Source organism: Leucoraja erinacea, chromosome 30 (genome assembly GCF_028641065.1).
Source record: "Leucoraja erinacea ecotype New England chromosome 30, Leri_hhj_1, whole genome shotgun sequence".
In the NCBI taxonomy this organism is placed as follows: Eukaryota; Metazoa; Chordata; class Chondrichthyes; order Rajiformes; family Rajidae; genus Leucoraja; species Leucoraja erinaceus.
The window spans coordinates 20,943,047-21,087,225 of NC_073406.1; the positions used below are offsets into that span (position 1 = coordinate 20,943,047).

Below are 144,179 nucleotides of genomic sequence, written 5' to 3' on the forward strand. Positions count from 1 at the left end.
GTTACCCCTAAACTTCTGTCCCTTAATTCTCAAGTAATGTCCTCTTGTTTGAATCTTCCCTACTCTCAATGGGAAAAGCTTATCCACGTCAACTCCGTCTATCCCTCTCATCATTTTAAAGACCTCTATCAAGTCCCCCCTTAACCTTCTGCGCCAAGACAGTTGTTGCACCAACAGTGGATATAAAAAGGTCCAGAGAGGGTAGAAGGCTGGATAGGGCAGATGGGGTGAGAGGCGGGGGAGGGGGGGGAAGGAAGGGGAATGTTGAAGACTGGAGGCAGGATTGTCACTGGATGGATAGGATTCTCTCCCATAAAGAAAAGCTCAGAGGTGGCAGTAGAGCCCTACGTCCCTATGTTCCCAATGTAGGGGGAGTCCAGAACCAGGGGGTCGCAGTTTAAGAATAAGACCCGCTGAGTCACTCCACCTTTTATCTTGGTCTATTAACAGATTCAAATCTACCTTAGATCTCCTTTTATCATCCTGCTTGGCACTCTCCACCGGCATTTTTGATACAGGTTCCTTGGTTTCTAAATACGTAGAATGAATGTTAAAGCTTTGATCTGTTCAATATCTCGCAAACTATGAACCCACTTCAAGCTGATGGATGGAATGGAACCCGTCCGACTCTCATGGTTACGGATGCAGTTCACTGTGAGGTCACCGGCCAGGCACATTATGAGGTCACTTCTGATTATGTTGGTTTACAAACTTGCGATCTTATGAATGGAAGGCTGGCCCAGAAGGGAATAAACCACTTCACCATATGACCACAGGTCACAGTGGTTATAACCAACTGGACTCAAGTGTTAGATACAAGGAATTCAGTTCAATTGAGTTTATTGTCACGTGTACAGAGAAATGCTTTTTGTCGCGTGTTCAAAACAGTTAGCAGAAAGACAATGCATGATTACAATCGAGCCATTTACAATGTATAGCAATGTTACAAAATTTTGAAATTTAAAAAATCAAGTCTGTAATTTATCCCATCAGATAAAGTATAAAAAGAAGTTTAATTTGACACCTAATTCACTTTCATATCTCAAGTATTTAAAAAGTTATGGCCATTTTCATACTCGGAAATTAGCATCTTGTTCCCTATTGATTTTCTATGGACATAACAAAAAAGCTGTGATCGTGTGCTGTCAAAAGGCCATAACCTTCTTAAAAATTAAGAGAACTGAATGAAATTTTCAGTTATCGTAGATTGAACCATTCTGAAACAAATATAAAATAATCTTACTTGGATGATCTGAAATTAAAACATATAATTAGTTAGTTACCCAAGTGTAGCTAATATCAAACTTCAATTACTAGATCTACACATCTATCCATTTCTTAATAAATGATTAACATTTTTAAATAGCCCAAGTGTCCAAATAATATTCATAAATAATTCACAATAAAACATGATTTTGAAATCTCATTTACATTAATTTATAGGCCAAATGGAAGGAATTTCGTGTTCAATTGCTGTAAATTAAAGTCCATTTTAAATCAGCTTTCCAGTGGGTTCCTGTGGAACGCGCTGGTTTAGAACGTTCACATTGCGGTAGATTTGTGCCCTCAAATGCCCAGGGATACTGCGGGATATAAAGAGCCCAAAATTAGCTACTCGCAACATTAAACTTTGTATAAAGGGTTCTTAAGAAGCCCTTTTTAATGTAAAAATAAGCTACATACCTTCTGTATACAGCTCCATGCGGCCCTGTGGTTGCGTGTGGTTGCGTGAGGTCGCGGGTTTAGAGAGTGATTTTTAAACTACTATAACTATTATACAAGGCCATAAAAACTAATAATACCTTTTGCGACGGGATCTTTCAGCGATTTTTCGTTAATGATTTACTAGGCTGAACATCTTCGATTGGAACAGCCTAGTGAAAATCGCGTTTTAAACCCGCCCCCCTCTAAACGGCGCCAAAATCGCGCAAAGCCGCAGCGCCAGATTTTCAGCGACGCTTCAGGTGGGCTTAGCAACATACCTACAATGTATAGATACATGGTAAGGGAATAACGTTTAGTGCAAGGTAAAGCCAGCAAGGATAGTCCAAGGGTCACCAATGAGGTAGATAGTAGTTCAGAACTGCTCTCTGGTTGTAGTAGGATGATTTAGACGCCTGATAACAGCTGGGAAGAAACTGTCCCTGAATCTGGAGGTGGGCGTTTTCACACTCCTGTACCTTTCCTAATTTGAGGAAGGACATTCTTACTATTGAGGGAGTGCAGCGTAAGTTCACCAGGTCAATATCCGGGGTGGCGGGACTTACGTATGATGAAAGCATGGGTAGACTGGGCTTGAATTCGCTGGAAATGAGAAGGATGAGAGGGTTTCTTATGAAAACATATAACATTCTTAAAGGAGTTAAGGCTAGATGCAGGAATAATGTTCCCGATGTTGGGGGAGTCCAGAACCAGGGGTCACAGTTTAAGAATAACGGGTAAGGCCATTTAGGACTCATGAGAGGGAAAACATTTTCACGTAGAAAATCTGTAGAATTCTCTGCCACAGAAGGCAGTGGAGGCCAATTCACTGGATGTTTTCAAGTGAGTGTTGGATGTGGCTCTTTGGGCTAACAGAATCAAGGGATATGGGGAGATAGCAGGAATTGGGTATTGATTTTGGATGATCAGCCAAAATCATATTGAAAGGCGGTGCAGGCTCAAAGGGCCGAATGGCCTACTCCTGCACCTATTTTCTTTGTTTCTACGTCATGGTGAGTCCAGCACTCGTTGACGTCTGGTCCTGAAGACGGGTCCTGAACCAAAACGTCACCCACTCATGTTCTCCAGAGATGCTGCTCAACCCGCTGAGTTACTCCAGCACAAACAATAATATTAAATCTCAAGTGTTTTTGTTTTGAGATACAGTGTGGCAACGGGCCCTTTGGCCCACCGAGTCCACGCCGACCAGCATTCACCTGTATACACGCACTATCCTACACACTGGGGACTTTTTACCAAAGCCAATTAACCTACAAACCTGCACGTCTTTGGGGTGTGGGAGGAAACCGGAGCACCCGTAGAAAACCCACGCGGGTCACGGGGAGAACGCACAAACTCTGCACAGACAGCACCTGGGTCTCCGGCGCTGTGAGGCAGCAACTCTACCGCTGCACCACCTCGTACCTTGTTGGGGAAAAATACTTAAAAAGCAGCAGAATATTTTTGACATTTACCAAATGAGAGTTGTCTATAGTCAAAGTGTGTGTAGTTTGTTCCTGGCACGAAAATACTTCTGCTTTATCAGTTTCACACTTAACTCTATAAACCTAAAGACTCCACTGTTGGAATGCAATTCAATCTTTGACAAATCTGAACACCTTAACAGACAGATATAAAGCACACAGAGGGATTACTGGAGTACATTTTCCCTTTGTTGTCCATGAGGAATCAGTGGCAGTGGCAGAGGGTTGTTCTGATGTTCTAAGCCATGCCAATCCAGATATGATTGAATGACGGAGAGGACTTGATGTGCCAAATGGAGAAGGAACATCTCATTGGGTTTTAAAGTTTGCAGAGGGCTAACATACAACTTCCTTAGCATCAAGTGAATTGATCAGCATGGTGGCGCAGCGATAGACTAAGAGTTGCTGCCTTACAGTGCCAGAGACCCGGGTTCGATCCTGACTACGCGTGCTTGTAGTTTGTACGTTCTCCCTGTGACCCGCGTGGGTTTCCTTCGGGTGCTCTGGTTTCCTCCCACATTCTAGAGATGTGCCGGTTTGTAGGTTAATTGACGTCTGTAAATTGCCCCTAGTGTGAAGGATATAGGACTAGTGTACCGGTGATCGTTGGTTGGCGTGGACTCGGTGGGCGGAAGGGCCTGTTTTCACGCCATCTCTCTAAAACAAACTATTGCCGTTACCTCGTTGGTCTCAGTTTAACATTGCTTGTGAAAGTCAGCAAAGTGCAAGATTCTTTCTACAGCCCTCAGACCAGTGAGCCCATGTGTTCATATCTTTAACCAGACAGTCAGAACCTTTTTTAGTTTAGTTTAGAGATACAGCACAGAATCAGGCCCTTCAGCCCACCGCGTCCACGTCAACCAGCGATACCCGTGCATTAAACTACCCCGCACACACTAGGGACAATTTACATTTATACCAAATTAACCTACTGTCTGGACTGACATCTTCAACCTGTCACTTGCCCAAGCAGTTGTCCCCACGTGCCTTAAAACCACCTCCATCGTGCCGGTGCCAAAACACTCCACTGCGGCGAGCCTCAACGACTTCCGCCCAGTTGCACTTACTCCCATCATCACTAAGTGCTTCGAGAGGCTGGTCCTGGCACATCTCAAAGGCTGCCTACCTCCCACACTGGATCCCTATCAGCGCCTACCGCAAGAACAGGAGTACGGAGGATGCCATCTCAACGGCACTTCACTCCGCCCTCTCCCACCTCGACAACAGAGAAACCTACGTGAGAATGCTGTTCATCTCAGCATTTAACATCATTATCCCCTCAAAACTGATCACCAAACTCAGCGACCTGGGCATCGACCCCTCCTCTGCAACTGGATACTGGACTTTCTAACCAACAGACCCCAGTCTGTTAGGTCAGACAACCATACCTCTTCAATCCTCACCCTGAACACCGGTGTTCCACAGGGCTGTGTGCTGAGCCCCCTCTACTCCCTCTTCACCTATGACTGCACACCTGTACATGGTACTAACACCAGCATCAAGTATGCAGATGATACAACAGTGATTGGCCTCATCAGCGACAACAATGAGTCGGCCTATAGGGAGGAGGGAGGAGGTGCGCCCAGCTGGCCTAGCAAGAAGACCAGGAGTCTCATTGTGCTGACAACACTTCACTAGGGGTGGGCACGCACGACCCAAGAAGACCAACGGAGCTCAGGTGGAACGTTTTTCTACAGCTTCAGGTCTGGGGGTGGCACGCACACTCTCTTGATCACAATATATCAACACTGGACGGAGGTGGACGTCCTTCTTCTCCAGATAAAGGTTTCTAACTGTCAACATCAGATTCTGATGACCTCTACCGTGGACCCACAATACCTCAATTCTGGTCAAGAAGGCTCACCAGCGTCTCTGTCTCCGACCGGAAAGCACTGCAAAGGGTGGTGAAAAATGCCCAACGCATCACCGGTTACTCCCTCCCCTCCATTGAGTCTGTCCAAAGCAAGCGATGTCTGCGAAGGGCGCTCAGCATTGCCAAGGACTGCTCTCACCCCAGACACAGTCTGTTTATCCTCCTACCATCCGGGAGGCACTACAGGTCTCTCCGTTGCCGGACCAGCAGGTTCAGGAACAGCTTCTTCCCTGCGGCTGTTACATTACTCAACTCTGTACCCCGGTGATTGGCAGTCACCCCCCCCCGGATACTCCTTCCACCAGAAAAAATTGCACTACTATGACTGTATGTACATATATATATTTATTGCTCATATTCTATGTCGCTCTTCTAGGGAGATGCTAACTAACTGCATTTCGTTGTCTCTGTACTGTACACTGCACAATGACAATAAAGTTTGAATCTGAATCAGAATCTGAGGTGAACTTACAAACTCCCGACAGACAAGTACCCGTAGTCAGGATGGAACCCGGCTCTCTGGTGCTGTGAGGCAGCAACTCTACCGTTGGACCACTGTGTGCCCTCCTTAAAACTCCTTATTGCTAATACTCTGTAATCCAGGCAGCATTCTGCACCCTCAACACATCCTTCCTGCAATGTGGTGACCAGAACTGCACACAATGCTTCAAATCATTTTATCTAATCTTCCTCATCTTAGAAGAGGAGAGAGGAAATAAAGGAAAGGTGTTGTCAAGCAGGAAAGGGTACAGAGAAGATTTATGAGGATGTGGCCAGGACTCGAGGCCCTGAGCTATAGGGAGAGGTTGGGGCAGGGCTGGGACTCTATTCTGCATAGAGCGCAGGAGGATGAGGAGTGATCTTATAGAGTTGTATAATATCATGAGAGGAAAAGATCGGGTAGACGCACAGAGTCTCTTGCCCAGAGTAGGGGAATCGAGGACCAGAGGACATAGGCTTAAGGTGAAGGGGAAAAGATTTAATAGGAATCTAGGTGGTGACGTTTTCATACAGCGGGATAGTTGGTATATGGAACGAGCTGCCAGAGGAGGTAGTTGAGGCAGGGACTATCCCAGTGTTTAAGAAACAGACAGGTACATGGATAGGACAGGTTTGGAGGGATATGGGCCAAACGTGGGCAGGTGGGACTAATATAGCTGAGACATGTAGGCTGTTGATAGTAAGTTAAGCCGAAGGGCCTGTTTCCACACTGGATCACTCTCTGTGACTATGACTTTAAGGCTCTATAACTGTATGAGAAGGCAGGAGAATGAGGTTAGGAGGGAGAGATAGATCAGCCATGATTGAATGGTGGAGTAGACTTGGCCATTCGGTCATCTAATTCTGCTCCTATCACTTATGACCTTATGATGTTTCGAGGGATATGTCAGTGTGTATCTACTCACATTCTACAGTGAGGGTCACATCCCTCTCTACTGTCCCGTGTTCATTCTCCGCCACACACTGATAGACCCCAGCGTCCTGCCGTGTCAGCTGAGGGAACTCCATCCACAGCTCGTTGCTGGAACGTGTTGTGTTCAGCGTGACACCGAGATGTCTCCACGTCAGGTTAGATGTTGGGAAACTCTGGACGTTGCAGAGGATCGCTGCAGAGTTTCCTTCCTTTACACTGACCCAGGAATTGTTCACGTTGTCGGGGGAAGTGATTGAGAGATTCTGTGGAGCATCTAAAGACAAACGGAGATTTAAACATGTTCACACGACAGAGTTCCACGTGTCAAACAGGACAATACGGAGAGAAACGATAAAGTACGGATGTGACCAGTCTGCAGAAGGGTCTCGACCTGAAACGTCACCCATTCCTTCTCTCTATAGATGCTGCCTGACCCGCTGAGTATCTCCAGCTCTTTGTGTTTAACCTTGGTTTAAACCAGCACCTGCAGTTCCCTCCTACACATTTCGTCAAGATATCTCCTCAAGATACAGCTATGTCTACTTTGAAGAGGTTCTCCTCCTCTTTCCAACGAGAGTTGGAGTCATAGAGTGATAGTGTGGAAACAGGCCTTTCGGCCTAATTTGCCCACACCGGCCAACATGTCCCAGATACACTAGTCCCACCTGCCCGCATATGGCCCATAGCCCTCCAAACCTGTCCTATCCATGTACCTGTCGAACTGTTTCTTAAACACTGGGATAATCCCTGCCTCAAATACCTCCTCTGGCAGTTTGTTCCATACACCAACTATCCTTTGTATGAAAAAGTCACCCCTCAGATTCCTAATAAATCTTTTCCCCTTCACCTTGAACCTATGTCCTCTGGTCCACGATTCCCCTACTCTGGGCAAGAGACTCTGTACATCTACCCGATCTATTCCCCTCATGATCTATACACCTCTATAAGATCACTCCTCATCCTCCTGCGCTCCAAGGAATAGAGACCCAGCCTGCTCAACCTCTCCCTCTAGTCCCGGCAACATCCTCATAAATCTTCTCTGAACCATTTCCAGCTTGACAATATCTTTCCTATAACACGGTGCCCCGACTTTACACAATATTCTAAATGTGGTCTTACCAACGTCTTATACAACTGCAACATGACCTCCCAACTTCTATAATCAATACTCTACTGATGAAGGCCAAAGTGAAAAAGCCTTTTTGACCACCTTATCTACCTGCGACTCCACCTTCAAGGAACCATGCACCTGCATTCCTAGATCCCTCTGCTCTACAACACTACCCAGAAGACGATCATTAACTGTGTTGGTCCTGCTCTTGTTAGATGTCCCAAAATTCAACATCTCACACGTCTCGGTATTAAACTCCACCAACCATTCCTCAACTCATCTGACCAATCGATCAAGATCCTGCTGTAATCTTTCACAACAATGCAGTTCTGCCACATTCTCTCTCACTGCTCCCTCTCTGTGATGCCTCCTGCTCTCCGACCTTACATTCATTGTTCTTTATCTCTCTACATCATCGTCTATATATCTCGTTTCCCTTATCCCTAACCAGTCTGAAGAAGGGCCTCGACCCGAAACCTCGCCCGTTCCTTCTCCCCAAAGATGCTGCCTGTCCTGCTGAATTAGTTCAGCTTTTTTGTGTCTATCTTCAGTACGGATGTAAGCTGGCCAATAATGTAAAAATGGATACAAAGAGTTTCTACGGATATATAAAAAGTAAAAAAGGAGACAAGATTGGATGTTGGACCGCGGGAGAATGATGCAGCAGGAATCAAGAAATTGAAGAGGAATTGAATAACTTTTCTGCATCAGTCCTCGCCGTGGAGGACACCAGCAGTGTACCTGCGATCCTAGAGAGTCAGGGGTGGAAGTTAGTGGAGTGGCGATTACTAAGGAGAAGGTTCAAGAAGGAACTGCAGATGCTGGAAAATTGAAGGTAGACAAAAATGCCGGAGAAACTCAGCGGGTGCAGCAGCATCTATGGATCGAAGGAAATAGGCAACGTTTCAGGCCAAAACCATTCTTCAGGTCTCAAGAAGGGTTTCGGCATTGAAACTTTGACTATTTCATTCGCTACCGCACCCACTGAGTTTCTCCAGCATTTTTGTCTACTAAGGAGAAGGTGCTGGAAAACTGAAAGGTTTGAGAGTGGATAAGCTACCTGGACGGGATGGACTGCACCCCAGGGTTCTGAAGGAAGTGGCCTCTGAGATTGCGGAGGCATTAGTTGTGATATTTCAAGAATCACTAGAGTTAGGAGTGGGTTCATGAAGATTGGAAATTTGTGAATATCGTCCCGCTGAACAAGAAGGGAGTGAAACGGAAGGGTGGAAACTATAGGCCGGTTAGCCTGACTTCGGTGGTTGGTAAGATTTTAGAGTCAATTGTAAAGGAAGAGGTTACGCAGTACTTAGATGTTCAGGATAAAATGGGCTGAAGTCAGCATGGTTTTGTGAAGGGAAGATCTTGCCTGACAAATCTGCTGGAGTTCTTTTAGGAAGTTAATACCAGGACATCAGACAGAGGGGTGGCTGCGGATGAAAGAAAGCAGTGAAGAAAGCAAATGGCATGTTGGCCTTCATAGAAACATAGAAAATAGATGCGGGAGTAGGCCATTCGGCCCTTCGAGCCTGCACCGCCATTCAATATGATCATGGCTGATCATCCAACTCATTATCCTGTACCTGCCTTCTCTCCATACCCCCTGATCCCTTTAGCCACAAGGTCCACATCTAACTCCCTCTTAAATATAGCCAATGAACTGGCCTCAACTACCTTCTGTGGCAGAGAATTCCAGAGATTCGCCACTCTCTGTGTGAAAAATGTTTTCCTCATCTCGGTCCTAAAAGATTTCCCCATTAAACTGTGACCTCTTGTTCTGGACTTCCCCAACATCGGGAACAATCTTCCTGCATCTAGCCCGTCCAACCCTTTAAGCATTTTGTAAGTTTCTATAAGATCCCCCCTCAATCTTCTAAATTCTAGCGAGTACAAAACTGAGTGTGTCCAATCTTTCTTCATATGAAAGTCCTGACATCCCAGGAATCAGTCTGGTGAACCTTCTCTGTACTCCCTCTATGGCAAGAATGTCCTTCCTCAGATTAGGAGACCAAAACTGTACGCAATACTCCAGGTGTGGCCTCACCAAGACCCTGTACAACTGCAGTAGAACCTCCCTGCTCCTATACTCAAATCCTTTTGCAATGAATGCTAACATACCATTCGCTTTCTTCACTGCCTGCTGCACCTGCATTCCTACTTTCAATGACTGGTGTACCATGACACCTAGGTCTCGTTTCATCTCCCCTTTTCCTAATCGACCACGATTTAGATAATAGTCTACTTTCCTGTTTTTGCCACGAAAGTGGATAACCTCACATTTATCCACATTATACTGCATCTGCCATGCGTTTGCCCACTCACCCAGCTTTGTGTCATCCGCAAATTTGGAGATGTTGCATTCAATTCCCTCATCCAAATCACTAATATATATCGTAAATAGCTGGGGTCCCAGCACTGAGCCTTGCGGTACCCCACTAGTCACTGCCTGCCATTGTGAAAAGGACCCGTTTACTCCTACTATTTGCTTCCTGTCCGCCAGCCAGTTCTGTATCCACATCAATACTGAACCCCCAATACCGTGTGCTTTAAGTTTGTATACTAATCTCTTATGTGGGACCTTGTCAAATTGCAATGGTCCCAGTCTCAACTCCCTCCTCCAGCAGCTCGTTCCATACACCCACCACCCTCTGTGTGGAAAAATGTTAACCCTCAGGTTTCATTAAATTGTTCATAGCGAGTGGATTTGAGAGAGCAAGGTGATCTTATTGCGGTTATACAGGGCCCTGGTGAGACCGCACCTGGAGTATTGTGTGAAGTTTTGGTCAACCAATTTGAGGAAGGACATTCATGCTATTGAGGGAGTGCAGCGTAGGTTCACGAGGTTAATTCCCGGGATGGAGGGACTGTCATATGATGAAAGAATGGATTGACTGGGCTTGCATTCACTGGAATTTAGAACGATGTGAGGGGATCTTAGAGAAACATATAAAATTCTTAAGGGATTCGATAGGATTGATTTGAGAATTAAGGGACAAAAGTTTAGGGGCAACATGAGGGGGAACTTCTTTACTCAGAGAGTGGTAGCTGTGTGGAATGAGCTTCGAGTGGAAGTGGTGGAGGCAGGTTCGATTTTATCATTTAAAAATAAATTGTATAGGTATATGGACGGGAAAAGAATGGAGGGTTTCGGCCCGAAACGTTGCCTATTTCCTTCGCTCCATAGATGCTGCTGCACCCGCTGAGTTTCTCCAGGTTTTTTGTGTACCTTCGATTTTCCAGCATCTGCAGTTCCTTCTTAAACACAAGGAATGGAGGGTTATGGTCTGAGTGCAGGTAGATGGGACTAGGGGAGAATAAGTGTTCGGCATGGACTAGAAGGGCCGAGATGGCCTGTTTCCATGCTGTAATTGTTACATAGTTATTTGGTTATATGATAGGCTAGATGCAGGAAAAATGTTCCTGATGTTGGTGGAGTCCAGAGCCAGGGATCACAGTTCAAGAATACGGGGGTTGTGAGGACATAGATTTAAGAGGGAAGAAGATTTAATGAAACCTGAGGGTTAACATTTTTCCACACAGAAGATGGTGGGTGTATGGAACGAGCTGCTGGAGGAGGGAGTTGAGACTGGGACCATTGCAACGTTTAAAAAACAGTTGGACAGGTAACATGGATTGGACTTGTTTGGAGGGATATGGGTCGAAGTAGGGCAGGTGGGATTAGTGTAGATGGGGGTCATTGGCCGGTGTGGGCAAGTTGGGCTGAAGGCCCTGTTTCCACGCTGTAAGACTATGACTCCAAAGATGTTGCCTGACCCACTGAGTTGCTCCAGCATTTTGTGTTTTAAGGAACGTGAGGAGTGACGATACATAGAGGGAGGCTTTGAGGGTAGAAAGACCAATATGATGCAATATGACGCGGATAACTTCTACCGCGGGCCCGGCATGGACTTACCATCACCCCTGGAGGGGAGCTTCGACCGCCGGCCCTGCAGTCTACGGTGCTTCTGGCTGCGGCGGGGACTTTAAATCTCAACCGACGGCCTGCGGCCTACACAATCTTGAAGCCGCGGTCTCCGGTGATGAAAGACCGATCCTGGACTGGACTCTGGACTCTGGACTCTGGTCTTGTCACGGGGGGGGGGGGGGGGGGGGGAATGGAGGAGGACGGCCAAAACTTTTTTGTGCCTTCCACCAGAGTGATGAATGCTGTGGTGGATGTTTATGTTACATGTTGTGTCCTGTTTATGCATTTTATTATTTTGTTAACCCATCTTTATGCTTTGTATGGAACTGATTTTTAAATTATGTAAAGCACTTTGGGGTCAATGAAAATTGACTATAAATGTGCTATATAAATAAACTTATTATTATTATTATTATTATTAACAATGTCAGGCAGAGGTCAGACAGGCTACATACAGGTGGGGAACACAAAATACTGTAGATGTGGGCGGCACGGTGGCGCAGTGGGTAGAGCTGCTGCCTCACAGCGCCAGAGACACTGGTTCGATCCTGACCACCGGTGCCTGTCTGTATGGAGTTTGCACGTTCTCCCCGTGGCTTGCGTGGGTTTTCTCTGAGATCTTGAGGATGTGTGTGTATGTGTGTTTGAGTGAGCGAGTGTTAGAGAGAGGGTGTGTGGGCTTGTGAGAGAGAATGTGTGTGTGTGTGAGATTGTGTTTGTGTGTGGGACAGAGAGAATGTGTGTGTGTGAGAGAGAGACTGAGTGTGTATGTGTTTGAGAGTGTGTGTGAGTGATGGTGTTCATGTGAGGGACAGAGATGTGTGTGTGTGTGTTTGTGAGAGAATGTGTGTGTGTTTGAGTGAGTGTGTATGTATGAACGACAGTATGTGCTTGAGAGTGTGTGTGTGAGTGATGGTGTTCATGTGTGGGACAGAGAGAATGTGTGTGTGGGTGAGAGAGAGAGGAAGACTATGAGTAGGTGTGCAGCGTCAGCAGCGGCCTCTGCAGCCCGTCCGCGTTTTTATTATTTTTTGTCTATGTTTCTATGTAGTTTTTGTTATTTTTTGTTGGGGTGTGTGTGTGGGGGGGGGGGGGGGGGGGTGGGGTGGGAGGGAGGGGGCAACTTTTAAATCTCTCCCTGCACAGGAGACCCGACCTTTTCTTGTCGGGTCTCCGTTGTCGTTGGGGCTGCAATGAGGAGCGGCCTCCAACAGGAGAAGACTGGGGACTCTGGTGCCGACGACTCACCGTCACCGTCGCGGAGCTGGCCGAGTCCGGAGCGGGTGGAGCGGTGGTGGAGCGCTGCTGCTGCTGCGGCCCGACCTCCGGAGATTCGGAGGCTGCAACTGCGGGTCTGCGGACGGCGGCACCGGGAGCCCGCGGGTCCCTGGAGGGAGACCGCTTTTCAGGGCTCCTGCAACGGCGACTTCTCCCGCCCGAGTTGCGGGGTCGAAGAGCTCCTGGAGCGGGGCCTGACATCACCGCCCCGCGCGGCTTGGAATGGCCGCGGGACTCTGCGAGCGCACGCCGGGGGCTCCAACATCAAGAACCCGGTTTGCGATCTTGCACCACCCGGCGTGGCTTTAATGGCCGCGGGACAATCGCCATCGCCAGACGGGGGCTTTGACTTTGACTCTGACATCGGGGGGGGGAGAGTGCAGTGGAGAGATAAGTTTTTTTTGGCCTTCCATCACAGCAATGTGATGGATGTTTATGTAAAATGTAAATTATGTTGTGTCTGGGGTCTATTTGTTTGTAATGTATGGCTGCAGAAACGGCATTTCGTTTGGACCTCAAGGGGTCCAAATGACAATTAAATTGACTCTCTTGACTCTTGAGTGAGTGTGCGTGTGCGCGGTGAATTCCAGCATTTGTCATGGGCCAATAATCCATCTGTGTTTATAGACATGTCAGTGTGTATCTACTCACATTCTACAGTGAGGGTCACATCCCTCTATCCTCTTTTGGACCCAAGGCATAGCAGAGCTGCCAACTCTCACGAAGAGGTAAGGGAGGGAGATCGAGAGGAGAGGGAGAGAGAGATCGAGAGAAGAGAGGAGAGAGAGAAATCGAGAGAAGAGAGGGAGAAGGGGGAGAGGGAGAAGGGAGAGAGGGAGAAGGGGAAAAGGGGGGAGAGGGAGGAGGGGGTCAGGGAGAAGGGGGACAGGGAGTGGAACGATAGCACATTATAACGCGCAGCCGTCCCATTCCGACCAAAGATTATAGAGCAGAGCTCCTCTCGAATCTTTGATTGCGGCCGCCGCCGAACCCCCCGGCCACCATTGCACCCAAAGATGATAGAGCAGAAGGTACACAAAAATGCTGGAGAAACTCAGCGGGTGCAGCAGCATCTATGGATGATAGAGCAGAGTTGTATAATCTTTGATTGCACCCTTCTTCACGGCGGGCTTGTGATCTTTGCTTGTGATGGATGTCTCGACAATTCGAGGGACATAACGGGTAACAGCCGCCCATTCTCGGACTCGAATCTGAGCTCGAAAAATCCCGTGGTCACTGGGCCTAATGTGTCCCGCGGGACATATTGTGGAGACCAATCCCTTACAAGAACAAAACCAAAAACGTACAGAAGTGTTAAAATTGTCTTTATTATTATGGTAAGTAAAGATCTATTAAAAATAAGTCTAATAACTTTCTAATGTACCGACAAACCCAGTTTCCCAATGGCCGTTGATGGGAGAACAGAAAATAACATTTTCACGACAGAATAGCGACTGAAAATAATAATAATATTTTCTCACCTTTCTTTTTTATTGGGGAACCTAAAGAATGACAGGTCGGGTCGTCTAGATCTACAATTAGAACAATTGATAGCAGAGCAGTGAGATGAAGATTTAGATAAGGACGCCATGACAGTGTGGGGGAAGCCCAATAAACTGCCTCAACAAATGGCGTCGACGATCACACACGTCATATTACGCGTTTGTCGAGGAGTGGTCTATCTTGCTCCTCTATAATCTTTGGTCTCAGCTGCTGCCCCCGTCGGCGGAGCGCCCGGCGCGGCCCGCCTTACTCACTCACTCAGTCCGCCCGCCCGACGCCCGGCCGTGCTCCCCGCACACAGAGAGAGAGAGACCCTGGCAGGCCAGGGACGCGGCCTGCAGCGGTAAGGAAGCATCTCTCCCCGTCAGCTCTCTCCCCGGGCCGACCGGGCTCCCCCTGGCAACCGCCGCCCGCCCGCCCGCACGTCGCCGCTTTGTTGTCCCGCCGGGACCGGGCCCCTCAGCGGCGGCTCCTCATCACACGAGTTCAGTTGCCGAGGGGATGGTCGGCGGGTGGGGTGGGGTGGGGGTGTGTGTACCTGTGGCCGGTGCACGTCCAGGCATTGGCCGGCGGTGGAGCGGAACAAAGAGGCGCTTGTTTGGCAGCATGTTCCTTCAATCGGTTCATTGTTCCAGCCCTGGATCATGGAGGGGAGGCTGTGTGCCCAGTGAGGTAGCCCTGTGCAGGGAAGGTAGCCCTTATCCAAGGGAAAGGTAGCCCTGTGGCCGGAGAGGTAGCCATGTCTAGGGAGTGTAAGTCCCATACCCAGAGAGGTAGCCAGGTGCCAAGGAGAGGTAGCCCGGTGTCGGAGAGAGATAGTCCTTTCTAGGATAGGTAGCCCTGCGGCAGAGGGAGGTAGCCCTATGCCTGGGAAGGGTAGCCCTATAGTAGCCGAGTGTCCGGATGGGTAGCTCATACATGGAGGAATATCCCTGAGGCTATTCCTGGACCATCAGTGCTACCCCTCTGCATGGAGGGGCGCGGGGCTCTGTCCAGGTGGGGTGGCCCTATACCCCGAGGGGCAGTTGTGTGCTGGGTCGGGGTTAGCTTTGTGAATGAAGGAATGACATTTTAAGGACACTGTTTTAAAATCTATATATTAATTTTGGTGCTTTCTTCGGAGTGAGTAAAATGTTGAAAGCAACATAGAATCGTGCAGCAACAGTTGCTATGTTGCACACTATCGGAAGTGCTGCCGTTCAGCTGAGAACAAAACTATCACATCACATTTCTCTGAAGGACAGCAGGAGGGGGTGATGTCCATATCTGGCCAATCCTTTTTCCTCATTCAACTTTGCTGAATAAGCATGTTGTAGTGCCAGCATTGAAGTGCTTCTTGTGTACATTTCTAACAATTACAACAGCGATTATACTTCAAGAGTACTTTTTTCATGATTAGTATCACAATAGCTAAGTCGATTGTGTGTCTGAAGCAGCGTCCTGATCCGAAATGTCGCTTAAGCATTTCCTCCCCAATTACTTCCTGATCCACTGTGTTCCTCCAGCTTTCTGTGTACCGCTCCTTTTTGAGCATCTATTGTCACTTGTGAATTGATCGAGGTTTATGTCAGCAAATATGTCAGCCCTTTAATGACAATATGAGTCTGAAACCTTACTGATACAGCAGGAAGGAACTGCAGATGCTGGTTTACACCGAAGATGGACACAAAAAGTTGGAGTAACTCAGCGGGTCAGGCAGCAAGTCTGGAGAAAAGGAATAGGCGACATTTTGGGTTGAGTGAAGGAGGGTTTCGACCCAAAACATCACCTATTCCTTTTCCCCAGAGATGCTGCCTCAGCTGCTAAGTTACTCCAGCTTTTAGAGCCTCTTACTGGTAGAGTACTTTGTCAGTAAAATGCGTTTTTAATGTTGAAGAGGCTGTTGAGGTAGAATTATGTCCTGAAACGTTTCTGATGTTTATGTGAAACAATGGAACAGGCAGTTCCTCAATTTTTACATTTCATCGTGAAGCCTTCACTTCAGATAAAGGCATTGCAGGCATGCATTGAACTGCAAATCGGTTTAAAGCTCAATGTGGATGTTGAAGTGAAAGCTTCCAGACCCAGTTGAATGTGTTCTCAATTGAACTGAGTGAACATCTATGTTCAAGCTAGATGCAGCAGGAAAAATGTTCCCAATGTTGGGCGAGTCCAGAACCAGGGGCCACAGTCTTAGAATAAAGGGGAGGTCATTTAAGACTGAGGTGAGAAAAAACGTTTTCACCCAGAGAGTTGTGAATTTATGGAATTCCCTGCCACAGAGGGCAGTGGAGGCCAAGACACTGGATGGATTTAAGAGAGAGTTAGATATAGCTCATGGGGCTAGTGGAGTCAAGGGATATGGGGAGAAGGTAGGCACGGGTCATTGATAGGAGACGATCATCCATGATCACAATGAATGGCGGTGCTGGCTCGAAAAGCCGAATGGCCTCCTCCTGCACCTATTTTCTGTTTTTTATATGTTTCTATCTTTTTAAAAGGTAGGGGTCCACCTCACTGAGATATTGAATTTCCAGTCGGATTCATAGGCCTTGGTTCTTATAGACCATAGAACAGTGCAGCACATGAACAGGCCCTTTGCGAGTCAGGAAAAAGTTTTCAGACTAGTACTTTCTTCCAGATGGCAGGGGTGATATGAGAGCGTGGCCAGGGTAGTGTGGGTTACATCATTTTTGAGCCAGCACCTCCTCTAGATCCCTTCGATGGTGGAGGGGCCAGTACCCGTGATGGACTGGGCGGTGTCCACCACTTTTTATAATTACCAGTCATTCCAGGAACCAGGAACCTGCCGAACCAGGCCATGTTGCAATCAGCCTGTATGCTCCTCAGTCAGGTCTTCAAGAGATATGCACACTCAGGAACTTGGACAAGTTGACTTACTCCATTACCAACCTTCTTCTTCTTTCGTGTGGCACGCACAGCCTAAAGTTATTGGACAACTTGTTCTATTTGATCTTCCATTTGTGCATGTCGAGTTGATTACATTAGTCGAAACAGGGCGGACCATGTGAAGGTTGCAATCTTCCACCCCATCGCCAACCTGTCAATGAAGATATGTTTAAGAAAGAACTGTAGATGCTGGAAAAATCAAAGGTAGACAAAAATGCTGGAGAAACTCGAAACGTCACCTATTCTTTCGCTCCATAGATGCTGCCTCACCCGCTGAGTTTCTCCAGAATTTTTGTCTACTGTCAATGAAGATAGGTTTGTAGAACCTTGGCCTTCTTCTTTTAAAGTCAAGGGAATGACCCAGGATGTTAGTGCTCAAGCCTCTGGAGTGAGAGTTGTGGCTGCAATCCTCTGACCAGAAGCCAGAGGTCTCACGGAGGGACAGCTGAAATGCTAGTGCAGATCAGCTTTCCTGCCTTGGAGCAATTGATGCTGGTGCTGCAGAGAACTCAAAGATGGAATTACTTACTAGTTGAGGTGGATGCAAATGTGAATATTCCAGACAGCATTAAAAGTAGAGTGTGCCTCCTTTAACCTTGACCAAGAAGCCTTGCGATGAGGTGCAGCAATGACAGCCATTTCTCAATTGGTTAGATTGATGTCCCCTCTTGACAGAGGAAGTCGGGTGTTACCAGCAGATACTTAGCGATGGCGTCACAGTGGCGTTGTGAGTAGACTTTTAAAAATATATATATTTATTTTATTAGAAGCAATTGTACAAGGAGAAAGTAATCGACATAACAATTATACAATTTTCGTACAGCTTCAATTTTAACATTTAATAAACTAATAACTAAAATGGACAAAAGGAAAAAGGAATGAAGGGAAAGGAAGAAGAAAGGAAAAAGAAAAGAAACCATTTAGAAAAAGACGCAAAAGAGAAAAAAGAAAACCTCTCTGAACTAACGAAGAAGTGAAAGAAGCGGAGATATATCCCACTACCCTTTCCTACGCCCGCTCACCCAACCCTAGTGCCGGTTTTGAATTTGTGTTCAACCATTATGTTGTTGAAGAAATTCAATGAAAGGAGACCATATTTTGGAAAATTGATCTGGTTTGTCAGACAGTGCAGTGGTAGACTTGCTTCCATACAGCGCCAAAGTCCCGGATTCGATCCTGACTATGAGTACTGTCTCTACAGAGGTTGTACGTACTCTCTGTGGGTTTTCCCCGGGTGCTCCGATTCCCTCTCACACTCCAAAAAATTACAAATTTGTAGGTTAATTGGCTTTGAAAAAATTGTAAATTGTCTCCATTGTGTAGGATAGTGCTAGCGTGTGGGGATTGGTGGTCGGCGAGGACTCAGTGGGCCGAAGGGCCTGATTCCGTGCTGTATTTCTACACTAAACTAAACTAAATTACACTGAAAGCCTCAGCTAAGGTGGAGTGTTAATAGGAATTCTGCACCTTAGTTTGCCACACTTGAGCGGATGTCCATGAACCACCTCTTTGTGAAAAATCTGTAATGCGCCAGATGCAATCAGTGTGAACAAGCGATCAGATCTTGTGGAATTTGGGAAGTAATATGCAGACTAAACATGTTCAGATCATAATGCTCTTGCCCTGGCAAACATACAGCCTTCACTCGCCAACTCTCAGACACCTCCTCCTACTTACCCTCCGACCATGATCCCACAGATGAACCTCAGACCATTTCTGATTTTATCACGTCTGCTGACTGCCCTCCAAAGTCTCCAACATTGTTCCCCAACCCCACACAGCCCGGGGTTCCCCCCAAAATTCATAAATAGAACTGCCCTAGCAGACCCTTTGTTTGCTATTGTACCATTGAATTAATTTCCAAATACCTCAACTTCATCCTATCTCCCCCTCCCCCCCCCAGTTCAATCCCTCCCTACCTATGTCCAAGACACCTCGCACACCGTTCGTCTCTTCAATGATTTCTGTTTTCCAGGTCCCCACTCCCTCATCTTTACTAGGTCTGAAGAAGGATCTCGACCCAAAATGTCACCCATTCCTTCTATCCCGAGATGCTGCCTGTCCTGCTGAGTTACTCCAGCATTTTGTGTCTACCTGTCTATCCTTCAATGAATGCCAGTTAAAACACTTGGTCATTTTCCTGGGCAATTTGTTTTTTTTCTTTCATTTTTCATATAGCATAACACAGGCCCTTCAGCCCACAATGTCTGTGCCAAACGTGATGCCTGTTAAACTAATCTCATCTGTCTGCACATGATCCATAATCCTCCATTGCTTATTTAAAACCTGCTTTAAACGTGAGTGTTGCTGACAAGGCCACAATGTAATATCCATTCAAAATTAATTTAATTTTTGTGCATCTCCACCCTACCTGTACTCATTTGAACAATGGCCTGACTCATTGGGCACGATTCCATTTGCAAAACCCATTAGCTGGATCCTCCCTTAAGTGACTAACAAGTCAACAGTGAATGCCAAGATTCTTCTTGAAGCCCATTCACTGCACATGCACACTTAAGGTAAGATCTGAAGCTGCAGCAATCTTCCCTAAACTTTCCCCTCACTAACTTTAAAGGCATAGAATCACACAACACAAAGTCAGGCTCTTCAGCCTAACATGTCCATAGCAACCAAGATGCCCCATCTAATATAGTTCCATTTGTCCATGTTTGTTCCATGCCCATCTCAACGTTTCCTACCCCTGTGCCTGTCCAAATGTCTTTTCAATGGAGTTGTGTCCCTGGCTCAACTACTTCCCCAGGCAGCTAATCCAATATACCTACCACCCATTTATGTGAAAACAAAATTTGCCCCACGGGTTCCTATTAAATCTTTTGTCTCTCATCTTAAACATATGCCCTCTAGTTCTTGATTTCCCTACTCTGGAGAAAAATACTGCATTCGCTCTATTTAATCTCCTAATGATTATATACATCTCTAGAATCTCTAGGTAGACACAAAATGCTGGAGTAACTCAGCGGGACAGGCAGCATCTCTGGAGAGAAGGAATGGGTGATGTTTTGGGTCGAGACCCTTCTTCAGACTGATCTATAATCTCTATATCTGAAGATGGGTCTCGAGCCGAAACGACACCCATTCTTTCTCTCCAGAGATGCTGCCTGTCCCGCTGAGTTACTCCAGCATTTTTTGTCTACCTTCTCTATAAGAACACCACTCAGCCTCTTATTCTCCAAGGAATAAAGTCGTAGCCTGCACAACCTCCACTAATAGCTCAGATACAGGGGTCCTGGCATGGTATCCAATTCTAACACATCCATTCTAACCCATCCTTGTTAATGTAAAGAGAAACTGATGTGAAACATGCCAGAGATTGAATCCAAAATCCCACTGACTCCCACAGCTATCTTGACTACACAGCTTCCCATCCTGCTGCCTCTTGCAAGAATGCCATCCCTTGCTCTCAATTTCTGTCTCCACTGCATCTGCTCTCACGATGAGCCAAGATGTCCTTGATCTTCAGTAAACGTGGTTACTCCCCCTGCCCTCACCTGCGTCTCTGTATCCCATAGTGCTGCTCTCGTTCAACCCCCCACCATCCTCTACACTGGAACAAGGATAGAGATCCTCTGGTTCTCACCTTTCACCCCACTCGCCTTGGCATCAAGCACATTATTCTCTGACATTTCCACCGCCTTCAACGTGATTGCACCACTGGTCACATCTTCCCATCCCGTTCCAGTTTACACAGTGACCATTCTCTCTGCAAGTCCTTGGTTCACCTATCCCTTCTCACCCAAACCACCCCCTCCCCAGGTATTTTCCCCTGCAGCCACAGAAGATGTAGCACCTACACACTGTCCTTACACCTCCTACCTCATCCATCCAGGGACCTCAACAGTCCTACCAAGTGAGACACTGGTACACATGCTGCACAAGTCATCCACTGCATTTGGTGTTCATATTGTCGCCTTATTTACATCGGCGAGACCAAGCCTATCCAGACCACTCCTTTTATTCTCTCTCTCTCTTCGAGACATAAACCTTAAACCTTAGAGACACAGAGACTGCAGATACTGGAAAATTGTGCAAGAAACAAAACGTTGGCGGAACTCAGCAGGCCAGGCAGCATCTGTGGAGGGAAATGGACAAATGACATTTTGGGTCGAGATCCTTCTGCAGACTGATTCGACAGTTGGTTTGGGTCGGGGCCCTTCTTCAAAGTGAAGAAAGGCCTTGACCTGAAATGACATCAATCCATTTCCCTCTACAGAGGCCGCCTGACCCACTGCATTCCTCCAGCACTTTGTTTTTCACTGGTTGAAGTGCCAAATCAATGCAGCTAATGCCGTTGAGGTTGAAAACTCAGTGAAAGCACAGCATTGCTATGTGATCTTGCCACGTGATACATCAACATGTTGTCATCTCGCCAAGTGAGTGAAAAATCCCAAGCACCTGTCCTATGCAGTTGAGTCCAATTTCTGACAGGAATTGTTAGGTTAGGAAGAGACCTAATGACTTCCTTAAACTGCTGAAGAACGATTTGACCAAATTTTGGGTCTAACTTGCTTCAAACATTCTTGTGACCCAGCACTTAATGGCCCAGAATTGTTCTGTTTTTTGCTGCTTTCATGTAATACAGGCCTAACAAGCACATATTTCATGATGGCGTCCTCAAATGTTTGTTGATAATCTGTCACCTGAGATGGAGATAAAGAGATTAAGAAAGTGGAGAGAGATGTCAGATATTGTCCAAGTGGATTTCAGGGCAGAGTGGAAATTGGTGGTGAAGTTGTTCAAATTGATGAGTGCAGTCATCGAAGCAGTCCCAGTGCAGCAGAGAAGGAGTTGGGGAGTGGTGCCAGTGCATTTAGAACGAAGAGTATTCGACGTAGTGTGAATGTATCAGTAGTTGCAAGAGAGACCTGGGAACATGTCAGTAGTCAAAAAGTGCCTCTCACACAGAAAAGTTTGCAATAGCCATTTTTAATAACACCTCAAAATATTCAAATATGAATTTTGGTCTTATCCACGGTACCAGCGTAATTTTAATGAATTATGCAAGTTTCTGAGTCGGGATGAAAAGCAACTATTTTGTTTTAAAAAATTACATGTAGGTCTTTGCTCTAATTAATGCTGCTCCTGCTTTTCAAAACAAAATCTGCAAATGATACAAGCTGCAACGCATTAAACCATTCTTAAGTAGCGGTTGATGTGAGGACTTAAAAGTGATGACTTGACGTTATTGAAGCATCACCGCTTTCTGTCCCCACTGACATATTAAAATGATGGCAACAGGATGAGCCAAACCACTTTACAGTCAGTGAAGGGCTTTTGACGTACGATCATTGTTCTAATGTAGGAAAAGCGGAGACTAATTTGTGCACAACAATATTTCACAAGGACCCATGAAACGGAGATCAGATAAACGGCCGAGGGTTAATTATTCGTCTGTTCATTCCATGTGCTTGATTTTGTTCCGATGCAAATTGTTAATGTTTAAAAGTATGATGAAGACTGTGCTGACCAGATCCAAGTTATGCAGAGCCAAACCAACTGGGTTTCTTGTGTAGGAGGGAACTGCAGATGCTGGACCATGAATATAGACACAAATTGCTGGAGTAATTCAGTGGGACAAACAGCATCTCCGAAGAAGGGTTCCGATCCGAAATGTCACCCATTCCTTCTCTCCAGATATGCTGCCTGTCCCGCTGAATCACTCCAGAATTTTGTGTCTATCAATAGGGTGTCTTGATTCTTTCCACGTGATTTTATGTTATTTAGGTGGAAAGGCGATAGGTTCAGAGGCAATATAAAACATTTTGAGGCTTTAATGTAAGAGCGTTCGTAACAATTATCACCAGCCTCCTGAATCAAAGGAGTATTCAAGAATGAAACTCAAAAAGTAACTGTAGACACATGGACCTGTAGATGCTGGTTTACAAACAAACCCCAGCACTTGGTGTCAAAAATGAACTGGTTGTATTACCATAGCCATTTGGTATTTAAACATTGAAATTTTCACGACTATTTAGATTACAATATTGTGGTCTTCATTACATTTAAGTATCAATTTAAATGGACATTACAGCCACAACAGATTTCCTTAGCTCGTCTATCCATATAAAATACCATCTGGCGGTGCTACATCCTGAGCAGATTTTATTTGTCGTCTCCTTTTACGCTCCCACTGGAAGCAGTGGTGAGCACGCTTCAAAGATTTAAGGAACAGCAGGGTTTAATCGATTAGCTAGTTTAGTGAAAATGAACACTCGTGGATCGAGAGACAATATTAGCAACTGTATCACGTGGATTATCAAGCCATCCTTCCATTGGATAGTATTTGCTGATAGCCGAGATGAAAGAAAAATAACTTAATTCCCATCAGAGTGCTAAATGCGGGGGCCAGATTTTACTGAGGACAATAAACATGTGAACTGGAAGTGAGTTCGTTGAGGGGAACTGATTGGGCCTCCGTTCAAGGAATAATTTTTTTGAGGACCATTTGAATGCATTATTGATGTGGGGGCTGCTCTTACATGGATGGTGTGCGTCAGTTGTGATCTCCAAATTTGGAAAATCATTCATGAATGTTGCAAATCCTGACCAAATACTCTGCCTAACAATGTTCTCCAGAGATGCTGACTGCTGGGTCACTCCAGAACTTTTTGTCATGTGTATCTTTTCCTCAGCGATTTGGCTTGTAAAGTGGTTACTGGTTGTTGATAGACAATAGGTGCAGGAGTAGGCCATTCGGCCCTTCGAGCCAGCACCGCTTTGATCAAAGAATATTAATTGAAAGAAGGGATAGCTGTTGATTTATGCAAGAAGGTTTTATACATGGTCCGTTGCTAACTCTAAACCTAGACTTCTTGACATTGGAACTGAAACTTCAAATGAATTCCCCAACAATGATACCTTTCACTGCGATCAACTGAAGTAAGACATTGCAAAAGGCAACATGCAGTTTTGGGAGTGGACTAATTCACTAACTGAAGCTTTAAAGAAGAATGCAAATAGTGCTTGGATTATAGTTTTCAAGGATTTAATTTTATTTAAAAAATAAATTTCCAATTAACTTTATCAATAATCTATGCTGGCGGTTCTGTATTTTACCACTGAATGTGTAAATTCTCTTTTGGTGACATTTCGCCTTTAAATACATAGAAACATAGTAAATGGGTGCAGGAGTAGGCCATTCAGCCCTTCGAGCCAGCACCACCATTCAATATGATCATGGTTGATCATCTAAAATCAGTACCACGTTCCTGCTTTTTCTCCATATCTCTTGATTCTTGTAGCCCTAAGAGCTAAATCTCACTCTCTCTTGAAAAAATCAAGTGCATTGGCCTCCACAGCCTTCTGTGGCAAATAATTCCACAGAATTCACAACTCTCTGGGTGAAAAAGCTTTTCCTCATCTCAGTCTTAAATGGCCTACCCCTTATTCTTAATGTACATATAAAGTGTAATATTGATTTCCATGACTATGATATGGAAAGTTTAGGTATGTTTGCTCAAATTCAACTATTATTCATTAGGTGTAGGAAAGAACTGCAGATGCTTGTTTAAATCGAAGGTAGACACAAAATGCTGGAGTAACTCTGCGGGACAGGCTGCATATGCTGCCTATTATTCATTAGGCCTGGATAGAGTGGATGATGTTTCCACTCATAGAAGAATCTAGGACCAGAGGTTGTAGCCTCAAAATTAAAGGACGTTCCTGTAAGAGGGAGATGAGGAGGATTTTTTTTTTGTCAGTGGATGGTGAATCTGTAGAATTCATTGCCATAGAAGGCTGTGGAGGCCAAGTCAATGGATAGTTTTAATGAAGAGATAGATAGATTCTTGATAAGTACGGGTGTCAGTTGTTATGGGGAGAAGGCAGGAGAATGGGGTTAGGAGGGAAAGATAGATCAGCCATGATTGAATGGTGGAATAGGCTTGAAGGGTCGAATGACCTAATTCTGCTCCTATCATATGAATTTATGAATATTTGGGTTTAGAAAATTTGAGGGTGGGGGTGGGATTAGTAGGCAGGAAGGATGCTCCATTTGGCCAGGATGTCCAGATCTAGCGGTCACAGGCTGTGGAATAAGGGATAAACCGTTTAAGGCAGAGATTAGGGTTTTTTTTTTCTCAAAGAGTGATGAACCTGAGGAATTCAATTGAAGTCAAACCATTAAGAAGGTCTTCGATATTTTTCCTGGGGCTGGTGGGATTAACAGCCTTGGAGAAAAAAACTGGACACGGTATTCAATTTGAATGATCAGCCATAATGCGATTGAATGGTGGAGCAAATTGAGAGGGTTCAATGATCACCTGCTCCTATTTTCTGTATTTCTCTGTTAATGTCCTTAATCATTTGACCACTAACCTTCAAGTTGTGAATATAGTTTTGAGCATGTGATGTTGCCGGATTTGACATCCGGTGAATTACTGAAGTGAATTTGCCTATGTTAGTTATAATCAATGCAATCTGCTGCTTTGTTTCTCTGATGCATCAGTAGGCTCATCTGATGATGTCGAACTATGCAGAGGAGGAAGGAACTGGGTTTGATCCCAGAGCTGCATACCTAACTTTACTCAGCCACGGTTGTGATTAGGAGCTCTCATTTGGGGCGAGGGAGGAGACTGTTGGCCAGATATTTTGTTCCTGGTGGAATATTACAGTTTATAGGTGATCCGGTAGTGATCAATTATATGCAGATCCACATATCCACTGTGATCTGTCAAGCGAGCCACTCGGCAGTGCCTGGCACCCGCACCCAAACAATATAACTGTATTCAAGCAATGCATCAACACCTTTGTGTGAGAGAAACGTAGTGAGGAAAGAATGAAACCTCAGGACACCAGCTTACTCGCCATTTGGTTGAGTTTGGGAAAAGCAGGAATACCAATGATCTCAGAATTATTTTTAGCTGATATGAATTTACCTCGGCCATTTTAAGTTGACAACTGCAACCAATACTTGAAGAACAGGTGCGGCACGGTGGCGCAGATGTAGGGTTACTGCCTTACATCGCCAGGGATTTGGGTTTGATTCTGACCACGGTTGCTGTCTGTACGGAGTTTGTACGTTCTCCCTGTGACCTGCGTGGGGTTTCTCCGAGTGCTTCGGTTTCATCCCACCCACATTCCAAAGACTTACCGGTTTGTAGGTTAATTGGCTTTGTTAAAAATTGTAAATTGTCCCCAGTGTGCGTGTGTGTAGGATAGTGCGAGTGAGCAGGGATCGCTGATTGGTGCAGACTCAGTGGGGCGAATGGCTTGTTTCCGTGCTGCATCTCTAAACTAAAATAAATACTAAAACACCAAGAAATAAATTACAAATCTAATTTTTTAATTTTCTATTTCAAAATTATGTAAATTTGGTCTGGTTCTGTAATAGTGTCATGAGAATTACCAGATGGGAATATCCTTCCAACAGGCAGCATCTGTTTGGTAATGTCATTGCAGATCTAGAAATATAACATTTTTCCACTGAACCTGGCAAAGGAAAGGGTCCTGACCTGATACATCACCTATCCATGTTCTCCAGTGATGCTGCTTGACCCTCTGAGTTACTCCAGCTCTTTGTGTCCTTTTCTGTAAACCAGCATCTGCAGCTCCTTGTTTCCACTAGAGGAAATTCTCTACTTTGCACCATGCTTTTCGTGAATAGGATTTCCCTCTGTTAGCACCTTATCAAATGGTTCTTTGGTTTGGTGGCAAGCGAGGAAAGATCTCTCTCCAATCATTTTTAACGACTGTCTTCAGGAGGAGCAGAAGAAATGAGAGGGTTCGCATTGGGCGGCACGGTGGCGCAGAGGTAGAGTTGCTGCCTTGCAGCGCCAGAGACCCCAGTTCGATCCTGGTTATGTGTGCTGTCTGTATGGAGTTTGTACACTCTCCCTGTGACTGCATGGGTTTTCTCCGGGTGCTCTGGCTTCCTCCCAACACTTCAAAGACGTACAGGTTTGTAGGTTAATCGATTTAAGTAAAATTTATAAATTGTTCTTAGTGTGTAGAATCGTGCTAGTGTAAGGGGGTGACCACTGGTTGATGTGGGCCGAAGGGCATTTTTCCATGCTATATCTCTAAAGTTCAAAGTATAGCATTTACAGAACAACTATATTACAGCCAATGAGTTACTCTTTGATGAGTTGTATTGTTTTAATGTAGTGAAATGCAGAGACCCCAGCGCTATAGTCCATGGTTGGGGTGAGAGCAGTCCTTGGCGATGCTAGCGCCCTCCCCTACAAATACTATATTACAGCCAATGAGTTGCTCTTTGATGAGTTGTATTGTTTTAATGTAGTGAAATGCAGCAGCCAAGCCATACAAAATATCCCACAAATAGCAGTGAGATAAAAGACCAGGTCATTGTAGATTAGATGCCGGTTAGAATAATGGAAGAATTTTAGTTCCTTTTCAGATAGTACAATAGATCTTTGAGTTTTCTCTGTATTGGTTAAGGCTCCCATTGAAAAGTACACAAGCCTACCCAAAATGTTGTATTCATATTCTGGGCATAGGCTCACACGTCTCTCCTCCTGACTTTGTAGCGTGCTAGTAGTTGGCAGCCCTAAAACCTGGATTATAGGAAAACATTTTGCCGGGTAAGTTATCTCACCATGGAAGAAGGAAGATTAATGAGATGATTCCTTCGTGCGACCTACCTAAAGCAGAAATGTTCCATCACCTTTCGGCTACAGAAAGTTTATGATCTAAAGAAATGAAAGGAAAAATAATTTACGAAGGAGGGTTACAATTTCAGTGCAACAATGTCAACGGTGTTTCACCGAGGCTTGAAACCGCTTGAACTATTTTCAAGTGAAGACCTTGATTAATTACCACCACATTAAGCCGTTATTCCACTGTAGCACACCAGTTCATCATCAAGAAAATGCCACCAGACCGGCATGTTGGCCACAAGCCTGCAGCGCTTGCGAGACACAAGATCAAAACTGTTTATAAGGTCAGGATTTAATGGCCCAAATTTAGATGTTCAATTTATACAACTTTGCCATTGAGAGGACTTTTGAGAGTCCAGTTAATTTGGCAGTAAGCATACATTTCCTCTGAGTGGAAAAACATAATGCTCTCAAGAGTGTTTCTAATTTCTAAAGCACAAATACCCATAACCCCTACTTTTCCCAATTCCACATGTCAATGCATCACCTGCTCTTGAAGTAGGTGACCATTTATAGATCTTTGTGAAGATCGATATACCAAACATATGAACATTGACTTCTCCAATTTCAGGTAGTCTTTGCTTTCTCCTTCCTTCACCTCCACTTCCCAGCTCTCCCACAGCCTACTGTCTCTGCCTCTTCCTTTCTTTTTCCGGACCCCTCCCCCCTGACATCAGTCTGCAGAAGGGTCTCGACCCGAAATGTCACCAATTCGTTCGCTCTATGGATGCTGCCTCACCCGCTGAGTTTCTCCAGCTTCTTTGTCTACCTTCGATTTTTCCAGCATCTGCAGTTCTTTCTTAAACATTTATAGATCTTTGCTCCCTCTAGTGGTGACAATTAAAACTCCACCAAAAAAGAGATCCTACCATTTTCTAATCTACCTGTTCAGGCCCCTCATTTCACCTCAGGAAATGGTGGATCTACAATGTACTTTTAAAGTTTTGTCAATTTTTCCATTGACGTTACAATCAGTATGCTCCAGTAGCTTTGAGCTTTGATTCACTTACTTTAGTTTTAGTTTTTTTTAGATATAGGGTTGTAGACTTTAGGAGAGCCCCACTCCCCTACGCCCATTCACCATCAACAACACCACAGTCATATCTGTGGAGTAATTTAAGTTCCTTGGAACCATCATTTCCAGGGGCCTTAAATGGGAGGCCACCATCGACTCCACAGTCAAAAAGGCCCAACAGAGGATGTACTTCCTGCGGCAGCTGAGAAAACACAATCTGCCACAGGCAATGATGGTCCAGTTTTATACTGCCAACGTAGAGTCTGTCCTCACCTTCCCCATCATGGTCTGGTTTGGGTCAGCCAACAAGCATGACATCCGGAGGCTGCGGTGCATCGTTCGATCAGCCGAGAAGGTTGTTGGCTGCAACCTTCCCCCCATCGACGAACTGTGCACTGCAAGGGCCAGGAAGTGAGCGGGTAAGATCATCTCTGACCCCTCTCACCCATGCCACAAACTCTTTGAAGCACTTCCCTCTGGAAGGTGACTCTGGACTGTCAAAGCCGCCACAGCCAGACATAAAAACAGCTTTTTTCCACGAGCAGTAGTTCTACTCAATATCCAAAAGTCTGTAGCCTCCTTTTGCTCTGATATTTTATTTCATTTTTCACGTTTAAATTATAATGTATTTTTAATTGCTGTTGTACCTTGTGAGCAAAGCACCAAGGCAAATTCCTTGTATGTATACATACTTGGCTAATAACATTTATTCAATTCAATTCAATTCAATTCAAACAGACCTTTCAACCCACCAAGTCCAAGCCGACCATTGATCACTCATTCCACATTATCCCACTTTCGCATCCTATACACTGGGGGCAATTTACAGAAGCCAATCAACCTACAAACCTGCATGGCTTTGGAATGTGTGAGAAAATCGGAGAACATGGAGGAAAACAACACAGTCACAGGGAGAACGTGCAAATTCTGCACAGACAGCACCTGAGGCCAGGGTGGAACTCGAGTCTCTGGCGCTGTGAGGCAGCAGCTCGACCGCTGCACCACTGCGCCGCCCTATTTTGAGCTGTGGCCCATTCTGAGGTCTGTTCAAAGATCCATTCAAATAACTGAAGTGGGTGCCTCTGACATTTGTTGTTTCTTAGCCACTTGAATGATTCACAAATTTAGAAAGTTTGCACAAAACATTTTGTTTTTCAAATTCCTTGAGCAATATCAGCAACTTGAACTTATTAAAGCATTTTTTCCGCACATAGTCACTTCACAAGATTATTATGAGAAGAAAAATCCTAACAGACATAAAAATACCCAAATGCTTGGTCAAAGATTTAGGTTTTGCAGACTACCTGAAAGAAGAAATGTGACGAGAGGCAGAGATATATACAGAAGGAATTCCAGAACTTGGGATTGGGCAGCTGAAGGCATGGTCATCAGGAATGAGGCAGTTGCATTCATGGATGTTTGAGGCCAGAAATAGAGGAGCATGAGAATCTCAGTGGATTATGGAGGCAGAGGGGGAAAGGCCAAGTTTATGAAAGGAATTGAAACCAAGGACGGAAACTTGTTGAAGCTAAATTACATTCTAGACCATCAGTTTTTATAAGGGTTTAACAGCCAAGACTATGTTGGATAATTAATACAACTTTATTGAAGCTTTTGGGAGAACGTTTACAAGTGTAGGTAATTTGGCCGTAGGCACGTAACACCTTTCCTCTGATTGGAAAAAACCGAGTGCACTGTGGAATGTGTTTAATTACTGGAGCACAAATACCCAATACTGCGATCCGCATGAATTTCTCAACTCGACATGTCATTGCATCACTCGCCCTTGAAGTAGGGAACCATTATAGATCTTTAATCCCCTCGAGTGGTGTCAATTGAACTTGCAGCTGTAGTTCTTTTTAAGTTAGCAGGCATTTTTAAATGTAACATGAACCATTCCCTTAAGCCTTATTTTTCAGTCCAAGACTGTATTGTTATGTGAAGCAGCTCAGTTTTTAATTGGATTGTAATTTTTCATATCTTTCATTGCGAGTGGGAATCCTTATAATCCCTTATAATTTTAGTTGAATGGATTCATAACTTAGTCATAGAGTTGCTCAGCATGCAATACACCCTGGGGCCCACCATATATACGCTGATCATCATGCCTCTCTTACCTGCATTAATTCCATAACTCTTTATGCCTATCTTATTCAAGTACTTGATCAGTTGCTTCTTAAATGTTGGTACTGTTCTTGCTTCTACCACTTCCTCTGGCAGCTTATTCCAGACACCAACTATATTTGGAAAAAACTCTCGTCCCTTTTCAACCTCTCATCTTAAACATGCCCTCTAGATTTATCCACCATAACATGGAGAAACAAACTCTTGCTATCTCTTACGTCTATAGCACTCATAATAACCTCTGTTATGTCACCTCTCAGCCTACCTTGCTCCAGGGAAAACAGACTCACCTTATCCAATCTTTCCTTATAACTCAAGCTTTCTGATCCAGGCAACATCCTTGTGAAGGTAGACACAAAATGCTGAAGTTATGCCCCTGTCCCACTTAGGAAACCTGAACAGAAACCTCTGGAGACTTTGTGCCCCACCCAAGGTTTCCGTGCTGTTCCAGGAGGTGGTTGACGGAGGTTGCAGGTAGTGGAAGCAAGTAGGAAGACTGATAAAAACCTCCGGGAACCGCACGGAAACCTTGGGTGGGGCGCAAAGTCTCCAGAGGTTTCCGTTCAGGTTTCCCAAGTGGGACGGGCATAACTCAGCGGGACAGGCAGCAACTCTGGAGAGAAGGAATGGATGACGTTTCGGCTCGAGACCTTTGTGAATCTTTCTGCATCCTGTCTTGCTTAATTACATATTTCACACAGCATGGCAACTAGAACTCCAAGGATGGCTGAACCATCATTTTATACAATTGTAATGACGTTGCAACTATTGTACAATGTTGTGGCCATTGGCGGCAAGCTTGTTATATTCTGTTCAGCTATGTTGTCACTTTCAGGTATTATTTACCTCCCCGGGTCCTTCTGTTCAACAAAAGTTCCTAAGACCGTGCCTTTCACTATTTGTGTCCTGACCTAGTCTAACACCCAAATTGCATCACTTTGCACTTGTACAGGTTAAATTCCATCTGTCATTCCTTCACCCACTTTCCCAGTTGTTCAATATCCTGTTAGACAACTTTCTTCACGTCCATTATACCAGTGATTTTGATGCAATCTGCAAACTTACTAATCATGCCTCCTCGTGACACACAACAGAGGGCCCAGCACCAACCCCTGCAACACGTTTCTGGTCATGGGCCTCCAAACTTAAAACCAACTTTTACTGGATCTTGGGTTGCTGATTTTATGTATCATCATCCACCTGCCACACCAACGGGGATCGCTGGTCGGCACCGACTTGGTTGGCCGAAGGGTCAGTTTCTGCTCCGTTTCCCTTAACTAAACTAAACCAAACCTATGATTTCCAGTCAGTGCCAAGTTAGTTAAGTCTTGGCAATGAATCTTGGTTGTGAGGTTCATAGATAAAACTTGGTTACCATTCACCTAACGTGACACAAGATGGGAACCAAATCTGGTACATCCTACTAAGCAGAACTGCATAACTTTATAATGGTACCTGATAATACATCCAGCCTCTAAAATGTAGCCTCTAACATCAAGCCTCTAAAATGCCAAATCAAACCATGCATCCCATGTATGGATTATAAAGAATTGGATAATAGTTTAGGCACGCTGGCACTGCCAGAAAATATGTAATGGCCGCCCTCTGTGTTTTAAGATAAATTGCATTTTAGATCAAGTGGCCAAAATAATAAATTGTTTACACCATAACCTAAAGTTAAGGGCCTGTCCCACGAGCATGCGACCTGCATGCGGCAAGCGCGACCAAACCGGAAGCGGGGGCCGCGCGGAGGTAGAGTGAGTGACGTGAAGTTCGAGCGAAGTCCGCGGGAAGTTCGCGCGTGACGTACAGCGTCAAGACGCTGCACACACCCGTCGAGGCGATGCGTACGACGTTGAGGCGGCTGCGGCCAGCAGGCCGTTGGCGCGCAGACTTTTTGAACGCGGTCAGTTTTTTGGACCCCACGCGATGTCGGGACCAGCTCCGCACAACTCCATACGGCTCCAGCGATCGAAGTGGGACCGGCCCCGTGAGGCCGTACGGCTCAAGCGACCCTGTTAGGTCGCGCTTGCCTCATGGAGTCGCATGCTCGTGGGACAGGCCCTTTAGTGTGTGCCTATTAAATCTAAACCTATGTAAATTAAATTCTTCTCAAGGGTGTGGGTTGTGTTGGTGTACTTCATTGATCTATTGTATAACCAGGCTGTAAAAAGGATAGGTTTTGAGATTCCACCGATCCCACATACACTCTCAAACTATCCTCTGGGCATCCCATGCATTTAAAATTAGAATCCATGAACACAAAGAACCATGAGTAGATCCAAAATTAAAAGAAAAACAATGTATGAATGCATTTCCACAGTCCCCTTAACCTCAGGATATCCCGACCAGACTGAAGTGCTTTTAAAGTGTCATCACTTGTACGAAACACGGAGGCCAATTTGACGGCGGCAAGCACCTACATGCAATCAGCAGTGCAATAATTAACACATTGGTGTTGTGGACGAGGCGTAAATGCAACCACATTTCATGTAAAACTCTATAATGCAGAGGGGAGCCGTGAAATAGGACTCCCTCAATGCTTGTTAATTGGCCAGATTGCACCGTCACCTGGAGTGCCGATGATTAGAGGGCCTGTCCCACTTAGGCGATTTTTTTTGGCAACTGCCGGCGACTGTCACAGTTGTAGCAGGCCGCTGAAAAAACAGCGCCTGGACCCCCCCCCCACGACAATGTCTACGACAAGCTACCACCTAGTCGCGGCAAGCTACGGCAAGCTACCGACGACCCATTAGGACGTCCACCTACGACAACCTACGACCACACAGGCGACAACTGAAGTCAACTTGCGTCCACCCGAGACAAGCTACGACAAGCAATGACCCTGTCGGCGACAACTGAAGACAATTCAGTCGCCGGTACCTGTCGCCGGTTGACGTAGGTTGGCATAGGTAGTCGCCAATGGATTTCACCGGTCAGCACCCAGCAACAACCTGTGTCATCCTGGCGACAACCTACGACAGGAGAAGACAAGCTGCGTCAAGCCCACAGTCGCCAAAACGTTTTGAACATTTCAAAATCCAGCGGCTACTAGAAAAACGTTACGACTCTTTAGGCGACTTGAGGAAACTACTCACGACCATACGGGCATCACCCCGCGACCATGTGGCGGTGGCCTAGTCACCTTTAGTCGCCGAAAAAATCGCCTAAGTGGGACAGGGGCTGAACCCTCTGCACTCCACATATCCTTCCTGCCTGATCATATTCCCCATTAGCCTGGATTTACCCACACCAGCACAATCCCCTGTTTGACTTGCTGAACTAACCTCATCGCAACATGCCTGTCTCCATAACCCTCCCCTCATTTCTCACCATTCTACGTGGTGGCAGGAGATGACAAGGGAAAAGGGTTGCAAGGTGAATATAATACATTGATCACCGCATTGTGTATAATCTTTATTATTTAATAGTCTTTGATAATTTCCAAAAGTAATCAATAGCTACTTGTCTTATTATGAAGTATTGGCACTGTAACGATCCAACTAAAGATGTACTTCTGATGTAGTAGTTTGCTAATTGATAAACTACTGTGTGTGGGGCGCCTATTTTTTCTGACGAAAAGCCACTTTGTCATTTATTTCAGAATCAATGACTTCATTCCACACTAGTCCTTCCCGGGAGATTATTCCTTTTCAAATTAACTCAGCTTGTACACTTCATTGCTTGTGAGATAAAATCTCAAAACCTCTTCCATTGATGTTGCTTTTATGCAGGTTACTTAATCTCTTCTTTCATTATTGTTTTTTTAATATGATTCATACTTTGAGATGTCTTTAGACTAAAAGCAAACAATCTTTTTTGAGAAAGATTTAAAATTCCCTTAAAATATATTTTCTGCAATACAATGCACTTTGCATTCTGACTCACAGAAAAGTCGGAGTAAAGAGCCTGTCCCACTTGGCGATTATTTTCGGCGACTGCCGGCATCATTAACTGACGTATCAGGTCACCGAAAAATATGCGGCGTGATGACGTCTGACACGCGGTGTTTTTTCAAATGTCGTAATTTTTTTGGTTGCCGCTGGATTTTGGAATGTTCAAAATCTTTTGGCGACACTGATATCGCCAAGTGTGACAGGCCCTTTAGTGAATGAGCCGAAGCCATTGTAGTCATCAGACAGTGCTTGTTCTGCATTTTTCTCCATTTTGTGTGTGTGTGTACAGCTGGAAATAAAACTGATATATTTAAATGTCACAGTTATATTTAAAGACACGATTCGAAAATACAAGATTGAGCATGAATGTTAGAAATGCTGTAAGACTTGCCCGTGCTGCTCAGCCTGCAAGGTGGGCTGACTGAACAAATTGTGAGCTCAAGTACGTGTGTGAAATGTGTCGCAGACATTCGCAAGCTGACTTCATACCTTACTCAGCGCTTGTTGGCGACTGTATTCTCACATCGAATATTTGGAGCTTTTAAAATTGGTTCTGGCTCTCCATTGTCTGACAACACTGATCCCCAGACTTGCATACTTCCCTTGTACCAGTAATGGATACCACCCCAGCTGTCTTATACTTTAATATTAAAAAATTCATGCACTTTGGCCAGGTCTTTTTACTCTTGCCGTTTTGCAGATCATATCACAATAAGACTCTCTGCCACTCTCTGGCTGAAGAAGTTTCCCTTCAAGTTCCTATTAAAGGGCCTGTCCCACTTACGTGATTTTGTTTTCGGTGACTTGCCGGCGCCCGTCCTAGTCGAAGCAGGTCGCCGAAAATTTAAAAAATGTTGAAAATCCAGCGGCAACCAGAAAAGGGTACGACTGTTGGGGCGACTACTCACGACCAAACAGGCGTCACCCCGCGAATCGTGTATGGTCGTGAGTAGTCGGCCAAAGAGTTGCACCTTTTTCTGGTCGCCGCTGGATTTTCAACATTTTGAAATTTTTCGGCGACCTGCTGAGACTATGACGGGTGCCGGCCGGCCAAAAAAAATCGCCGAAAAAAATTGTGTATGTGGGACAGGCTCTTTAACCTTCTTCAGACTGCTTGACCCTGAGGAACAATCTAAGAAGAAAATTGCATTTTCTTTTACTATTGACGTCAGACTAACTGGTCTGCAGTTCTCAGTCTTTTGAATGGTGGATTATATTTGCTACCTTCAAGTTTGTCGGAGACATTCTTGGATCTAGAATTTTGGAAAATGGCAAACAATGCACAACTATCTCCACAGCCACCTCTTTCAAACTCTTGGGATGCAAGCCATCAGATGTTGGGAATTTATCCACTTTCAGGCCATTTCATCAGTCTAATGGTAGACAAAAATGCTGGATAAACTCAGCGGGTGAGGCAGCATCTATGGAGCGAGGGAAATAGGCAACGTTTCTGGTCGAAACCTTTCTTCAGATTCATCAGTCTCTCCAACTCATCAGTCTAATACTATTTTGCAACTTAATTTTTTTTGTTAAATTGCTCATACACTTTAGAACTATTCTTAACTGTTTCCAAGGTTTCTGTGTCTCCTGTGAAGAGGGACACGAAATATTTGTTTAATTTCTCTGCTGTTGTTTCTTATTTCCAAAGAATGCTCAAGTCTCTAAGGTACCAATGCCGACCTTTGCTAATCTTTTCATTTTGCATATCTACAGAAGCTTCAATTGACAAAAGGCCAATATTTCTAACAACAATCATTCATCTTTACTACTTCCTTTTTCCACATCAATGCCTTGGTCCTTGGCCGAATTCAGGCATTTTTGCAATTCGCAAGCTCGCTACTCTTCGGCAACATGGTCAGCCTTTTTATTCATTTAATACCACTTGTAACTTCTCATGTTAGCTGTGACTGGATCTTTTTAGACTTTAGACTATAGTTTCAGGTTGAGCCACTTCATTCTCAATCCTAATTTAAAATTCTATCTTGTTATGATCACTCTCTCCAAAAAGCCACTTCATTGCTAAATTATTAATTAACCCTTTCTCCTTGTCTAATGCTAGCTTTAAAATAGCATGTTCCCTCATTGGATCCTCAACATACTGATCTATAAAATTATCTCCTATGCATCATTTTCACAAAATCACTGATGATAAGATTTACTCAGATAAAGTCCTCAATAATTGTTGGATTACCCTTGTGATATGCACCTCTAATTTCATGGTTTATACTATGTTCTATATTATTATTTCAGTTTGGGGGCCTTTAGACAACTCTCACCAATATTTATTGCCATTTGCAGATTATTGGCTCCACATAAATAGATAATGCTTGATTTTCTAAGCTAAGATCCTTTCTCAGTTGAGATAAATATAAATGGCCCCTGATTTAAACTGTAAACTGGTAATTTAAAATGCCTTCATCCTGACCTCCATGTCCATTAAGATGGCATGCTGATGTTCCATTAAGATGTTACGTTTTTAGACAGCATTTTAGCGACATACATTGTGACTTGGAGCGTGAACACCACTGCGCTGCTGAAAAAGGTCCAGCAGAGACTGCACTTCCTGAGGGTGCTCAGGAAGAATAACATCACTCGGAGACTGCTGCTGTCCTTTTATCGGTGCTCCATTGAGAGCATACTAACATACTGTGTATGCGTGTGGTACACCAGCTGCACAGCGGCTCAGAGGAAAGTGCTCCAGAGGGCCATTGACAACGCCCAGAGGATTGTCGGCTGCCCTCTCCTTACCTTGGAGGACTTACACAGTTCCCGCTGCATCAAAAAATCCCAGAGTATCATAGGACATTTCCCACCCCGGTCACTCCCTGTTTGAACTGTTGCCGTCAGGCAGACGGTACAGATCTACAAGGACAAGGACGAACAGACTAAAAAACAGTTTTTTACCCCACTGCTATAAAAGCACTAAATGTAGCCGCCAAGGAACGCAGGGGCGATACATACTAAGGGACTGTGGTACACTGTGACATCGACAGAAGGATGTAGGGTTGGGTGTTTATGCGTGCTATTTTCGTGATATTTATTTTAGTTGTTTATCTTTTAATATTTTATCTTGTATGTATCGTTAGCTTTTAGAAATGTTTGAATGGTGCACTGACTGGCTGACATTTTAAAATTTCGTTGTACATGGTTCATGTTACAATGACAATAAAGAAACTATTCTATTCTATTCTTGTAAGTGATCGTAATTTTGCCTATTAATTCCGTCCTTCAGCTTGTGACTGGATGGTGGAAGAGCTATGAGAGATCGTGCTGTTTCTAACATTGTGTTACGGCATCAAGAAAAAACGATAATCTTATTTTAGTCATAATGCAGTTGTTTGAGCTGAGTGAGATTGATGTTAGCATCATTAGACAATGAAACCTGAGCTGAGGATGAGAGATAACCAGCAAATGTCTTGGATCATTTCAAACTCAGACGTGATAGTGGCTTGGCCACTGCTTCCGCCAGCTGAAGTCTCATTTATGTTGACAGTTGGCCAATTAATTCTTCGCCTTAAAGCAGATTAAAGCCAAAGGATGTTCTGTTCTTAAATTCGGAAGTCGAATGTTGGAAACTCACCAGATTCTGTGCTTCTCTCTTTGAATTTATTCTAAATTTTATTTGATATCTTGCTTTCCACTAAGCTGACATCTAGAGTCCAGAATAGGAGATGGATGCATATAGGTTTAGTTTTTACATCTTGCATAAAACATGTAGAACATAGAATAATGCAGCAGAAGAGCAGGCCCTTCAGCCAACAATATCTGTGCCGAGCATGATGCCAAGACCAACTCTTATCTGCCTGCATATAATCCATTTCCCTCCATTCCCTGTATATCCATATGCCTATCCAAAAATCTCTTAAATGCCACTATCATATCTGCCTCAAACACCATCCAGGTAGTGCATTCCAGGCATTCCATCCTCCGTATTTAAAATAAACATTCCTTGCACATCTCCTTTAAACGCTGGCCCTTTCAGCTACAAGCTATGCCATCTAGTATTTGATTGTCTCCATCCTGGCAAAACATTCTGAATGCCTACCCAATCTATGTCTCTCATAATTTAACATACTTCTATCAGCTCTTCGCGCAACCACCGGCGTTCCGGAGAAAACCATCCCAATCTGTGCAACCTTTCCCAGCAATTAATATCCCCTAATCCAGGCAACAGTCTGGTAAGCCTCTGCACCCTTTCCAAAGCCTCTAATTGTAATAGGCCCAATGCCATCGAAAGCTCACCACACTTTAACCCAATCATCCCCGGGATCATTCTCGTAAACCTCCTCAGGACCCTCTCCAACGCCAGCACATCCCTCCTCGGATACGGGGCCCAAAACCGCTCACAATACTCCAAATACTCTGACCAGTGCCTAACAAAGCCTCAGCATTACATTCCTTATTTTTAATTCTAGTCCTCTTGAAATTTGGCTTTCTTACTACCGATGCAACTTGCAAATTAACATTTTGGGAATCCTGAACCAACACTCCCAAGTCACTTTGCTGCTCTGTTTTCTGAATGCTCTCCTAATTTAGAAAATAGTCCATGCCTTTAATCCTACTACCAAAGTGCATGACTGCTCACCTTGCTAAGCTATATTCCATCCACTTCTTTGCCCACCGCCCAACCTGTCCAAGTCGATCTACAGAGTTCCTGCTTCCTCCACCCTACCTGCTGCTCCACAGATTCCCTGCTACCTTTACACTACCTGCCCCTCTACCTATCTTCATATCATCCACAAACCTGGCCACAAAGCCTTCAATTCCATCATCCAGATCATTAATATAAAATGTGAAAAGTGGCGGACCAAACACCGACCGACCCCTGAGGAACACCACTAGTCACCAGTAATCATCAATAAAAAGCCTCCTTCATTCCCACTCTTTGCCTTCTGACATTCAGCTAACCTCTATCCATGGTAGACAAAAAGCTGGCGAAACTCAGCGGGTGAGGAGTGAAACCCTATGGAGCGAAGAAAATAGGCAACGCTTCGGGTCGAAACCCGAAACATTGCCTATTTCCTTTGCTCTCACCTGCTGAGTTTCTGCAGCTTTTTGTCTACCTTCAATTTTCCAGCATCTGCAGTTCCTTCTTAAACAACCTTCTATCCATGGTACTATCTTCCCTCTAATACCATGCACACTCATCTTGTTTAGCAACCTCACGTGCGACACTTTATCAAAGGCCTTCTGAAAATCCAAGTAAACAACTCCCACTTATTCTCCTTTGTCTATCCTACTATTTACTTCCTCAAAGAATTATAACAGATTTGTCTGGCAAGATCTCCTCTTCACAAAACTGTGCTGACTTTGGCCTATTTTATCATATGCTTCTAAGTACTTGGAAACATCATACTTAATAAAGAACTCTTAAATATGGTCTGAAGAAGGGTTTCGGCCCGAAACGTTGCCTTTTTCCTTCGCTCCATAGATGCTGCTGCACCCGCTGAGTTTCTCCAGCTTTTTTGTGTACCTTCGATTTTCCAGCATCTGCAGTTCCTTCTTAAACTCTTAAATATGGTTCCTGGTTCTGGTTGTTCACTAACAAGACATTCATTTTTGGCTGTCTGTCTAGGAAAGAACTATTCAACTAAGTGAAGAGCCTGAGTTTTAGTTTAGTTTAGAGATACAGCATGGAAACAGGCCTTTCAGCCCACTGAGTCCACACTGACCAGCAATGATTGAACCCAGATCTCTGGTGCTGTAAGGCAGCAACTCTATCACTGCGCCACCATGCCGCCCATTATTTGAGTTATGAGAAAGAATTGGAATTTGTGGACTTTTTGTCTGAGAGGTGACCTTATGACAAAGGCAGAAACAAAGGAGATGGAAAAAATGTTCCTGAAATTCTACTTATAATTATTTTGTAACAGTTGGAAAAGTTACATTAGGTTTATAAAGTCATTGAGAATGATAGCAAGAAGTTTGACACAAAAAGGTGAATGCCATTAATTTTCAGATATAGTGAAAACAATGGCACAATTTAAAAGATAGCGTGAGGTTACAGTAATACAGGAGGTTTTATTGTGGCTAGATGAGTTAGGGTGAGTCACCAAGATGTATCAGAGAATTGTGACATTTCACAGTGCAGTGAGTCATTGTCTACACAGGAAGAAGGGTATAATGGAGGGAAGGGAAGAAGAGGGAGGAGGTAACATCCAATAGATATTTGGCATATGTAGACCAGGAGTCAATGACAATTGTTATTTTAAAAAAGGACGAATAGGCTTTTATAGTAATGTATTATTTTCCATGAAGGATAAATATATTTCCAGAATATAGAGTTCATAAATTTATATTGGAAGAGGACTGATATGGTGCTCTATGTTCAGTTAGTTTTTAAATGGTGGCATCTGGGTTACTGTACTCATTCTAAAGATTCCTAGATACGATATACCTCGATTTCCAAAACATTTTTCTCAAAGTGAGACTTGCAGATAATATTAAAACACAAAATACCTGAACATTATCTTGACAGATACACAAAAAGGGTCAGTTGTGATAATATGATACTGTAGGTAATTGTGAACGAATTGATTATTGTATGCAAGACAGATCACTAGATATGCACATTGTTGTGCAAGTGGATTTTAATGGAAATTATTAAGGGAGGAAATATGTTTGGGGTGTAATAATAAATATTTAGGAGGCATTTGCTGGCAGAGGATGGGAATAATTTTAGAATGTAATCATTGTACTGATCTTATACTTTAAGCATGCAGCGTGGAAACTGGCCCTTTAACCCTCCTAGTTCTCGTCGACCAGCAATCACTGACCCTATCCTAGACAGTAGGGACACTTTTACAATTTTGCCAAAGCCAATTAACCTACAAAGCTGCACGTCTTTGGAGTGTGGGAGGAGACTGAGCACCCGTAGAAAACCTGCACGGTCACAGGGAGAACATGCAAACTCCATACAGACAGTACCCCGTAGTCAGGATCGAACTCGGGTCTCTGGCCACGTAAGGCAGCAACTCTACCGCTGCTCCACTGGGCTGCCCTTATCCGTGAAATAATCTGGTGAACTGAAACAATTACCAATAAAGCAATGTTTTGGACTTTAATGGAAAATTAATCTTTGTAAATTGACTTTGTATAGATTAATGGTGATGCTGGTTCTACGAGATTTTGTCCAATTGAGAGACAACCACAAAGACTCTTAACAATATATGAGGTGAGGTACCTTGCAGATCTTTAAAATAATGAGGTGTAGATAACATTTTATTTATTATGGACGGTGAACATAAAATTAGAGGCCATGAGTCCAGATTTAAAAGACTCTTGCAAAGAAAGTAATGGCAAAAACAAAATGTTTCCCATAAGATAGTTATTTTTCTGTTCAGTAGAAATTAATGTTCTATGAGATGGGGTTGAACTGGTTAATCTTTGCATAAAAGTGCATGACATTCTTTTTCCTACATTCCAAGAATAACCATACATAGAAGCTGTCCAATGAACTGTCTCCTCCCCTTTCCACCTTCCGCAGAGACCGTTCCCTCCGCAACTCCCTGGTTAACCCAAGCCACCCACTTCCCAGGTGCCTTCTCCTGCAACCGCAGGAGATGCAACACATGTCCCTATATTTCCTCCCTCGACTCTGTCCAGACAGTCCTTTCAAGTTAGGCAGACGTTCACTTGCACCTCCTCCAACCTCATCTACTGTATCCGTTGTTCAAGATGGGGACTCTTATACATCCACGAGACCAAACATAGACTGATGATCGTTTCGCTGAACACCTTTGCTCAGTCCGCCTGGACCTACCTGATCTTCCGGATGCTAAACACTTTATTCCCATTCCCACACTGCTCTTTCTGTCCTCGGCCTCCTCCATTGTCAGAGTGAGGATAGATGCAAATTGGACGAACAGCATCTCATATTTCACTTTGGCAGCTTACAATCCAGGGGTATGAACATTGATTTCTCTCACTTCAAGTAACCTCTGCATTCAAACTGTCTCAAGACCATGAAGGTCACTGTATAAACATACTTCCATCTTTCTTCCTTATTATTAGCAGTCTTATTAGCCATGTTCTTATCCAGAAATATTCTTGTGGAGCTGCAGCTTTAAAATATTGTAGGAAAGATTCACGGATATATAAATTAATTATAAGAAATGAAGCTCACTATGCAGCTTACAATGAAGCTGTCTTTATTTACGCACTGACTATTCCTACTTTCCACTGCAGTATTTGCCCTGACTCTGTCTGTTCAGACTACGTCATGTGGTAGCTGGAGAGTAGATGCCTTGTTGCTGAAAACAAAGCTCCCTCTTTTTTAACATTGCCCTAAATAGGTCATGATGCAATGAGAGTACTGTATACTGTTTACTCTGTGAACTTCATGTGAACAGGGAATTTCATTGCACCCTATGTATCTGACGGTAAACTAATCTGAATCTTCATAATTTACAGCCAAGACGTCTGTCTACCTTGTAATTATGAGCAGCTGTAAACAAAAGTTAGAGACTGTTATAGTTTAATAGAAATAAGCTTCTATAGTATTCTTTCTTCAGAAGTACTCAAGACCGATTTGTTATCCAGTTTATACTGATGCAAGGCTTTGTATCAGTGTCCACCATCTACAACAGTTTGCGTTACCCAAAGGAAGGCACCTGTACTGTCTGTACTGGTTTTGATGTGCGGGTTTGTAGGTTAATTGGCTTCTGTAAATTGTCACTAGTGTGTAGGATAGAACAGAGCGGCATGGTGAGAGAGACAGTAGAGTTGCTGCCTTACAGCGCCAGAGACCCAGGTTCAATCCTGACTACGGATGCTTGTCTGTACGTTCTCCCCATGACCAGCGTGGGTTTTCTCGTGATCTCCGGTTTCCTCCCGCGCTCCCAAGACATACAGGTTTGTAGGTTAATTGGCTTGGTATAATTGTACAATTGTCCCTGGTGTGTGTGGGATAGTGCTAGTGTGCGGGGATCGCTGGTTGGCGCGGACATGGTGGGCTGAAGAGCCTGTTCCCACGCTGCATCTCTAAAACTAAAACTAAACTCAGAAGGTCAAGAATATCTCCAGCTGGTGGGGATAGCTTAGCCAAGTGCAGAGCTAAATTTAAACTCTGAACTTGTAATGTTCGGAGCAGACGGCCTGTCTTTAAAAAGCAACTGCATTGCACAGAGGTCCATTGTTCTGAATAGGGAATGACACAGGAGCCAGGCTGGTAACTCGATCATGCCAACTCTATATTGAGCTGTATAATTACATGTTACTTATTTTTTTACTGTTTGGCATTGGTTCAACCATTGGGTATGTTAGGGGGATTTATTCGGTTTAGTTTAGAGCTACAGTGCGGAATCAGGCCCTTCGGCCCACTGAGTCCACGCCAACCAGCGATCCCAGTAAACTAATTCTATCTTACACACTAGGGACAATTTACAATTTTACCAAAGTGAATTAACCTGCAAACCTATATGTCTTTGGAGTGTGGGAGGAAAGCAGAGCATCTGGGGAAGACTCACGCAGTCACGGGTAGCACGGACAAACTCCGCACAAACCACCTGTAGTCAGGATCGAACCCAGGTCTATGCTGCAGTAAGGCAGTAACTACCGCTGCTCCACCAGGCCACCCTCTCCCTTGCTTTCCCCTGAAGATGCCTCTCTTCTCTCAGACTGTGGAATTGAGTGTCGGGTCTTTCCCTCTTCCCAGACAATTTCACACGTGCTGATATATTTTATTTTTTATTAGTTTCCATAAGTTAATGGCTTTGGTTTTCAAGCATATCAGATTAGGATGTATGAATGCATGAAAAATTGCCAGAGTGGAATAGTCAAGCAGCATGTATATGCCATATTGTGTTTTACTGTGTTCAACACTTCATTCAGATTGAATGGAATGAATTTGCTCACAAGCAGGAGCTTTTCATAACTGCACATTTTGTAGCCTGAAGATTCAATTTGTGCAGTAGCTATTTTTAATATTTCAATGCCATCTTGCATGATATATTTGAGAGTTGACAGCAGCTTCACTGCACCAGACATGATAACTCGCTTCCATGAAATCAAAAGCGATAATTTACTCAACAGGATTACCACTCAGTTAATTTGCCGTGTCAATTTGTTTGGGTTGTTTGCTGGGCTTCATGGTAGAGCATTCACACGCCAGACGTAAATAGGAGTTTTGTGTCGACATGTGGCTTTCTGCGCTCATAAGAATGGACCTTCCTGCTGTCATTTACTTTGTGTCACAGTAGCGTAGACAGTCTTCAGGCCGAAAATGTGTTGAGACTTCCCTTGGATCGGAGCTGAGCTGATCCCTCGGGAGGAAGGGGGAGGGGTGACAGATTCCACACAGTGTGGCACACAGCAGCTCCAGCGAAGGGAAATCATGGATCCTTGTGGGTAAGCAGGATTTGTGCTGTGCAATGGGAGAATAGGAAATGAAATAAGTTTGGGAAATAAATTCAATGTCGTTCAACTTAGCTGTTGCCTGCTTGCTCGTTTTGGAGCATGATTTATATTGACCAGTCATGCCTATTAGCTGTTTAAAAATAGCACCGGGACAAAATTATGGTGGCTGCCACAGTGTTCTTTTGTACCCAGTAAATTTGTTCTTGAGAAGCAGTAACTGGTCTGCTTTTAAGATTGTCTGAGCTTTGGAATGGGAGCATTGTCATTAAGAATTGCCTTGCCACTCGGAAAACGTTTGAAATTTTTGACATACAAAAATAAAGATATCATTTGGCTCAAAGATTTATAATTTCCATCCATTTTAAGGATAAATTGAAATATTGCCTCATAGATTAACTGCAAAATAATAAGTGTCTTGTGTAAGATACTAAACTGCAATGAAACAAACGGCACACAGGTTTCTAAATGATGTTGGGCTCCTGCTTATTATTATACTGCAGAGCTGCTACATAACACCAAAAGCTGTAATGGGGCCGAGAGAACATGTGCCATGGTGTTGTTGTCCTTTAGCTGTAGACTCCAGTCACATACAGTAAACTTAGGTCTTTTGTCTCATCAACAAATATAGAGGTCAGTCAGCAAACACAGCGGTGTGAAGGTAGCCGAGAGGTAACAAATAAACTGCACCAGCGATACATTGGATACCTCTACTGGAGTACAATATATGACATTAAAGTTGCAAACAGCCTGACTCCAACGCTTCCCTATTTTTACCCTTTCCCTGCCCTCATCCCTGCCCTCATGCACACACTTCTCGCACTACTCTGTCCCGCTGAGTCAGCCTTTCGTGTCTATCTTCGGTAGTAAACCAGCATCTGCAGTTCTTTCCTACACTCTAGCTACTCTCTGCCCCTTCCCCCTCCTTCGAATGCTCATCTCCCATTTCCCTTTATCTCCCCTTTTTCCTCCCCCCCCCCCCCCCCCACTGTCCTATTCCACCCATATCCCTCCCTCCCTCTGGATTTATATTTCACTCCTCCTCTTTCCTTGTCTGACATCATTTTGACATATTTTCATGGGCACAGTGTCTCAGCAGTAGAGTTGCTGCCTCTTAGTGCAGAGACCTGGATCCAATCCTGACTATGACTGCTGACTATGCAGTGTGTACGTTCTCCCTGGGACTATTTGTGTTTTCTCCCGTATTCCACAGACATGCAGGTTTGTAGGTTAATTGGGTTTCTGTAAATTGTCCCGAGTATGTAGGATAGAACTAATTTACTGGTGACCGTTGGCTGGTGGTGGACTCTGTGGGTGGAAGGGCCTGTTTCCATGCTATATCTCTAAACTAAACTAAACCTCAAGCCTTTGTCACTTACTCCACCCATCTGCAAATTAAACCCATCTCACCTGTATCGACCGATCTCATGGCAGGAAAAGGCACTTAAAAGAAGGGACCCGTCTTCAGAGTGAAGAAGGATTCGGACCCAAAATGTCACCAATCTATATTCTCCAGGGATGCTACCTGTCCCGTTGAGTTTCTCCAGCACTATGTGTCTTGTTTTGTCAACTAGCATCTGCAGTTCCTTGTTTCTATGTCAGGCTTTGCCCCACCTCTTTCTTGCTTTTTCTCCCCTACTTCATCTGACTGAAAAAACATGTCCAAAAACACTGCCTGTCCAGTCCCACGCGGTTGCTTTCTGACTCGCTGACTTCCTCCAGCAGTTTTTTTTTTGTTCTAACTCCATCCCCAAGGGAGAGCTTGGTAGATAACTTGCATGTGCTCTACATCTCAAAGTTTTGTCCAAATTCAACACGGCTTTTGTGAACTTAAATGCATGTGCAGAATGTACTAATTTTACTGAGGTGCCAGTCCTCTGCCCAGTTCATTGTAAACATGAATAACACGAGCAATAGACAGCCTGCGGTTCAAAGTTGATGGCTTTGTGCTGGTTGCAAGTGCCCCATGGTGGCTGCAGGTGGTTCGCTCAATGTGGTCTGGCAGCATCTGTAGAAGCAATGGACAGGCAGCATTTTGGATCGGGACCCTTCTTCAGCCTGTCCATTCCCTTCACAGATGCTGCCTGACCCGCTGAGTTCCTCTTGCACTTGGTGTTTTGCTCAATATTCCAGCACCTGCCGTTCCTGTGTCTATTCTTTATTGCAGATGGATTATGACTATTACACACCTCTTTCAATGGTTAAACGGAGCTGCTGACCTCCTGTTACGTTTTATAGCAAGCACTAAAACTAGCCACACATCTCTTTCCCGAGAGACCGATTCCATGGGGGGTCAGCTGTGCATCATCAGCAATGCAAACGCGTAAGGTATTCAGGCTGCCTGGTGGGCTGGTTTAAAATGTTCGGTCTCAAGGGTGGATGACGTCAGACGTCCAGCAAATAAATCTGCCAAGGAGGGCAATTTGGCAGAGCTCTTCCACAAGAGGAGTTCCGTTTTAGCCAAAAACAGAAAGGTGTCCTTGTGTGACCTTTTTCACACTGTAAGCCATCGTGCAAAACTTCAAAATATAGGGGGAGAGTTTCTGTGGTGTTGCTCATTACTTCTGCTGCTGCAACTTCACTTTACTTTCAGACCAGAACCACGGATTGAAGTTAGGTTTAGTTTAGAGATACAGCGCGAAAACAGGCCCTTCGGCCCACTGAATCCACGCTGACCAGCAATCCCCGCCCGTTAACACTATCCTACACACACTAGGGACAATTTTACATTTACCGAGCCAATTAAACTACAAAACGGTACGTCTTTGGAGTGTGGGAGGAAACCAAAGATCTCGGAGAAAACCCACGCAGGTCACGGGCGGTACGTACGAACTCTGTACAGCACCTGTAACCCCAGTCTATGGCACTGCAAACACTGTAAGGCAGCAACTCTACCGCTGCACCACCTGTTCTGGATTATAATAATAATAATAGATGATTAGACTACTAAGAGATTATTAGAATAATAGACTAACTAGTGTCTCATTTATTTATTTATTGATTGCCTTGTTCTTGTTTGTAGGGCAATACGAACAACCCTGCAGACCAGCTCAGTTACTCCAGCACTTTGTCAGTGTCTGCCACCCCTGTGCCTATAGAATAGCTCTGCTGTTCTTACCCCATTCCGGCAAACAGAAATTATTCGTATTAATTCTGGAGGATAGGTATTAGCAGAATATTTAACCATATGGCCAAGTCCAATCAGTTTGTTCCTCTATGAATGTCCACATACCCTGGTTTCTAGCAGAGGTCACCGCGAGATGCAGTGGCAACATAGGTTCATTTCATTTTGGCCTGGTTATGGTGTCTAGGTTTTGTGTGCTGTTTTCTAGAGCAAGATCTGATGTCTTCTGATTCTGGGAGCAGTAGGTAGGATCAAAGATCTTATAACAAGCAAGATGATCTACTCGACGAAAAAGACGTAGTATGGTCATGGGCAGATTCATGGGTAATTTTCGGCCACATTCCTGTAACCGGCTTCCGTCTCCACACCAAAGATCCCATAGGAAACTAGTGCGGAGACGGAAGCCGGTTACAGAAACATCCTCGTAAAAATAAAAGTTATTTGGTAAAAATCTTCTCATTTTCAGAATTGTAATTTATTAACACAAGCTGTTCCCCTGCAACGTTGATTACACTGCGAGTCAGGTCGGGTCCGGTTACGGAAATGGATGAAAAAAAGGCCCACGTTCCGCTCCGTTGCATACTACACGTCAGCCCATTGCATTTAGCAGGAGTGGTCTATCTTGCTCCGCTATAGGATCTTTGGGTAGGATAGTGATGCAGCAGATAATGCTGCTAGCACAAACTACAGTGAGCTGGGTCCCATTCTGACCTCAGCTGCTGTCTACCTCCAGGTGATTTGGTTTCTTCCCACATTCCCAAAGATGTGTTGGTTGCTAGATTAATTGGTTATTGTAAATTTCCCCTTGTTGCAGGAGGGAGGTCAGAAATGTTGGGGTGGGAGTTAGTTTAGAATTGCAGCATGGAGACAGGCCCTTTGTCCACCATCTACTCGCATTAGGTCCATGTTATTCCACTTTGTCATCCACTGGACATTTGGAGCAATTTTTCAGAGCCAATGAACCTACAAACTCACACGTTTTTGTGACGTGGGAAGGAACTGAAGCACCTGGAGAAGACCCATGTGAGTCACAAGAAAAACGTGCAAACTCCACACAGACAGCACTCGAGTTCAAAATCAAACCTAGGTCTCAGCCGCTGTGAGGCAGCACCTGTGCCATTGTGCACTCCCCCCATGGGAAGATAAAAATAATGAGCTACATGGAAATAAGAGGGAGAATGTGAATGAAGTGGTTGATCTAAGAGTGGGCATAATGGGCCAAATGGCTTCCAACTATGTGTATGAAATATAATATATGAACATAATGAAAAATGGTATCAGTGAGACAGGAAGGTAAACTGAAGTTTGATCCAGAGCTTGAAGATCCATTGAACCAATGACATCTTGTATCTGACAATTTAGTCTTTTCTGAACATACTTTGAATGCTTATAAAGTTGTTAGTGATAGATTTCGCACCAATTTTCTGTAGCAATTATTAGTATTGGTTTATTACTGGCACATGTCCCACAGTACAGTGAAAAACCTTATTTTCGTGCTATCCAAATCATATTATACATGAGTACAGTCAAGCCATTCACAAGTGCACAAGATAGTGCAAAGAGGAAAATACCAGAATGCAGTATGTAGTGTTAGAATGCAAACCATATTGCAGCACAGTGGTAGAGCTGCTGCCTTACAAAGCCAGCAACCCGGGTTTGATCCTGACTGGGGGTGCCGTCTGTGGAGAATTTGTACATTCTCCCTGTGACCACGTGGGTTTTCTCCTGGTGCTCTGGTTTCCTCCCCCATTCCAAAGACGTGCAGGTTTGTGGGTTAATTGGTTCTGTAAATTGTTCCTAGTGTGCATGATAGAACTAGTGTATGGGGATTGTTGGATGGTGCGGACTTGGTGGGCCAAAAGCCCTGTTTCCATGCTGCAACTCTAAACCAAAAAAAATCTAATTTAAGCATTGTTGCAGTATAGATTATAAAAAGTGCATGTTCTGCAAAGAGGTAGATTGGAAGATGGATTTCTGCACCCAAGCAATTATTACTGTTGAAAGAAAATATGACCTTTATGGTGTCAAGGCATAAAAATATGGTATTTAAAAATATTTCTCTTCCTATTATTAAGTGATAACAGAGTGACTGGAGCTGAGCAGATGAACCGTGAAGGTGCCCACGGGAAGACTCCCGATGAGATGTACATCCAACAGAAGGTGCGAGTGCTGCTTATGCTGAGGAAGATGGGATCAAATGTGAGTGAAGAGCTTAATGTGCAGCCATAAGTAACTGTTCCTCAGTATGTGGGAGTTGGATGCAAATTATTAATAGGATAAAATGATATCTTGCATAAGGAGGCCATTTTTTTCATTGTGATTGTGTTGGGTCTTTGAAAGAGCTGCCCAATTAATTATATCTTCTTGCTTTTTCCTTCATTGCTGTTTAGATGAAAGTTGCTAAAATGACATTATAATCTGCACAGCCCCAACTTGAGCTGCAGCAGTGTAATTTAATGATTTTTAATCTTTCTTCACATTAATTCCCTGAACATTTATTTTAATATTTATTCATTCTTCAGCGTCAGGGAATGGATTATGAGCAAGGCCAGCAATATCTGTCATCTCTAATTTTTCTAGAGAAGATAGTGGTGAGCTACTGAACTACTGAAGTCTAGTTTAGAGGCACAGCATGGAAACAGGCCCTTCATCCCACCAAGTCCACGCCAACCATCGATCATTTGTTCACACACTCGTTCTACACAATCCTTACACACTGGGGGCAATTTACAGAGGCCAGTTAACCAACAAAGCCTCGCGTCTCTGGGATATGGGAGGAAACTGGAGCACCTGGTAGAAACCCACGCGGTAACAGGGAGAACGTGCAGACTCCACACAGACAGCCCTCGAGGTCAGGATTGAACCCGGTTCTCCGGTACTAGGAGGCAGGAGCTTTATATTTCCTGATCGTAATGGTGTATCAAAGGGGCCCCTGTCGATAGTGGTGTTCCCACACACTGGCTATCCTGAGCTACAATGGCAGAAGTCACTGATTTGGGAATTGCTCACAGAAGTGCTCCGGCATGTCACTAGAATACATTTTGTAGATGATCCACACAGCAGCCACTGTGCACCGATGTGGAGAGAATAAATATTTAAATTGCTGGGTAGTGTACCAGTAAAGTAAGCTGCTTTCTCCTAGATCGTTTTGAGTAACTTGGGAGATGTTGGAGCAGTATTCATCCAGGAACATGGAGAGAGTATTCCGTCATGTTCCTGACTTGGGCCTTGTAGATGGATGAAAGGTTTGCTGTGTCAGAAATGAGTCATCGGGCCAAACAGCTAGGAAACAGGCCCTTTGGCGAAACACATCCATGCCGTGCCCCATCTAAAATAGTCCCACGTTTGGCCCATATCCCTCTAAATGTTTCCTATCCATGTACCTGTCCAATAAAGTAGCTCGGGAAGGACAGCCTCTGACCCACTGTTGTGGCCACGTCTTCATGTGCCTGGTTCAGTTAACTCCTGTTCATGGTGGATAATTCAGTGATGTTAATGCTACAGAATGTCCAGGGTGGGTAGTGGTTAGAATCTGGTGATTATTTGGCAATTCTGTGGCATGGGCGTTACTTCCATCTCTTTAGTCCCTGCCTGAATACTACTGTATGAAGTTATAGACTACTTAATTTACTGAGGCATTTCAAATGAAGATGAACATTGTGCAGTCACTGGTGAACATTTCCACTTCTGACATTATGATGCAATAAAGATCTATTGCATGAAAACTGGTAATTGTGAAGAGAATAAGGGTTTCGACCCAAAACGTGTCCATGTTCTCCAGAGATGCTGCCTGACCAGCAGAGTTACTCCAGCAGTTTGTGGCGTATTCTGTTAACTTATGAGATAAGGCTCTTTTTCAGCAATGGTAAGAGATTTTCATCTTAATTTGGAGTGGCAAAATTCAGAAAGCTAGGAACTTACACCAACACTGTGAAAAGATGGGGAATATATTTAATATAATGAATTGAATTTTCAATGTGAGCCAATATCGAATTTATTACAATGTAGAGGTCTGCACAACTTGCTCCCAGAGACAGATAGAATAAATCGTGGGTGGCACAGTGGCGCATTGGTAGAGTTGTTGCCTTACAGCGCCTGAGACCCAGGTTTGATCCTGACCATGGCTGCAGTCTGTACTGAGTTTGTACGTTCCCCCTGTGACCGTGTGGGTTTTCTCTGTCTATTCTGGTTTACTCCCTCGCTCCCAAAACGTACATGTTTGTAAGTTAATTCCTTCAGTTAAAAAAAAATGTAAATTGGTTCTTGTGTGTAGGATGATGCTAGTGTACGGGGTGAATGCTTTTGGCGCAGACTCGGTGGGCCGAAGGGCCTATTTCTGCCTTTTATCACTAAAGTCTAGACTACATTTTGTATTCTTGAGATGAGGTAGTGCTGGTCTTGCAGTCTTTTGGGCATTTGTGGGTTTTGGGGGCTGGAATTAATGTTTGGGGGCATTGGGGGAAGAAAGGAATTTGATAAATATGTTACTTCTAGGGATCATGGTCTGGCACTTCACTGCTAAACCATGTTGCCAATATCCGCAGGGAAACTTGGTCCCAGTCGCTTTGCAGTCCTCCGAAAGGAATGTGGCAAAGAGAAGGCTGCATAAGTAGACACGAAAAGCTGGAGTAACTCAGCAGGTCAGCAGCATCTCTGGAGAAAAGTAATAGGTGACATTTTGGGTAGAGACCCTTCACCAGATGTCGGGTCTGATGAAGGGTCTTGATCTGAAACGTCACCTATTCCTTTTCTCTAGAGATGCTGCATGACCTGCTGAGTTACTCCAGCATTTCGTGTCTATCTTCGGTGTAAACCAGCATCTGTATTTCCTTCTTACACAGCTTGCATAGGCAATCTTTGATAATAATAATAATAATAATATATATTATTGTCATTGCACAAAAGTGCAACGAGATTTGGTATGCAGCTTCCATCCGATGTCATAACTTAAACAACTAATAACATTTAGCTTTAGATATCCAGAGAACATGGTTTATAAAAAGAAGGCACCGTCAAGCATTCCCAATGACGCAGAAACACTTTTTAAAAAATGTTTTTTTTATTGGTGGTTCACGTGGAAAATTTGATTTCCGTTTGAATAATGTTGAAAACAATTGCATTTTGCAATTGAATTTTGAGGCATTTGTTTACTGAGAGAAGTGCAAGTGATATGAGATGGGATTTTGAGACCTGGAAGGTGTAGACAGTAAAGTATGGAGGTGTGAATTAAGGATGATTGTCCTTTACACGGATCGGCTGGAAAATCAGGGAGAGGAAACAAGAGGCATTGAAAATTGAAAGTCTGAGATCTGCAGATAAATGTGACGAGGTTTGCTGCAGACCTTCCAAAAATTAATGGCTTTGAAATGACTAGCAGCTTATTGGAACATCTAATTTAGATCATTATTTTCTGCTGCACCTGGTGCTGCAGCTGTCAGAATTCTTCCTTCCTCTCAGATGTGAAAACCCGTGAGCTCCAACTGCTTTTGAATTAAAATTGCCATCCTGAACTTTCTTCCCCTCCATCCTTTTTGATCCCAAATGATCAATCCTCAACAGAGCCCATCCTAATGAACTCCCAGCCTGCGGTGGCATTGGGACTCTTCTTCTACCTCCATGCCCATTTCTTTTGCCCAGAATCTTCACCCTAGATTGTGGACCCTTCCATCTCCAGAATTTCAATCCGCTTGGATCTTCTGCTTTGGCCCCTCTTCCTCTCTAGACGTATTCTTTGCTAACTACTGACGTTGCAGTCCATCTTGATTTTTCACTCCCCTTACTCTTGGTCCTTTAAGAGGCACAGATTCCATGATGGTTCAGCCACTGTTTCAAAGAGTTACTGAATTATACAGGAAAATCCCAAACTCTATTTGGCAGTCAGGAATGTTTTAAGTTGGAACAGCAGATTACTATGGCTACCTGGAAAATCTCCAGCTCAGTAAAGTACTGATCTCAAGTTCAAATCCTAAAATGTGTGAGTTTTGTTTGTTTTTAACTATTGGGCATCTCTCCAAACGACATTAGTTTATTTATTTATGTCTTCCCTGGACATGGACATATCTGGCAAAGCCTGCATTTCCCATTCCCTACTGCCCGCTGGCTTTGTAGCAATTCAGAATGCATTTAAACACCCACTTTGGTGGGTCTGGATTCGCACACAGCCACAAGGAACTGCAGATGCTGGAATCTTGCCTAGAACACCAAGTGCTGAAGTAGCACAGTAGGCCTGACAGCATCTGTGGAGGGCAGGGGTAGGTGACGTTTCTGATCGAGACCCTTCTTCAATATGAGAAAGTGTCCCAAGTCGAAACATCATCTATCCTTTTCCTCCAGAGATGCTGCCTGACCTGCTGAGTTACTCCAGCACTTAGTGTTCACATGTAGACAAACTGGGTAAAGATAGAACATGTCCTTTGTTGAGAACATGAGCAAACCAGGAGTTTATGACAATGACATTTTCATGGCCATCAGTACTAGTTACTTGATACCAGTTTCTTTTATTCCATATATATTTATTTGATTTTTAATTCCTCAGCTGCCAATGTGGAATTCAAACCCTTGTCCTTGGATGCATAGTCTAGGCTTCTGGAAATGTGACCAGTAACTTAACCATTATGCTCCTGTGGAAGGTGAACTTTAGGGAAAGGGAAAAAAATGAGTGTGAATGCTGCATGTAGTTAGTGCTCTGAGTGAAGTTTCAAGTGTTTCCAAACAGTGGAGTGATCAATAGATTTGTCGAAGGTAGACAAAAATGCTGGGGAAACTCAGCGGCATCTATGGAGCGAAGGAAATAGGCAACGTTATGGGTTGAGACCGGGCCAACATCTGCAGTTCCTTCTTAAATAGATTTGTCGACATCAATTAATCTGTTAATAGCTCAATAGATAAGTTAGTTCAATGAAAACAGTGTAAGATTAGGAAATTGGGACTGCAAATGCTGCCAGTAACTTAAATGCTGTACACTGGCCAAATGTTAATTCCTGCACAGAATTCCACTATTTGCTGAGGTAGCATTAAAGATCTTGCTGCTCCATTTAATGAGATTAGGTATATTCTATTTGGAAAATAATAGCAAAGGTTATTGAAGAAATTTGCAATGGCTCGTGCAAGCTGAGGGATGGAAAGCCAACTCCGTACTCAGCTCAGTGCTAACAAAGGTTTAATGATGTTGTTACAAACCAATTTCCAGAAATGCATCTGATACTTATAACTTGGCTGCATTAATGCACTTAAAAGCTTAGGATTGTAGGATTAGAACACTCAATGCCCTGAATATAGCATGGGGCCTTTCACAGCTCTTAGCCTTGCACTTATATTCCTTCGTTCCTGGCACACAATGGCTGCAGTGTAAAGCAACTACATAGTGCACTGCAGTTGCTTGCCTGGCCTATTCCATAACACTTCTCACACCGGCAATCTCACTTACCAAGGAGGGCAATGTCTACAGACACATGGAACACCTCCGTTTGCATTTTCCCCTCCAAGTTGTACAATATCCTGATTTGGAAATACTGCATCATCCCTTCATTAATACGTGGCTTAAATTCTGGAGCCTCTCTCCAAGTGCTCCATTCACGTATCCTCACCAGAATATTGCAGCAATGCAAGAATGCAACTCACCATCTCCTTCTTCTTGGCAATAAATGCTGACCTTGCCAACGATGTCAAAATCCCCCAAAATAAATAGCAAAAAAATCTTTACTTGTGTTCACTCCAATACAAGACTCAGGTGGCGAGTAAATGCTATCTTCATGCTACTACCATCATTATTAAAGTCTACCCACTGGCAGTTGGCTTATAAATAGCCAAATGTGTACGAAAGAACTAAATGGCCAACACAGCTTATTTTGTTAAAGGAGCCAGTGCAGTAGTACAGAGACATGAGATCCTCTCCCAGTCTGTGACTTCCTCCCATTACAAAAACAAGCAGTTTTTGAAAGAGGCACCAATTTCTAATTTCAGAGATGGAGAGGCTTTTGCTACAAAACTCTTCTTGTTCTCCAGCAGCCAAACTGGTTTGTTGGTTCTCCATTCCTTCCACTGAAATTACTCCCCTGTAAAACAAATAAAAGGCTTGTTACAAAATGTGAAAATAATCTGAGGGTATGTGCCCTAAAATACGCCAAAGGGAAGTTATTGGAGCAAGATCGCAAATTGTATAAGCCGTTGAAGCAGCATCCTTATTGACTAGCTCCTGGGGATATGGGGGATTGTGGAATGGAGTGGGGTCTTTAGTTGGATAAGGCCAAGGGCAGATGGTGGACAGATAAAGGGCTCCTCTAAAGGAGCGCCCTTTAATTCTGAGGCTATGACCTCTGGTCTTCGACCCACCCACTAGTGGAAACATCCTTTCCACATCCTCTCTAGCTATGCCTTTCATTATTCTGTAAGTCTCAATGAGGTCCCCCCTCAACCTTCTAAACTGCAGAGTGTAGAGGCCCAGTGCTGTCAAACGCTCAAATGTTAACCCACTCATTCCTGGAATCATTCGTTTTTTACAAAACATCCTCTGGACTCTCTCCAGAGCCAGCACATCCTTCCTCAGATATGAGGCCCAGATTTGCTCACAGTACTCCAAATGCAGCCTAACCATTGCCTTACAGAGCCTCAGTAATACATCTCTGTTTTTGTATTTCCGTCTTAGCATTGAATTAACCTTCCTTACTACCGATGATTTGTTAATGACAAAAACATGATTTCTTCCCACCCCGTGTCCTCCGTTATTGTATTGTGTACTAGGATATTGTTTTAAGAAGGAACTGCAGATGCTGGTTTAAACCAAAGATCGACATAAACAGCTGTGGTAACTAAGCGGGACAGGCAGCATCTCCGGAGAGAAGGAACGGGTGACGTTTCGAGTCGAGACAGATATTGTTCTCCTGCTGACCAAAGGGCCTCTGCTATCTGTCATGGCGAGGGGGTGGGAGCCATTTCATGTGTCAGAGCCAAACCTACTTGCATCCCGTATGCGCCTGTGAACTGTTCAGCTTGAATTGTACTGACCATTGACCTTGGTTTGTTCTGCCCCCACCTCATCCAGGAAGTGAAAACAAGTGGCCCCTAAGTAGGGACGCCTGTGTACTGGTGTCACATACACTTATTGTTAGAATGTGAAACTAAATACAGTTTGGCTAGGATGCAATGACACACATGCAGCAGTGCGGTAGAAAGTATTGCTGCAGCTGTGCTAACCATCATCATAAGTCTCTTCTGAATTCTTCATTGTGCTGTTTTCCTGCAAAGATTTACAGTTCAGGGTGGAACTTCCTGTGCAGGTTTGTAAAGCACAATAACATATCACTAAAACACAACTAGACAACTCAAAAATATTAACCCCTTATGACACAAGTTTTTTTATAAACCACATTCAGAGGAGCCTGACTGAATAAATGTTTGTGCGTGTTTGGATCCCAAATACTGAACGATAGTGATACTCTTTCAAAAAACACATTTATTTTTTAATACATTAATAATGTATTATTATAATAAATAGGATAACATAGTACTAGTGTGAACAGGTGATTGGTGGTCAGCATGGACTCGGTGGGTAGAAGGGCCTGCTTCCATGCAGTATCTATAAACTCTGAACTTAACATCAATTTCATCTTTGTATGGATAAAATATTGTGCTGATCTTATTATCTCGCTTTTTAAATGATGTCCATGTTAATGCGATGCAGTCTGATAATTTGCAACTATGCCCCTCCTAAATGTAATGTGGCGCAAGCCATGTGTAGGAAAGAACTGCAAATGCTGGTTTAAATCGAAGGCAGACACAAAATGCTGGAGTAACTCAGCGGGTCAGGCAGCATCTCTGGAGAGAAGGAATGGTGACGTTTCGGGTCGATACCCTTCTTCAGACTGATGTCAGGGGAGTGGGTGGTACAGAGATAAAGCCACAGAGTTAGGTACGATGAAAAGTGACCAAAAGTTAGGTCGGAGGAATTCGTCAGAATAACCAAATTACATTGATATTTACCAATATTTAATCTCAAGAGTCTTGAATAATATTGCCCATAACTCTTCTCCGTTGAACCTTTCCAAAGATTTAAGGTGAAATTATTAGGATTGTGACGGCAGAGTAGTGGTAGAGCCTCACAGTGACAGAAACCCAGGTTCAATCCTGATCACGGGTGCTGTATGTGTGGAGTTTTCACATGCTCCACATGTAACCACATGGGTTTCCTCTGGGTGCTCCGGTTTCCTGCCACATTCTAAAGACGTGCAGCTTTGTAGAAGAATTGGACCTCTATAAAAAAGTGTCCTTGGTGTGTGAGGGGAGGGGGGCTGAAACATGGTTTTCTGTCTCTCCCTTCGAGGGAATGCGACTCTTCTTGTCGTATCCCCCCTTCTCTGCCTCCGTCTGCGCTGAGGCCTAATGGCGGAGCTGGCGGCCTCCAACTGCGACCGACCTCGAGGCTCCAGAAAAAGAGCCAGCCAGGACTCACCAGCACGAGCTGCAGCGGCGGAGTTCCGGCATTCCAGTGGCAGCAGCACGACTCGGGGCTGAGACGGCGCTCCGGTGAGGGCGGCCCGGCGCGGGGCTGAGACGGCGTTCCGGTGGCTGAGACGGCGTTCCCTCTGAGACAGTAACACTAAGATTTTGCCTCCATCACAGTGAGGAGGTGCCTGGTGAACTCACTGTGGTGGATGTTAATTTGTGTTTATTGTGTGTTTTGTTGTTTATTATCATATGCATGGCTGCAGGCAACGACATTTCGTTCAGACCGAAAGGTCTGAATGACAAATAAAGGATCTAATCTAATCAATGGTGAACGTGGGCTCATTGGGCCGAAGGGCCCGGTTCCATGCTGTAAATCTAAAGTAAACTCAATTTTATAAGCATGAAATACCAGTAAACAGGATTATTATTTTTCAATTTATTTTCATATGCATTCGAATATGCCAACATATTCAAAATACAGTTAAATCACGTACAACTGAGGAGTGTGGAACCTAATAGTTTCATCCTTAACAAGTAATGGTTCCATTTTATTGTCACATGTGCAAATGCCCAATGAAATTTTTACAGAGTACAGTATTGTGACATCTAAGCACATCCTCGCATTTGGAAAGTATACAGAAATATTCTACTGAGTCTGCATGCAAGAGGTGCCGTGTTACAGATTTTTTTAATGTGAAGTGGCATCAATTGCATGTCAAGCACCTCACCTGGTACTGTACTGGTTAGACATCCTGAGTGCTGATGTACTGAGCCACACATGAATAGAAAGTACCTAGTTCAGATAAGTGAGTCTATCTTAAAGTTGAATTCACTGCAACTGGATTCAGTCTTCTCATTCAGGAAGCATAGTGTAAAATGCCCCAATATTTCATTGAGATTTTAATACCTCTTTTCCTCCATTGTACTTATTCATGCTGTTCAGCTGTCAGTGTTCAGTGCTAGAATCATGCCTGGTTGAAGAGATTGGTTTTGACTTCAATAAATCGCTCTTGGTTGCAATGATGTCGGGAAGATTACTGCAGAGGAATTGCTGCCTGATTTTATAACACCGTTCCATTTTCCCAGCACTAGAATTTCTTGATGTTTGAGCAGTATTAAACCACTACCTTAATGCTTCTTTCAATGTGAGAAAAATAAATCAAAGTGACCTCGCAAAATATACTGGAGTAATTCAGCGGGACGGGCAGCGAGACAGGCAGCATCTCTGAAGAGAATGATTGGGTGACGTTTCAGGACGAGACCGTTCTCCAGACTCTTCAGTCTGAAGAAGGGTCTCGATCTGAAACGTCACCTATTCCTTCTCTCAAGAGATGCTGCCTGTCCCGCTGAGTCACTCCAGCTTTTTGTGTCTATCTTCGGTTTAAACCAGCATCTGCAGTTCCTTCCTACATGCAAAATATACCGTACTATACTGCAAATGTGAACAGATGAAAGAGGGAGTACGTTTTTCACAAGGAGGAATGGCCCTCCACCTCATCTGAGTTTTTGTTCTTTCTGCCCTGTAAATAAATAAATATAAATGCTGGATAATTCACTGGGTCAGGCAGCATCTCAGATGAGAACTGACAGGCGATGTTTTGGGTCAGGATTACAGTGAATGCAACATAACCCCTATTAGTGTCTTATCCATGCCTTCTGTATCATATTATTCAATTTATTGCAATAAAATGATCCAATGCATACCAATGAAAATTGCTTGTCACCCAAGTTTAGACCATTGATCTGTAATTCTTATAGAACGAGATTAGGAATTCTTGGACATGGGTGCTGGTTTACAAAAAAAGACACAAAGTGCTGGAGTAATTTAGCGGCTCGGGAAACAAGAATAGGTGACATTTCGATTTGGGACCCTTCTTCAGATCCTTCTCCAGTTCGTCCTGAAATGTCACCGAACCATATTCTCCAGAGATGCTGCCTGACCCGCTGAGTTTCTCCAGCACTGTGTGACCTTTTTAAGAGTTTTTATGTCTGTACAAAATCTCGCTATATGACTGAAATTCAATGCTTAAGAAAAATATATGTTAATTGTACTTTAATGCCGCAGTGCTACTGATCAATTCTGGAAAATAAAACAGGTTCTTTATTTTAACAGCTAACTTCAAGCGAAGAAGCTTTTCTACGAACTTATGCCGGAGTAGTGAACAGTCAACTTAGCCAACTTCCACAGCATCCAATTGATCAGGGTAAGGACTGTTCTCATTTAAGCAATTGCAACTTGAGTTGAAAAAGTTGAAATCCAGATTTTTGTCAGGACCAATCCACCATCATGCAAACAAGAATTCATAATTTGAGACAATTTGGTAAATTGAATTGCTGAGATTTAAGCCAGTGGATATTCTACATTATGCTTAGCCCACTGACGCCTTCTAGTGGCTATATTCGGGAATTACAAGTTATATGTGCACTCTTGCACAAATAAGGGTCCATGATATTACAATGGTTTATGGATTTCAAACAGTTGAAGCAACTTTCCATTCCATCTTCCATCTTGGTCCTGACACACAGTTGTATATGTGTATGAAGGAACTGCAGATGCTGGTTTACACCGAAGATATACACAAAATGCTGGAGCAACTCAGCGGACCAGGCAGCATCTCTGGATAGAAGGAATGGGTGACATTTTGGGTCGAGACCCTTCTTCAGATCCGGGTCTTGACCCAAAACGTCACTCATTCCTTCTATCCAAAGATGCTGCTTGTTCCGCTGAGTTCCGCTAATCCAGGACAGTTGGATATAATGCACTGGTTATTTCTGTTATTGATATTGATTTGATTTCGGAGTCACTTGAGTGACTACGTGAAGAAGGGTCGTCGGTCTGCGTGCGCGTCATTACGTCTAATCGCAAACGTGCGATGGACTGGCAGGCATTGTGTCCTCCCAGTCCGTCAGGATGGGCAGGTAAGGAAAGTTGAATCACTTACCTGCGTTCTTTCGGGCTTGAAGCTTTTTGTAGTTTCAGGGCCCAGATGTCGAGGAGACAGTCCGCGGGGAAGTCGGCTTCCAAAGACCGCAGCATTCCCAGTAGCGGGCAACGGTGTTTCCCGACATTTAGCGCCGGCAGCAGAACCGGCAGGAGACTTCGGGCAGGAGGAGGAGCTCCGTTGGTGGTCCCGGGGGACGTAAACCACCCGCAAGTCAAACAACCCGTTCACTCTCAGATGATTCCGGGGGGGGGGAAAGGGCCAACCTCCCTCAACGGAGAGAGTCTGAGGACGACTCTCCCACATAGGAGCAACTTTTTGGAGAAGTTGCTCCAACAATGACCTGCTATAAAGGAGAGAGCTGTGTCAGGACCAATGCAGGACCGGAAGCAGACTTGGAACTCAGACCGGAATTGTCTTCAAGGCAAGGAGGCCCAGTATTTTGGGCAGGATTGCCTTCCAGGACAGGTGACAGATGGAGGATGTCACTTCATCCAGGTTTAACTCATTTGTGCAGTACAGACTTTCAGAAACAACAATTTTTTGTTACGGTCTAACTACTGTTTTATAGGAGCTTCCTATAAAATGGTCACATGGCATGCATCGACCTCAAAGATGCATACTATTCGGTGTCTATTCACTAAGAACAGGAGATATTTGAAGTTTAACTGGATGGCATGGCTCTGCCAAATGGGCTGACATCAGCTCCTAGACTATTGACTGAACTACGAAAACCAATTCTGGCACTACGAAGGTCTCAAAACCACATAGTAATGGCATATTTGGAGGACATTTTCATTTTTGGAGTCACCAAGAATTGGCAGAAGCATCAGTCAAAGCAAACCAAAACCCTGTTTGAAAGAATTGGTTACCTCATCCATCCAGTTAAATCAAAATTGATACCTACAAGGGTAATTGATTACCTAGAATTTACTATCAAAAACAGTAAATATGTTGGTGGCTTTGCCTAGGGGCAAATGACAATATTAATTAAGCCTGCTATGACCTGATACTAAATACTCAAATACTAGCCATCTATCAGGCAAACAGCAAGTGTAATTGGCAAATAGTAGCTGCATTCCCTGCAGTACAGGCCTTTGCATTACCAGAATTTACAGCAAGCAAAGGAACGAACACTCAGATTACATGCAGGCCGAATTGGCAAACTATGGATTGCCAGCAGAGGCCATTGTTGAATAACTATGGTGGATAACGAATGGGAGACAGCTCAAGGGAAATTTTGCTCGAAAGCCGTCGAGGGTTCTTCAGACCTATGCAAGCGGCTAAGGATGGGGAGCCACCAACACAGTCTAAAGCTGTGTGGGCAGATGGAATGAGCAGGAGTCTGTAATTCACCAACACATGGAATCAATTACCCAGAATTGTTGGGGGCACAATATGGACTCAAGGTTCTCTGTAGCGATATGCAACCGGTGCTTGTTCAAATTCAGATTGATAACACCACTGCGGTGGCATATATCCATTAACAAGGGTGGTGTCAAATCTGTATCTTACGACAGATTGTCGAACCTCATTTGGCACTGGTGTATCGAGAGGAATATTTGCACAATATGGACTCAAGGTTCTCTGTAGCGATATGCAACCGGTGCTTGTTCAAATTCAGATTGATAACACCACTGCGGTGTCATATCCATTAACGAGGGTGGTGTAAAATCTGTATCTTACGACAGATTGTCGAACCTCATTTGGCACTGGTGTATCGAGAGGAATATTTGGGAAATCTACGAGGTAGATATAACATGGTGACAGATGCTGGATCACGAATGTTTAATAACAACACAGAATGGATGTTGAATCAGACAGTATTTAACAAAATAACTACACGATTTGGCATACCAGATGTTGATCCGTTTGCATCTAGACTAAACCATTAGTTACCCAGATATGTGTCCTGTGAGCTGGATCCAGGAGCAAGGCAGTGGATGCTTTCTCCCTCAACTGGGGAGGAATGTTTATGTATGCTTCTGCCAATTTGTCTCCCAAACCGATGCTTGACAAAAATCAAGCAAGACTAAGCCACAGGCATATTGGTAGTGCCAGATTGGCATACTCAAGCCTGGTCCCCAAACATTTTGGGAATTATAGTCCAGCCAGTTATGGCTGTACCCAAGAGCAGGGACCTCCTAGTGAACCCAGTTACAGGGAGCAATCATCCACTACATGAACGTATAACTTGTTGGTCTGCAGATTCTGAGGAGGCCATTTCAAGGCATAGGACTGTCCGAACAAATACAACACAGTTCGGATAACATGTCTTGGAGTTCCTATCAACTCTGTACTATAACTATAAACAAAGTTATAGTGCAATCTATAGTGCCAGAGGCGCACTCTCCTCCTATCTGATGCCGGACGCAGGGCACGGTTCGATAGGAACGCACCCCTTTACAACAAAATTCATGAAGGGAATTTACAATTTAAGACAACCAAGGCCAAGGTACACGGACACATGGGATGTGAGCGTGGTACTAACCCTACTTTGACAGTGGGGACCGCCTATAACTAACCCTGAAGGTGGTATGCTGACAAAGAGTCCAGACACTGCAAAAGCTACGGTTGGACTACATGACCACCAATATGAACAACATAACATTCCTAATCAGGAACCTGATAAAACAGAGCAGGCCAGGAATGCCAGGGATGGAGATCCAGTTCTTGGCATATCCAGAGGACCAATGGTTGTGTGGGTGGTAACATACTAACACCACTATCTGAGAGTTACGGAGAACCTCAGAGGCTCAGAACAATCGGTCCTCATCAGCCATAAAAAAACCACACCAAAAGGTGTCAACTCAAACCATCTCCAGATGGTCAAAAGAGGTAATGGCGGTAGCAGGAGTAAACATTTATATGGTTAAATCTCACTCCACCAGGGCTGCATCTACGTCGGCAGCAAGAGCTATGGACGTGCCCCTTGACGACATCCTAGTGGCTGCAGGATGGACGAATGAAATAACGGTCCACCGGTTTTATAACAAACCCATAACCGGACTGGGGGTGTTTGCACGTACCATTTTAATTTCTGTCCCTTAGTTTCCCCCCAAGGTTGGGAGGGGTAACTTTTTTTTTAAACTTTTCTTTCATTTAAAACATCAGTTTCTTTATTTAACTACGTAATGTCTGAATGCTTTAATGATTACACGCATCCATGGTCAATCCATTCAGTGTGTGACGCCTGGATTCGTAACCAGCGTAAAATCACAGAGCTTTGAAATCTTCACGTAGTCACTCACGTGACTCCGAAGTAAAATAGTAAGATTAAACGAGAACTTACCAGTTTGATCTTGATTTTATGAGGAGTTACGATGAGCGATTACGTGCCCACCACTCCCACCCTCATACTATCAAGGTCATATGGAAGTTCTAGTTTCTTCACAATCTTACTATTCTCAGATCTTCTTTTTATCTGTGATTTAACACCGCTGCTTTGAAGATTGACGCGCACGCAGACGGACGGCCCTTCCTTCTTCACGTAATCGCTCATCGTAACGCCTCATAAAATCAAGATCAAACTTCAAACTGGTATGTTCTCGTTTAATCTTACTATTACAAGTAACTCTGGCACAAGCACTGATCCTTACAGAACACAACCAGTTAACTGAACTCCAGGTTAACCCTGCCATCTTGAAAACGATCCAACCATTCTTTGGTCCAACAACCAATTTTAAAATCAGAGAAGTAAGATTTAATTGCCTTGCAGTACCAAAGAGTTGCCCTAAACACAACGGCCCATACGACCTCCTCCTATCCTTGTATGATTTCACTGCCTCGCCTATTCCTAACAGAAAACAAATGGTTAATGTGGGGCGAGGAACTGGGTTTTTCATAAGGAGGAACCGTCCTCCACCTCATCAGGGTTTCTGTTCTTTCCGTTACGTCAATAAAAAAATAAAAGCAACATTTTGGCAAATATCTCATTTCAATATGTAATTCCTTGCTGTGAGAAAGTTTGCAATTCCTATGAAAGGGTGCCGGAATACAGACAAGCTGACTTCTGTACAACTAGTGTCGGCTATCAGGTTTACTACTCTCTCGAGGAGCTTCCTGCAGTTTTCCAGCAGTTGGCCAGGAAGTTTGTGCACCAGATCAGATCAGGTGTGAGGCAGTGAATCAACGCATTTCATTCATGTAACAAGAAACGGTATGAATTTATGGGTACTACATGCAGTTTGAATAAACGTGCTGATCAAAATACAAAAGAAACTCGATTATTGACAACAAAATCCCTGGGCAGTTAAGTATATTAGAGAAAATTTGAATCCCAATATGTTGACAACTTTTTATTAGTCACCAAAGTAAAGAGAGAATGTGCAGACAGGTTTAAATAGAATAACAAGATTACAGATATGGTCATATCAAAGTTTTGTTACTGGAATTGAAAGATTGAAATTTGAAGTAATGATGTGGAGGCATAAATTCAAACACATGGTCTGCCAGAAAATATAATTTAGCTAATTAAATCCAGATTAAAGCAGCTGGTGGTGGTGGTGGTGACTGTTGTTAAAAAAAAAACACCTGGTTCACTGAAGTCATGTAAAGCAGGAATCTGCCATCTTTAACCAGTTGGGCTCCAAACATGACTGCTGACATATGGAACTGCAGTTAATTTTTAACTGCTGTCTTAAATACTCTTGTCAAACCATTCCATTTAAACACAGTTAGAAATGGGTAATACATTGTGGTCTTGACATCATCCCCCCACATGCCATGAATGATTTATAAAAATATTAACCCAATCACCTTTTTACAGCAAATATCTTGTGTGTGTTGTTATCATTGCTCCTGATCTGTACATTTCCTCTCTTCATCAGTCTTGAGACTTTTCTGTGCAATATGACAGGAATTTATTGCTGATGAAAGCCGATCAATTCTACTTGACCTTATCCACTGCCTCGTGGATATAATGTGTTGGATGGCCCAGAACTTCCTCCAACTAAACGAGAGCAAGTCTGAGATCATCCTTCTTGGCCCCTCTGACTCAATCAAAATGATAGCAGGCGGCCTTGGAAGCTTTACCCCATTACTCAAACCTCACGTCAAAAACCTCGGCGTGATATTTGACGCCGCATTGAAATTAGACAAACAAGTCAATGCCGGGGTAAACGCTAGCTTCCAGCTTCAGACGATAGCTAAAATAAACCAATTCCTCCAGTTTGATGACCTCGAAAAGATCATCCACACATTTATCTCCTCCCGCCTCGATTACTGCAACTCCCTTTACACTGGCATCAGCCAATCTTCCCTGTTCCGCCTGCAATTGCACCAAAACGCCGCAGCGAGACTCCTGACGGGCACCCGAGAAAGGGACCACATCACCCCAATTCTGGCCTCTCTCCACTGGCTCCCTGTGCGGTTCCGAATAAATTTCAAGATCCTTCTTTATGTCTACAAAGCCCTTAACGGGCTTGCCGCCACCTACATCAAAAGTCTGCTTACCCACCACACCACCTCCAGGTCCCTTAGATCGGCCGACTTGGGGTTACTGAACATCCCGCGGTCTAGGCATAAGCTCAGGGGCGACCGTGCCTTTGCGGTTGCAGCTCCTAGACTGTGGAACAGCATCCCTCTTCCCATCAGAACTGCCCCCTCCATCGACTCCTTTAAGTCGAGACTTAAAACTCATCTTTACTCTCAAGCCTTTCTTGACGTCCTCTGAGGGAGGGCTATATGTATGTATTTAATGTATGTATGTACTTAATCTATGAATCAATGTTGTATAATGTTAGTACCTCCACCAATGTATAACACTTTGACCAACGAGAGTTGTTTTTTTAAATGTGCTATAGAAATAAAAGTGACTTGACTTGATTATTTATGTACTTGAAGCATAGAAAACTGGAGGACTTCAGACTTTAGTGGTATAGCACGGAAACAGGCCCTTAGTCTGCACCGAATAGCGATCACCCCACATGCAAGCACTATCCTACACACTAGGGACAGTTTATAATTTTACCAAAGCTAATTAACCTACAAACCTGTACGTCGTTGGAGTGTGGGAGGAAACTGGAGCACCCAAAGAAAACCCATGCGGTCACAGGGAGAACGTACAAACTCCGTACAGACAGCAACCATAGTCAGGATCAAACCCGGGTCTCTGGAGCTGTAAGGCAGCAGCTCTACCGCTGCGCCACCTGTGGAACAGGAGCCTATTCTTTATGATCATGCCTAATCCCCTCTCACAAACCATACTAATTTACACCACATACCATTGGTGTCTTGTATCGGAACTGTATCTTTCTCCTTACATGTTCACTGCACAACAGTGCCTTACACCTTCATTGATCTGGGTTCAATCCTGACCTGCTGTGGCATGTGTGAAATTTTCCTTTCCTGTGACTGCATGGGTTTCCTCCACATGCTAAAGATGTGTGGGTTAGTAAGTAAACTGGCCGCTGCAAATTGCTCACTGTAAATCTCCACATATTTCCATTAACTCCTCTCCAGAATCTTTGGTTACTGGAAATGTGTAGAGAATAAAAATGGGATGAGTGTAAATGAGTGATTGATGGTGGCATGGGCAGTGTGTAGAAAAGCCTGCTTTCTTGCTTCTTGGTCTATACATCTAAATGTATTCAGTGACTTGAGCACGGCCTTCTGCAATAGAGAATTCACCAGGTTTACCCGATTCCAAGTAAAGACGCTTTTTTCTCATTTCAGTTCAATGTGCCTTACTTCCTATTGTAACCTCTTGTTCTGCACGTCCCAGTCAGGGGAAGTATCCTCCTGACACCCAGTCCTGACATCTAGCTCTTTCAGATTGTTCTCTCAGGTTTACTCCAGATGGATGTTTGATGGGGATCTCCACCTCACACTCTCCACTCTTCACCCGTCATTGAATAATTAGAAAGCAAATGGAATTCATTATTAGGGATAATGTGAGGTGTGAGCTGATGAGATGTCTTATCTAAACAGCCTAAATAAGATTTCTAACAGGATAGATTGCTTTTCAGATTCAGATTCAGATTCAATTTTAATTGTCATTGTCAGTGTACGGTACAGAGACAACGAAATGCATTAATTTGGTTTATTTATTTTGCTTTAGTAGTAAGATGGAAGTTAAAGGATCAATGGATGTCTTGCGTAGGTTATGGGTGTAGATATATACGTTCTACTTATGGTGCCAGAGGTATTTAGCAGTGATGTCAGAAGGGATGTCTTTGTGTCTCAATGAAGATATAATGAAGGGAGTGTAGCATGGCTAATTCTCTCACAACAGCAAGACCACACCCTAGCTGTTTTTTAAAGAATGAAGTATAAAAGTGATACTGTGGCCAGTGTGTGTCCTCTCGTTTTAAAACCCGATCCCAAAAAGGAAACTTGAGATTCAATTCACTTTTGCCTCATTTGTGATCTCTGGTTTCAAAGAATATTGTGTTTCCTTTTGTTGACTTTCATTTAAATATAATAATTAGTTTCACCTGGTATTCTAAGGCTATAATCTCAAGTCAACCTGATTGCATTGCCAGATGAGAAAGGTTTGATCTTTTTGGCAAGTTATTTTGGTCAGGCGCAACAGCCTTGCAACATTCAGAAATTCCTCTCTGCACCATTCTGACAGCATCACATTGATATACATGAGGATGATGCAGAGCGCATCTCAGAAAGCAAATTGAAACCAAAAGCAGATTACAGTAATGCCGCATCAATTTCAGAATCGACCAGGCAGAAAGGAATAATGGCCAACACATTTGCAGAGTTATTGCACATTCTGAACTGCAGGAAGGAACTGCAGATGCTGTTTTACTCCAAAGATAGACACAAAATGCTGGTGTAACTCAGCAGGACATGCAGCATCTCTGGAGAAAAGGAATTGGTAACGTTTCGGGTCAAGACCATTCTTCAGACTGAGTCAGGGAAGAGGGGACATAAAGATATGAAAACGATCATACCTCTCATCTCTCACCTTTCATACCTCTAGTTTCCCGTTTCCCCTGACTCGGTCTGAAGAAGGATCTCGACATAAAATATCACCTGTTCCTTTTCTCCTGAAATGCTGCTTGAACCACTGAATTACTCCAGCATTTTGTGTCTCTTCTGGAATCTACCTGGTTTCCGATGTGCAATTTAATAGATCAGATGCACCATAGCTGCATTAGACATGAAACATAGAAAAGTACATAGGAACAGGCCCTTCAGCCCACAATGTCTGTGCAAAACTTGATGCAAAGCTAAGCTAATCTTACCTCACACTGCCTGCTCATGATCTGATTCCTTCCATTCCCTGCATGTCCATCCATCTGAAAGCCTTCTCAACACCGCTACTGTATCTGCCTCCAACCCTCTCAGCACGTTCCAGGCACCTATCACCCACATGCCTTCCTTACCACTCTATCTACTTGTGTTGCCACTGTCAGGGAGTTATAGACTCGCTCCCCAAGATCCCTCTGTACATTAATGTTCTTAAGGGCCTTGCCATTAACTGTGGACTTTCCCCCTACATTGTGCTCCCAGAGAGGCCCCAAATCAGTGGTCCTAAAATGTGTAGGAAGGAACTACAGATGCTGGTTTAAACTGAAGATAGACACAAAAAGCTGGAGTAACTCAGCAGGACAGGTAGCATCTCTGGAGACAAGGAATGGGTGACTTTTCGGGTTACCCAAAATGTCACCCAAACCTTCTCTCCAGATATAGAAAGATAGAAACATAGAAAATAGGTGCAGGAGTAGGCCATTTGGCCCTTCGAGCCTGCACCGCCATTCAATATGATCATGATCAATAGTATCCTGTACCCGCCTTCTCTCCATACCCCCTGATCCCTTTAGCCACAAGGGCCACATCTAACTCCCTCTTAAATATAGCCAATGAACTGGCCTCTACTACCTTCTGTGGCAGAGAATTCCACAGATTCACCACTCTGTGTGAAAAAAAAAAATTCTCATCTCGGTCCTAAAAGACTTTCTCCTTATCCTTAAACTGTGACCCCTTGTTCTGGACTTCCCCAACATCGGGAACAATCTTCCTGCATCTAGCCTGTCCAACCCCTTAAAAATTTTGTAAGTTTCTATAAGATCCCCCATCAATCTTCTAAATTCTAGCGAGTACAAGCCGAGTCTATCCAGTCTTTCTTCATATGAAAGTCCTGCCATCCCAGGAATCAGTCTGGTGAACCTTCTCTATACTCCCTCTAGGATATGCTGCTTGTCCCGCCGAGTTACTCCAGCTTTTTGTGTCCTCCTACAATGTTACAGGGTGTGAGGCACAAACCATTTCAGAGCTACTGAAACTCTCAAATTATTCAATTTTTCGATTGTGAATCTGCTGTAATGTTAAACCGTTGAAATGGGAAGCTTCTGGGAATGGAGTTTCACTAGAATGCGTAATCCTCTGGGTGGCATTGTGGCACAACACATTGGTGTGTTGGTGGACTGCCGGAGAACAGTAGTACTATAGAAACAATGAACTGATGATGCTGCTTGACAGAAAAGGACATAAAGTGCTGGGTAACACTGGGTCAGGCAGCGTCTCTGGAGAACATGATCAGGTGACGTTTTGGTTTAGGACCCTTCTTCAGACTCGAATGGTATTCATGTTTATACTGTATAGCCATAGAATATTCTTCTAGTTTCAAAGGCCGGAGAAAAGAGAATGCAGCTCATACAATCCCTGTAATGGAGAGGAAATTGGTAGGATGAACCACCAAAGGCATTGTTTTCCACGTTCTAGCGCCTCGCGGGTACTGTGAATTGAGATATAGGCAGTGCCTGCTGTAATGTTATTGAAATTAGAAGGTAGACAAAAATGCTGGAGAAACTCAGCGGGTGAGGCAGCATCTATGGAGCGAAGGAAATAGGTGACGTTTCGGGTCGAGGACTCGACCCGAAACGTCACCTATTCCTTCGCTCCATAGATGCTGCCTCACCCGCTGAGTTTCCCCAGCATTTTTGTCTATCTTCGATTTGTCCAGCATCTGCAGTTCTTTCTTAAACATTGAAATTAGAAGATTATTTATTTATTGGATCTTTTCACCATTGCTGATCTCAGGTTTGTCTTTAGTATTCACTCAATTGAGGAAGATCAAAAGAAAGAGAGGATATTAATTTTCCTTCAATTTTGCTGAAACTTTGCACTTCAGTTAAGGCCAACATGGAGTTTGATCCTTGTGTGAATAACCAGACGTCAAATCAAATCTATCTTTTAACCAATATTGTTGTTACTACTTTGCAGTTAAAACCAAGGAGTTCTCAGGACAATGAAGTTGTGCTTTTTTAACATCGCATGGTAGAACACCTCAGTACTAACAAGAAAACAATAACTAGCTCGAGTGAAGGCCTTCTCTGCACCAGGGCCTAACTCTCCTGATCCCATCCCACACTCTAACCCCACCTTCCTTTTTTAGTTTAGTTTAGTTTAGAGATACAGCGCGGAAACAGGCCCTTCGGCTCACCGGGTCAGCGCCGACCAGCGATCCCTGCACAATAACTACTAACGTACACACACTAGGGACAATGTACACGTATACCAAGACAATTAACCTACAAACCTGTGCGTCTTTGGAGTGTGGGAGGAAACCAAAGATCTCGGGGAAACCCACACGGTCATGGGGAGAATGTACAAACTCCGTACAGACAGCACCCGTAGTCGGGATCGAACCTAGGTCTCCGGCGCTGTAAGGCAGCAACTCTACCGCTGCGCCACCGTGCCGTTCTTCTCTGATTATGAGTAGTGTTTAACTTATTGGGCTTGGCACGAAAGATTTGGAGAGTTTACTCTGGGCTTGTATACTCTGGAGTTTAGGATGAGAGGGAATCTCATTGAAACATATAAGATTGTTAAGGGCTTGGACACGCTAGAGGCAGGAAACATGTTCCCAATGTTGGGTGAGTCCAGAACAAGGGGCCACAGTTTGAGAATAAGGAGTAGGCCATTTAGAATGGAGACGATGAAACACTTTTTCTCACAGAGAGTGGTGAGTGTGGAATTCTCTGCCTCGGAGGGCGGTGGAGGCAGGTTCTCTGGATGCTTTCAAGAGAGAGCTAGATAGGGCTCTTAAAGATAGCGAAGTCAGGGGATATGGGGAGAAGGCAGTAACGGGGTACTGAATGGGGATGATCAGCCATGATCACATCGAAGTGCCAAATGGCCTACTCCTGCACCTATTGTCTATTGATCTAAAGGTACAATTATGAATCCCACCTCAGCACTTAGAGCATTTAAATTCATGTAATTAAATAAATCTCATTGTTGTAAAAATCTGTTTGTTTTCCTCGCGTCCTTCAGGGCACTAAATCTGCCATGATCCCCTTGCCTTTAATTGTCTGTATACCTGCCTTATGTTCCAATCTGTTGCAAGAGTCTTACCATTGGAGAGCGTGTAATTTTTATGCATCATAGGTTTGATAACAAGAAATACAGATTTAATATAACCAACTTCACTACTCACTAATGCTAAATTATACAGCCGGCACCTCCATGTAATGTAGATAAAATATAAATTCCAATTTAGTTGGCAACATTTTCGTCCTAATCTTAACAGCAAGAAACTAAAATACATCATCGTTTTTACTATTCAAACTGCAAAGTGGTGCCTTGAATGAGGGATGCCTCGTGTATATTAATGATTTGGACGAGGGGATTGAAAACTTTGGGACCAAGTTTGCGGATGATATGAAAATAGGTGGAATGGTAGGTAGTGTAGAGAAAGCAGGGACTCTGCAGAAGGACTTGGACAGGTTGGGAGAGTGGGCAGATAAGTGGCAGATGGAATATAGTGCAGCCAAGTGTGGAGTCATGCAATTTAGTAGTAGGAATAAAGGCGTAGACTATTTTCTAAATGGGAAGATAATCCAGAAATCGATGCAAAGGAACTTGGGAGTGCTGGTGCAAGATTCCCAAAAAGTTCACCTGCAAGTCGAATTGGTAGTAAAGAAAGCTAACACAAATGCTAGCATCTATTTCAAGATGGCTTGTATACAAAAACAGGGGTGTAATGCTGAGTCTCTCTAAGGCGCTGGTCAGGCCGCATTTGGAATATTGTGGGCACCATATCTGAGGAAGGATGTGCTGACTCTGGAGTGGGTCCAGAGGAAGTTCACAAGAAAGATCCCAGGAATGAATAGGTTAACCTATGATGGGTGTTTGTCGCACTGGGCCTGTACTCGCTGGAGTTTAGAAGAATGAGGGGGACCTCATTAAAACATACAGAATAGTGAAAGGCTTGGATACAGTGGATGTGGAGAGGATGTTTTCACTAGTGCGTGAGGATAGGACTAGAGGTCATAGCTTCAGAATTAAAGGACGTTCTTTAGGAAGGAGATTAGGAGAAATGTATTTAGTCAGAGGGTGGCGAATCTGTGGAATTGTTTGCCACATAAGGCTCTGGAGGCCAAGTCAGTGGATATTTTTAAGGCAGAGATAGATAGATTCTCGATTAATACAGGTGTCAGAGGTTATGGGGAGAAGGCAAGAGAATGGGGTTAGGAGGGAGAGATAGATCAGACATGATTGAATGGAGGTGTAGGCCTAATGGGCCGAATAGCCTAATTCTACTCCTATCATTTATGACCTTATGACATGCTGGAGATATGAGATATTGCTATAGAGAGCAAACTGACATCAAGAGATCCAAAGTGTTGGAGTAACTCAGCAGGTCAGGCAGCATCTCTGAAAATTAGATATTTTGCAGGTATAATGCAGGTATAAGAGAGCTCCCAGCACCTAATCTTTCCCCCAGTCTTTCCGTCACCTTTGTAAACTTTTATTGCTGTTTATCAACATGATTAAGAACAAAAAGAGCACTGGTGAGCTTACTAATCGCAAAGGGACTGGCAGGCCAAGGAAGACCTCCACAGCTGATGACAGAAGAATTCTCTCTATAATAAAGAAAATCCTCAAACACCTGTCCGACAGATCAGAAACATTCTTCAGGAGTGTTTTTGTCAATGACCACTGTCCACAGAAGACTTCATGAACAGAAATACAGAGGCTACACTGCAAGATGCAAACCACTGGTTAGCCGCAAAAATAGGATGGCCAGGTTACAGTTGGCCAAGAAGTACTTAAAAGAGCAACCACAGTTCTGGAAAAAGGTCTTGTGGACAGATGAGATGAAGATCAACTTATATCAGAGTGATGGCAAGCGCAAAGTATGGAGGAGAGAAGGAACTGCCCAAGATCCAAAGCATACCACCTCATCTGTGAAACACGGTGGTAGGGGTGTTATGGCCTGGGCATGTATGGCTGCTGAAGGTACTGGCTCACTTATCTTCATTGATGATACAACTGCTGATGGTAGTAGCATAATTAATTCTGAAGGGTATAGACATATCCTATCTGCTCAAGTTCAAACAAATGCCTCAAAACTCATTAGCCGACAGTTCATACTACAGCAAAACATTGATCCCGAAACATTGCCTATTTCACTTCACTCCATAGATACTGTCTCACCCGCTGAGTTTCTCCAGCATTTTTGTCTACCAAAGTAACAAAGGAGTTTTTCAAAGGTAAAAAATTGTCAATTCTTGAGTGGCTAAGTTCACCCGATCTGAACCCAATTGAGCATACCTTTTGTATGCTGATGAGAAAACTGAAGGGGACTAGCCCCCAAAACAAGCATCAACTAAAGATGGCTGCAATACAGGCCTGGCAGAGCATCACCAGAGAAGCCACCCAGCGGCTGGTGATGTCCATGAATCGCAGACTTCAAGCAAAGGATATGCAACAAAATACTAAATATGACCACTTTCATTTACATGACATTGCTGTGTCCCAAACATTATGGTGCCCTGAAATAGGGGGTGCTATGTATAAACACTGCTATAATTTCAACATGGTGAAACCAAAATGTATAAAAATGGCCTTTATTATAATCTGACAATGTGCACTTTAACCACGTGTGATTTTTTTTTTCTCTCTATTACAAATCGCAAATTGTGGAGTACAGAGGCAAATAAATGAATGATGAGTCTTTGTCCCAAACATTATGGGGGGTACTGAAGGTTTCATTTTTGGTTGGGATCCTTCTTCAGTTAATTACGTTAGTTGTTTTATCGTGGCTAGAATGAAGGTGATTATGTGAAGCTGTTGCAGGTGTAACATGCACACGCAATGCAAGCCCTTTGTCGACACTGTTCCTGCTTCATGCTGGATAGGCACAGCAGTTACCGTGCTATTTTTAGGGAAAGGTTCAGCAGGAAATAAGAACACATTTTCTGCCAACAAATCTGTTAAATTTCATGCTGATGCATAACCACCCACATGTGAGATTCAGTGAACTACATATTCTTCATCAATATGAAATGTCACTGCAGCTAACACAGATAATATCGCACCTCTGCCTGTAGCACAGATTCCTTGGGAGCACAAGAGGTGCAATATCTGTTATTCAGCGTACTCCATGGTGCTGAGATGATTGCCTGAATTCTTAAGGTGTTTTTTTTATTAAATTATAAAGCAAATCATGGTGGGGTTTCGACCCAAAACATTGCCTATTTCCTTCGCTCCATATATGCTGCCTCAACAGCTGAGTTTCTCCAGCATTTTTGTCTACCTTCGATTTTCCAGCATCTGCAGTTCCTTCTTAAACATTTTGACAGAGAATGCCTTTGCAAGAATATTTTTGCTAAAGATAATAAAGCCTTAAGTGCCTGTCAAATAAAGTTATTAAAATTGCTGCTTCACAATATCAGGTAATTGATTTATTTATATCAGGGTTTTTTAATATCAATATATATATTTATTTAATATCCGGTTTGATTTATTTCTGTGAAACCCCACCCTCCCCCCCCCCCCCCCCCCAGGGAATCGGTGAAACAGCCTCATCTCAGTAGAATTGAACATAATCCTCAATTATTTTTTCCTGTGGAAATTTCAGCTGTGTTTACAGAAATTATTTTCTGTAATTAGTTCTCGGCTGCCCAAAGTCTCAAAAAGCAGATTATTTGATAATTTAGTCTAGATGAATGTTTCAAAGCGGTTAATAGACAATAGTCACTAAGTGCAGGAGCCAGCATCGCCATTCAATTGCCATGGCTGATTAATACCCCAATCAGTACCCCGTTCCTGCCTTCTCCCCATATCCCCTGACTCCGCTATTTTCAAGAGCCCTATCTAGCTCTCTCTTGAAAGTATCCAGAGGCCGGCCTTTGAGGCAGAGAGTTCCACAGACACACAACTCTCTGTGAGAAAAATTGTAATATTTGGTATTGAGGAGAGAAAAATCAGGAAAATTCAGTTTGGGAGAAATAAAGAACAATTGGTAATATTTTCAGTTTTGCTAAGACAATTAACCTATTAGATCTTAACTCTTTAATATTATAGCTTAGAATGTATGAAACTCGGGGGGTGCTCAGCTCTGAAATCCCCTTCATGAACTCTTTGACTTTCCTACCTCTAACCTTCATTGTGATATTCCTTTAGGCATACCTCTGTGACTTGATATTTGGTTGCCTGCCCTTCTTTGCCTTTGGTGATCTTCAGTCAAATATTGTTTCTGAAAATTTCTGTGAGGCATCTTAGGGTATTTTTCATGTAACTGGCACTATCTAAATACAAGGTGTTGTTGATGAACCTGGGCTACACTATGTCTTCATCACCATAGTCACTCGTGAAACTATTTTTCATTTGGTTCATTCACACTGTTTCCATTTGCCCATGGGACATAGTGTTTAGGCAGTCTCAATGTCAGATGTGAACTGTAGGAAAAAATGTTGCCCAGTTTTATAAAAGGAGCACAATCAGGCATAGCCCGTCATGCTCGATCCACCATTCATATGTTTATAAGTAACAGGAGAATTAGGCCATTTAGCCCATCGAGTCTACTCTATTCAATCATGGCTGATCTATCTTTCCCTCTCAACCCCATTCTCCTGCCTTCTCTCCAAGACAATGGTTAATTCAGCAAGATCACGCTGATCTTGTACCTCAGAACCACATTCTTTCACAAATGCTATATCCTCATAACTCACAGGTCAGGTGTTATCTCTGGGGAATATGGATAGGTGACTCAGGTCAGGACCCTCTTCAGAGCCATATCCTTATATTGTATTCACTGAATATCTCAAAATCCAGCAGTCTTTGCTTTGAATATACAGTCTACCCTCAGTATTCCAGACCTCTTTATATTTGATTTTGGTTATAGCAAATGGCATGTCCCCTCAGTAATCAGACACCACTGTTTCTTTAAGAACAGGCTGCTATTTACACTGCGCGAAGTCATTGACGTTGACAAGCAATTGCTTCACTCAACACTCATGCAATGGTACTCAATTAAACAGCGCAACAAGAACTTTGTATTTGAAAACAACTTGTTGTTTCATGGCATAAGTCAAAGTCAAAGTTGACTTCTAGGAGCGAATCTCTTAGTTACAGGGGTCAATCAGCAATAATGGACATTATTACCCCCTCCACCCATGGTCCGTCCGTATCTGTTCTCAATGACTGAGCCTCCACACCCCTCCTGCGTGGATCTGTCCAAAGGTTCACTGCATTATAGGTGAATACATTTCATCTTTGTCCTGAGCAGCCAACCTCTTATTTTTTAAATGTGACTCCTAATTCTACACACTCACACCAGGAGAAATATCAACCCTACATGTACCCTGCCATTCCCCTCTAGAATCTAGTATGTTTTATTGAAATCACCTCTCATTCTTCTGAGCTTAAAAATTGCCAGGTGATCGCATTCAAACATAGACAGGTCCAAGTCAACTCAAAATGAGAAGTGATCTCATTAAAACATTGACTTCGGTCCAAGTCTACTCAATGGTTCTTTGTATTTCAAACCGGTCTTCCCAGGAACCAATCTGTTGAATCTTCATTTGATATCATTTCTTGTTAGTAAACCTTTCTGTCACACACTCACTTGTAAGTCTCTCCTTTCTTGGGTGAGAGGCCAGATCAGCATGCAAGATTCCAGGTTCCAAGATTCCAGGTGCAACCTCACCAGAGTCCTATATAATTGTAATAATACATCTTGTGCTCGAATCCTCTTGCAATAAAGACTGTTGGCCTTGTTAATTGTTTGCTGTATGTTCATGATTGCATCCAAGTCCCTCTGTACTACAACATCGTTCAATCTTTTGCCATTTAAAAAATACTTTGACTATCTACCACCTTCCAAAAATTTGTATTTGTCCACAATATATTCCATCTGTTGAGTCATTGCCCATTCACTTAATCCGCGTATATCCCCTTGAAGCCTTGTCTGCATTCATCCATCTCCCGGCATTTTCCCTAATCTTTTGTTTCCTTTTATTCTGCTTTTTTTTTTAAATGGTAAATTTTTAAATGTCGAATCTGTGGCCTATTGTAAGATCATCGTCAGTGCATAAACAACCTCCATAGCCACCTCCTTTAGAAAGCTGTGGTGCTGGACATCAGGCCATGGAGATGTACTACCTTTCATGCCATTAACTCCTCTGGTGTAATTTATTACTCATACTAATTATTTTGTGTTCCTTACTTATAGTTATATTGTACTATGTTCAGGAGGTTTACTGTAAAGAATAGACATGCAAAATAGTTCGTTAATTTCTCTACCATTCTCTAGTCTCAGTCTATAAGGGACCAAAATTGACTTCATCTAATCATTTCATTTTTATTTAAGCATTTAAACTTTAGCATTCTGTTGTAAAGTTTCTTACTGCATTACACTGGCGCTTTACATTCCAGCTTTTTAACAGTCTCAGTCCTCCTTGTGTAGGTGTTACCCTGATCAAGACTAGAATGTTTCTTTATCCTCTCTGAACTTAATGAATCAACAAAAAGATGTTACATTTTGAGAGGGTTGTGCTGGAACCAGTTCCCTATTCTATCCTGCAAAATAAATTTTACACAAATACAAAACAGAAAACTCAAATACTGCTGTAATTATACAACAGATCTCCTTTGATGTTGATTATAGTTGTACGATGCTCAGCTGTAAGATTGCAGCAGTGTTTTCAACAAAGATGATAAGGGTGGCATAGTAGTACAGCTAGTAGAGATGGCACCAGAGGTCCAGGTGCAATCCTGATCTTGGTTTCTGCTATGTGGAGTTTGCACGTTCTCCCTCTGATTGCTTGGGTTTCCTTCAGTTGCCCTGGTTTCCACCCACAGCCCTGAAACCTGTGGCTTTGTGCATTAATTGGCTGCTGTGAATTACCCCTAGTCTGCAGATGCGATGCATGAGAATAAAAATGGGATCAATGTAGGTTTCTGGAGCTTGCTGCCAGAACCGACAGTGGGGGGCAATGATGGTGCTGAGTAATGTACAGAGATGAGGAATATTACGGAGATATGTGATTGCAACAATATTTCCTGATTACACGGTCCCAGTCACCCTTCCATTTCTGGCCATATTGTCCAGAGGTGAGAATCAGCATTAAATGCAATAGATTGTTTTTGATACATTCCATAAACCTACTTCCCATTGCCACATGAATTTCCACGGTATAAACCTTGCTGTAGCTTGAGGCAGTGGCTCAATTAGCTAGATATGTCTCACGTGGATGCTAGGTTCACCTCTTGTGATTGTTTGTGAACTTCATTAACCCATCTCCAGTAGGTTAATGAGGTTCTCAATCAAACCAGCGTGTACTCCATAGATGCAAGTGCACGCAACGTTATGGCCACCGTTGTTCACTAGTTAGAGGAAATCTGACGTATGATGGAGGTCTTGTATAGCTCAGTCCCAATCAATGATCTGCCAAGCCTTCGCTTCTAGTTTGGTATCCAGGCAAATTAGTAGAACGTCAGCATTTCTGGACAGCATCATTTATTGTCCTCGACAGCCTTGAGTGCAGGCTTCAACTACTTTGTGTACCATCCCAGGTCTTTATCGAAGTATAGCTGGAAACAAAACTATCCACTGATCTCCAAGCCAGTATTTAGTAGTTTGGGGCGCAGCGGTAGAATTGCTTCCTTACAGTGCTTGCAGCGCCGAAGACCCGGGTTCAATCCTGACTATGGGTGCTCTCTGTACGGAGTTTACACGTTCTGCCTGTGACAGCGTGGGTTTTCTCCGAGATCTTCGGTTTCCTCCCACACTCCAAAGACGTACAAGTTTGTAGGTTAATTGGCTTGGTATAAGCGTAAATTGTCCCTAGTGTGTGTAAGATAGTGTTAGCATGCGGGGACCACTGGTCGGTGGGCCGACGGGCCTGTTTCCACGCTGTAATCTAATCTAATCTAAACTAAACTGTAAACTAAACTCAATGCCTAGGAGGTTGGAACAGAAATACCAATGTATCAGCAAGTCCTTGCAGGCACTGCTTTTATGGATTTGTTTTTCATCTTATTGTGGTGTTTTGATATCGTTCCTTCAGTCACATAGTTAATTTGAACATGAGCCGTCTCCTGAAGCAATTTGGGAGCTGAAACCATAATATTAAATTGGTGTGTCTATAATTGAGCTGAAGTGTCTTTAATTCAACTCTAGTTCAAACGAGTTAGATATTGCTCTTCTCGAACAACTTACAGTAACTTGTTTAAACATGAATTAGAAACATCTCTGGTTTTAACTGTAACCTTCACAATCCGACTGCCAATTTCCCTTGTATGAAGCTCTGTATAGTTGGCAAACTCGCTTACCATATGTCTGCATCCATCTCTGACTATCAGTCATTTGTATGATAGTCAAGAAGAGTCAAGAATGTTTTATTGTGATATGTGTCGAAACAGAACAAAGAAATCTATACTTGCAGCTGCACAACTTTTTTTACTCTGTAAAAAAAACAGATAAATAAATAGACTACAGTCGTGCAAAGTAAAAAATATTGCCCTCCAAGTCCATATAGTTTGGAGCTTATTTGGCAGTGTTTAATGGCTGTTGGGAAGAAGCTGCTCCTAAACTTGGAATATTACATATTTCATGTTCCTGTACCTTCTTCCCGATGGCAGGAGTGAAATGAGAGCGTGTCCAGGGTGGTCTGGGTCTCTGATGATGCTGGCTGCCTTTTTGAGGCTGCGATTCTTATAGATCCCTACAATGATGTGAAGGTCAGTACCCTGTGATGGACTGGGCAGCATGGTGATGGCAGCACCATATGTGACCATGTGGTTAAGTAGAAAGTGTGCAGGAAAGAACTGCAGATGCTGGTTTACACTGAAGTGAGACACAAAATGCTGGAGTAACTCAGCGGGACAGGCAGCATCTCTGGATAGAAGGAACGGGCGATGTTTCAGGTCGAGACCCTTCTTCAGACTGAGAGTCAGGGGAGAGGGAGATACATAGATAGGGATGGGTAAAGTGAAAACGGGACATCAAAATGAGATGTAGCTCAAGGAAAATGTAGAATAAATCATTGTTAGCTAGGAGAAGGTGACAACAAAGCACACAGAGGAAATGTAATCAGGGGGACAGTCGAACTTGATGAATCTTTATAGCAAACCAACAACTTCAGCAGCAAACTCTCTATAGCTGCTTTCCATTAGATGTAAAATAAGTCAGAAGCCTCAAAACTATAATTAAAGACAGCGGGAATATTATGGCCTAAGCTTTTTACATTTCATCTTTATGATATTTATGAAAAGTTGCTAAATTTTCTGATTGCACAAAAATAGATAGGAAAATTGCTCAGGATGATATAAAGAAGCACCAGAGGTGAAATGAGTAGGTAAGGAAATAGGTTATAATATTGAGGAAAATATGATTTTATTTTCTCTTTGACAGGATTTTTTTTCTTCAAGCATAAATCTTTGTGCTCCTTTGATCCTTGAAACCAGTCTTCAAGAGGGATGAACTCTCTCTCCTAGTTGGCTGTGTAAAGGGCCTGTCCCACTTATACAATTTTTTTCGGCGACTTGCCGGCACCCGTCATAGCCACAGCAGGTCGCCGAACATTTTCAAAGTGTTGTAAATCAATCGGCGACCAGGAAAAGGTACGACTCTTTGGGCGACTACTCACAACCATACAGGCGTCATCCCCGCCCGCGACATGTCGACACCTGACACCTGTATGGTCGTGAGTAGTCGCCCAAAGAGTTGTACCTTTTTCTGGTTTTCAACACGTTGACATTTTTTGGCGACCTGCTGCAACTGTGACGGGTGCCAGCAGATGCTGAAAAAATTGCGTACGTGGGACAGGCCCTTAATGGAGAGTTGTTGCGGTTCCCAGATGAAAACAGAGCATTTGTGTATAAACCAGTCTTGAATATCTGACAATGCTTTCCTCCAAAGGAATCTTTTGTTTTCTGTCACACAGTCTGTAAATAGTGAGGGAAACACAAAGTCTCAGTGGGTCAAGGAGCATCTGTGGAGGGAAATGGACAGGCGATGTTTCAGGTCTGGACCCTTCTTCAAACATCATCTCTCCATTTCCTTCCCCTGACCTGCTGAGTTCCTCCATCAAGTTGTGTCTTCCTCAAGATTCCAGCATCTGCAGTCTCTATAAATAGTGAAATCTGTTAACAATACCCTTCCTCGCAGCTTTCTCGATCTCAGCCGGCAATATAGAGGGAACGTTGAATCATTCTCTTGTTGCTCTGTCATATTTTGTTTGGAGAATGAACACAGCCGCGAAGCCAATGGATTAATCTTCAAAATGCAGATTCAATTTAGGAAAACTGAGTTATTTGCTCGCAGTGTGGGAATAGTTTTCCAGACGGGGAGATGAAGGTAACCAACAAGAGATAATGAGATAGTTCTGACCTCAGTCGGTTTTAAGCTTTGAATTGTCAGGAGTGTATCCATCTTTGGATTTAATTCCCTGGATTCGAGGAATAGTACAAATTGAAATAAAAAAACGCACAATGCAAAACGATTATCTAGAGTCTCCGTGAAAACTAGTAGTTAGCTCGTCGTTATGCATTGGGTGAATTGGGCTCTGCTTCTATTTAGCGGCGTGTATGTTGCGTTTCGAGCAGGGTAGCCAGGTGGGACGGTTTGTTTAATTAGATTTTTTTCCCTGCATTCAACTTGCATGTGAGCCTGTGGCAGTTCTAGGGTCAGGTCTCCAAGGGGAATGAGTGTGTCTCGTAAGTTGCCCGATTCTGTTATAATGCGGCAGCTTATGTCTGTTGTCTTTGAAGCAAAGCACAGACTCGGCCGAGGACATGAGCCAAGCTACAAATTTAATTTCAAAAGAAAATGATGGCAATTAACTACACACTTTGAAAATACTGGTCCTCCTTCCCTTGATTAACAGCTGCATGCCGCACCCTTATTTCGCGAAAGGACTTGAAAGGTTGTGCTGGATTGCAAAATGTGCTTCACAAATCTAGTACTGCCATAGCAACGCTATATATAAAAAATCACACCCCTGAGAATTGCCTGATTTAAAGGAGGTTTTTTATCAAACCTTTTTTATATGGTCATAAATGATCGATATGCTTACTGCTTGTTCGCTGACAAGCTGACCATGAACTGCAAAGCATTGCACCATTATACATTTCACATGAATGGGAAAGGTTAAGAGGAATATGGGCCAAATGGGATTTGCTTGATTGGGCTTCTTAGTCAGCATGGATAGGTTGGGCTGAAGGGCCTGTTTGTGTGCTGCATGACTCTATTGTTGCAAGTTGAAGATAGAGATAAAGCTTTGACAATTTGAGCTGTGAAGGCTGGCACCATGGCAGAACTTGATCCAAGATTACACTCAACTGAATTCACAATTACAAATCTCTTAAAGCACAATACCCAAATTATTCGGCTCGTCCCAATGCAGAAGCCTGAAACCACGCATCACCAGACTCAGGAACAGCTTCTTCCCCTCTGTATCAGGCATCTGAACGGTCCTTCCCTAAGCTAGGGTAATGTCCGATTCACCTCTACCCCATTGCAAACATTGCAGACTATGGAACTGATGTGCTACAATGGTGAGAACTCTATTCTGCTCTCTGTATCTTCCCCTTTGTTCTACCTATTGTACTTGAGTTTGGCTTGATTGTACTCGTGTAGCATTATATATCTGATTGAATAGTATGAGAATCCAAAATACTGCAGATGATGGGATCTGATACAAAAAAAAGCAGATTGCTGGAAAAACTCAGCAGGTCAAGCCACATTGGTGGAGGTAAAAGGTGTACGTTGATAATTTGGGTTGCATCAAGACCTCGTGGGAGGAGGAGAGATTGCGAGTACACAGAGGTATGAAGGAGGGATGGGATGTCAAGTGCCCTTAATATTTTGTGTAGGAAGGAACTGTAGATGCTGGCTTACACAAAATGCTGGAGTAACTCAGCAGGACCGACATATTCTCCTGAGAGAAGGAATGGGTGATATTTTGGGTCCAGACCCTTCTTCAGAGAGAAGAATATGAGAGAAGTAGATTGGGTACAGTCTCTTGCCCAGAGTGGGGGAAATCGAGAACCGGAAGGCATAGGTTTAAAGTGAAGGCGGAAAGATTTTATAGTAATCTGAGGGGTAATTTTTTCACACAAAGAGTGGTGGGTGTATGGAACGAGCTGCCAGAGGAGGTAGTTGAGGCAGGGACCGTCACAGCGTTTAAGAAGCAATTAGACTGGTACATGGATAGGGCAAGTCTAGAGGGATACGGGCCAAATGCAAGCGTGGAACTAGTGCGGATGGGACATGTTGGTCAGTATGGGCTAGTTGGGCCGAAGGGCCTGTTTCCACACTATGACTATAACTATAAACCAAGCACTTTGGCCCAGCTAGTCCATGTTAACCAAGATGTCCTATCTGCACTAGTCCCACCTGCCTGCGTTAGGCCCATATTCCTCTAAATCTTTCCTTTCCATGTACCTGTCTAAATGCCTTTTAAATGTTATAATAGTATATGCCTCAACTACCTCTGGCAGTTCGCTCCATATACGTACCTCTCTCAGCGTGAATCCTCTGGTATATTCAAAGCCAAAGTAAATCAATTATAGAGAAACTGGGTAATGGGAACAAAGCAGTAAAGTGAAGAAAGATACATAAAAAATAGGTGCAGGAGTAAGCCATTCAGCCCTTCGAGCCAGCACCGCCATTCAATATGATCGTGGTGAATCGGCCTCCACTGCCTTCTGAGCCAGAGAATTCCACAAATACACAATTCTCTGGATGATACGTTAGGAGACCAAAACTGTACACAATACTCCAGGTGCGGTCTCACCAGTGCTTAGTACGACTGCAGTAGGACCTCCTTGCTCCTAAACTCAAATCCTCTTGCAGTGAAGGCTAACATGCCATTAGCTTTCTTCACTGCCTGCTTTACCTGCATACTTACTTTCATTGACTGATGTACAAGGACACCCAGGTCTCGTTGCACCTCCCCTTGTCCTAATCTGACAGCATTCTGGTAATAATCTGCCTTCTTGTTCTTGCCACCAAAGTTGAACCCAAATATCAAAGGAACAATGGTCCTTTTGAACAGTGGAGCAGGTGCCAGCTGCAAAATGGTCTATTTCTAACGCTATGTCATAACGTCTGAGCTTTATAACATTTACACCACCCACACCCCCCCCTAGTCATTATTACACCTTTTGTTTCATTGACTAAAGTTTTCTGATTAATTCTGTATGCGTTTTAATCTCATATGTGAAATGTTAAATTGACCAACTCTCGACAAATATTTGAGAGGAGCAATTTCCACAATTCTGTTGTCTTCTGTGTAAAGAAGTGTTTTTGGAGCACTCTAACCCACCATTACAACAAATATATTCTCCATCGCTCATCTCTGTTTTCTCATATCCCAGCTAGATCAACCTTTGTCTGTCTGTACTCCAGGTAATAAAACCGCTCCCATTTATAATACTCCTTTAACACGGCAAGATATTCCAATGCACTTCACAGGAGTGCTATCAATAATTTATTGCTGAACCATTTAAAAGAAATTATAGAACAGATGATCAAACGCTTGGTCAGTGGTAGGTCTTGAATGAGACTCATGCAGGAGGAAAGAGAGGTAGAGAGGCAGGGATGTTTAGAGAAGGAATTACAGGCCTCAGTGCCTTGATAGTTGAAGGCACGGCTACCAGTTTTGGAGCGAATACGTTCTGGGATGATCAAGAGGAGAAGCACAGGTGTGATGGAAATCTGTAGACGTGAAGTGAGGAAAGAGATGAGACCATGGAGGGATGAAAACTTCAATATCGTGGCTTCACTTACTCTGGAATGATGTGTGCTGCTAGAACTCATCAACACCAGGGTGTTAGATGACTTCCAGATCATGAAGAGTAAAGTGAGGGAAGGTGTGCGATGGACTAGTTCACTTTCATATCATTCAAGCCTAATTAAAACCTGGCCTCATAATTTCACTTTTTAGTCCTACTCCATAACCAGGAATTGATTTCAGAATTTTCTGATGATGTGGGATGTTATCAGCTTTTTTTCCAGTTTTAATTTTATTTGCATTTAAATATCTCATCTTGCCGGCTTATTTCATCCATTCATTTGTATTCGATTCATTTCTGATGCTGGTAGTTGTAGTAATTAAAAGTAATTATATATTTGCACGTTTCTATACATTAGCACACAATAGGATTAGTTGAGACGTGGAGTGCAACCACTGGGTTAATTACATTCCACTGTCTTCCATGGTGAGCTGTAATATGTGTTTATCTGCTGCTTCTCCTGCTAATGATCTACATTTTAGGGCAATTCATCGTTATCACCTCTCATCATTTGGGTTAATGCCTCTCTCTCTGTGTAATATTTTTAGGTGTGCATTGTAAACTGATGGTTGCACTTAAAAAGTGACTCTGCTGAGGTTTCTGAATAGGGGGAAGTGCAAAGGTATTCACATAAAAAATCTTCAGAACCTTGTATCAGCTGCATCACGTGCCTAGAGAAAAATAGTATTAGACAATAGAAGTAGGCCATTCGGCCTCTCAGGCCAGCACCGCCATTCAATGTGATCATCCCCAATCAGTACCCCGTTCCTGCCTTCTCCCCATATCCCCTGACTCCGCTATTTTTAAGAGACCTATCTAGCTCTCTCTTGAAAGCATCCAGAGAACCCGCCCTCTGAGGCAGAGAATTCCACAGACTCACCACTCTCTGTGAGAAAAAGTGTTTCCTCGTCTTCGTTCTAAATGGCTTACTCCTTATTCTTAAACTGTGGCCCCTGGTTGTGGTGAGATCGAGGTTCACGTGCACCTCCTCTAACCTCATCTACTGCATGTGGTGTTCCCAATGTGGCCTCCTGTACATGGGTGAGACCAAGTGTACACTCGCCAACCATTTCACCAAACGCTTGCTCTCGGTCTGTCAAGGCCTGCTGGGCCTCCTGGTTGGCAACCATTTTAATTCCCTTTCCCATTCCCACACTCATCTTTCTGTCCTGGGCCTCTTCTGTTGCCAGTGTGAGGCGACACGCCAACAGCTTGGATAGTTTACAACCCAATGGTATGAACATTGAATTCTTCAATTTTAGCTAACCTCTAACAACCCCCCCACCCCATTCTTCTTGTCCCACCCCTCCCTTTGTGCTCCATCTGTACTTACACCTATTTCTCCTCTCCCCCTCCACTTACATTCCGTCCTCTGACTTCACAATTCGGAACTCTGCTATTCTCTTTTCAGCATGTGACAGAGAGGGCCAAGAATTGGGCATTGATTCAGTGTTTAGATTGAATCATTATGGTAAAGATGCGTTATGAGATCAAGTTGCTTTCTAAATTATTATCCGCCTGTGATAGGCATTGTTGAGTGGTACTCTGAAAGGTGCAGTGAGAGAGGAAATTGCTGGGATAGACTGCAAGCTACCTAAGTGCAGCAATACATTTAGAGCAGCTTTGAGAATGTGTCTGTAGGCGTTTGCGTTCCTTGCTCAATTCCATGTTGCTAATTTAAATTCAAATGCCTCATCATTGAATCAGGGTTCAGACATGTTCGTGTTGCTGTGGAAAGCTCTGCAATTTGTCAACAAATTATCTGTTAACAGTTAGGAAATCCATATATGGTTTTTGCAAACACAAATGCATTTTCCATTTGGTATATAGAAAGGTTCAGCACAAGAACAGGCCCTTCGGCCCACAATATCCGTGCTGAACGTTGTGTCAGATTAAACTAATCTCCTTTGCCTGCATGTCATCCATCTCCATCCATTTCCTGCATATCCCTGTGCCTAACTAAAAGCCTCTTACATGCCACTATCGTATCTGCCTTCACCACCACCCCTGGCATTCACCAATCTCTGTCTAAAAGAAAACTTGCCCCATACATCTCCTTTAAACTTTGCCCCTCTCACCTCACATCTATGACTTTATAGATACAGAGGAGAAACGGGCTCTTCAGCCCACCAAGTCAGTGCCGACCCCTCCACAGTTGCTGCCTGACCCACTGACTTCCTCTCGTACTTAGTTTTACCATTGAGTTGATCCTCTTTAGATAAAAGGCTATTTTATGATCCCCTTTGATTCATGATGATGATCATTCTTATTATTTAACAGGATTGCAAAATACTGTAAGAACATCCATGGCTTGATTTAATTTTACAGCGTAATTGCAATGGCTTTAGACCACCTGTTGCGTTTTGAGCTGAGCATGCCATTAGTTTTTTACACAAATCCCACTCCATTATGAGTGGTGAATCGTTGTGTCAGCAGTGTGAACTGAGTCCAGTCAGGTGGAAATTGTGCAGGAAGGAACTGCAGATGCTGCTTTAAGCCAAAGACAGACACAAAATGCTGGAGTAACTCAGCGGGACAGACAGCTACTCTGGAGAGAAGGAATGGGTGACGTTTTGGGTCGACACCCTACTTCAGAATCTTCCGGTTGAGACCCTTCTTGCACTGCAGTTCACTTGCAGGCACGTTCACTAGCAGCTACAGTGAATTCTAACCACTGTCGCCTCTGTCACCCGATGTCTGATAATGTTCCTTTAAATCTTGCAGGTGCAGAGGACGTTGTGATGGCTTTCTCCAGACAAGAAACCGAGGACAGGCGGCAATGAATGGATGGGGCGGCAGGCAGCAAGACTGTGGACAATTCTTATTGCAGATTCCAGAGTGCTCACAAGTTTCTTGATTCTCATGTACTTTAGCATTACGGCAATGCCTGTGACTGCCAGTGTCGTTCACCTGGACTGCTTCTAACGGCAAGGGGGGCAAAAAGACCCACCGTCTTTTTGGTTGGTCAAAGGGATATGCTGTCCTCTTGTGTTTTATTTTAATATGTGTGTGCATTGTCTTTACTTTTTCAAAGTACATGGAGGCTGCTGCAGCCAGGGTGTTGCGTGATTCGAGCTGATCCTCTGCCCCGTGATGCTCTCCGTTCAAGCTCCACTCGTGCACTCCCGCCATGGAAGGAGATGCCATGTTTTCCAGTTCACGCTGGCGGGTTCTGTGGAGAATTAACTGACGTCACGTGTTCTTTTCCAGCAGCTTAATAAACACAACAAACGCCAAAAACTCCTCTTTTGAAACCGCACTGCAAGGAACAAATGAAACGTTAATTTAAGTTTCGCTTTTAGGTCCTCCTAATGTGGTCATTTGCTCCTTTTGTATCAGCGATATAGCTGCTTGAAACAAAATCTAATACCTTGGACAATTTACAATGACCAAAAATGTATTGGACATGCCCTTACCTCACATGCCCTTCTTCTAAGGAAAATGGCTGACACTGAATAACATCTACTTGAAGGAAACACTCCAGAGGACATACGCAACATATTTTACAAACCGATTTAAGCAACAAGGCAGCAGGCCACCAGGGAGAGATCTGGTTTTAATGATCCATGCACCTGGTTACTGAGTTGTGAGGATGCTGTTACTGTGGTAACCATCCCCAGTGTGGTGTCACTGGCCTCGTGAGACCAAGGGCATCCATTTAATAGATACCTCTGTACCCGAGCCCTTGGTGTCTGCAAAGTGGAAGTTCTCTTAGCCGTATTTTACTTTTTGTGGGACAGCAGAAAGACAAAATCTGTCTTGTTGAAGACAAGTTTTGACTGCGTCCTGTTTTTTTGGAACCTCTTGGGCTTTGCTCTCTTTGAGTGAAGCAAATGGTGCAGGTGTATGTGTGTTTTTGTTTTGAAAACCTGCTTGGATGTCGGGTGCCTGATATTGTAAATATCTACACTGTTGCCACAGGGTATTTCTTGAAACTGGGTACTTCTAAATTGGTTATACCGAGGCAGATTTCTATGTGCCGAGGTCTACTATCCTTGATTTTGGATCATTGTTAAGAAAATCCATTGATTACTTTTTTCCATGCAAAAATACCCCGTTGTCACATATAATGAGGGCGATCTGATTCAGGAGGCAGGGTTCTCGGCTGCGAGACCCTCCAAATTGGTCATAAGCGATTAAACCTGCCCTGCAACCAAACTCCATCCCGTCCCTTCCTCCACCGCTTAGTAGAATGAAAGTGCACATCCTGCTCCTCAATGGGCAGAAGTTCAAGCCCATTTGGTGTAGCTTTCTATACAAACCGATGGCAAATCTCTTGACCATGTGTCAGCCTCCTCGATCTGCAGACAGACACACAGTGTTTGATCCAAATCAGTGTAGGATTAATAGGGATGTAATAAAGGACTGCCTTGCTGGAGATGTTGCTGTATCACAAGGCGTTCTGGATGAAGACCCTCTTGTGACTTTGTATTGTGCATCCATTAATCAACACAATAGATCATGTACCTCATGTCTTTTCCCCCTCCTCCCTTCCCCACTCTCGCGTCCCCTTACCCAAATAGCTTGGCAAACAAGATCATTTTGTACTCTTTAACAATGGCTGTTGTTCGGTTGGCATCCTCCCATCTGTGTCAGGTATTAGATAATGCAGTTTTTCAAACATTGGTGAGGTTGGGTGTTGTGAGAATTCTATGATTGTTGATCATTACTGGTTAGAATAATTGAAAATACATTGAGAACTGTCATGTTAAACCTTGATTACGTATGTTGTCTTTTATTTCCCCCCCAACGAACAAATTATTTGCACTTGGTGTGTTCCTTTGATAAGCAGCCTCCATTGCCAACACTGCATCAACCAATAAATTGGATGAAGAGCAGAATATCTAACCTGGCTTTCGGCCAACAACTAACTCCACAGCAAATAACGTCAATTTACTCAGAAAACTATTTATTTGAACAATGATGGAAACCGATTCGGTAGCGGAAACCACAGTGACCATTGAATATCCAACCGAAGGCAGGATATTCTCACCGGAAATGGAGGACAACTGTGTGCTCATTTTGTCCATCGCGCTCACTAAAAGCCAGCCAGCCACAAGGTTTGATCAACCATTCATGCCCACTGTTGGAATATCTTAAGGCTTAATGTGAACGGTGCAAAAAATGCATCCAACATTTTTGGAGGCCATACAAATTATTCAATACAGTCTACATACATTGCTCAAATTTCACTAATCTGTCCCCCACCCTTGCCACTCATGTAGCCCCCTGCTATGGGATCCCTTCCCTTATTTTGAGTGGCGTCTCCACCACACCCTGCCCCCCCCCCCCCCATGTCCAGCAGCAGAAGGACCCTAGATTGTGGTCCTCCCCCACCGAGCCTTGGCGTTGGCTGCACCGAGCTTCAGTGCGTCCCTCAGCACGTACTCCTGCAGTCTGCAGCGGGCCAGTCGGCAACATTCCCCGACGGACATCTCGCTCCACTGGGAGGTCAACAACGTTCGGGCAGACCAAAGAGCGTCTTTCACCGAGTTGATGACCTTCCAGCAGCACTCGATGTCAGTCCCTGGGAACAGTCCGTAAATCACATTCCTCTGTGACAGAGCTGTTTGGAATAAACCGTGACAGGGACCCTTGCAGACCTCTCCAGACTCTCTTTGCGAATCCACACTATGCAAAGAGGCGGGCAACCGTCTCCTCTCAATAGCAGCCGTCCCGAGGGCAGCGTGCGCTGGTAGTGAGGTTCCGACGGGATTGTTCTAGCTCTTCATAAACAGGGAGCCACATTTCCTATGTTCCATCAGTGATTGCTTTTCTTTAACGTGCATCACATATCAGCCTCCACATCTGCGCCACAGTGTAGTGTACATGCTGTGTGCTTTCCGACTTCCCCAGACTGCTGGGCCTTTTTAAGTGGCCTGGCTCCACAGTGCCATGACTGGTGGGCACCACCTTTGCGATGTTGGCTTTATGAACCTTTTCTCCGCGGGATCTCATCAGTTGGATCAATGTTTCTCTGCTGATGTCACATCCACTGAGGGCTTTATTTGGTCAGGTAATGAAATGCTGCAGGAAGAGGTACAGGTGTCTCCAGCATTTGGCCACATCTTGCTTCACGCACAAATGGTGAGTGAGTCCACTACAAGATTGCCTCACTTGCTACAAGGCAGAATAAAAAAAGTTCCCTTCGTAGATTCACTTTTGCTCACCAATAGAACTACACTTCTATAAGGTGCGGAAAGGAACTGCAAATGCTAATTTATACCGAAGACAGACACAAAGTGCTGGAGTAACTCAGTGGGTCAGGCAGCATCTGGAGAGAAAGGACGAGTTGTAGGAAGGAACTGCAGATGCTGGTTCAAACCGAAGATAGACACAAAATGCTGGAGTAACTCAGCGGGACCAGCAGCATCCTGGGAGAGAAGGAATGGGGGAAGTTTTGGGTCGAGATCCTTCCTCATGGGTGACGTTTTGAGTCTGGACCCATCTTCATACTAAAAGTAGAGGGGAGAGAACAAAGCAGGGCCAGTAACAGATGACCAAGGAAGGGTGGAGCCCACAATGGCCCATTGTTTGCTGGACAAGAGATGATAACAAAGGGATACAAAGATGTCAACTGGTAGGATAACTAGCGAGGGGGGAGGATTTCTAGAGCAACTGTCATGTTAGACAATGGGATATCTCTTGATTGGAATGGCAGAAACAGCAGTTAATTTGCTTGCAATTGTGATAACAACCAAATAATCAGCAATGTTGACCGATGGATATAAATATGGTTGGAAACGGGGAACCTTTTTAAGTATCCCTGAAGGCAGCTCTGGCAGCACAACACTCCCTCAGTACTACACAGACATGTCCCTGGAGTGGGAATCCAGGTGTCAGGGGTTATGGGGAGAAGGCAGAGAGGAAAAGATAGATCAGCCACGATGTATGCAGGGGTAGATTTGATAGGCTGAATGGCCTAATTGTGAGGCTGAGAAATGCGCCGTATTAATGTTTTTTGTTCTACCTGCGTAACACAATTCATTGCAATGGTGAGTGTACAGCATGCATTACAGCTGCAAGCCATTGCTAGCTCATGTACCTCCCTCGTGTCCCAATTTCCCAACACCTCTGAGAATGCTGCACACCTGCTTGCTTGTGTGACATTTTTTTCACTTCCTTAGTCAAGTGTTATTCATTCTCATGAGTCTCATGCACGGTGAGAAATAATGAAATTAGGCATTGGAAACTCGACCAGAGAATAACCAACTAATCGCTCCGTGGCAGAGTGAACAAGATGATGCCACAATGCACTGAAGGTCAGGCAGTGCCTGAAGAAAAGTTACGGTGCTGTTCTTGAGCTTCATGTGAACAGTGGAGAAGGGCAAAGGCAGAGAGGTCCTTGTGGGAACAGTGGGGCAAATTAAAGTGACAGGTGACTGGAACTTTAGGATCGCATACGCAACCTGAAAAGAGATATTCAGCAAAACAATCGGCCCAGCTGCATTTGTTATCGATTAGACACAAAGTGCTGGAGTAACACTGTCAGGCAGCATCTCTAGGAGAAAGGATGGGTAACATTTAGGGCCGGGACCCTTCTTCAGAGTGAGAGTGGAGGGGAGCGAACTGGAAGTAAGAAAAGGCCAGGGCCGGCAACATGATGGAGACTATAATACAAGATACATTTATTTATTTGTCACATGTACTGATTGGTACAGGGAAATGTGTGGTCGCCATTTGAATAATAAAGAGCACAGAACACAATAGTTTTTAACACAGACATCCCCACACAGCGGGATCAAAGTTCCCCACTGTGAGGGAAGGCTCCAAAATTCAGTCATCCTCCTCCGTTGTCCTCCCGTGGTCGAGGGGCTCCCAACCCCCCGCTGTCGCCACAACGGGCGGCACGATGTTCAGGCCCGCTCGCCAGGGTGATGGAAGTCCGACGTCGGGACTGGAGGACATCCTCCGCGGCTTGGACATCCGAAACGGCCACCTCCTACCAGAGTCCGCAGCTCCCGTAGTCCACAGGCCGCGCTGGGCGGAGATTCAACGCTGGCGGCCCTCGGCAAAGGGTCCCAGGTCTCCGCGATGTTGAAGACAGTGCCGCCCGCGCTGGAAGCTCTGCAGACCACAGCTCCGATGTAGATGCAGCAGGCCCAACACTCCGGAGCTTCCAGGGTGATCCTAGGTAAGGCATTGCCGGCTCCGTGGTGAAACATTGCCTATTTCCTTCGCTCCATAGATGCTGCCTCACCCGCTGAGTTTATCCAGCACTTTTATCTGCCTTCGACTTTCCAGCATCTGCATTTCCTTCTTAAAAAAAAAACCCAAATGTTCCCCAAAGCATTGCGATTGCATATGGAAGCAATTCGTTGATGATGCAGTCATTGTGACACATCAACAAATGCAGGCTGTTTGCAACAGGATTGCAAGGTGCAGACAGCGATGCAGACTGACACAGCCATAAAATGCAGGACATGAAACAGCATGCATGCATCCTTGGCTGCTGATTTTGAAATGTCCTCGTGAAAGAAATGGAGAGGAAAGAGAGAATAGATAGACGTACTGACTGACCGATTATTTCTGTTTAATTTATTTATCATTGAAAAATGCAGCACCAAGATTTATTTTCAAATTACCACCCTAGAAATTTAAGTGAAACGAATTATTCAGGTTTTGTGAAAATCGGGATTGAAAGCCCTCTCTTAGTCTGTCAGCTGTGCAGGGAAACTTGAACCTTGAATTGATTTTGATTAACTATATTTATCAAGGGATAAAAAGACCTTGTGATCTACTTTCCTTTCCTAATTAGTTTGCACTTGTATTTGCTTACATGACATAATGCTGCCTAACCCCCTCATCTTGCAGTCCAGTTGGATTCAAACCAATTAGTAAATTATTGTCCCTGCTCTCGCTTACTCCAACCTCAGTTTTTTTTTCCATCACAGACTATTAATTGTAAACGTGACATTGTGCTTGTTCTGAGGTGAATGACTATAAACCATGCCCTTCAGTGAACCTTTCCCTGTCCTTCGAAAAGCCCACAGCCATTCAGTCCCAGGGACTCCTGCACTCTTAAAGAGTGGGCTCTTAGCCCAGTTCAGTCCTGAGCTTCTTCTTCTTCTTGCGTATGGGGTGCACAGCCTAAAGTTGTAGGACAACTTGTTCTATTTGACCTTATTTGATTGTGCACGCCGGGTTGATTGCATTCGTCCAAACAGGGCGGACCACGTGAAAGTTGCAATCTCCCACCCCAGTCCTTAGCTCATGGTGTGGAAATGAAATAATGTGCTCCAGACCCAAGCAACACGGGGCGGCACAGTGGCGCAGCGGTAGAGTTGCTGCCTATGCCCCTGTCCCACTTAATGCCCTTGTCCCACTTAGGAAACCTGAACGGAAACCTCTGGAGATGTTGCGCCCCACCCAAGGGTTCCGTGTGGTTCCATGGTTTTTGTCAGTCTCCCTACCTGCAACCTCCGGCAACCACCTGCAACCTCCGGAAACTGCATGGAAACCTTGGGTGGGGCGCAAAGTCTCCAGAGGTTTCCGTTCAGGTTTCCTAAGTGGGACAGGGACATTATACAGTGCTGTAGATCCGACCTCGATCCTGGCAGTACGGTGTTTGCACGTTCTCCTGTGACCACTTGGGTTTTTCCCCGGGTGCCCCGATTTCATGTTCATAAGTGATAGGAGCAGAATTACGCCATTCTGTCCATCAAGTCTATTCAATCATGGCTGATCTATCTCCCTCCTAACCCAATTCTCCTGCCTTCTCCCCATAACCCCTGACACCTGTACTTATCAAGAAGCTATCCATTTCTGCCATGATAATATCCATTGACTTGGTGCAGCGGTAGAGTTGCTGCCTCACAGCGCCAGAGACCCAGGATTGTAGACAATCCTGACTACAGGTACTGTCTGAACGGAGTTTGCACGTTCTTCCTATGACGACCTGTGTTTTCCCCGGGTGCTCTGTTTTCTTCCCACACTCCAAAGAGGTACAGGTTTGTAGGTTAATTGGCTTTGGTAAAAAAAATTATAAATTGTCCCGAGTGTATACTACAGTGCTAGTGTATGGGGATCACTGATCAGCGCGCACTCGGTGGGCCGAAGGGCCTGTTTCCACGCTGTATCTCTAAACTACAAACTAAGATCTGTTCAACTTCCAAGCTGTTTTAATCACTGTATTAGATTGTTGCATCTCATTTTTAACCAATTCAAAAAAAAACTTGAAAGTAGTTCTTATTGAAAAACAAGAGATTAATGTGCAAAATTATAGCACATGGTATTGGGGGTAGGGTATTGACATGGAAAGAGAACTGGTTGGCAGACAGGAAGCAAAGAGTAGTAATTATCGGGTCCTTTTCAGAATGGCAGGCAGTGACGAGTGGGACCAGTGACTAGCAAGGCTCAATGCTGCGACTCCAGTTATATACAATATATATTAACAATTTAGACGAGGGAATTAACTGTAACATCTCCAAGTTTGTGGATGGCACAAAGCTGGGTGGCAGTGTGAGCTGAGGAGAATGCTATGAGGCTGCAGAGTGACTTGGATAGGTTGTGAGTGGGCAGATGCATGGCAGATGCAGAATAATGTGGATAAATGTGAGGTTATCCACTTTGATGGCAAGAACTGGAAGGCAGATTATTATCTGAATGGTGATTAGGAAAAAGTGAGATCCAATGAGACCTAGGTGTCCTTGTACATCAGTCACTGAAAGTAAGCATGCTGGTTCAGCAGGCAGTGAAGAAAGCTAATAGAATGTTGGCCTTCATTGCGAGAGGATTTCAGTTTAGGAGCAAGGAGATCTGGTGGTCCTACTGCAGTTGTACGGGGCCCTGGTAAGACCACACCAGTTGTATTGTGTGCAGTTTTGGTTTCCTAATTTGAGGAAGGACATTTTTCCTCTGAGTGAGTGCAGCGTAGGTTCACCAGATTAATTCCCGGGATGGCGGAAATATGAGGAAAGAATGGATCGACTGGGCTTGTATCCACTGGAATTTAGAAGGATGAGAGGGAATCTTATAGAAACATATAAAATTCTTAAGGGATTAGAGAGACTAGATGCAGGAAAAATGTTCCCGATGTTGGGGAGTCCAGAACCAGGGGTCACAGTTTAAGTATAAGGGGTAGGACATTTAGGACTGAGTTGAGGAAACACTTTTTCACCCAGAGAGTTGAGAATCAATGGCAGTGGAGGCTAATTCACTGGATGTTTTCAAGAGAAAATTGGATTTAGCTCTTAGGGCTAACGGGATCAAGGAATATGGGGAAAAAGCAGGAAAGGGATACTGATTTTGGATGATCAGCCATGATCATATTGAATGGCGGTGCTGGCACAAAGGGCCGAATGGCCTACTCCTGCACCTATTTTCTATGTTTCTATGTGAACACGACGTAACTTTTCAACTAAGAGCGCGGTGAGCAGGGAGTGAATCAAATTACTGGTATCCTGTAAATTGTTGTTTCATAATACAGAATAAAGTTAAAGATTTGTCAGAATAGCATCATTCAATTATTTTTATGTGTGTGTGTGTGTTTGTGTGTGTGTGTGTGTGTGTGTGTGTGTGTGTGTGTGTGTGTGTGTGTGTGTGTGTGTGTGTGTGTGTGTGTGTGTGTGTGTGTGCGTACGTGTGTGTGTGTGTGTGTGTGTGCGTGTGTGTGTGTGTGCACGCGTGTGTGTGTGCGTGCAAGTGTAAGCTGTTGATTGATAAAGGGATGTCGAGAACATTTCACTAAAATCATCACAACATTCCCGATCTCACTAAAAAAAAAGCAGGTTTTTCTTTGCTGAAAGATATTTATTCTTTTGATAACATCACACAAACTATAATTCAAGAAAGTAAGTTAAGCATCCCCCTTCTACAGACTCCATTGGTCAAATTGCCAATTTACCTACTTTTGTTGTCCCACAAAATGTAATACTACATTTAAAAAGTTACATCCATCTAGATAACTGCTGACATCTTCCAGATTTATATCCATTGTACTGATGCGCTATAATGCTGTGAGCAATATTTTCCCCTTTGCTCTATCTAATGTTCTTGAGTTTGATGTTCTTGAGTATTGTGTATGGTATATTTGATCTGTTTGGATAGCACGCAGAACATAGCTTTACACTGTACCTCGGTACACTTGCCAGGTAGAAGGGTATTGGTATTGGCACGTCATCGAGATACAATGAAATTCTGTGCTATCCAGCCAGATCATACCATATCTGAGCACTTCAGGTGGTGCAAAAGGGAAAATAAGCAGAGTGCATAATATAGTGTTACAGCGACAGAGTAAGTGCAGGTTTAAAAAAGGCCAAGGGTAACAACGAGGTAGATTGGAAGATCAAAATTCATCCCTAGCACGTGAGCGGTCTGTTCAAAGGTATTATTACAATGTGATGTGTTTAAATATGGTCAATTTCTTAAGACTTTTTGTCTTTTGAGATACAGCGTGGAAACAGGCCCTTCACAAGAAACTGCAGATGCTTGAATCTTAACCAAAACACGAAGTGCTGGAGGAACTCAGCAAGTATGGGAGGGAATGGTCAGACGACTTTTCAGGTCTGAACCCTTCTTCAGTCTGAAGAAAGATCCCAACTCAAAACGTTAACTGTCCATTCCCTGCCCCAGATGCTGCCAGACCTGTTCAGATCCTCCAGAACGTCATGTTTTGCTCTTAGAAATATTTTTATGGATATGCTGATTATTATTCATGCTCTTGACATTTCTTTTCCTTTTGAGGAAAAATATGTTTGCATTGGCAAGTTGTTCCTGGAGTAAGCATTCAGTTTCTCATTGTTCCTAAGTTTAATGAGTACATCTTATTGGGGGTGGCAAAGTGGTGCAACGGTGAAGTTGCTGCCTTACAGCGCCAGGGTTCGATCCTGATCATGGGTACTGTCTGCACAGGGTCTGCCGTTCTCCCTGTGACTGTGTGGGTTTTCTCTGGGTGCTCCGGTTTCCTCCCACATTCCAAAGACGTGCAGGTTTGTAGGTCAATTGGCTTCTGTAAGTTGTTCCTAGTGTACATGATGAAACTAGTGTATGGGTGATCACTGATCAGCGTGGATTCGGTGGGTCGAGGATAACAAGGTAACAAGCTGGTGATTGGGTCTGAGGATAGATTTGCCTGAAGAAGGGTCTCGATCCAAAACGTCACCCATTCCTTCTCTCCAAAGATGCTGCCTGTCCGGTTGAGTTACTCCAGCAATTTGAGCCTATCTTAGATTTGTTTTAAATAGATTAATGGAATCAAGGATAATACAGGAAAGTGAAGCTTGGGTCAAAGATGAGCCTTGATCCCAATGAGCGATGGTACCTGCAGGAAAGCTGAATGATCTGCTCCTGTTTCTACTTATTATGTTGTAACGTTCTCTTCCCTTGCCCGAGGACCAGACAATTAAAGCTCTTCAAGCAGACATTTTCTTTTGGGAATACAATGAGTAGTTTCATTCATTGCATCGTTTAGCATCTGCATTGTAATTACCCAAATTTGACATTTACAGGTCATTGACTCGGATCGCTATTCCTGATCAGTGTTTACATTATTTTTTTGGAGACACAATGAACTGTAGATGCTGGTTTACAAAAAAAAAAGATACAAAATACTGGAGTAACTCAGCGGGTCAGATGCACCTTTGGATAATGTGGATAGGTGACCATTTAGGTCGGGACCCTTCTTCAGATTTATTGTGGGGGGGGGGGGGGGGGAAGAAAGCTGGAGGGGAGGCAGGACAGGAAAAAGTCTGGTAAGTGATAGGTGGATAGAGGCGAGAGTTTATATTTGGATTTGCCTTTTGGACAATAATGCCCAAATTGGTAAAATAGCTCAAGTTAGTGCTGTTGCCTCACAGCTCCAATGTCCCGGGTTCACTGTTTTTTTCTTTGTTTTTATCAAAACATTTACTCAATTCTTAAAAAATAATATTTACACTACAATCAAACAAGCCAGAACCCACCAACATAAAACAATACAAACATATATCCATAATAACCTACTGTACAACTATGATACAATCCTTATTGAGGATACATTCAACACCCTGCGGAGCCCAGCGGTCCCGGAACTCCCTCAGGGTGCCCACAGACAGGGCGTATTCCCTTTCTAACCGCACCCGGGCACGGACGTAACCCCGGAAAAGGGGCAGGCAGCTGGCTCGGGCAGAGCCCTTCACCGCCTGGTGCCGTGACTCGCGGATGGCCAGCTTGGCCAGGCCCAGGAGCAACCCAACCAGGACATCTTCAGCCCTACCCTCTCCCCTACGCACAGGGTGTCCAAAGATGAGGATGGTGGGTGAAAAATGCAGCCAGAAGGCAAGGAGCAGCCCCTTTAGATATTGGAACAGGGGCTGCCCCCTCACACACTCCATGTACACGTGGTACACACACTCTTCCAGCCCGCAACAGTGGCAGGCGGCTGGCGAGTCTGTGAACCGCGAGAGAAATAGGTTGCAGGGAACTCCTCGGTGCAATATCCTCCACCCCAGGTCCCTGATGTAGAGGGGGAGAATCCCTGCGTAGAGGGATCCCCACCGGGGGCCCCCTCGCGACCGGAAGGCAACACTGACCGCCACTTGGTGCCCGGACTGTGGACCAGGGCGAGGAAGTGCAGGGTGTGGAGGAGGAGCCCGTACAGGACACGCGTCTTGGAGGGAGATGAAAGGTGTCGAGGAAAGGCGGCTCAAGTTGTGTGGGACCGGCTCCCGGGAAGTATTACAGTGCCTGGGTCCGATGAATACTTCTGGCTGAGCGGGGGTTTGCTCAACCCCAGGTTCACTGCTGACCTTGGGTGCTGTCTGTGTGGAGTTTGCACGTTTCGCCTTGTGGCCATGTGCATTTACTCCGGCTGCTCCAGTTCCCTCCCACATTCCAAAGACATGCAGGCTGGTAGGTGAACATGGCGGCTGCATATTGCCTGTGGTATGGGTGGGAGGCAGAATCTGGGGGAGGAGAGAGTTGATGAAAAGGTACGGAGAGTAAAATGAGTTGGGGTAGGATTTTTGTAGATGGTTGCTTGATAGTCAGCCTGGGCAGAAGGACCTGTTTCCATGCTGTATCTCTCTTTAACAATCTTTACTCCTTATGCATACATGCAAATGCATCAAACACTGGCCACAATCGCACCTCCTCGGAAATGAGCAAAATGCAATGTCCCAGAACATGCATTGCCCTCCATAATGTTTGGGACAAAGACCCATCATTTATTTATTTGCGTTTTGTAATATAAAAAATCACATATGGTTAAAGTGCACATTGTCAGATTTTATTGAAGGGTATTTTTATACATTTTGGTTTCACCATGTAGAAATTACAGCTGAGTTGATGACATAGTCCCCTCCATTTCAGGGCATCATAATGTTTGGGACACAAGGCCTCACAGGTGTCTGTAATTGCTCAGGTGTGTTTAATTGCCTCCTTAATGCAGGTATAAGAGAGCTCTCAGCACCTGGTCTTTCCTCCAGTCTTTCCATCACCTTTGGAAACTTTTATTGCTGTTTATCAACATGATACTGAGAAACAAGAATAAAACTGTTAGAGACATCAGCCTAACTTTAGGCTTACCACAAATCCACTGTTTGGAACAACATTAAGAAGAAAGAGAGCACTGTTGAGCTTACTAATCGCAAAGGGACTGGCAGGCCAAGGAAGACCTCCACAGCTGATGACAGAAGTATTCTCTCTATAATAAACACAAATCCCCAAACACCTGTCCGACAGATCAGAAACACTCTTCAGTAGTCAGGTGTAGATTTGTCAATGACCACTGTCCACAGAAGACTTTGTGAACAGAAATACAGAGGCTACACTGCAAGATGCAAACCACTGGTTAGCTGCAAAAATAGATGGCCAGGTTACAGTTTGCCAAGAAGTACTTAAAAAAGCAACCACAGTTCTGGAAAAAAGTCTTGTGGACAGATGAGACGAAGATTAACTTATATCAGAGTGATGGCAAGAGCAAAGTATGGAGGAGATAAGGAACTGCCCAAGATGCAAAGCATACCACCTCATCTGTGAAACACGGTGGTGGGGGTGTTATGGCCTGGGTACGTATGGCTGCTGAAGGCACTGGCTCACTTATCTTCATTGATAATGGTAGTAGCGTAATGAATTCTGAATGGTATGGACACATTATATCTGCTCAAGTTCAAACAAATGCCTCAAAACTCATTGGCCGGCGGTTCATTCTACAGCGAGGCAATGATCCCAAACATACTGCTAAAGCAACAAAGGAGTTTTTCAAGGCTAAAAAATTGTAAATTCTTGAATGGCCAAGTCAATCACCCGATCTGAACACAATTGAGCATGCCTTTTATATGCTGAAGTGAAAACTGAAGCCCCCAAAAGAAGCACAAGCTAACGATGGCTGCAATACAGGCCTGGCAGAGCATCACCAGAGAAGACACTGGTGACGTCCATGAATCGCAGACTTCAAGCAGTCATTGCATGTAAAGGATATGCAACAAAATACTAAACATGACTACATTCATTTACATGACATTGCTGTGTTCCAAACATTATGGTGGGGACAATGTATAAACACAGCTGTAATTTCTACATGGTGAAACCAAAATGTATTAAAATACCCTTTATTAAAATCTGACAATGGGCACTTTAACCACATGTGATTTTTGTTTCTATTACAAATCTCAAATTGTGGAGTCCAGAGGCAAATAAATAAATGATGGGTCTTTGTCCCAAACATTAAGGGGAGCACTGTAAGGCAACACATGAGACTCGCATGTTTACACGTGATCGACATTGCCAAGGACATCACAGCGTGCTAGTAATTCATCGTTCTGTGTACCGCGGTGACAGGCTACTGAAAATAAGCATGGTTTTATTTGTGTCTATGTCTCATGATAAATTACAGCAGTCTGACCTTGCAGACGCTCTGTGCAATCCTCCGTCACATCTTGTCGTTTAGCGTGCACGATTTAATTTCAGGAACTCAATGCAAGCCAGGTCATCGTCTGATGCATGTGTCTGCCGACTTTACCTCTGCGAATCATCTGGTGGTTACTTCATTGCCCTCTCTACCCCTCCCGGCTGCTCCAGGAAAGATTAAAACAGCCATCAATCATCTTGCCACAGGCTTGATTTCCAATACAATCAGCAAGTAGTGAGCAAAGGAAAATATTCCCAGCACTAAGATGCATTGTGGAAAACAAGGTGACACATTCATCTGGAACCCCATTGGGGTTAGGAGGAAGGGGATAGATCAGGCATGATTAAATGATGGAATAGACTTGATGGGCCAAATGGCCTAATTTTACTCCTATCTCTTATGATCTTATGACCATAGAACCAGAAGACATAGGAGCAGAATTAGTCACAAGATGCTGGAGTAACGCAGCAGAACAGGCAGCATCTCTGGAGACAAGGACTGGGTGATGTTTCGGGTCGAGACCCTTCTTCTTAATATTTTGTTCATTTTAATTAGATCATCTCTATTCTTCAAACCCCAAGAGGGCTCTTCTATTCCATATCATCACCCCCTCCCCTTCCCATCCGTAAATGACTCACACCTTTCTGAAATATTGTTCTTTATGAATAGTGAAGATTGCCATCCCGACAAAATGGGTAATAGGTGGAGATGGAGTGAGGGGAGGGGGGGCGATGAAACCAGGTGGTGGAGCAGGAAGGATGGAGATGGTGAACAGAGGGAGGTGAAACTGAGGTGGTCAGTTCAGTCTGTAGGAAGCAACCTCAGATCCTGGTTTAAGCTTTTTGTGTCTATGGTCAGTTCAGGATGTGGGTTAGGAGAACACTGGGGTGGAGCAGAAACAAGTCATTCAGCCCATCAAGTCCACTCCACCATTCAATCATGGCTCAGCTATTTTCCCTCTCAACCCCATTCTCCTGCCGTCTCCCCATAACCTTTGATGCCCTTGCCAATCAAGAATCTATCAATCCCTGCTTTCTAAATATCCGTTGACTTGGTCTCCACAGCCGTCTGTTAATTAATTAATTCCACAGATTCACCACCCTCTGGGTAAACAAATTCCTCCTTGTCCCCATTTTGAAACAAAGTGGTGAAGAGAGCAGTGGAAGACAAGCATTCCCGCAACATTATAAAAGAAACATCAAAAACTAGAAACAAACAAACTGCCGATGCTGGTGTATACCACAGACAGGCATAAAGTGCTGAAGTTACTCAGCGGGTCAGACAGCATCTCTGGAGAACGTTTGGCTCACAGGCATGTTGGGTCACATAATCATAGCGTTGTACAGCTTGGAGCAGGCCATTCAGCCCAACTTGCCTACGCCAACCAGCATGCCCCATCTACACTATTCCCAGCTGCCTGTGTATGGCCCATATCCCTCTAAACCGGTCCTATCCATGTACTAGTGTGAAGAAGGGTCTCCAGAGATGCTGCCTGACCTGCTGAGTTACTCCAGCACTTTGTGTGTTTTATCATTGAAACTTGTTCACTATTTCTAGTTTTTGAGATACAGCATTGAAACAGGCCCTTCGGCCCATTGAGTCCACGCCGACCAGCGATCGCCTGTCTACCAGTTCTATGTTATCACACTTTCACTTCCTACACACTAGGGACAATCTATAGAAGCCAATTAACCTATAAACCCCCATGTCTTTGGAATATGAGAGGAAGTCAGAGCACCCGGAGAAATCCCACACAGGTCAGGCAGCATCGCTGGAGAATAAGGATGGGGTGACATTTCAGGTTGAGACATTGAAACAGATAAGATTATTAAGGGCTTGGACACGCTAGAGGAAGGAAACATGTTCCCAATGTTGGGGGAGTCCGAACCAGGGGCCACAATTTAAGAATAAGGAGTAAGCCATTTAGAACGGAGACGAGGAAACACTTTTTCTCACAGAGAGTGGTGAGTCTGTGGAATTCTCTGCCTCAGAGGGCGGTGGAGGCCGGTTCTCTGGATGCTTTCAAGAGAGAGCTAGATGGGGCTCTTAAAAATAGCGGAGTCAGGGGATATGGGGAGAAGGCAGGAACGGGGTACTAATTGGGGATGATCAGCCATTATCACATTGAATGGCGGTGCTGGCTCGAAGGGCCAAATGGCCTCTACTCCTGCACCTATTGTCTATTGTCTATTTTTTATTGTCTATTGACGGTCTGAAGAAGGGTCCTGACTTGAATCATCATCCATCCTTTTTTACCAGAGATGCTGCCTGACCCGCTGAGTTACTTTGTGTCTATATTTTCTAAACCAGGTTCTCTCTCTCTCTCTCTCTTTCTCTCTCTCTCTCTCTTTGCTTCTGGTTGACAGCTTTCTGCACTGTAGGATATTATTTGCAAAATGATTTGCTTGGCATTCAATGTGAATGCATTCTCACCTACACGGGGGCTAATTGCTTCACAGATGACAAGTCACAGGCAGACAAGTTAATCTCCGTCCCTTCCCCAGACAGCAAAGGCATTGATGGAAACTGTTTTAAAGGATTTTTTGAAAACAAGGTCACCTTTGTGAAATTAGCACAAGCTTAACCGATTGAATGAAAGACTCTTGTACACATAGAGAGACGTTAACACCTACAGGATGCCTTGACGTATTTCCCAACTCGTGCAGGTAGACAGAAATACTGGAGAAACTCAGCGGGTGAGGCAGCATTTATGGAGTGAAGGAAATAGGCAACGTTTCGGAGCGAGAACCTTCTTTGCGAAATCTCAACTCATGCAGATTATTTTTTGAAATGTGTTCGTGGCTTAGTTTAGAAACATAGAAACATAGAAAATAGGTGCAGGAGTAGGCCATTCGGCCCTTCGAGCGTGCACCGCCATTCAATATGATCATGGCTGATCATCCAACAGTATCCCGTACCTGCCTTCTCTCCATACCCCCTGATCCCTTTAGCTACAAGGGCCACATCTAACTCCCTCTTAAATATAGCCAATGAACTGGCCTCAACTACCTTCTGTGGCAGAGAATTCCAGAGATTCACCACTCTCTGTGTGAAAAATGTTTTTCTCATCTCGGTTCTAAAAGACTTCCCCCTTATCCATAAACTGTGACCCCTTGATCTGGACTTCCCCAACATCGGGAACAATCTTCCTGCATCTAGCCTGTCCAACCCCTTAAGAATTTTGTAAGTTTCTATATGATCGCCCCTCAATCTTCTAAATTCTCGCGAGTACAAGCCGAGTCTATCCAGTCTTTCCTCATATGAAAGTCCTGCCATCCCAGGAATCAGTCTGGTGAACCTTCTCTGTACTCCCTCTATGGCAAGAATGTCTTTCCTCAGATTAGGAGACCAAAACTGTACACAATACTCCAGGTGTGGTCTCACCAAGGCCTTGTACAACTGCAGTAGAACCTCCCTGCTCCTATACTCAAATCCTTTTGCTATGAATGCTAACATACCATTCACTTTCTTCACTGCCTGCTGTACCTGCATGCCTACTTTCAATGACTGGTGTACCATGACACCCAGGTCTCGTTGCATCTCCCCTTTCCCTAATCGGCCACCATTCAGCTTAGTTTAGTTTAGAGATTCAGCGTGGGAACAGACCCTTTGGCCCACCGAGTCCGTGCCGACCAGCGATCGCCCGTATACTGGTTCTATGCTATATACTCCAGCACTTTGTGTCTTATCTGTGGTATAAACCAGCATCTATCTACAATTCCTTCCTACTACGTGAATCTCATTTCATTATTATCCCCACAATCTTGTTCATCCTCCCAGATTCTACAACTCGCCCTCTGGGGGCAATTGTGGTCACCATTAGCCCACCAACCCACCATTAGCCTTAGGGGTGTAGGAGGGAGCCGGAGCACCCGGAAGAAACCCAGGCGGTGAACCCTGCAGACAGGCAGCAGTTACGGATGAGCCTGGTTAGTGATACCCAGGTCCCACACAATGAACAATGGTTTTCAACAGCTGCAGATATCATCCAGCTTCTCAGCATGTTATTCCTTGTGGTGGAAACAAGCAAGAACTCTGCTGCCAGAAACAGCAGAGCCCCCCGGGAAAGGAGACTGTGAATCTCAGGAGGTAGTGGACTGTAATTACGTGCCTCACTCAATCTCCTCCATCAGTCAGAGGGGGAAGGAACCTGCCTTGTCCATCCTGCTGCAAGTTTCCTCCGGGAATGAAAAGGAGGATAAACTCAATACACATCTTGCTCGGCACCTCAGAGAGCTTTACATAAGGTCGTAAGGGACAGGAGTAGAATTAGGCCATTCGGCCCATCACTTGTACTCCGCCATTCAACCATGGTTGGTCTATCTCTCCCTCCTAACCCCGTTCTCCTGCCTTCTCCCCCTAACCCCTGACACCCGTACTAATCAAGAATCTAACTATCTCTGCCGTAAAATATATCCACTGACTTGGCCTCCACAGCCGTCTGTGGCAAAGGATTCTGCAGGTTCCAAGGTGTTTTGGAAGCGTTACGCTGTAGGGAACAGAGCAGCCAATCTGTTCACAACCAGCGGCGCAGCGGTAGAGTTGCTGCCTCACAGCGCCAGGGACTCGGGTTCGATCCTAACTACGGCTGCTGTCTGTACGGAGTTTGCACGTTCTACCACGTGGGTTTTGTCCGGGTGCTCCACTTTCTTCCCACACTCTAAAGGCGTACAGGTTTGTAGGGTAATTGGCTTCTGTAAATCGTTAATTGTCCCTAGTGTATAGATTAGTGTTAGTGTACGGGCTGATCGCTGGTCAGTGCGGACTCGATGGGCCAAAGGCCCTGTTTCTGTGCTATCTCTAAACTCTAAAGTAAAGCTCCCCAGGTGGACTCAACTGACCTTTGACACCACTGAAGCACAGCTGACCAATGAATTAAATTAACAAACATCAAACTCACGTCAACCGTTTTTTAAAATCAAATCGTGAGGAATATTGTTGTGTAATCTGAGTAATCCCAATTATTACGTCAACCCGTTTGCAGAAATGTGGGTGGTATTGCAGATAGTGAAGATGGTTGTCAAAAACTGCAGCAGGATCGTTATCGATTGGCCGGGTGGGCTGAGGAATGGGTGATGGAATTTAATGCAAAGAAATGTGAGGCGTTGCATGGTGGAATGTCTAACATGGGCAGGACCTGCACAATGAATGGTAGTGGCTCTGGGGAGTGTTGTAGAGCAGAGGGATCTAGGAATGCTGGTATATAGTTCGTTGAAGGTGACATCTCAGGTAGATGGGGTGGTCAATAGGCCTTCATCGGTCATAGTATTGAGTATTGAAGTTGGGAGGTCATGGTGCAGTTGTACAAGACGTTGGGTGAGGCCGCATTTAGAGTATTGTGTTCAGTTCTGGGAAAGATGGTGTTAAATTGGAAATGGTACAGAGAAGGATGTTGCCAGGACAAGAGGGTCTGAGCTATAGGGAGAGGTTGAGCAGGCTGGGACACTATTCCCTGGAGCACAGGTGGATGCGGGGTGATCTTATAGAGGTGTATAAAATCATGAGAGGAATAGATCGGGTGGATGCACCGTCTCTTGCCCAGAGTGGGTGAATCAAGAACCAGAGGGCATAATAACAATAATAATAATACATTTTATTTTCGGGCGCCTTTCAAATCTCAAGGTCACCTTACAAAGATTAAACAGAAGAGAAAAAAAACATATAGTCGGAGAAAAATAAATAATAAGGACATCATCAATATACAAATTAAAGATAGAAATCGCTCCAAAGACACAAAATCAAAAATTAAAAAAAAAACACAATGTGAAGAGAGAGCAGCGGCAGCTAAAGCGCGCCAGCGTCCACTCTCCCTTCCGACAGCCATCTTGGACACAGACTAACAAAGTACCTTACACACAGAAAAATCATCCCCCCACAGTGGTAACCAGAAGGCACAATGTCCAGTCCCCAACCCCAGTTCTCCCAAAAGTCAGGCATATTAAGGCCACCGCTGTTGCCTCAACGGAGGCCCGATGTTCCTGGCCGTTCTGGCCGGGTGGTCTTGCCCCAGCGTCGGGAGAGTCCTCACAGCGGCTGGGCCACCTGGAACGGCCGCTTCCTAGCAGGGCATTGTCGGCTTCCGCAGCCGACAAGGACGCACTGAGTTGGAGCTCCCAGGCTCCCGATGTTAATGTCGGCGCCGCCCGCTCCGCTCCGCAGACCCGCAGCCCGGAGGTGTTGATCTCGGCGGTCCAGCTCACCGGAGCTCCAGCGCGTCGATCCAGCGCGGCGACCCACACAAGGCATCGCCCGCTCCGCTCCGCGATGGCGCTCCAGCGCTGCGCCGCCACCGAAGCCGAGGTGCTGGGCGGTCCCCACCAGGAAACGGCGCTCCAAGCCCGCTGGTAGGCCACGAGGACGGGTCGACGGGCAGCCCAGAGAAAAAGCTGCCTCACAGACCAGGTAGAGACCTAGAAGTAACGTTACCTCCTTCCCCCCCACAACAAGAAGTCCGTTTCTCCAAAAAAACGACGAACAAAACTAACTAAAAACTGAAAAAAAAAGAATCAAACGGACGGCTGCTGGTTAGCAGCCGTTCCCCAAGATTCTGTCCGCTGCTCATCGAATAGGTTTAAGGTGAAGGGGGAAAGATGTATTAAGAATCTGAGGGGTAACATTTTCACGCAAAGGGTGGTGGGTGTCTGTGACGAGCTGCCGGAGGTGCTATGTGAGGAATGGACTATTGCAATGTTTAAGAAGCAAGTAGATAGGTACATGGATAGAAGAGGTTTAGAGGGACATGGGCCAAACATAGGCAGGTGGGACTAGTGTAGATGGGACATGTTGGTCAGCATGGGCAAGTTGAGATAAATTATGACTATAACACGTCTGTTTTGTGATGTTCTTTGTATATTCTTCCTTTTAACAAATATTTGCGAGTATGATAAAATTTGCAGAAACAGAAGAGCATGTTCTAGAGGGTTTGAGGAGGTTTGAGACTAATGATTGGTCAATGGTTCTTGCTGAGGTGCAGTGAGATGCATCTTTTCTATACAGTCCAATAAAGTATTTCCATACCTAGTCACATGTCTTACATCTCAGGCCTTTAACCAACCGTCTGCCTCTCAACCCCCCCCCCCACAATAAGTCTGATGAAGGGTCCCGACCTGAAACATCACCCATTCCTTTTCTCCAGAGATGCTGCCTAACCTGCTGAGTTACTTCAGCGCTTTGTGTTTTTTTTCTCATATGAACCAGTTTTAGTTCACTCGCTTTAGTTTATGAGATACAGCGTTGAAACAGGCCCTTCGGCCCACCTAGTCCACGCCGACCATCGATCGCTTGTACACTAGTTCCATGTTGTCCCCACTTTCCCATCCTACACACTGGGGGCAGTTTATAGAAGCTAATTCACCTACAACCCTGCACATCTTTGGGACGTGGGAGAAAAGGGAGAACGTGCAAACTCCGTACAGACAGCACCCGTGGTCAAGATCGAACCCAGGTCTCTGGTGCTGTGAGGCAGCAATTCTACAGCTGCACCACCGTGCTGCTGGCAACACTTTCTTGTCATCGTCGAAAGAGCTCATGGCCTTTTCTATATGAGAAGATTTGATTTTGTTTTCCATCCAAAAGACAATGCAGCAGTTCCTCAGTTTCACTGCCAGTTGTTCAGTCCCATCCGAGCATCATTTCCAGATGAGATCTCTGGAGTTATAATCAGCAATGGGTGTGAAGGATTTGCCATTTCCTTATGCATGTGATATATAGGACTAACACGATACAACTAACAACTGCAGATGTACATGCAATAAGCATACACTTATACCAGCACTGCGGGAATATCCTATTAACTTGGTATCAATAGATGTTGCAGACATTTTATGTTGCAATGTGATCCTTCACAACCATTTATGTCGATGCTGTGCTTTCAAAATGATGCACCAAATGTGCCCAAAATAAGGACGATAGGAATGATACGGAGTTGGTTAAATTAAGAGATACAGCGCGGAAACAGACCCTTTGGTCCACTAAGACTGTGCCGACCAGTGATCCCCCTGTACACTTACACTATCCTACAAACTAGGAGGAATTTACAATTTTTACCGAAGCCAATCCATCAACCTGCAAACCTGCACGTCTTTGGAGTGTGGGAGGAAACTGGGGCGCCTGGAAAAAACCTACGCGATCACAGGGAGAATGTACAAACTCCGTACAGACAGCCTCCGTGGTCAGGATCGAACCCGGGTCTCTGTCGCTGTAAGGCAGCAGCTCTACCACTGCACCACTGTGCCTATAAGTACAATTAGGAATAGGACCAAGTCACTGACATCCTATCGATGAATAAATAGCAAGTACCTTGTCCTTTGTAAGACAACAATTCTGGAAATGGGCCATTCTGCCAGGACTACCCCAGAGCCTCATTGGAGACAAAAAATAACTCTTGGGAACCTACTCCCCTCCCATTCCCACACTGACCTTTCTGTCCTGGGCCTCCTCCATTGTTAAAGTGGGGTCAAACGTACATTTCGCATCTCATTTCGCTTGGGGCAGCTTACACCCCAGCGTACGAAAATTGACTTCTCTAATTTCAAGTCGCCCCTGCATCCTCTCTCTCCATCCCTTCCACACCCTAGTCGTCACACTCGTTTCACTGGCGTCCTGTTGAGTTCCACTGTCTGTATATCTCGTTAGCACCTAGCCCACAGCCAACAATGGACCATTGTGGGCTCCACATTTCCTCGATTATCGTTGCTTTTTGCATATCTTCCATCCACTTGTCCTGTGTCCTATTTCTCTCATTCCCCTTTTCCGACACTCTCAGTCTGAAGAAGGATCTTGACCCGAAACCGTCACCTGGTTCTTTTCTCCAGAGAGGCTGCCCGACCTGCTGGGTCACTCCAGCATTGTGTGTCTGTCTCCACTCTTGGGATTGCAGGTTACAGCTTGGAATCCACTGAAACAAGGTTTACAGTCAACATAATCAAAGAGCCATAACGTGCTGCCTTGTGTTTTAATGCAGCCTTCCCACATCCAGGGCAGTTCGGTTAATTTGTGCAGATAGCTTGGAGCCCTTCCATAAAGGTCACCTCTCTCTCTCAGTACTGAAGAAGGCTCTCGAACTGAAACGTCTCCCATTCCTTCTCTCCAGAGATGCTGCCTGTCCCGCTGAGTTACTCCAGCTTTTTGTATCTATCTTCGGTTTAAACCAGCATCTGCAGTTCCTTCCCACACATTTTGTCTGCTCAACAGTAAAAGATGGACAGATTTCAGCTACGTAATGGAGAGGGACTTTGTCCCGATATTTGACAGGTCCAGCCTGCACTGATCAATTCAGCAGCTCAGTGAACAAAACCAATTTGCTGAAAGGTTGGATGCAAGGAACTGCAGATGCTGGTTTGCAAAACAAGGCACAACGTGCTGGAGTAACTCAGCGTGTGAAAGCGCATCTCTGGAGAACATGGATAAGTGATACTTCAGGTCAGGACTCTTCTTCAGAAGAAATCAGTCTGAAGAAGGGACCCGACTTGAAACTACGCCTATTAATGTTCCTACTGAGATGCTGCCTAATCTGTTGAGTTACTCCAGCAATCTGTGACTTCTTTAGTAAACCAGCACCTGCAGTTCCCTGTTTCTACAGATCACTCTGGATGAGAATGAAGCGAAAGATGGCATTTTGTGACAATCCTGTATTTCTGATACATATTTAATTAAATAAACTTGCGTCCCCAGCTGTCCCGGTAGATTTGAAGGCGGCACGGTGGCGCAGCGTTAGACTTTGCTGCCTTACAGCGCCAGAGACCCGTGTTCGATCCTGACCTCGGGTGCTGCCTGTACGGAGTCTGTACGTTCTACCTGTGATCGCGTGGGTTTTCTCCGGGTGCTCTGGTTTCCTCCCACACTCCAAAGACGTGTGTGTTTGTAGGTTAATTGGCTTCAGTAAAAAGGATAGTGCTAATGTAAGGGCTGACGGCTGGTTGGTGCAGACTCGGTGGGCCGAAGGGCCTGTTTCCGAGCTGTATCTCTAAAGTATAGAGGCCATCATATTTTTTGCCACATTTTTTCGGTCAGGTATTTATTGCGCATTGTTAATTTACACATCAGGCTGGCATGTGACCTGGAGGGGAACCTGCAGGTGGTGGTGCTCCCATCCACCTGCTGCCCTTGCCCCCTGATGATAGAGATACGAATTTGGAAAACCCTATCAGTCTATCCCAAGCAAGTACTTGTTGTGATTTCCGGGTTATCGATCCCAACATAACCACAATATAGACACAAGGGACTACAGATACTGGCTTTCAAATAAAGACAGTGCTAGAGGAACTCAGCATCTCTGGAGGACATGAATAGCTGACGTTTTGGCTCGGGACCCTTCTTCAGACTGATTAACATGGGAGGAGAAAGCTGGAAGAGAGGTGGGGGTGGGACCAGGCCTTGCAAGTGATAGTTAGATAGAGCTGAGGAGGGTTTGATCAGCAGATGGATGCTGCCTAATAGTTTGACCAATTGCTGCCTTACAGCGCCAAAGAATCGGGTTTGATCCTGACTACGGGTGCTGTCTGTACGGAGTCTGTACGTTCTCCCCGTGACCTTCGTGGGTTTTTCCCGGGTGCTCCGAGTTCCTCCCACATTCCAAAGACGCACAGGTTTGTAGGTTAATTGGCTTCAGTAAAGATTGTAAATTGTCCCCAGTGTGTAGGATAGTGCTAGTATATGGGAATCACTGGTCAGCACCGACCCAGTGGGCCAAAGGGCCTTGTTCCTGTGCTGTATCGCTAAACTAAACGAAATTAGGTTAGTAATTTCGTAGAGGAGAGACACAAAATGTGAGGCCGGAGGAAGGTATGTGATTGGAAGGGGATGAGGGGGAGGGGAAAGGGGGAGGGGAAAGGGGGGGCGGGGGATAGTAGGAGGAAAGAGTGGCCATCCAGGTGGGGCTCAGGGAAGAGAGATGGAGGAGAAGGTGGGGTTGTTGGTTAGTTATCTAAAATTGGAGAATTCAGTGTTCATATCGCTGTGTTGTGGGCTACCCATGTGGAATATGAAGTGCTGTTATTATATAACCACAATGTTACAATGCCTCTGGATAAAGTAAGATGCCCAGTTGCTTCAGTTTAGTATATTGTCACGTGCACCGAGGTACAGTGAAAAGCTTTTTGTTGCGTGCTAACCAGTCAGCGAGAAGTCGATACATGATTACAAACGAGCCGTCCACACTGGTCGGATACATGATAAAGGGAATAACGTTTAGTGCAAGATAAAGTCCAGTCAAGTTTAATTAAAGATAGTCCGAGAGTCTCCAACGAGATGGATAGTAGCTCAGGACCGCTCTCCAATTGGTGAGAGGGTGGTTCAGTTGCCTGATAACAGCTGGGAAGAAACTATCCCTGAATCTGGAGGTGTGCGTTTTCACACTTCTGTACCTCTTGCCTGATGGGAGAGGGGAGAAGAGGTGAGACTGCTCCTTGATTATATTGGTGACCTTTCCCAGGCAGCGTGAAGTGTAGATGGAGTCAATGCAAAAGAAGTTGGTTTAGGCTTCCACAATTGGGATAAGAACCTTGTAAATTGTATAGTGTCATAAATTAGTTTTTGGTTTCTTATTATTGGCCTGTATACCGAGATAAAATGAATAGCTTTGTTCATGAGCTATCCAGTGAAACCCTACTTTACACAAGTGAAATCATGCCATGCACAAGTACAACAAGTAGTGCAAAGAAAAAGATACCCCAGACTGCAGTAAATAGTGTCACACATTATAGTGCTACAGTGACAGAAAAAGTGCAAGGCCTGCAATGAGGTTGGTCGGAAGATCGAGACTAAATCCTCACTTCTGGGAAGACCATTTTAGTTGTAAAAATTGAAGGCAGAGAAGAAGCTGTTCCTGAATCTAGTGGTAACTGTTTTCAGGTTTTAATATCTTCTGCTCAATGGGGGAAGGGAGAAGAGGGAATGAACAGGGTGAAAATGGTCCTTGATTATGTTAGCTGCTTTGCTGAGGCAACGTGAAGTGTAGATTGAGTCGATGTGGAAGAGTCTGGTCTTTGTGTTGGACTGGGCTGCAGTCACAACTTTCTGGTGTTCTTGGGCAGAGCTGTTGCCACTGATCAATATAAGATGCACCTCAATAGGATGCTTTCTATTGTGCATCTGTAGAGGTTAGTTATACAGCATGGAAACAGGTCCTTCGGCCCATCTTGTCCATGCGACCAGGTTACCTACGTAAACTGGTCCCGTTTGCCTGCGTTTGGCCCATAGATCTCTAAATCATTCCAATCCAAGTGTCTTATAAACATTATAATTGTACCAGCCTCGACCACTTCCTCTGGCATCTCATTCCACATACCTGTGTGTGTGTGATCAGGTTAACTATTTCCTCTCTCACCTTAAATCTATGCCCTCTAGGTTTAGAACTTGCCAACCCTTGGAAAAAAATTATGACCATCCACCATCTACAGAGTTTGCAATAAAATCTTCATAACATCCACTGATTACACTTTTACACCATGGAATCGAACCTTCGTAGATAGTAAGAGATCCTGGGGTAACTTTAGATCAATTACCAATATCCATGTCTTTGTCACAGTGCTGTTTAGTTTAGTTTCGCTTAGTTTAGAGATACAGCACGGAAACAGGCCCTTTGGCCCACCAAGTCCGCACCCGACCAGCGATCTCCGCACATTAACATTACATTACACACACTAGGGACAATTTACACTTATACCACGCCAATTAACCTACAAACCTGCACATCTCTGGAGTGTGGGAGGAAAGTGAAGATCTCGGAGAAAATACACGCAGGTCATGAGAACAACGTACAAACTCCGTACAGACAGCACCCGTAGTCAGGATCAAACCCGGGCCTCTGGCGCTGCAAGGCAGTAACTCTATCGCTGCGCCGCCATGCCGCCCGTTATCGAGATGCATTCCCACGTGGCACCAATGTGAAACAGACTTCTGTGTAAGAAGGAACTGCAGATGCTGGTTTAAATCGAAGATAGACACAAAAAGCTGGAGTAACTCAGCGGGACAGGCAGCATCTCTGGAGAGACAGAATGGGAGACGTTTCGGGTCGACACCTTTCTTCAGACTTCTCCCTAAATCACGCTCAATTAGTATGCCAGTTGCAGGTGCCGAGATGTTGCATTAACCTTGGACACTGGAGCTTCCATGTTAATGACCTGTGGTGACGTAAGGTTTAAATTAAGTAACAAGCTACTAATGTTTCAGAGGTCCAACTGCAGATGCTGGGAGAATCGAGATCTTACACAAAAAAAGCTGGAGAAACTCAGCGGGTGCAGCAGCATCTATGGAGCGAAGGAAATAGGCACGTGTCGGGCCGAACCCTTCTTCAGTTTCCAGATGATCTATATGGTTTCTGCCCGAAACGTCTGCCTATTTCCTTCGCTCCATTTATGCTGCTGCACCCGCTGAAATTTTCTTCAGAGAATTTTTTGTTTAAACAAGCTACTAATGTTGGCTTCACTTAAGGTCCAGTTTCCAGATGTGGGCGAAGAGAGATCTGAGGCTTCTGTGCGGTGAAGGGCTCCGATTATATCAGCAATCGTGAGTCAGAATGGATTTTTAATGCAATTCGACACTGAGATCATGTTACAGTTTCCAGATGATCTATATGGAGTCTGCCTGTACTGTCTGCCGAGACTAACTGCATTTAGGCATTTTAACAAAATAAATTGGATATTCAGGAGAATTTATTGATTTTAACTATTGGTTTAAGAAAGTGCCTGAGGAAAAAAAACTGTAATTTGATGTAGACTTTGCGCCCCATTTAAGGTTTACTGCGGTTCCCGTGATTTTGTCTCTCATACTATCCTACACACTAGGTGCACCTCCGGCAATAACTACAACCTCAATTAACCGCACGGAACCCCTGTACATCTTTGGCAAAGTCTCCAGAGGAAACCGGAGTTTCCTAAGGGGAAAACCCATGTGGTCACAGGGAGCACTGTGTAAACTCTGTTCAAAATTACAGCAGTTGGGGAAACATAGGATCGAATCAGGGTTCTCAGCTGCTGCTATGCCCCTGTCCCACTTAGGAAACCTGAACGGAAACCTCTGTCGACTTTGCGCCCCACCCAAGGTTTCCGTGCGGTTCCCGGAGGTTGCAGGTGGTTGCTGGAAGTTGCAGGTAGTGGAAGTAGGTAGGGAGACTGACAAAAACCTCCGGGAACCTCACGGAAACCTTGGTTGGGGCGCAAAGTCGACAGAGGTTTCCGTTCAGGTTTCCTAAGTGGGACAGGGGCATTAGGGTACAGAGAACTAAGGAGAGGGGAGTGGGACTATGGCATCGCTCTCCTGGCATGGGTCAAATGGTGTTCCCCTGTGTCGTATTAAGCATGGGTTTGCAATGTCTTGACGACTTGACTTGAATTAGCTTTGCATGTAGTCATTGAAGCTGGGACAATCGGAAAGTAACAGGTTTCTGTAACCAGTCATGTATTGGAGAGAAGGTACACAAAAATGCTGGAGAAACTCAGCAGGTGCAGCAGCATCTATGGAGCGAAGGAAATGGGCAACGTTTCGGATGTTGGGTTTCCTGGAGTTTGCTCACCGAACCCTCTCCCTTCAACCTCGAATATCTTCAATGACTTGGCATTCACGGCTCTCGTGGACGGAGACTTCCACACATCTACAACCTTCCGAAAGAAGAAATGCTCTTCATTTACATTGTAAGCGGGAGGGGAAAGATTTAATGGGAACACGAGGGGCAACTGTTTCACACAGAGGGGGGTGGGTATATGGAACAAAATGTCAGGGGGAGCGGTTGAGGGAGGTACTAAAACTGCGTTTATAAGACATTTGGACAGGTACATGGATAGGAAAGACTTAGAGGGATCTGGTCCCAATGCAGGCAGGCGGGACTAGTGTGGATGGGGCATTGACGGGTTGGGCCGAACTGTGTGACAGTGATCCAGTGCATCTTTACCATAGGACACGAGTTCATCCAGTGGTTCCCTACAACAAGATGGTAGTTCACCATTTCCGTGTATATTATTCTAGTTTATTAGTGAATTCATTGAATGAAACTGGCCGGAAGCCAGGGTGGAATTTGGCCTCAGCCATCTAGGATATAAATCTAATCCTTGTGTCTCCCAGTTGAGTATTATGTTGACTTTAGACTTTAGCGATACCGCGTGGAGCAGGTCCTTCGGCCCACCGAGTCCACACCGCCCAGCGATCACCCCGTACACTAGCACAAACTACACACTAGGGACAATTTGCATTTTTTACCAAAGCCAATTAACTTGCAAGCCGGTACGTCTTTTGAGTGTGGGAGGAAACCCACGGGGTCACAGCAAGAACGTACAAACTCCGTAAAGACAGCATCCATGGTCAGGATGGAACCCAGGTCTCTGGTGCTGTGAGGCAACAACTCTACAGCTGCGCCACCCTCAAGGACTAACTCCTGTAAACGTTGGAATAAATCAAAAAGATTATATTTCAAGAGAGAGTTAGATTTAGCTCTTAGGGCTAAATGAATCAAGGGATATGGGGAGAAAGCAGGAACGGGGTACTGATTCTGGATGATCAGCCATGATTATATTGAATGGCAGTGCCTGCTCCTGCACCTATGTTCTATGTTTCGATGTATATTCTTCAACAGAACAAGGTGGCACGGTGGCGCAGTGGTAGAGTTGCTGCCTTACAGCACTTGCAGTGCCTGTGACCCGGGTTCGATCCTGACTACGGGTGTTGTCTGTACGGAGTTTGTACCTTCTCCCCGTGACCACGTGGGTTTTCTCCAAGATCTTCAGTTTCCTCCCACTCTCCAAAAACGTTCGGGTATGTAGGTTAATTGGCTTGGTGTATGTGTAACATTGTCCCTAGTGTGTGTAGGATAGTGTTAATGAGCTGGGACCACTGCTCGCAGGGCCGAAGGGCCTGTTTCTGCGCTATATCTCTAAACTAAACTAAACTAAACTGAGATGTGAGTGACTACTTCTCCTACGCATCCTGACACTTAAACCTGTAGATGTTTTTATTTAGCTCAGGGATTTATTGTGATGAAGGGACGTTAATTGCTTCTCTCTCTCCACAGACACCGTGTGTGAAGTTCAGTGTTTTGGGGACATTTTGTTTCTTATTTCAGCTTTCCAGTACCCACAGTATTTAGCTTTTGATCTAATTAAGATTTATTACATCAGCCAAGACAATGAGCAACGTCCCAATGGAATGAACGATAATAGAGTGAAGTGACGTAATCTTTGGGCCGACAGTAACTGTGTGCGCGGAGTGCCTCTGACATGTCACGAAGCCTCGATTGAACAGAGGCCTTCACTGAACCAGTTTAGATATTTTAATAGCTACACAAAATTGCTGATAATTCCTGAAATATCAAAGGAAATGCTTGCTTATTTTACTTCTGGAATCAGATTGTAATCCCATTTCCCAATTGCCTTGAGACAAACAAGTTTAAAGGGTGTTGTCATTCTCAAAGTTCTTTTGAAAACCAGCAGTGTGGGAGAGAGGTGATATCATTGCCTCCATAATAAGTCACTGGTGGTAGCCACATGAAGTTGTTTTAATTTTATCATTGTGTGCAATTTAGACCTCCTGCTGTGTGATATATTTACACTGCAGGCTGTATGTGAGTGAGATTATTGCCATACAGCACAGAGACAGGCCCTTCAGCCCAACCTGTCCATGCCAACCAAAATGCCTATCTACACTAATCCTGTTTGCCTGCATTTGGCCCACAGTTGTTCCATATTTCCCATGCTTGAAATGTCCAAATATCTTTTAAATGTTGTTATGATACCTGCATCTACCACCTCCTCTGGCAGCTTGTTCCGTGCGGTATATCCACCACTGTGTGCAAACAATTGCCTCTCAAATCCCTTCTCAATCTTTCTCCTTTTACCTTAAGATATACCCTCTATGTTTGGACCCTTCTTCAGACTGCAGCAGGGGTCTCGACACGAAACGCCACCCATTCCTTTTCTCCAGAGATACTGCCTGACCCACTGAGTTACTCTAGTATTTTGCATCTATCGTCGCAATGCTCCAAATGCGGCCTCACCAGCGCCTGATGATGAGGCCTAACACGCCACAGTGTTAAAGAAAGAACTGCAGATGCTGGAGAAATCGAAGGTAGACAAAAATGCTGGAGGAACTCAGCGGGTGAGGCAGCATCTATGGAGAGAAGGAATAGGGGACATTTCGGGTCGTGACCCTTCTTCAAACATCGCCTATTCCTTCTCTCCATAGATGCTGCTTCACCCGCTGAGTTCCTCCAGCATTCTTGGCTATCTTTAAGCCTCAGGGTTACATCTCTGCTTTTATATCAGGCCCTCAAGTGCTGGCAACATCTGTGTGAAATGTCTCTGTGCTCTTTCCAGCTGGGGATGGGGAGAGAAGTGCTCTGGGAGCAGACGGAGAGAGTAGCTCAGTATGTTTCTGTGTACTCACTTCACCTCACCCACTGCCCTTGGCTGCATCACCCAAGGATCTGCTGGCTTGTGAAGGGACAAGACAATAGACAATAGGTGCAGGAGGAGGCCATTCGGCCCTTCGAGCCAGCACCGCCATTCAATGTGATCATGGCTGACCATCCCCAATCAGTACCCCGTTCCTACCTTCTCCCCATATCCCCTGTCTCCGCTATTTTTAAGAGCCCTATCTAGCTCTCTCTTGAAAGTATCCAGACAACCGGTCTCCACCATTTGCCGAGGCAGAGAATTCCACGGACTCACCGCTCTCTGTGAGAAAAAGTGTTTCCTCGTCTCCGTTCTAAATGGCTTGCTTCTTATTCTTAAACTGTACACCCTGGTTCTGGACTCCCCCGACATCGGGAACATGTTTCCTGCCTCTAGCGTGTCCAAACCCTGAACAATCTTATATGTTTCAATGAGATTCCCTCTCATCCTTCTAAAGTCCAGAATGTACACCAGCGTACACTAGGACTCCCTGATAGCAGCTCTCCCTGGTCCCCGATCAAACTCCTTTAATCACTGTGAGGATTATTGTTTTAGTTTTAGTTTGAAAGATCCAGGCCCTTAGGCCCACCAAGTCACTTAGGGGCGACAGATGGTGCAATGGGCTAAGTGTTCGGCTGTCGACCGGAAGGTAGCCGGTTCGAATCCTGCTTGGAGTGCATGCTGTCGTTGTGTCCTTGGGCAAGACACTTCACCCACCTTTGCCTGTGTGTGAATGTGTGTGTGTGAGTGATTGGTGGTGGTCGGAGGGGCCGTAGGCGCAGATTAGCAGTCACGCTTCCGTCAGTCTGCCCCAGGGCAGCTGTGGCTACAGAAGTAGCTCACCACCACCGAGTGTGACTGAGGAGTGAATGAATAATGCGATGTAAAGCGCCTTGAGTATCTAGAAAGGCGCTATATAAATCCCATCCATTATTATTATTATTAAGTCCGCGCTGACCACCAATCCTTCCTCCAGCACAACTATTAACCTACAAACTTGGACGTCCTTGGAACGTGGCAAGAAATCAGAGCACCCGGAGAAAAGCCCACGCGGTCACGGGGAGAACGTATAAACTCCATACAGGCAGCGTCCGTAGTCAGGATCAAACCTGGGTCTCTGGCGCTGTAAGGCAGCGAGTCTACCGCTAAGCCACCGTGCCGCCAACAATTGTCTGATCTCAAACTGAATCTTTTTAAAATGCACGAGATCAGAGAAATAAAAATCTCCAATCTACACAGAAAAAATATTTTCCTGTTTTGATTTTGACCTTATCTCGATTCTTTGCTGGTTTTCTGTCATGCTTTGCCAGCTGCTTTGGTCTCTGTGATGTGGTCAAGTGATTAGCTCCTTCCTTCCCTCTCCCTCTCCCTCTCCCTCTCCCTCTCCCTCTCCCTCTCCCTCTCCCTCTCGTCGGTACTCGGGGCTCTCGTGGCCATTTTTCAACATGTTGAAAAATCTTCACGAGTCTTCCCGTGCTTACCTGCCGTTAGCGAGTCTTCCCAAGTACCTGCCGTTAGCGTTACGAGTCGCTAAGAGACGTCCCCGAGCTCCGACGTACCCGCTACGTTCATTCTCCGGGCATACCATGAGTTTGATTTTTTTAAAACTCGGGCGAGCTCTTGGAATGAACTCGTACCGTGGGACGGACAGGGCTTTGAGTCTTTCACTGAAGCAAGCTACTGTTTCTATTGAATTGACACAGCGCTGTGTTTCATGTGGGAACCTGCACAGTGGACCTCTGTAGCCCACCTCAGCAAGCGAGATGCTCATGAAGGTATTCTCCAGTCTGAGGAAGGGTGTTGTCCCGAAACGTTGCCTTTCCATGTTCTCCTTGTGCTGCCTGACCTGCTGAGTTGTGTCATTTATTTTGTAAACTGCCACCTGTAGTTCCTTGCATCTATTCGATGAAGGTGTTGGCTGTATTCATTGTAGAGCAAGAGCAAGTAGGAGCAACAGGCTGTGGGTGAAGGTTTAAATATAAAAAATTAAAGATGAAAAATAATTAGTAAAGGTTTAATTTCAATGGTGCAGCTGGTAGAACTGCTGCCTCACAGCGCCAGAGACCCACATTCAATCCTGACCTTGGGTTCTGTCTGTGCGGAGTTTGTACATTCACCCTGTGACTGGGTGGGTTTTCTCCGAGTGCTCCGGTTTCCTCGAGACTTCTGACTGAGAGCCAGGGGAGTAAAATACGGAAACATTTAACCAAATCGAGGAGCTGAATGCATGAAGAAACTACAGATGTGCAAATGAAGAACGGCAGATGCTGGTTACTTGGGGTTACTGAACATCCCGCGGTCTAGGCATAAGCTCAGGGGTGACCGCACCTTTGCGGTTGCAGCTCCTAGACTGTGGAACAGCATCCCTCTTCCCATCAGAACTGCCCCCTCCATCGACTACTTTAAGTCGAGACTTAAAACTCATCTTTACTCTCAAGCCTTTCTTGACGTCCTCTGATGGAGGGCTATATGTGTGTATTTATGTATGTACTTAATCTATGAACCAATGTTGTATAACGTTAGTATCTCCACCAATGTAAAGCACTTTGGTCAACGAGAGTTGTTTTTTGAATGTGCTTTAGAAATAAAAGTGACTTGACTTGAAAGTGACTTGACTTGGTTAATACTCAAAAGGACACAAAGTGCTGGAGTAACACAGCGGGTCGGGCTACATCTCTGGAGAACGTGGATACTGTAGGTGACGTTTTGGACCAGAAGAAGGATTCTGTACAATTGCACAATTATCGTACAATTATAATTTTGAATAAGTCTTGGTGTGGAACCTTTCTTCAGATCCAAAACATGGCCTATCTATGTCCTCAAGAGATGCTGCCTGACCCGCTGAGCTCCACCAGCACTTGGTGCAGCTAAGTTAGGTGAGACTTTATTTTTAATGACTTATAAATTAAAGCATGCAAGCTGTCCAGAGTGCAGGAATCATGGTCTTCAGATCAATGTGAATCGCAGATTTATTCAGAGTGAAATATCAGCCTAATTGCCATGAGGCTGTTGAGAACCAAGAGAGGCAGCTGTAACTATAGCAACCCAAGGCCAATAACTGCATCAATTATCGTGCTTCTCTCTGCAAGGGGGAGCAGTGATATCTGGGATTTTAATTTTTAATAAAGGTGGAAAAGGTTGGATCTCATGTCTTGACTAATTCCTTGGCAGGCAGGAGGCTGAGGGGTGATCTTATAGAAGCTGTATAATAATGAGGGGAACTGAGAGGGTGAATGCACCCCCGTCGGGGAATCAAGAACCAGAGGACATACGGTGTTCAAGAAGGAACTGCAGATGCTGGAAAATCGAAGGTACACAAAAAAGCTCCCTTTTTCCTTCCTTCTCCCCGCCACCCCCTATCAGTCTGAAGAAGAGTTTCAGCCCGAAATGTTACCTATCTCCTTCGCTCTATAGATGCTGCTGCACCCGCTGAGTTTCTCCAGCATTTTTGTGTACCAGAGGACATACAGTAAGTTTAAGGTGAGAGGACAAAGATTTAACAGGCAACCTGAGGGGCAACACAGAGGGTGGTGGGTGTATGGAACGAGCTGCCAGAGGAGGTAGTTGAGGCTGGTACTATGATGACATTTAAAAGACATTGGAACAGGTACAGTATGTGTAGGAAGGAACTGCAGATGCGGGTTTAAATCCTAGATGGACACAAAAATGTGGAGCAACTCAGCAGGACAGGCAGCGGCTCTCTTTAACTCAGCGAGACAGGTACATGGATAGTAGACAAAAATGCTGGAGAAACTCAGCGGGTGCAGCAGCATCTATGGAGCGAAGGAAATAGGCAATGTTTCGGCCCGAGAACGCTGAGTTTCTCCAGCATTTTCGTCTACCTTCGATTTTCCAGCATCTGCAGTTCCTTCTTAAACAAGTACATGGATAGGAAAGGCGGGACTGTCATATGCTGAGAGAATGGAGCAGATGGGCTTGTACACTCTGGAGTTTAGAACGATGAGAGGGTATCTCATTGAAACATATAAATTTGTTAAGGGCTTGGACGCACTAGAGGCAGGAAACATGTTCCCGATGTTGGGGGAGTCCAGAACCAGGGGCAACAGTTTAAGAATAAGGAGTAAGCCATTTAGAATGGAGACGAGGAAACACTTTTTCTCACAGAGAGTTGTGAGTCTGTGGAATTCTCTGCCTCAGAGGGCGGTGGAGGCAGGTTCTCTGGATGCTTTCAAGAGAGAGCTAGATAGGGCTCTTAAAGATAGCGAAGTCAGGGGATATGGGGAGAAGGCAGTAACGGGGTACTGATTGGGGATGATCAGCCATGATCACATTGAATGGCGGTGCTGGCTCGAAGGGCCGAATGGCCTACTCCTGCACCTATTGTCTATTGAAAGGTTTAGAGGGATATCAGCCAAATGCGAGCAAACGGGGATAGCGTAGAAGGCATCTTGGTCAGTATATGTAAGTTGGGCTGAAGGGCCTCTTTCCGTGCTGTATGACTCTTGTAGAGTAGAGAATAGAAGTGTCATGAGTCACTTCTGTGAGTGTGTCATGGCGCTCAATCCAAGGTCAGCGCCAGTCTATGACGTATTTGTCTCGTGGCGAGGAATTGTGGTTGTCAGCGGGGAGAGCTCCAACTAGCACAGAGCTATTACTCAGTATCCTGGAATGGCTTAGCTCATTGGGTTGTGCCTATTTACCAAACACTCCCAGAACCAGGGCTGTGTGATGAGTAAGTCTGGAGCACAGTGACTGCACGGTGGTGTAGCTGCCTCACAGCGCCAGAGACCCGGGTTCCATCCAGTCTGCAGGTGCTGTTTGTCAGGAGTTTGTACGATCATGTGGTTTTTCTCCGGGAGCTCCCGTCTCTTTTCACATTCCAAAGACGTGCAGGTTTGTAAGTTAATTGGCTTTGGTAAAAATTGTAAAATGGTCCCTAGTGTGTAGTGTATGAGGCGATGGCTGATTGGCGCGGACTCGGCAGGCCTCAGGCCCTGTTTTCATGCCATATTTCTTCTTTTTCTTCTTGCGTATGGCATGCACAGCCTAAAGTTGAGGTCAACTTGTTCTATTTGATCTTATTCGATTGTGCACGTCGGATTGATTGCATTAGTCGAAACAGGGCGACCCACGTGAAGGTTGCAATCTCCCACCCCCCGTAAGTCTGAAGTAAAAGTCACAACCGTGGTTTGACAATGAAAGTTAAGGTGGTTTTGGAGCTGACGGGTATGGAGGGATATGGGCCTAACGCAGGCAGGTGGGACTCGTGTAGATGGGGCATCTTGATCAGTGTGGACACGTTGGGCCGATGAGACTGTTTCCATGCCGTAGGACTACATGACTTTATGATTCTACGGCCGAGCATTGAGCCTCATCCACACTACAGTTTCACTTGTACATTCCCCCTCTACCTTCCTTTCCCCAATCGCTCTGCCCCATCAGAGAACGGGTGCTTCACAGACAGTATTGATCCCTCAACATTATCAATTCCGATCATCTAATCATCAATCAAAAGTGTTTAACTGTTATATGCATTGGATAGGAACTGGAATAATGATTGATTAGTAGGACTGGATGTTCCAATCCCAAAGGTTTTTCACTACAATGGACATTTGGTATTCTAGGGGATGACCACTAGACACATCTTCAGTTGTGTACCTTTTTTCCTTCCATCTTCCTCTCTAGCGCTGACTGTGGCAGGTTGGGCTCTGGACTGGTGTCTGTTGGTGGGACAGTACTTGGTTGAGCTTTGCCTGGGGTGCTGATACCCTGTGGACTGTGGTGGTCAACCTGCCACTGGGCTTCACTCGACTGATTTGACCTACCTCGTAGAAACACGCAACAAAAGCTTTTCGCTGTACCGTGGCACACGTGACAATAAACTGAACTCAGACTCAAACTCAAAGATGGCAGCATGATAATGCACTGATCCATGGGAAGCTGCTGAAAGTGGTGGACATTGTCTGGCACAAGCTGTGATCTCTCTATTATTGATAGGATCTACAGGAAACACTGCTCCAATGAAACAGCAAATATTATCAAAGAGCAGGAAACAAAGTGCTGGAGGAACTCAGCAGAACAGGCATCTGTAAAGGGAATGGACACGTGACGTTTCAGATTGGGACATTTCTTCGGACTGAAGAAGGGTCTCAACCCAAAGTGTCATCTGTCCATTCCCTCCACAGACGCTGCCTGACACGCTGAGTTCCTCCAGCACTTTGTTTTTTGTTCAAGATTCCAGGACCAGCAGCTTCTTGGGCCTCAATGTTATCAAAGACCCCATCACCTTGGCCACGCTCTCATCTCTCTGGCACATTGCTGGAGTCAACATTAGGAAACTGTGTGCTCTTAGTTTCATTCACAATGTTTAATGAATGGCTGATCATTGGCTGGGATTGAAGGGGATTGGGGGAGGGGGCTTTAATTCTATGCACAGTCGCCCCCCCCCCCCCCCCCCCCCCCCCCCCCCCATTGTATTGTATTGACAGTCACCTACACTTCAAACAGAGCATAGGCACAAAAATGCTGAAGAAGGGTCTGGACCTGAAACGTCACCCATTCCTTCCATCCAGAGATGCTGCCTGCCCCGCTGAGTTACTCCAGCATTTTGTGTCTATCTATTCAGTGTAAGCCAGCATCTGTTCCTTCCTACACATTTCAAACAGGAAGCATTTCCCTGTTTCCATCCCAATTTACATTCATTAACAAAACCAGTGTGACATACTGTAGATATTCCCAAATTTGACGGATTTAGTTCACACGTCTGAGTCACAAACTTGCTGCTTCAGTGAAATTATGAACCAGTTTCAATTGGTTGTATTAATCACCAGGTTAACAAAGACAATGGCGTTATCACATTTCCAGCAATAAAACTGTTTTGCGAACTGTTCGTGAAACTGGTCGTCAGATTTATATTTGCCATTTAAAAAACACTCGCAGGGTTAGGTTCGCAATCAGACTTGGGTGCCCTTTTCCAGATTTTGATTGAACGAAGTACAATGATTGAGGAGTTCACTTTCTACGCACAGATACAGAAGTCCCCTGTAGCGAAGTTGTCAGCCTGTCATTTTTCATAACTTCCTGAAAAAGTACGCTCTTAATTTCCCCCGAGAGATAGAAATGCAGAGGAGGAAGGGAATTGGTTTCACTGACATCAGCTGGTGACATGACTACACAGAAGTTGGACTTTGTTCTCCACAGGGAATCCCAAACTTGGGGGAGAATTTAGAAGCTACCCCTTTGCACAGACACTTCATGGAACAAAAAGCAGAAGGATAATAATTCACTTAGCCGTAGAAACTAGTGGTAAAAACCGAGAGATTGCTTCAAGGGACTGCCCTTAGGAATTCCCATTCTCACATGACCAAGATTGCAAAGTTATTTCTCGTAACAGTGTGGTTGTGTGGTTGGATACATGACCACAGATCAAGTCACAGTGAAATTCTTTGCTTGCATGCCCAAGGTATGCAAATAGTTGCCCATAAAGGGCACTGACAAAGTTACAGAGTATTCACGGCAGGTCCCCCTTTGTCCTCCCCCTCCCATTCGGCCCTTCGAGCCAGCACTGCCATTCATTGTGATCATGGCTGATCTTCCCCAATCAATAGCCCGTGCCTGCCTTCTCCCCATATCCCTTGATTCCACTAGCCCCTAGACCTCTATCTAACTCTCTCTTAAATCCATCCAGTGACTTGACCTCCACTACCCTCTGTGGCAGGGAATTCCACAAATTCACAACTCTCCGGGTGAAAAAGTTTTTTCTCACCTCAGTTGTTCAATGGCTTCCCCTTTATTCTAAGACTGTGGCCCCTGGTTCTGGACTCGCCCAACATTGGGAACATTTTTCCTGCATCTAGCTTGTCCAGTTCTTTTATAATTGTATATGTTTCTATAAGATTCCCCCTCATCCTTCTAATGTTCTCCCACATTCCACTGACGTGTGGGTTAGTAGATTAATTGGCTTCAGTAAATTGTCCTTAGTGTGTAGAATAGAACTAGTACTGTCCACGGGCGATGGTTGGCCGGCACGGACTTGGTGGGTTGAAGGGCCTGTTTCCACGCTGAGTTTCTAAACTAAACTAAACCAAACTCGCTCTTTCTTTCCCTTGTCTGCTTCCAGTGGTGCTAACATCCATGGTGATGACGTGCTTTGAGAGGTTGGTCGTGATGTATATCAACTCCTACCTTCATAAGGATCGAGACACACGACAATCATTAATCGCCACAAAAGAGCAAGAGGAGGTAGACTGCGCACTGAACCACAGGGACAATAAGGACACGTACATCAGGCTGCTGCTCATCAGATTCAGATTCAATTTTAATTGTCATTGTCAGTGTACAGTACAGAGACAACGAAATGCATTTAGCATCTCCCTTGAAGAGCGACATAGCAAACGATTTGAATTAAAAAAATAATAAGTGTCCGGGGGGGGTGTGGTGATTGGCAGTCACCGAGGTACGTTGTTGAGTAGAGTGACAGCCGCCGGAAAGAAGCTGTTCCTCGAGCTCATGGACTACAGCTCGGCCTTTGACACCCACCAGCCCCTCCAAACATCATCAAACTCGGGGAACTGAGTCTCTGCTCATCCCCGTTTGACTTCCTCATCAACAGACCACAATTGGCAACAATACTTCCTCCTCGATAACCATTAGCACAGGGGTACCTGCTCTGCTCACTCTATCCCCAGGGCTGTGTAGCCAGGCACAGTTCCAAAATCGCTCTTTAAATTGGCCAAACACACCACTATTGTTGGTTGAATATCAAGTAACGGTGAGTCAGTGTACATGAGGGAGACTGAGAATCGGATTGAATAGATGGTGCCAGAATGACAATCTTGTTCTCAACGTCAGCAAGTCCAAGAAGACGATGGTCCGTTGACTACAGAAAGAGAAACCCAAGGATCCGCAAATGTCTCTTCACTGATGGGACAAGACGTGAAGAATGTCAAGTCCGTGCACCGCCTGGTTCTGCAACTCAAACACCCAGGAGTGAAAGAGATGACAGTGAGTGGTGGAAACCCACCACAGCTACTAACCTCCCCGCCATCGAAGGCATCTGTGGGTGGCACTGTCTGAAACAAGGCAGTCAATATCATCAAAGACCCACGCTATCCTGGCCATGCTCTCATTTTGCTCCTACCATCGGGAAGAAGATACAAAAATCTGAAAACTGTGAGCCATCAGGTTCAAACACAAGTGTTTAAGAAGGAACTGCAGATGCTGGATAATCGAAGGTAGACAAAAATGCTGGAGAAACTCAGCGGGTGCAGCAGCATCTATGGAGCGAAGGAAATAGGCAACGTTTCGGGACGAAACGTTGCCTATTTCTTTCGCTCCATAGATGCTGCTGCACCTGCTGAGTTTCTCCAGCATTTTTGTGTAGATTCAAGTACATGTTCATTCCAGCACCAAACAAGCTGTTCAACACCGCCTAACACTGACCTCAACCATGAACATGTACAGACTGTCTGCAGTCTTTGGGTTTTTTGCATTAGTATTGTGATTATTAATTTATTGATATTTTTCGTTTATTACCTATTATCCATGTGTACTTTGTATTTACAGGCCTGTTAAGCTGCTGCAGGTAAGAATGTCATTGTTCTGCTGCCAGTACATACGACAATTAAACACACTTGACTGGACTCTCTTACCTATTTGCTTCTAAGAATCTGCCTGCAAGGCCAGCATTTATTGCCTGCCTTTGATTACTCTTGAACAGAATTGCTCCCTCGATCAGTGGTCGACCCAGAGTCAGGTAGACAGCCACTGGATAAAGATGGCTAGGTTCCCACCTTGAAGGATATGTCCATAAGACATCGGAGCATAATCGGCCCTTCCATATAACCATATAACCATAACCATATAACAGTTACAGCACAGAAACAGGCCATCTCGACCCTTCTAGTCCGTGCCGAACATGTATTCTCCCCTAGTCCCATATACCTGCGCTCAGACCATAACCCTCCATTCCCTTCCCATCCATATAACTATCCAATTTATTTTTAAATGATAAAAACAAACCTGCCTCCACCACCTTCACTGCAAGCTCATTCCACACAGCCACCACTCTCTGAGTAAAGAAGTTCCCCCTCATGTTACCCCTAAACTTCAGTCCCTTAATTCTCAAGTCATGTCCCCTTGTTTGAATCTTCCCTACTCACAGTGGGAAAAGCTTATCCACGTCAACTCTGTCTATCCCTCTCATCATTTTAAAGACCTCTATCAAGTCCCCCCTTAACCTTCTGTGCTCCAAAGAATAAAGCCCTAACTTGTTCAACCTTTCTCTGTAACTTAGTTGCTGAAACCCAGGCAACATTCTAGTAAATCTCCTCTGTACTCTCTCTAGTCTACTCCACCATTCAGTCTTTCCCTCTCAATTACATTCTCCTGCCTTCTCCCCATAATCTTTGACACCCTACTAATAAAGAACCTATCAATCTCTGTTTGATAAATACCCAGTGACTTGGCTTCCACAGCTGTCTGTGGCAATGAATTCCACAATTAATCTCCTTTCTATAGGTTACTGCCTTTTATTCTGAGGCTGTGCCCTCTGGTCCTTGACTCTCCCACTAGGGGAAACATCCTCTCCTCATGCACTCTATCTAGATATTAGTGAATCAGATGTTTTTTTGGTAACAATTTGATTGTTTCCCTTATCCCTAACCAGTCTGAAGAAGGGTCTCGACCCGAAACGTCACCCATTCCTTCTTCATGTGTGTATATATTTATATAACGGTATATGGACACACTGATCTGTTCTGTAGTCATGCCTACTATGTTCTGTTGTGCTGAAGCAAAGCAAGAATTTCATTGTCCTATCAGGGACACATGACAATAAACTCTCTTGAATCTTGAATCTCTAGAGATGCTGCTTGTCTCGCTGAGTTACTACAGCTTTTTGTGTCTATTATGAATTAATAGCTTCCCTCAATTCAACATTATTTACTGAATGTAAATTCTACAGTGGCCATTATGGGATTTGAATTGGGTTATTTGGATTGTTGGTCCTTGGCTCTGGGTTTCATGTTCAATAACCTACTGCCTGCACCAACACAAGACCCACAGAGTCTAAAGTATAACCAGTGGGAAAAGATTATGCTCTTGAAATTAGTGGAAACAAGGAACTGCAGATGCTGGCTTACAAAGAAAAAAGACACAAAGTGCTGGAGTAACTCAACAGGTCATTCAGCATCTCTGGAAAACATGGATAGGTGAAGTTTCGGGTCGGGATCTTTCTTTAGACTGAAGAAGGGTCCCAACTTGTAATATCACCTATCCATCAGGTAGCCCCGACATTCCCTCTCTCTCAATCCCTCCCCCACCCAAGTCGCACCAAGTCACCCAACAAACAGCTAACAATGGCCTGTTTCCTTTATCATCGTTATTTTTTTGCATATCTTTCATTCATTGTTCTTTATCCCTCCACATCATTGTCTATATCTCTTGTTTCCCTTATTCCTACCCAGGCTGAAGAAGGGTCTCAACCCAGAACGTCACCCATTCCTTCTCTCCAGAGATGCTGCCTGTCCCGCTGAGTTACTCCAGCTTTTTGTGTCTATCTTCGGTTTAAAGCGGCATCTGCAGTTCATTCCTACACATGTTCTCCATGGTATTCAAATTGTTAATAGTAAAGTTGAAATAAATTTAAGGTAGACAAAAATGCTGGAGAAACTCAGCGGGTGAGGCAGCATCTATGGAGCAAAGGAAACAGGTGACATTTCGGGTCGAGACACTTCTTGAAACTGATATGGGGGTGGGGGGGGGGGGGGCGGGAAGAAGAAAGGGACGGAGACAGTGGGCTGTGTGAGAGCTGGGAAGGAGAGGGGAAAGAGGGAGGAAAGCAGGGACTACCTGAAATTGGAGGTCAATGTTCATACCGCTGGGGTGCAGACTACCCAAGCAAAATATGAGGTCCTGCTCCTCCAATTTACGGTGGGCCTCACTCTGTCCATGGAGGAGGCCCAGGACAGAAAGGTCGGATTCGGAATGGGAGGGGGAGTTAAGTGCTGAGCCACTGGGAGATCGGTTTGGTTAATGCGGACCAAGCAGAGGTGTTGGGCGAAGCGATCGCCAAGCCTACGCTTGGTCTCACCTGTGTAGAGCAGCTGACATCTAGAGCAGCGGATGCAATAGATGAGGTTGGAAGATCTGGAAAGACTGCTTGGGTCCTTGGATGGAGTCGAGGGGGTAGGTAATTTGCAATTGTAATTCATCCACTTTTCTTGGAGTAGGAGGATAAAAAATAAAAGGCGAATCAGCTAATGAGAGGTTATTGAGGGCATCCTTAGACATCACACGGTCTCGTCAGACACAGTTAAATGAAAATCAAAAACAGTGCCGTGCTGGTTTTCTGAATTGAAAATGTTGGCAATACTCAGTGGATCAAGTCTGCAGTCTGTGGAGAGATAAGCAGAATTAATGTTTCAGGTCGAATCTGGTGGAATAATTGTCTCTCCACAGCCACTATTTAATCTGCTGGATATAGATGATGGAACGTAGAACAGTAGAGAAAAGAACAAGATCGTTGGCTCACATTGTCTGTGTCGAACATGGTGACAAGATGATCTCTTATCTGCTTGCACACAATCTATATCCCTCCATTCATGTGCCTATCCAAAAGTCCCTTCAATGCCACTATCGTATCTGCCTCAACCACCACTCCCTGGCAGTATGTTCCAGGCACCACCACCCTCTGTGTAAAATATGCCCTGCACATCTCCTTTAAACTTTGCCCCTCTCACCTTAAACCTATGCCCACTAGTATTTGTGTTTTCCACATTCAGACAAAGATTCTGACTGTCTACCCTATCTATGCCTCGCAGATTATTATTATTATCAGGTCTCCCTGTGTTCCTGCATTCCGGAGAAAACAATCTTAGTCTCCTGCAATTTTGGTTTCTAGGCAGTCCAACCCTCGAGCTGCAAGCAGAGGCTAGCATCACAAGACGGATCTGTGACAACCGAGGGCCGGCACAGTGGTGCAGCGGGTAGAGCTGCTGCCTCATGTCAGAGAACCAGGTTAGATCCGAACCTCGGGAGCTGTATGTCTGGAGTTGCTGCCTTACAGCACCAGAGACAGGTTTGATCCTGACTACGGGTGCTGTCTGAACAGAGTTGTACGTTCTCCCTGAGACCGCGTGGGTTTTCTCCAGGCGCTCCGGTTTCCTCCCAAATCCCAATGATGTACGGGTTTGCAGGTCAATCAGTCTCTGTAAATCACTCCTAGTGTGTAGGGAGTGAATAGGAAAGTGCAATAACATAGAGCTGGTGCTCAGAGCCTGTTTCCATGCTGTATCTTTCCATCAATCTTTCAACTCGGGACTGCGTGACAAGACGAGAGAAACTGGATTCTCAAAAGGGCCTGTCCCACATGGGCGCATTCGCGGAGGTGGCGCGTGAAGATTTTGTGAATCCCAAAATCCTTGGACGACACGTGCGACTGCGCGTCACTGCCTATGTCACCATGCCTCACCACGCGCCATGTGCGTGTAATGCACGCCATGCGCACATCACGTGCGTCGTGACGGGTAAATTATGTCGCGTAAATGACGCCCAAGTGGGACAGGCCCGTAAGGAATAATGAAGCGACACAGAGGATGATAATTGGGGCCGATATAAACATCACGGCACTTCAGGTGAGATGGTAAAAAAAATACGGCTTCAAACTAATGAACCTCACATGAAAAACTATTGGGAAATGTTTCTTTGCTGTTGAAATTAACATGAAATGTAACGTGGGCAAGTCTCTAATTGCACTTAACGTCAAACTGTGATGGAAGAGTTTTTGCTGATTAAACCAGAATATGGATTCCTTGTGTGTATCTGCTTTTGATCACCTGTGAAATGTATTCCAGCTGGAGGAAGAGTCCCTTCCCCAGCGTGCATGTCCACGGTGCTGGTTTTGTGACTGCTGTTTGTGGCTGCTTTTAGTTTAGTTTCGAGATACACGATGGAAACAGACCCTTCGGACCACCGAGTCCACACTGACCAGCGATCACCCGTACACTAGTTCTACCCTACACACCTGGGACAATTTACAGAAGCCAATTAGCCTACAAATCCACACGACTTTGGGATGTGGGAGGAAACTGGAAAACCCAGAGAAAACCCAGGTGGTCATGGGGAGAACGTACAAACTCCTCACAGACTGACCAGTAGTCTCTTACGCTGTCAGGCAGCAACTCTGTCCGCTGAGCCACTATTCCTGTGCTGGTTTTAGTTTTAACTGAATCAAAAACAGGACAAATATTGTCACTGTGGAAACAAGGAACAGCAGATGCCGTGGAAAGATTGAAAAGACTAGGCTTGTATTCACTAGAGTTTAGAAGGATGAGGGGAGATCTTACAGAAACATATAAAATTAAAAAAAGACTGGACAAGCTAGATGCAGGAAAAATGTTCCCAATGTTGGGCGAGTCCAGAACCAGGGGCCACAGTCTTAGAATAAAGGGGAGGTCATTTAAGACTGAGGTGAGAAAAAACGTTTTCACCCAGAGAGTTGTGAATTTATGGAATTCCCTGCCACAGAGGGAAGTGGAGGCCAAGTCACTGGATGGATTTAAGAGAGAGTTAGATAGAGCTCTAGGGGCTAGTGGAGTAAAGGGATATGGGGAGAAGGCAGGCACGGGTTATTGATAAGGGACGATCAGCCATGATCACAATGAAAATGCGGTGCTGGCTCAAAGGGCTGAATGGCCTCTTCCTGCACCTATTTTCTATGTTTCTATGAAAGACACAAAGTGCTGGAGTACCTCAACAAGCCAGGCAGCATCCCTGGACGACATGGATAGGTGACGTTTCAGGCCGGGACCTATCTTCAGACTAAACATCACCGATCCATGTTCTCCTGCCTGACCTGTTGAGTTGCTCCAGCAATTGGTGCCTTTCCTCATAAATATTGACTGTATTTCTCTTCCCCCAGATGCTGTTGCTGTACAGATGTTTGTACCTTCTCCCTGTGACCTGCGTAGGTTTTCTCTGGGTGCTCCGGTTTACTCCCACGCACCGAGGACGTACAGATTTGTCAGTTGATTAGCCTCCGTGAAAGTTGCAAACTGTCCCTGACGAGTGGGTTTAAGAAGGAACTGCAGATGCTGGAAAATCAAAGGTAGACAAAAATGCTGGAGAAACTCAGTGGGTGAGGCGGCATCTATGGAGCGAAGGAAATAGGCGGCGTTTCGGGTCTCATAGATAGGTTGAATAAGTTAGTTCTTTATTCTCTGGAGCGCAGAAGGTTAAGGGGGGACCTGATAGAGGTCTTTAAAATGATGAGAGGGATATACAGAGTTGATGTGGACAAGCTTTTCCCTTTGAGAATAGGGAAGATTCAAACAAGAGGACATGACTTCAGAATTAAGGGACAGAAGTTTAGGGGTAATATGAGGGGGGACTTCTTTACTCAGAGAGTGGTAGCGGTGTGGAATGAGCTTCCAGTGGAAGTGGTGGAGGCAGATTTTCATTGGTATCATTTAAAAATAAACTTGGATAGGCTTATGGATGAGAAGGAATGGAGGGTTAAGGTATGAATGCAGGCAGGTGGGACTAAGGGGAAAAAACATTTGTTCGGCACGGACTTGTAGGGCCGAGATGGCCTGTTTCTGTGCTGTAATTGTTATATGGTTATATGGTTACCTGACGAGGAGGTTAGTGATTGTGTATGGGGTGGTTGAGGGTCGGTGTGACCTTGGTGCCTGTTTCCGCGCTGTATCTCTAAAGTTAGTTAGTTAGATACAGTCTAACCTTGCTGAGTATTTCCAGCATTCTCTGTTTTTGCTTTCAGAATTCTAGCGTCCACATGTTTTGATTTTCAATTACCTTCACCACGTTCTGGCTTGTTGACCTTACTTAGAGAGAAACTGCAGCTGCAACTTCTGCAAGAAACATTCCCTGCCTCTCTATCAGCGCACTACAGGTACTTCATTTTACCATCTTACATAAATAATTCTGACTGGGAATTCAATCTCAGGTTCAGCCTTGCAATAAATGCACACTTCTCTTCTTACATGGTGGCCAATGTTGTTCTTCTCCCTTGATGCCACCTTCAGTAATGACCGTGGGAAATTAAAGTTCTCAATGTCTGTTTGACACTGGCAAGATAAATGATGTACTGAGCCCTCAAGGCATAGACTGGCCCATATTTGGCACTCGAGCCTAATGGTGCATTATACTTTCTGCTATGAACACCTAATATAATATCTTTCTCTCTCTATCACCATGCTAGGCTCTCACGTGCCTGCTGCTTTCTATTTTTATCCTCGGATAGAGCAGTTACTTTTCCCCAGATTTCCGTCTCCTCTTCTGAAAGGGTACTGCAAGGTTACAGGTTCCTAGGCTCACAGGAGCTTCCTCTCCCGACTATTCTTCATTGTCCTCATATTCCGCTTGGGTTGCTTACAAACGAAACATATCAACGCTGAATCTGACGAAGGGTCTCGACCCGAAACATCACCTATTCCTTTTCTCCAGAGATGCTGCCTGACCCGCTGAGCTACTCCAGCATTTTGTATCTATCTTCGATATGAACATTGAACTCTCCAAATTATGGTAACAACCCAACACCACCACCCCTCCCCACTTCCTCATCACCATTTATTCCCCTCCTCTTTTCAATGGTTCAATGGAGTTTTCTTGCCACTTGTGCACTGCACAGTGAAATTGTTTTTGCATGCGTACACACGCACGACTCTCCATATCTTAGCGGCATTTACAAAAAGTCTAAAGGACGGTTCACGTGCTCAACCCAGGTGAGCACCCATGTCCCATGTCCCTGCCCACCCCGCCCCTGCCACTCCCCCCCCTTTCCCCCCTACCGCCCCCCCCCCCTTTCCCCTCTACCCCGCCCCCGCCCCCTTCCCCTGCTTCCCCCCGCCCCCTTTCCCCTTTCCCCTGATACCCCGCCCCCCCCCCCCCGCCCCCTTTCCCCCCCTTTCCCCTGCTACCCGCCCCCTTTCCCTGCTTTCCCACCCCTTTTCCCCCCCCACCACTACCCCCCCCCCCCCCTTTCTCCTATATTCCATCCTCTGGCTTCACATTTCACTCTCCTTATCTTACAGCCTTGCATCTCTGGCCTTTGTTCACCCATCTGGCAATCTACCCCCTCACCTGTTCCTATCTAACACCCACCAGGTTTTGATCCCACCTCTTTTCCAGCTTCCCCACCCCCCCCCCCACCCCCCCTACAACAAACAGTCAGAAGAAGGGTCCCGGACAAAACGCTGCCTGAACATGTTTTTCAGAGATGCTGTCTGACTTACTGTTACTCGATCACTTTGCCTGTTTTATTACTCTTCATTGACAGCTTCCTCGTGAGTGCTAGCGGTTGAGGGGAGATCTGGTAGAAGTGTATGAAGATATGAGAGCCACAGATAGGGTAGACAGTCAGAACCTTTTATCCAGGGTGGAAATCTCACTTTAAGGTGAGAGGGGCAAAGTCTTAAGGAGATTTGGACAGCACAGTGGCACAGCGGAGAAGTTGCTGCCTCACAGCGCCAGAGACCCGGGTTTGGTCCTCACTACGGGTTCTATCAGTACAAAGTTTGTACGTTCTCCCCGTGGCCACGTGGGTTTTCTATGGGTGCTCCAGTTTCCTCCCACACTCCAAAGACATACAGGTTTGTGGATTAAATGGCTTCGATAAAATTGTAAGTTTGTAGTCTGACAGTGTTAGTGTACGGGGTGATCGCTGATCGGTGACGACTCGGTGGGCCAAAGGACCTATTTCTGCACTGTATCTCTAAGGTTTAAAGTCTAAAGAGATGTGCAGGACAAGTCTTTTACACAGAGGGTGGTGTGTGTCTGGGATGGGCAGTCAGGGAATGTGTTGGCGGGAGATATGAGGCATTGAAGGTAGACATCTGGAAGTGCAGAGAATGGAGAGATAGGGATCAAATGCAGGCTGAATAGTTTAATAGTTGGCATCATGTTCGGCACAGACAGTGTGGGCTGAAGGGCCTGTTCCTGTGCTGTACTGTTCTATGTTCTATGACAGTAGATACTCAGTAACTGCACTGTTATTTAAATACAAGTCTTCCTTCAGAATGTGTCCTCCTCATATTGGTCCCAATGAAATGGACCTTGGGTCACTGCTTTGTGTAGATCAAATCTAGACAAACTTGAAAAGCTCTCCATGAAGAAGTCAAAAGAATCTAGAACCATCTCCTCACTATCATTTAATATGGTTTGTACAGAGAGCTACATTTTTTAAATATATTTTGTCCACTCCACTGCGAAATCTCAATAGACAATAAACAATAGGTGCAGGAGTAGGCCATTCGGCCCTTCGAGCCAGCAATGCCATTCAATGTGATCATGGCTGATCATCCCCAATCTTCTCTAGGTATGTCCACTTTGAAGAAGTTCTCGTCCTCACTCCGACGAGAGTTCAGCAACATCCTCTCTCACTGCTCCCCCTCTGTGAATCTTTGTCCCGCCCCCTCCCCAGTCTGTAGAAGGTTCTCGACCCAAAACGTCGCCCCTTCCTTCTCTCCACAGATGCCGCCTCGCCCGCTGAGTTACTCCAGCATTGTGTGCCTATGTGAACCAGGTTCAATTGGGAATTGGATTTATATATGTACAACAAGTTTATATATGTACAATATTGTGCTCAGTTTTGGTCACCCTGCTATAAGAAGGATCTCATTAAGCTGGAACGGGTGCAAAGAAGATTTACGAGGATGTTGCCAGAACTTGAGGGCCTGAGCTAAAGGGGTAGGTTGGACAGGCGTGGACTTTATTCCTTGGAGCACAAGAGGCTGAGAGGTGATCTAGGGGAATCTAGAAGTGGAGGACATAGGTTTGAGTTGAGAGGGGGAAAACTTAATAGGAACTTGAGGATGCAAGATTTTCACACAGATGGTGATGCATTTATAGAACGAGCTGCCAGAGGATGCCGTTGTGGCAGGTACAATAGCATCATTTGATTGATTGAATTGATTGAAAGATGCAGTATGAAACCATGCCTTCAGCCTACCAAGTCCATGGTGACCTCTCATTCACGCTGGTCCTAAGTTATCTCACATTCCCATGCACTCCCTGCTCAGTAAGGACAATTTACAGAGGCCAATTAACCTACAAATCCACATGTCTTTGGGATGTGGGAGGAAATTGGAGTCACGCGGAGGAGACCCATGTGGGTCATGGAGAGAACATGCAAACTCCTCACAGACAGCACCCGAAGCCAGGATCGAACCAGGTTCTCCGGCGCTGTGAGGCCGCAGCTTTACCTGCTGCACCACCGTGTTGCCCTTGCACAGAGACTATGAAAAGATTCTTGGACAGGTGCGTGGATAGGAAAGGTTTAGGGGGATATGGGCCATAATGGGCAAATGGGACTAGCTTGTGTGGGGTGTCGTGGTCGGCATGGACAAGTCGACAGGGCCTGTCTCCATGCTGTGTGATTGCATGAGTCTAAACAAAATATATTGTATCCGGTGTTTTTGGTGTGGATTCCTATATATGGGCGAGACCAAGCGCAGACTGGGCGACTATTGCGCTGAACGCCTACGCTCAGTCCGCCTTAGCCTATGCCATCATCCCGTTGCCAAACATTTGAACTCCCCTCCCATTCCCACACTGATCTTTCTGTCCTAGGCCTCCTCTACTGTCAGAGTGAGGCCAGAATGCAAATTGGAGGAACAGCACCTCATATTTCGCTTGGATAGCTTACACCCCAGCGGCATGAATATTGATTCCTCTTGCTTGAAGTGACCCTTGCATTCGCCCTCCCTCTCTGTCCCCCCCCCCCTAGTCCTCCCGCTAATTTCACTGTTTGTATTTCTTCGCTATCACCTCATCCCCAGCCAACAATAGACCATTGAGGGCTCCATCTTTTTTGAGTCATCGATGCAGGCTTTGCTTTATTCTGTACCTTCCCATACCTCCGGATTCCCCCTCCCTAACTCACAAACTGATGAAAGGTCTCGACACAAAACATCACCTATTCCTTATTTCTAGAGATTCTGCCTGACCCGATGCGTTACCCCAGCATTTTGTGCCTATCTTCTAAGTTACTGGGAATTTGGATGAATGGGATGGCTTTTTATTGACAATAGACAATAGGTGCAGGAGTATAGGCCTTTCGGCCCTTCGAGCTAGCACCGCCATTCACTGTGATCATGGCTGATCATCCACAATCAGTACCCCATTCCTGCCTTCTCCACATATTCCCCTGACTCTGCTATCTTTAAGATCCCTATCTAGCTCTCTCTTGAATGCATCCAGAGAATTGGCCTCCACTGCCTTCTGAGGCAGAGAATTCCACAGATTCATAACTCTCTGGGTGAAAACGTTTCACCTCATCTCCGTTTTCAAGTGCATTGGAACAGAGAACACATCCAGTTGAAATTCCATTTGGAATATTTTGGAGGACCAAGAACAAAGAGAATGCTTCCTCTGAGATATCAGACTGAACATTTGCAGATGGATGAATAGCATCCTTACATTTGAGAACAAAATAGAAGCCACAATTCATTTGACACTCCAGCTACTGAGCCAAATGTGGTCCTGGCGATTTTGAAGGAACATTAATGGAGTTCTATCATTGACCTTTTATTCTTTATCATCAACTAGCGCCAAGAGAGGAATAAAACTTCTTGGTAAAATAAAAGAGCAGTACATAATTTATTGCTGAAGGTTTCAGTGACTAGTACACAGCTGACCTAGAGACAGATTGGTAAGGTAGCCTGGCGGAGAGAGACCTTGCCTGCAGAGGACTGCATGACATTAGCCTTTTGATGAACAACAGCAGAGACAATACAGAGCAGCATGCCACTGCTATGTGTTATCCAATGCATTTTACTTGTATTGTGGTGACACCACACACAATTGGTGTCAGGCACATATGCCAGAGGCGGAGTTGTTGGCTATGAAAGTGTAGCCATTATGAGAAAAACATATGCAAGGCACATACTCCTCGTGTTTGGGCAAAAAGCAATATTTGAATGGCTTAATCAAATAATAATAGATTCCTCTAATGGATTCATTGCTCGCGCAGTGTGGCATTATTCCCATTATGGGCCTGCTTCTTGCAAAGACACTAATGACAAGTGATTTATGTTGAAATAGAACAGGCCCTCAGAGCTTTCAAATATAATACATGCTTTTACTCGCAACTGAGAAATAATTGTGTAGGCAATTACAATCATATATAAAAATTTACTAAAATTGTTAATATCCATCACTGCTTCACAATTACTGGGCGAATGCCTGCTGGTGTAGAACTACGATCTCCATATATTGCAAGCTCAGTCCTTGATCAACAAAAAAGTGATCTGAAAACCAGAAAAAAACTGCAGAAGCGGAAATAAACACTAGAACGCGCTCGGAATACACGGCGGGTGGAAAGAATAGCAGTATAATATTTCAGGCTAGATTTAAGCGTTTTGAATGATTTAAGAATACAGCATGGAAACAGGCCCTTCGGCCCAACGAATCCATGCAGACCATCAATCACCTTCTATGTTATCCCATTTTCCCCATCCACTTTCTGCACATTAGTGGCAATTTACAGAGGCCAATTAACCAACATACCCCGCATGTCTTTGGGGCGTGGGGGGAAACCGGAGCACCCAGAGGTAACTCACGCTTTCACAGGGAGAACATGCAAACTCCACTCAGACAGCACCCAAGGTCAGGGTTGAACCCGGGGTCTCTGGCGCAGTGTTGTCAGCAAGGTTGCGGAGGAGGGAGGGGAATTGATAGGACAAAGGAATATCTCTAATTAGTGAGGCCATGTTTGCCGCGGGGGATATTCTGCAGTCTGGTGGATGGATTCATGGGGCCATTTGCAGAAAAATAATGAACAAAAATAAGATGTGATGTGCGTGCAAGAAGACACACAGAAAGGAACGTTAGAACTGCAGAGAATGCTAAGCAAGTCAGACTTTGCTAATGGGGAAAAAAGCAAAAAGAAAGCTGAACTAATATTGCAGATTCATGGCCAGTGGCGGAGCTGGCCGGTTCTGACATAAACAGAGAGCTTGAGTTGCCTCAAGCTACTGAATTCAATACTGAGTGTGAGGGGCTGCAGCGTGGGGAATAGGATCCGATCTCAGCAGTGCAGCAGCAGTGGTGCCACAGTGCCCTGGGCTGAGACAAGGGACTGCTCCCTGCTCTCCTTTACAAATCTGGCAGAGGATGAGTGGATGTATGTATATGCATGCACAGACGAGGGCCGGATCTGAGCGTGATTAAATAAGACTTCACTATTTTGAAGTACCTTTCACATTTCGCTCTGAACATTGCAGCGTTTTTTACAGCCATGTGCGTACTTTTGTAGTCAGTGTTGTAATATAGAAGGTAGAGCACCCATTTGTAACACAAGCTCTTATAAACAGCAATGATGTAATGATTAGATGACCTGCTTTAGTGGCGTCAATTGTGGGATAAATAATGACGGGGACACGAGCAACAAGTCAATGGATATTTTTAAGATCAATATCCATTTTTAAGAGTCTGAAGGAGGGCCTCGACCCAAAACGTCACCCATTCCTTCTCTCCAGACATGCTGTCTGTCCCTTTGAGTTATTCCATCATTTTGCGTCTATCTTTGATTTAAACCAGCATCTGCAGTTCTTTCCTACACGATAGATAATGTATGGATATATTTAAGATTGACAAATTCTTGATTAGTAAGGGGTAAAGGTAAGAGATTGGGGTTGGGAGGGAAAGATAGATCAGCCATGATCGAATGGCAGAGTAGACTTGATGGGCCGAATGGCCTAGTTCTGCTCCTAGAACTTATGCACATGAATAATGTCCCTGTGCTTCTTTGAATGACTGGGAGAGGATCTTTTAAATCCACTCGAGAGTGCAAATTGAGCGTTGGTTTAACGCACGCTATGAAAACCAGGAAAACACATATTATGTGACATAACATAGTATATAGAAGCACAAACAGGCCATTCACTCCTTTGAGCATGGTCTGCCCTCTATTACCATCGTGGCTGATCTTCTGCCTTCACACCATTGTTCTGTTCCATCTCCGTAACCTTTGATTGCCCCAACATCCAAAAATGTCCAGATCTCTGCTCTAAATACAATTAACAACCGAGTCTAGAGCAAGGCTTCCCAACCTGGGGTCAATTTTACCAACCCAGGGGGTAAATTTGTTGATTCTGGATCTGTACATATTTTTTCTCATTGACTGACTGTTTGGTTCTGGTTTACCGGTATCTGTTCATCATTAGTTGTTCATCAATAAGTGAAATAACATTGTTATGTGCTATGAAAGTTGCCGGGGGTAAACGGGACGAAAAAGGTTGGGAACCCCTGATCTAGAGGATAGAGATCTCCAAAGATTCACTATACTTCAAACTC

General features: G+C 44.6%; 1 protein-coding gene across 1 annotated transcript; it reads left to right on the top strand.

The window, feature by feature from the left end:
• Window positions 1-14,480: 14,480 nt before the first annotated feature.
• On the top strand, window positions 14,481-91,418 carry ctnnbip1 (catenin, beta interacting protein 1). The gene is made up of 4 exons (XM_055659631.1): window positions 14,481-14,632; window positions 50,400-50,523; window positions 60,881-60,971; window positions 89,424-91,418. Exons 2-4 carry the CDS (start codon window positions 50,428-50,430, stop codon window positions 89,480-89,482), a joined length of 246 nt encoding a protein of 81 aa, XP_055515606.1. The 5' UTR covers window positions 14,481-14,632; window positions 50,400-50,427; the 3' UTR covers window positions 89,483-91,418.
• Window positions 91,419-144,179: the final 52,761 nt, after the last annotated feature.

Coding starts and splice junctions, on each gene's coding strand:
- ctnnbip1 (XM_055659631.1), top strand. CDS start 50,428: ATGAACCGTGAAGGTGCCCACGGGAAGACTCCCGATGAGATGTACATC. Junction 50,524..60,880: donor TGAGGAAGATGGGATCAAAT/GTGAGTGAAGAG, acceptor TTATTTTAACAG/CTAACTTCAAGCGAAGAAGC. Junction 60,972..89,423: donor ACAGCATCCAATTGATCAGG/GTAAGGACTGTT, acceptor TAAATCTTGCAG/GTGCAGAGGACGTTGTGATG.